Source organism: Apteryx rowi, unplaced genomic scaffold (assembly GCF_003343035.1).
Source record: "Apteryx rowi isolate R43461 unplaced genomic scaffold, aptRow1 scaffold_90, whole genome shotgun sequence".
NCBI classification, from domain to species: domain Eukaryota; kingdom Metazoa; phylum Chordata; class Aves; order Apterygiformes; family Apterygidae; genus Apteryx; species Apteryx rowi.
In genome coordinates, this window is record NW_020451205.1 from 389,535 (window position 1) to 533,713 (window position 144,179).

At 37.8% G+C, this 144,179-nt stretch overlaps 1 protein-coding gene across 1 annotated transcript; it reads right to left on the reverse strand.

Moving 5' to 3' along the window:
- Positions 1 to 22,518: 22,518 nt before the first annotated feature.
- On the reverse strand, positions 22,519 to 94,806 carry GABRG2 (gamma-aminobutyric acid type A receptor gamma2 subunit). The gene is made up of 10 exons (XM_026091336.1): positions 94,063 to 94,806; positions 65,965 to 66,113; positions 64,240 to 64,307; positions 63,009 to 63,229; positions 58,753 to 58,835; positions 57,914 to 58,051; positions 28,300 to 28,452; positions 26,233 to 26,438; positions 24,368 to 24,391; positions 22,519 to 22,907 (listed from the first exon to the last, which is right to left on the reverse strand). The coding sequence occupies exons 1-10, from the start codon at positions 94,167 to 94,169 to the stop codon at positions 22,632 to 22,634; spliced, it is 1,425 nt and encodes a 474-aa protein (XP_025947121.1). The 5' UTR covers positions 94,170 to 94,806; the 3' UTR covers positions 22,519 to 22,631.
- Between the last annotated feature and the right edge of the window lie 49,373 nt (positions 94,807 to 144,179).

Sequence of the window (144,179 nt, forward strand, 5' to 3'; positions counted from 1 at the left end):
GAATCTAAGTGCTCTGAAGTGAGCTTGACTGCAGCTACATCTATCTGTCTGTGTGCTGTCCATATACTACATCTGTCTGTCCATATACCGTCCCAGCCGTGGTCACTTTGGAACTGTGCAGGAAGAGGTAAGGGTGAGCCAGCAGAAAGCTATCTTTTAGGATAAGGAGGTGTAAAAGCTTGGGAGGTGCCTTTCGGGGGAGCGTCTGGGTGGAAAACAAGCCAGGCACATCCGAAGAACTAAATCCCTCGCAAGGCATTTGAAAAATAGGTCTGGGTACACAGAGGAACAAGAACTTGGCAAACATGGAAGGGAATGAAACTCTAACACATAATGTCAAAAAAGAATAATATTTGAGAGCTGACACCTCTTTCTAGAATTCAGCTCCTGCTTTACCGAACGCTTTCTCTTAGAGGGGTTTCAGGATTGATATATTCTGCCAGCCATTCCTCCTACACAGCTGCCACTTTCTCTCCTTTATTTATTTCTTTTTTAATGAATCTCTTTGAAAATACCTTTTGAGAATTAGACTGGCTTGTATAGTTTGTCACCTTCAAGAGAACAGAATCCTTTCATGTGTCCGGAAGAGTAATAAAGGCTGAAGGCCTGAAGTTGGGAAGCTGGTATATTTTTTTTATTTGTTATTTTCTTAAGGGACTTCAAAAACACAGCAGACAAAAGTAGGCAAGGAAACCATTAGAGAGAGGTCCAGCTTCTGCCTCTGGACAAGAGGGAGAAAACTTGCAGCAAACTACACTTTGTGAGAAGGTTGCGCTAATAAAATCATCTGAATTTTGGTCAGGCAGTTGAATTTAGTCTTGTTTCTTTGGCCATGCCACAGTGTTGGTATCTGTGGAAGTAGAAATAGGAAACGCTACTTAGATTAAAAGTACTCAAATATTAGTAATGAAATGAAGGAGACAAAGTTACACTGTCCTCAGAAACTGAATTAAAAATTGAACCTCTTTCCTCAAAATTAAACATTAAAAAATAAATTCTACTAGACTTGGTTCCAAATCTCAGTTTCATTTGCTTGTGCAAGTTCTGGGAAAAGGGATTAAAAGAGACCATGAAAAAACAATTTGGGAAACTGACTTTCTATGCTATTTGCAGTAGTTCTGACTATGGAGAAGCAAACAGGAATATTGTGTCTTTTTTAATTCAGTTTATTGTGTTGAACATTTATTTAGATCTACAAGCCCTTCTCTTGTCAGCACTGTATATTCTTTTATGTGTTTGCGCTTATGTATCGCATATGCATTGCACTTAGTTAAGACAGCATGATGCAAGACCAGTTTGCTGCGATTTTTAAACTTATTTTTTATTTTCTCATTGCTTCCTTTCACCTCTCCCCAAAAATCACACCCCATCCTTTTGGTGTAATAGCTTTTAATTCATATCCGTTGTGCTGAAGAGTCATATTGGCAACTTTCCAGAAATCTTTAAGATCTTTTTGGCAGTGCTTGTTAGTGATAATTTCTCTATCAGGTCCCTTTCTTCTATCCTGCATCTGCAATAACTTTTAATATCTAACTGTTACTGGGCACTTGGCCCAAAACTTTTTTTGGTCATTTTCAGTGACCAGAATTTGAAAACCTGGAGCAGTTGCAGTTCCCACCAACAGCAGTAGGAGCTGTGGGGCTCACCATCTATGAAAAAAGAAAATGAAATTAGCTAGCTTTAATATAGTCTTCTTGTGCTGACATTTGCAAAAAATTACAATTTTGTCTCCAAAAACACTGCAGGTGTGTCTCTGACAAAGCTACATTTAACATAAGACTACTGCTTAGCTGTTCTGACTAGGCTACGTTTTGCAGCATGACTTCCATGCAAGGCACCAGGCAGACTTGTCAATACTCTCCTGCCCTTTCTGGGTCACTGACAGCCCAGTAACTTGCAATTTTAGTCCTTCCCTAATGGATTCATATACAGTTAATTACAAAGGGCCATTTCCCTGGACCACTGCCAGAGTTTGAAGCTTTCCTGAAACCACTTTTCTATAAGTATTTGAACTTTCTGGTCCCAAAAGTTGAGAGCTGTGAAGTTTGCTCTTCCACTACAGAGGTAGTAGCAGTGCCAGTTTCTATAGGACTGACTTACATGAACCTTGGTTTGGAGGGTCTGTCCTTTGCAATGAAAGGTTAATTAGATGTTTTACGGCTTTGAGCCCTACTTTTTTTAAAGAGAGTACTGATGTAGTCTCATTGCAAATTTGAGTAACGCTAACTTCTCTGCAGCAGCATGTACCATGTATCTCTGTTATCTTTCAGAAGTCCAAGAGAATCTGCAGTCCACCTAGAGCTATTTTATTCTGTGTATGAGTGCAAAGTGCTTCAAGTTTGAAATATATTTGCACTGTGTGAAGCAACTCTGGGTGGGCAGAGATACTCTACAGGCATTTCTTGAGTCAGCAAAACTCTTTGCCTATAGTAGAAATTAAGGAAAGGATGAGGTTAAGACCTTTTGCCTTGAAGATGGAGAAGAAAGGAGCATAGCAGATTTGCGTTCAGCTATATTTCTATATTTACTTGTTTAATAGGATAATGTCTGTGAGAGAGAAGACTGAACTGGATACTCCCTACAAATTATTGTTTATTTAAAAATAATGCTGGTTCATTGAGGTCAAGATTTCTGGCAGAAGTATAATTGTTGTTTAAGTTTTCAGCAGTAAGCCTTTGAAAGATTGAGGGTAGACGCTCCAGTCACAGGGGTTTGGGAGCGTAGTGGCACAGCTGAGAAATCTGACCATTTTCCTTCTGAAAACTTTGAGAAGATTTTGCTCTCACATCCACAGAAAGGAAAACAAATTTCTAAACCTTAAGTTTTGGTAAAAGTCAAAAATAATCATAACCTGCTTGTTTCTAGAGGGTTTCATGAGAGGGGATGGCTCATCTTTAGGCAGGTGTAAGAACTCTTTGTCTCCAGCTCTCTTTCCACTTCTGTGCTGAGGTTGAGGGGGCTCAGCTTTTCGTGCAAGAACTGCCACTGTTTACAGCACAGGACATTGGAGTAGCCTCAGCTGTGCCTGTTCGCTGTGTGAGAGTTCAACAGCTACTTCAGAAACAGCTGAGAAGTCTCTGCTGTGGGAAAAACAACTTTTTGGAGGTAGATAGGCTAGAGAGTCAGAAAGAGGAGATTTTCCCATGGTAAGTTTTTCCGCACTGATGAGTGAGATCCCTGAGTAACCTTATGATCTTGGTGCAAGTCAGGGCTGCTACTGTGAGGCTGGGAATTATGAAATCTCAATAAATCCATGTCTTACACTGCTCCACATTAAATCAAGTCCTGATATTTATTTTCTGGGTTTAACTAAAAACATAGTGATTTTAAGAGCAGAATGGACTACAGTGATTCCATTAATGAGATCAGATATGTTTCTGTAATTAATTTATGAATAAATTTTGAATAAGGAGTCAAGTCTTATTGTTCTGCCTTAAGGAGACTAGAAATATATAGAAAATGGAAAAACTTCAACATTTTTCAAAATGAAACATTACCGCTTTTTGTTTTGAAGAAAATTGTCATGTTGAAAAAACCTTTCATTTATTTTTTCATGTGCTTATTTTTATTAGTGCTTTGAAAAACACACAGACATATATACTGTACTATATATAAAATATACAGTACTAACACATGCCAATAAGGCCTAAGATTACACTTATTTTAACTTCTGGTGATCTTGAGAGCATAAGCAGCAGAAACACCATTGCTGAGCTGTTGGGCCACAGGTCTGTGCTAGCTATGCCGGCTTCACCCTTGAACTGATGATGTGAAGGAAGGGGCCTGGAAAAGAAGGGAAACCAGCCTTTTTTCTGTCTTGCACGGCTTCTGGAGAATGGAAATTGTGCTGTATTAAAATGTAATGCAATGATAATTTGTATATAACTTAACCTATTTTCCAGGCTCCCCTTTTTTCATCGAGTTTGTTCTGGACTTAATACTACTATCCTCCTCCTTAGTATAGCCATTCATTCATAGATATCCAACGTGCCTTTTTAAATCAGTTTGACAGTATAAAAGAGGGCATTTTTCCTGAACTGTACTCAGTTGTTTGATTTGTGAAGAATGTGAAATATCAAGTGACTGTCTTCCTTTCTCTGGCATAATAGCTACTATCCTGAGAGAGGCACCAGCCTCAGAGCAGTGAAATAATAGGGCTATATGGTCTGCAGTATCCTTTCCAGAAATGGAAACCTGGCGCCTCATAAGTAGGGTTTAATGTATAGTGGGCAAAAATTATTTCTAAACATTTAGATGACTTTTAAGTAGAATATTATATCTGCCATCTTTGTCTCTCACATATTGGTTCTTCATAATCTCATTTGCAAGTGTGATTTGATTTGTGTTGATGCTGATTAAAAGCAAATTTTGATACAGTAGCCAAGATTTGCGTAATCAAAACATAGTTTTAGCAAGCGGAAATAGTTTACAAAGGTCAGATCATACAATCAGGAACAGAATCAATGTAATGTGAGTTTGATCACAGTACAAGGACTGAATACTTGAATAGACAATATGCATTTTGTGAGCTCTCTATAGATTGAAATTCATAACTCCTAATAACTGGATAATGCATGGATAGTTTAGGGGGAGAAAAAGCGTAAGTCAAATTGTTATCACAATATTTGCCTACAGCTGTTCCATTCATAACATCACAATAGAATTTATTTAAGGAAATGCATTTAAGGAAATAGATTTGCATTTTTTTTCTGTTGAGGTTTTTAGATAAGGTTGCCTACATCAGGACTGGGGAAACTAGAAAAGAAGCTGTCATGGGTTCACTAAATTAACTTAAGAGTTCAAAACAAACAACTGAAAATAATCACAGAATCACAGAATGGCTGAGGTTGGAAGGGACCTCTGGAGATCATCTAGTCCAACCCCCCTGCTCAAGCAGGGTCACCTAGAGCACGTTGCACAGGGTTGCGTCCAGGCGGGTTTGGAATATCTCCAGAGAAGGAGACTCCACAGCCTCTCTGGGCAACCTGTTCCAGTGCTCTGTCACCCTCACAGTGAAGAAGTTTTTCCTCATGTTCAGATGGAAGTGTCTGTGTTTCAGTTTGTGCCCRTTGCCTYGYKTCCTGTYGCTGGGCACCACTGAAAAGAGTCTGGTCCCATCCTCTCGACACCCTCCCTTCAGATACTTGTACACATTGATAAGATCTCCTCTCAGCCTTCTCTTCTCCAAGTTAAACAGGCCCAGCTCTCTCAGCCTTTCCTCATAAGAGAGATGTTCCAGTCCCCTAATCATCTTGGTAGCCCTTCGCTGGACTTGCTCCAGTAGTAAGTGTGCAGCATGTACAGAATGTTAATTTAATCAAGAAAGCTAGAGAAGTGAAATAGTGAACAGGACATTTCCTGATGCATAAATAAGAAATATGGATATTTTAGTATGACTTTACTGCTGGAACACCCAACGATTTACTGTTGGTACTAGATGTTGAAAATTAAAGCAAATATTTTGTTAATTTATTTTATTAATATACATTTACAGTGACAACTGATACCATTTGGTTGCATCATTAATCTGATTTATTATGAATATAAGCCACTAATCTGAAAATGTTGTTAATGACAGTTATAGTAATATTTTTCCCTGGAGACTAGTGTGTTTAGATGACTCTAAAAGTTAGACTCCTATTGACTAACAGAGTTGAAAGCTCAAAAAAGAGAAGCAGATAAAGATATCCAAATAAAGATAAGGTTTGAAAATTTCTATATTCCTAATAAAAGATTAGATCACTTGCTGTCTATACCAAAAACTTTCAGATATGTGCCATCTTTTAACTTAGCTTCATTTGAATAACCCTTGATCAAGTCAAGGCGTGCGGGATAAACCTGACTATTAGGTAGTGTTTGCTGTGCAGGATGAAGATTCAGGGTACTACTTCAACAGAGACCTTGGAGTAGCATCAGACTGATCTATATTTAGCACTGTTAAATTACAGTATAATGGAGCAGGGGTCGTTCAACAGAAAACTGAAAACAAATGTGCCTGCAATGTTAGAAACTGATGTCTGAGCTTCAGGGACTTGCACAAGTATAAAAAGAGGGATATGAAAAACAAAACCTCAGCATGATCTTGGGGTCTTTGGAACTATCACGCTCAAAATGGCATTTCATATTTTTGCAGAAGAAAACAGTGGTTGAGACAGTAGTGGGTGACATGGAGTTGCCTCCCAATTGTAGGAGCTTGTCACCCCAAAGAGATGCACACAATAGTTTAACATCTTTTCCAAATCCCAGAGGAAGAAAGAGGCAGGGATGTTCTCCTCAGTCTCCGTCAGGGGCAACAGGGTGCTTGGACAATAGAGCCTTGTGATTTGGAAGAAGCAAAACCAGTGGTCTTGACACCTCTTGACACTACTGGGGGGTTTTCTGGGGGGTGGTGGTGGGGTGGAGTTGCATGGGGGACACAAGGTGATCTGCAAAATCCAAATAGCAGGAAAGCTTGCCTTAAAAATATATTGAAGGATGAAATCGGGAGCCTTTTTATTTCAATGCTGGCCTTTTAAACACTAAGTTTTTGCTGAAGAGAAGATGATTTCTTAGGATTGCATCCTCCCAGACAGGCAGCCTGGATAGTGTAGCACTTGTATTACTTGTATTTGTTACAAGTACGTGTTTCTTGTTCTATACAACCTTTGGAATCAGGTGCAGAGTAAGGTAGGTGTTTTAATCACAAAGGCCCAGATTTATCATATGTAAGATATCTCAGAGAGAGCAACCCAGACAACTCTTGCATTTCCAGCTGGGCCACCTCGGGTATCTGAACACTGGCCAAGCTGGAGGGAGACACTATTTTCTTAAAGTCACCTTCTCTCTTCCCTGCTTCATGCTATTTTTCTCAGTCACCTATTTTTCTGATATCTGCCTAAATATATGTGCCTTCCCTTTTCTCCCTAAAGAAGAATTTATTCAGACATTGATAAAATGTATGGAGCTATTTTATTATCTCCTAAGCATGTGTTAAATTTCCTGTAAATGAACAGTAGACTGTTTTTTTCCAACCATGCACTCAAAGTCCAAATTAGTTTTGCAGCTGTTAGAAGATTATTGTTCCATTATCACTTTGTGATTGACAGGTATGTGTTCACCCTTAGACTATGTCTTTATAGGCTTTTGACTTTTATCATTATTTAGAGTTCCCTTATAGAGATTGTAAGTGGCATGTTGTGGGGAGGGATTTCTAAAAGAAATATGTCAGAAATAAAAGATGAATCATAAAACCTAACCTCAACCAAATATGCCAAGCTTTGGCAAATATCTGTGTTTGCAGATATTGCATGACAAAACAGATATATTGACAATGCTATTCCTCTTGGGGAAGCCACGGATTGTGGGTTTAGTGCTTGCTTTTTATGTTCAGATATGAATGTATAGGAATGCTGTGAAGTGGAGAAGCAACAAACAAGGCGTACGATTTGGAAAATGAACAATTACAAGCAGAATAGAGAAACAGAAAATGTTGGCTTGCGATAGCTCACCTTTATCCTGCAGAGCCCTGGTACACAACTGATAATGTTCCACTGCATCTTCCAAGCTTCAAGGTGGTTTTAAGAAAAAAGAGATCAGGGATTTTGGCTGGTGAACACATGATATAACCTCTCTCAGCTTCTCTCTGAAGGGCCATGTGGTAAAACGCAAGGAGAGTGGGGGGAAGAGCTTAAGCAGCCAGCCGTTCAGAGCTGGGAGCTATTTATTTTTGGCTTGGGGCATGACAAACCAACCACAAAAGTGACTGCCAACAAGAGGCTGGAAAGGATAACCTGGCGGTTCAAAAGGCTACGTAATTCTCTAAGATCAAATTTGAATGCTTTGTAAAATGTAAAGGTGAAGGTGTTCCAGCATGGTGTCAGCATTAGGTAAACATTTATGATCAGTTATAAGTCTACCTCTCCTGAAACGAAACATAGCATCTAGGGGATCGTCTATGAAAATCTGACCAATCCCAATGCATGTTTTTGTTTCTCATCAAGGCCAGAAAATAATAGTCTCAAGGTGAAATTGGGCCAAACACAATTGTGGTTTCTCTCAGGCTGAAATCACTCAAGGGTTGGGAATCTCCCCCAGAACAGTGGCATCTCTTTCAACTCTTAGAGGAAGCGCAGCAATTTGAGTTCTTTCCACATGCCTTGTCCCACCTCTCATCTTCCCCTACAGTCCAGTAGCATCTTGCCAATGGACTTTGTACAAGAAAACAAATGGGTGTAAATGGGTCACATTAAAATGTATAGAAGATTTGGGAATATAGGATATAGAATATAATTTCTGTTTTTAAGGTAAGAGAGTTCTTCAAAATATTAAATCCTAAACACGGAAGTTGAGATGTTTTCATGTGTCTTTTGCCAAAGACTCTTTGATTTACTTCTGTGTTTGTTTAGCTCAGTGTTTCATCTTATTCGCTTCTTACAACTATTTAGTGCCACCAATATGACTCCGTTCTGACCTAGTGTACTTGTGGCAATGAAGTACACTATTAGCAGGACTGCTATGAGCATTATTTGTAATGGAAAAGGTTTAAAAAAATTTATAACACTCACAGGTTTTCAGTCATTGTGTCAGAGCACTGCGAAGGTCTAACCTATGCAGCCTGTTAGTTTTTAAGGAAGTCAGTAGAGGTAAAAGGCTCTGTACCACGTTGCCTTTAAGATACCTTCTCTGCAGTTTTGCAGGTTCAGACGTTTGGTATGCTAACACGTTTTTATCCACAGTAAAGTTCTGTTTACCCCTCTTCCCCCTCCCACGAGCTTTATTAAAGCTCTGTATGACTTTAACATACCAAGAACATGGAGGTGAACTTCCACTGCCTAACTGATATCACTGTGACTAGTTTTAGGACTTGCTTACACTGCGTCACTCTTCACTCCATGAGGGGTCCCAGGGGAAATGACAAGGGCTGCAGAATCTGTCCAAAGCTGCTCATTTACTCAGGAGCATTTGCAGGAAAACATTAACTACTCCTCTGTGAAGGATAACAAGATATTTCACATAATTTTAATTAAACTGAAAAACTTCCATGTTTGCATAATAGACCGGTTTGCTTGGTTGGTTTGTTGCATACTCTTTCTGCTCTTTTTAATTATTTCTGCTTCTTATGCAAGAACCCTCTTCACACCTTCTCTTTGCTCTCTCTAAGTAATTTGTTGTTTTTCACAGTTTGATCTTCACTGACAGCTTTCTTTGCTGTGTTTTCTGTGCATAAAGAGCAAAACACACATTTCAGTCTCGATGACTTTCATTTTAGATTAGGAAAACCGAAATACAAAGTGAGAACAAATATAAAATCTTCATGAAAGAGAAAGTGAAGAATCTGTAAGATCTGTGGTTTAAAAATTTCTGTAAAACCCTTCATCTTTAATCCTCTTATAACTCTGTCACTGGCTGACAGGCCAGTGGAGAGATTTTTCATTTTATGGCATAGAAAGGACAGATTTGTGATTAAGGCATAGATTGGGTCTTAAAGGATTCTAGTTCAGTTTACATCTTGGTATAAACACTTGCATGTATTTTGGTTTAGACTTCACATTCTCTGTGTCGTCTTTTTCTCCTCCTTTGTCAAATGAGGATGATAGTATTCCTCTGTCTAGTTAGATGTAATAATCTCAAAAATGCTCTACTTTCTACTGGGACTGTTAACTTTGTTATAATCTGAAATTTAGGCCTGATAAGTGTTATACAACAACCCCAGCTCAGGGATGCAGTTGCGCATGTGCCTAATCCCTTTGAGAAGTAAAGCTAAGAGCATACTCAGTGTATTTTCTCTGTACTCTCATTTGAACTGAGGCCAAAGACTGAAAACATGAAATATATTACAGAGAGAAATAAAACAAACAATATGTGTATAGTAATATGAAATCTGCATAGTGGAATGTAAACTGTATGCAGATTTCTGTTCAGTGATGTGAGAAGGATGGGGGTACGTTTACATTTGTGGCTATCTCTGAAGTATAAGCACAAATGAATATTCATCTTTTTGACACTCCACGGACAGCAGTGGCTATTTCAAGGGTAACTTCAGTAGAATGTGAAATGCACGTCAGCACTTGAAAAACACTCATTGGAAATTAGTGTCATTCACTTGTGTTATCTGATATAAAGGCAATTTATTTTGATACTGTTCACATTTTGTTGTGGCTTGGTATCTCATCTGATTTTTATGCTAACTCATCATGAAACCATGTTCTTTTTCAGCTAAGAGTAACAAGCCTTGTTTTATTTTAACCCAATTTTTGTGCATAGTTTGAGGGGAACTAAGGTCAAAATACCAAAGTTCAATATTCTTTCTCAATGGTACCAGATCTCCTGAATTCTGCTTGCATTGGGAAGATGGCTTTGGCCATACTCCTTGCTCCACTCTTGGGGTATTCAGTTTTCTTCTAGATTTATAGCATCAGTCAAGTGAAGATTTCTGAACCAGTGAAAAAGTGAATTTGTGGTGGTTCTACAAACAAAATACAGTTGTTTTTTTTTTCCTCAGCTAGTGAATCTAGAAAGTTGTTTTTCTGTTACACATTAGCAACCTTAGATGTCTCCTTGAAAGTCATCTAATATCACTTGCTTACAGTTTTAATATCAGTAGGAAAGGAGACCTGTGTCTCAAGCTGACTTTTCAGTTCACCCAGAGTCTCTGAAATAGGCCCAGAAGGGAAAAAATCAACCAAAAGAGTGGAAAAAGAGAGGCAAGAAGAGGCTTGAACCAAAGGCCATTGCATTTCCACCTCCCCACTGTTGGTACTGTCAGGACAGTTCTTAGTAGGAAGAGTTGCCTGGCAGAGTGTGAACAGATTTACCCACTTTTCCTCACTGATCATGGAGCTTATATAGGAGGAAAGCTCTGCAGTGGTGTCTAAAATTGCTGCAGGTGCCCTGGCTCCCTGACCCTCTTGTCATTCTGTCCTAGGGGTGCAGGACTGATTCATCCTCCTTTTGTCCCACTTCCATTTCACGATTTCCTCCTTCTTCTCTCTTGGGAAAAAAAGCTTTTGGAATTACATTTCCTGTTCATCATAGACTCCAAATATGCATTTCAGTCTCAAAATGATCAAAGTCAGGGGATGTGAATACAGGTTTACAGATCAGCTGTAGGCTATGCATCCTTGGTTTATATGGTAACAAAAGGAACTTCTCTGAAGATAGCCTGTACAAGTTAATTTAAGGTACAGCCAGCATTATTAGCTGAGTATGATTGCTTAGAGGAGCATTCAGTTGTTAGTTATTGTTTCTTGAAATGGAGAAAAACATTAATTTTGTTTAACAATACTATCTCAGTCAACAAGGAGTCATTATGGGGTGATAGAGACTAAACCCTGGGATTTTTGCTTCCCATATGTGTGTTGTTTGAAGTAGGAGATCATACTTACCTGCTGGCAGGCAGAAATTAAGACTGTTAATTTTAAAATACTAACAAATAACCTGAGAGAGCCTGGACAGAGCTTAGCTGTCATAGATTTGTGTTAAAATGAGGTAAAGGGGACTTTTTAGAATCAAAGGGAAAAAATAGTGCACTGTATCTGTATATGTCATCCCCCAACCTGCAAAAATACTAAAATTACCCGAGACAAGTAAGGCTGCTGCTGTCTTGAGGTGACATTTGTGCTGCTTCCTTCCTTAATGGTGTTAGGCAGTTTGCTAGACAGTGCTTCACCTGCTCTCAGGACATACCCAGGTAGCATGATATTTTATGAAGAATATTTGGGTAATGTTTATGAATCTCATAGAATGGAACCTTTTCTTTTTTTTCAATATTTATAGCAAAATATATAGTACAATAAAACTAAAGATGAAGATTACTGAATTAGATGGTGTTCCCAAATGGGAACCATTGTTAAATGGTAAAACACTTTACAGGTATGAGAGAGATACACACCAATGAATATTGTTTTCATTTTATGCATTTTAACATTTGGCTTTATATAAGAAAGTCTGGCAAAATCAGAAAAGTGTATCATTGAACTGAAAATTTGCTAGGTTCGTTTACCTGCCCGCCAATCTGAAAACAGAAAAAATAGCCATTAGCTTATAAAGACCTTGTAACTGGCTACGTGTCCCCTTTTATGCTCAGTCCAAGTTGCCACCTGTTTATCTCTGTGAGCTTGGGGATTGCCAGCAAAATTCCCAACAAAATGCAACAAGTCACAACACAACACAAAAGAAGTTGTGTGGTTTTGGGGGGCTTTTTGCCAAAGCTTGTTGCAGTATTCTCATGCAGCTGTGTGCTTGTGTGGTTGGTGCCCCAGTGGGGATTTCACTGGGTGCACCCACGCTTGCAGAGACGGGCAGGTGGGAGTCAAGCCAATTACCAAAATGGGCATGGAGCAGAAAGTTACTATTCTGAAGTCTACATATACGAGTAAATAGATATGTTTTTAAACGTTCTCACCTGGTTTATTTTCCTCATAAGTTCTGGTTGTCTAAATATACTTTCAGGAATAGGCAAAATGAGATTCATCCAAAAATATAAGATTTGATGTTTAAGGAAAAGTTTGGAAAGAGGATCTGTGTATGTTTCTATATGAGACAAAACTAAATAAAAATACAGCTATACAGAGCTACCTGCAGATGCTAACCTATCTTCAGATGGAGATACGTTAATTGATGTACATAACATAGTATTCTGATAGCTCTGATTTTTGAATAATAATATATTTCAAATTACAGGGAAAAGAGGAATGTAAACTTGTTAAAGTCTGTTAACTCCTAAAAAGTGTAGCTAGTGGGTTTTTAAAATTGCGTTCCTTTCTTTTAGCATATTTTCAGAGATGTCCTTCTTTCACCTGCTCTCTTTTTACCTTCATTTGCTGTGTAGTTATTTTTGTCTTTTTTTCCCAATGAGAATAATAAGAAGTAAAGGATACCTTTTGTATTGCAAGTCTTTTAAAAACATATAATTCCTCTTAGCTGATAATAATTAGTGAACCTCTTTAGAAACAGGCTCTTGTTATCTGTTTAGGATAAAATGTGTTTTGTTTTTCTATTATAGGTTGAATGACTTTTGATTGGCAGTATTTTATCTGCAACCTATGAATTAAATAGTGCTATAAAAATTAATAAGATTTTTGTTGCTAAAATGATAAAACTGGTACACTCCCTTTTTGTTTTTCAAAATGCTTGGTGAACACATTTTCTAGGCAATATCAGGATCCATTTATTGGAACTGTGGCAAATTATTCAGACAGGGTAGAATTGCTGAATTATGCTAACACTCAGAAAGATGTAGGAAACTAGTGTTCTTTTGATAGGATTGGTCAAGATAGTCTAAGATTAGTCTTCTAAATTACAAACTTAATCTTCTAACATTTTAGGAAGACCAAATAAAGTACAGGAACTAGGCTGCCAATATTTTTCTCTTTCTTTACCTAAATATGTTGATTGCAGAGTTAATTTAAATTTTTTCCATTTTAAATGTTCCCCAAATACCATTTTTTCCGTTCTATGTATTTTTCCTAAACACAGGGTAAAATGAGGGCAGCTTTGAAAAGGAGATCTTCTCTCCTTGAACTCTTCCTTTGCACCACATATGAAAAGAGAAATCTTCCATGAATTCAAATCTACTAAGGCTAGCCCCTTCTGTGCTGAGTGGGAGAGAAGATAGAGGGAGCAATAACATGATACTTAGGATTTATTTGGCAAAATCCTCAGAAGAATTTTTGTAATTATCTCAAATGTGCATGGGATGCGAACTTCAGCCTGCTTACATAATCAAAGCCCAGGTGTCTGCATTAACTGCTCATCTCTACAACAGCATTATTGTTGTTCCTCTTTGTGTGGATAGGGAAAATAAAGGCTAAATTATGTGCTCACATAGTAAGTGTGTATCCAGCTCATCCCTTAGGAAATTTTCCCATAGCTGTTAGCAAAACTCTTATTTCAGTTTTGGGATGAATGTTAAGACTTCTCAGAAAGGTCAGTGTTTTATCCTTAAATTCCTTATAAAGGACAAGGTCATGCAAAAAGTGAACCCGATGATTCTTACAGTGCAGAGCTAACCACTTGCATTCTGCTGGGCAGGCAGGCACCCTGTATTTTTGTTCACTTAACAGTAGCTCTAAAATACACAGTTATGGAGAAGATGCACGGTACCATCTTGCACTAATTCTTTTTACCATTACTAAAAGAAGCAGCCAGTAACTAAATAACAGTGATGTAGAGTAATTAATAAAAAATTTCAGATTATTAAAATTATATGTAAAAACCAAAGTCAGTCCACAAATATTCATAGCTAGGTAATAACACTGAATCATTTGTAAGTGCTACTGTTTAATACTGGACTATTCTAATCAGATTCCCTTTTCCACATTTTGCCAGATTTACCTTCTGTCCAGGAGCTTATGCCACTGCATTGGTTTATGATCACTGTAGCAGTAAGCATGAGTGAGAAGGCACCAGGCAATGAGCCAGATATGGTGGTGGTATGCACAGCTCCTTAAACAAGCTGCAGCCTCCTTCATGGGGAGCATTCCTCTGAGAGCTGAATGGCTCATGGAAAGGTAGGAGGCCCTTTGGAACATTTTGGAAGAAAGCCATTATTTTAATTAAACCAAGCTTAAGTTTTGAGAGTTCTGTTCAGTCCTACTGTCAGATATATCTGGTGCTGGGTTTGTTTCTTTGCATGCGAGTGGTAGGGTATGAGGTCAACTACAGCTGGAAGGAGGAACTGCCCTACCTTTTCTTCAAAGTGAATGCTCCAAAGGACAGAAAAGGCTTCCAATCTCTAAAATGTTATTTTTTTAAAACACAGACCAATATGCTAGAACAAGATGCCTCTTTAAATAGAGGAAGTTCTGATCAACTATGTCAGATTATGCAGAATGGTTTGAAACAAATCTCTCCATGCATATTAAGAGTTTGCAAGGTGGCCTCTTACACATAGTTTTGCTTTCTACCCTACTGACCTTGAATAAATTTGTATTTGGAGCTAATGCCACTGCAGATTTTTTCCCTCCACAAGAAAACTGCCTATTACCTGCTGCCCAAATCTTTCACGGGACCCACACAGGAACAGAGCAGACAGTCACACTCCTTGCTGCCCAGTCACCTCTGTAACAAAGTCTAACTTATGATGCCTACATAGTAAATTTAAAAGTAAACAAAATATTATGTCAAATCAAAATTAGAGACATATTTGATATTTATATTTTTCAATACAGATCAATTTTTCTGCTGTGGTATTTCTGCAAAATAATCTGTAGAAATAAATGGGGAAATACACTCTAATAGCTAAAAGACCGTTTCTTAAGCTGCTCTTGTAGTTTCCTTCTGTGAGTGTTTTTATTCTGCAGAGCTGGTATTTCTTCCATATCCCAAGGGTTTGAGCTGAAGAACAAATGTTTTGTTATTGATTCAGACTTTATAAATATAAGATTTAGTAAACTACTTTCTCTTAGTTGTCAAGATCCTGTATCAAGGTGAGCTCATGCTTATCTAGTCTGTATCCATGATTTTCTGACATTGAGAGTCTCTCAAGAGTCCTCCAGGGTATGTTCTCCTAATGTATAACTTTCAAAAGAGTTGCTGCAGATCCCTGAGAAACTGGCAAAGCTGCTGGAATTGGGGAAAGCAGCCAAAAAGTGCTCATGGAGTGTTACTTGGGGTTTGGATGAATTTATTACAGCTGTATCTGTTATGTTTGCTTTGTAGAAATATTCAAGGCGCTCGAGCAGTCGTAGAAGACATGCCTTAGGTGTTTGACACCGGCGGGAGTGCCCTTACATGGGGAGGGTGAGGCTCTAGGGAGGCTTAGGCCACCACTACATGTTTCCAGGGCTTGCAGACTGTGCACGTAAGGCTACGCTCCGGGCTATTGCAATTCGGTGTGGAGGGGAGGAGGCCTTACGAGGGCTGGCATCAGCTCTGCTGAAAACAAGTAAGGTAAAGGCAAGCTTAAAGCCAGCAATATGTTTATCTACTTATTAGCTCCCTAGTATTAAGTCCATTTACTATAGAAGTTCACCTGGTGTTTCCTTAAAAGTGATAGTTTTCAAAGCACAGTAATTTTTCTGAAGTGAAATGGAATCACAGAAATTTTGGGTGAAGCTGTGAGGACAGTGACTTGTGGGACAGAACCATTACACATGCAAGAAAGATCAAGAGCTGCTAGATCAGCAAGAAAGCTATCAAATTCATGTGAATGTTTGGATGGAGTGGTAAAAACTGGAAGCAGCAAAATGAAAATGTCTTTTGCTACAAGAAATCTCATAAGACAGCAGATTAAGGAGTACTGGTATAAGCAGAACAAGAATCTGAGAACCAGAAAGACCTGTGAAATCTGGATAGATCTGTGAGATTATGGAAAGGGAAAAGCTATCTGGATTTGCTAAACTCATCAATCTAGTCTTTCACTTCTGGACTTTAAGAGAAACACTAAAATTAATTCTGAGAATTTATGGGACCTTGTGGATTGACTTTTCAATAAAAATGTGATTTTTTGACTTTTTTTGGCATCTTGATTTCAGCTGTGCAGTAGGCTGAATTTACTTTTTTTTTTTTTTTAATCCTGCAAAGTACCTAGCTATGTTAAATCCCATTTAATGGGTCTATCTGATTTCCAAGCAGCTAGTTTATAGCCTCAGCTACTACTTTTATAGGCATCTTTTAAACTTATCATCTGGATAGATGTATGTATGGTTTTTGTGTATCATTTTAGGAATGAAATGAGAAGTTGTTTTCTTCTGTGGGTAAATTAAGGTTAAGTTGTCCCTCATTTCTCACAGCAAAATGAGTGAATCTGTAGCTAGTCTTAAAGAACATATCTGAAAATTCTAAAGAAAAATAGAGTAATGGCAAGAAAAATTAAATTTCATCAGATACAGAGTTCAATATGCTAGGATCACAAAGCATGTGTCTGGTTGAAAGATCAATATTTTTAAGGACTTTCATACTGGTTGAATTAAAGCTGTATTAATTTTTCTTCATTTCTTATTCTCCCCTTTCTCATTTTGATAATGGATATGAATTTTATGTACGTGCAAATGAGAAAATCTAATCCAGTGTTATCATACTGTGCTTTCTTTTCCCCTATGAGAAAAGCAAACTTTTTTTACATATTTCTCTGAAGTAATTCAACATTCTGGAATGAATTATTCAAACAGGTATGCTGATTTGTAAGCAAAGCTTTTAGTTCTTGTCTGGTATTCCAGATCCTTTAAAGGTCATGAACTTTCTCTTACCTGTTAAAAGGATACATTTTTCACTGTAAATCTTGACTTTAAAAGAAAAAAGCATGATAATATATAACTAGGAAATCCAGATCTTTTCATCTACAGGATTATTCTAAGTAAGGAAAGTGCATTGGCTTTTCATTTTTATAAATGGAACAGTAGTTCTATCATGGGTATAATAAACTGATTTACCTATGAAGTTTTGCATAAGATTTAATTAAATTCTCTTCGCAAAGCAATTGAAATTTTGTATGAAAGACAACACTTGCATTTTAAAATATCACTTTTTCCCCTGGGCTTTAATTTTCATCTAGACGGATTCTCTTTATTTGCATTTTTCTTCCAGTGTTCACACTTACAGTTGGATTCTGCCTCCTGTCCCTTAGCCTATCTTATAATAGGCTTTATCTTTCACTAGGTCCTTACCTTAGACCCGTCTATTTATTTCTAAACAACATTCATACTCTTCTGCAGCATCACAAACCTCCATCCGTGTAGGTGAAGCCTAAACCCTGCCCATGCTCTAGTCACATCAGAAGAGAGCTGCGACTGTCATTATTTCTCCTTTGACAGTTACTGTTTCTCCTATTGGTTGTGTTGCCTCTCAACTGCTGCTCTTACCGTGTTGCTCTGGGCTGCCTCTTTAGTCCCTTCATGTTCCCAGTATGTAATTCTTACGTTTCTCTAACTCAGTTCTCTGCAGGCTGATAAAGCAGATTAGCTCAGTATTGACTTCAGCTTTTGTCATCATCACGCCTTACTTTTATTGCCCATCTACCAGCTTCTCCCATGAAGACCTTCCTACTTACCCTGCCTTTTCTCCGTTGTGTGAGAAACACCTTGGCGAACCTGAAATCCCAATTTACAGCTCATCTCTCCAATGATCCTACAAAACATAGCAGATAATCTGAAACTAGTTTTTGCCTTTCTTCTATTGTTTCCATTCAAGCTATGGTTCCATGTATAGTAATGCTATGTACAAAAATTTGTTCTATTAACAAAGCTTGCTTGGTCTGTTTCCTACAATATTCAATTGCTTGAGTATTTTAAAGCTATTTTTCCTTTTTCTATCCATGTTTCTAGACTGAACAGCTTTGGGGGTACAGAAGGGAGGAGACCTTTGCTGTGTTTGTAAAGTTTAATAGGGCTCCATTCACAATGAAGGGGTTTGGTATCTCCTATATCTCAAATATTTGCTGCTTTAGCTGTGTCATTGTAGCTGATACACATAGTGTGTTTGACCAGTACAGTCATGTTAGAGGAATAGATACTGGACCTATTTAGCTTCTTTTGAAAACGTAAATCCTACAAGAGTCAAGGTGAAAAATATGTTTCATCTCTTGCAAAAAAGTGCAGAACATTGAAGTATGTCCTTGAACAGCACAACTGAGCCTTTGCGGCTCCTGCCTTTATGCTGCTATGGAAAAGGGGAATAATGGAGAACTAAGCAAAAGCAGTGATTTAAGGTAGAACTGAAGTTCAGGAGTGATGCTGATCTTGAGAAAACACTTTGGTATATATCTGTCTGTAAGTGAGCATTTTACTTTTTTTTCTGGAGTACAGAATTATAAGAGAAGTAGCACAAAACTTGCCTCTCAGAGCTTTAATATACTTTGTACCCTTCAATCCAGGGAACCTCACAGGGGCTGGCAAAACTCCAGAGGAGGCTATAGAAGCCCCCCTGGGGTACGCAGCCTCTCTGCAGTGCTGCTTTGGGCTCTAGCTACAGCTGCAATTTCTACAGCTTCCTCCTGTCCCTCATCAGGCCCTTCCTTACGGGCACGGGGACCAAGCGAGGCCAGCCCAGCCGTTGTACGCTGGAAAAAATGCTTGTAATGGGGCTTGTTTTTTACAGAGAAGCAGGAACGTGGATTTATCTGACAGTGTGCAAAAATGAGGTAGAAATACAGAATCAAAGATGTGTGGGTAGGTGAGTGGATTCAGAAAAAGGCCACTTGTTTTGGTGTGTGTGTGTGTATCATCCATGGTGGGAACTGCACCTTTAGGAGGCTTTAGTGCGAGCCTTTTTGTATTGTACAGAGGTTAAAATCATTCAAAACTGACCAGTTAAAATACATTCTGTCTTGCGTCAGTGCCTAACATTAGTAACAGGAGAACATATTGTTAAGTCACATTATCTCTCTGAATTCTAGCTCTTTATTTACGAAATGGAAATTAAGGTTTGTGAATGCTTTGAGGGTGTTCTCTGTTGATATGTATATTTGACATAATCCCTGAGACAGCAATACCTTGTCTCAGTCAGGGCATCTACACAAATAGCATGTAAAGAATTGTGCTGTTACTATACACTTGACAAAACTCTTAATGGCCCCCTGAACATCCACAGGCATGTCCCAGTGCAGTAATAGCAGTCTGCGGTATGGTGAAGTTGAAAACATTTTAGCACCTCCGTTAAGCCAGGAGGAAATTTATTCCCTAGAATTCAGCTGGGGGGTGGTTAATATATTATATATATAAAATATATATATAATTTTATATGTATGTGTGTGCAGGACTATATCTCTCTATATATACATATATTTCTCAACAGTTTTCTTCTGAGAGCAAAATAACCCTCATCATACCCAAATGCCATTTCACTTGCTTTGTTTGCTTTGATGGCAGCCTGACTTTACAATACAGAGGTCATCTTTTGCTTGTGTACTGAATAGCCAGTATAGTCCCTGTTCAGAGGAACACTTTACTTTTTGCACAGTCAGCACCAGACTGTGCTTTGATGTTGCTTCCTCAACAGGAATTACATGTTTCTGCATGAACTCTCCTTTTGAATCTAGTTAGTCTTCTCCAGGGGTAAGTGACAAATCAACTAAATAAGACTGGCAGGATCCTAAGTGTTGGGTCATGACTGGTGAAGGGCTTATTTCCTTTTCTTTGTGTGCTGATAGGTAGTGAAGGAAGGACACAGTCTTTAACTGCAGGTTTGGTATGCTCTCCTGTTTTGTGCACTTTGCATTATTGATGGGGGATGTATTAATCTTTAACTAAATTCATGGGAGCTGTCCCTTGCTGGAAGAAGAAGGCCAGCTTGCACAAGTGAGTGATATGATCTCATATTCCTAATAATTTGCTCTTCATTATTGCGTCTTATTCTTCAGTGCTGCAGACTTTGTATAGGCATGAGCAATCTGATGGTTGAACTAGGGAAAAATACTTTGAGCGCCTGAATCCTGAACTTCACAGATCTTGACAGAAAAAATCTAAATATGTTGACTGAAATACACTCAGCCTGAGGGACTCAAAGGCCTGATTTAGGCAGAAACTCATAATGAACTGTATAAAACCTATTTGGTAACATGGGGAAGTTCCAGGTGAAAATAGAAATCTTAAATGTATAACATCAGCCACTCTCATTGACTGGAAGGAACTAATAGAAAGCTGTTAAATCACTGACCACTGCAAAAAGTGATTGTTCAACTATTTGTCTGGCACCAGCTGAAACCCATTTTCTTGTGAAAGGGGGTTGACACCCATTCAGGGAGAGGAGACACTTGGTATTTTAAGTAGAGAAGCAAAAGTAGTCTCTTTATCAGGATACTTCCAATTCAGTGATGTTTTGAAGAACAGAGTAATCTTCAAGATGGTTTTAAAGATTTAGACCCCAACCTTGAAAGTTATATGAATGGGCCATTTGACTACAAAATGAGACAATGCAGAGGGTTATGATGATTATAATCATTTATACTTAGGCAACTGATGAATCAACTTCTTAGAGATGAGTCTAGTCCTTTGAAGCATGCTTTTAACAAACTAACCACAAGAAGACTGTGGAATTGAGTACAGCAATTTTATTGAAAAAGTCCACAGGTGTGTGCAATTCCTTTATTAAAAGGTTTTCAAATACATTGGACAAGGAGCAATTGATGATCAAGAGTTATACCTTTTTTATACATTATTTCCAAAACTATACAAACATTGGAAAACTCTCCTTTTCCTCCATTTTAGCTATTAATAATTCTATAATGATAAGTTATATATCTCCCATTGCAATCTTCAAGCCCACTTTCCTGAAGGTGAAGTTTTACATCTTTGAAAATAAAAAAAAAAAGTCAGTAATATTTACATGTGCTTAAGGTTGCATAATTGAGCATCATACAGGTTCTGAAAACCAGTGGATAAATGGATTTCAAGATTCACCCAGATGGGCTAAAGGTTTTAAATACACACAAACTGCATACATATGATTTAGTAGCCAAGATGCCCTCTGTTCCCTTTTGTTTTCAAGGTTATCTATAAACTGTGTGCTAGCTGTGGTAAGGGTTTGTTTTAGTAAAGGTACTCACGGAATGAAAAGCAGCACTGACAACTACTATTGCTGATCAAGGAAATGAATGGGCACTGAATCGTACACGTCTACATGATGAAAATATAATGTTTCAAAATGAACTTGAAGTTTGTATATAAAATTAATGTCTAGAAGAAAAGTTATTTCTTGGACTGGATTAAAGAAAGAGAAAAAATTCTTGTGTGAGAAAAAAAGTAAAGCTCAACATGGGAAAAGAACAAGAGAACCACATGAATTAAATTTAGTAGCTGATCTTGCAATGCGTAAGTATTGGAAATTCAGTTGAAATATAGCAACATTATCGATGGAAAATGAAGGCTACAACAGCAGCAGACACATACAGTATACTTTATAAACTATTATACTGGCCATACAGATTTGTCTACATGTTATTTATTTGAATTCTTAAGGCTTCTCTAATGTCTTACATGAAAGTGCTGTCTGCTTGGATCTTCCATGCATGAAGGAAGGGGGTATTTTTTCAAGGAAAAAAATATGTTTTTTATCCACATTTCAATTACAATAGCACATCCAGAGACACAAAATAAAAGACAATACTTTATGGTACCTTTGTTTCATTTATTTTGGCCCCCAAAAGATGCATGCACTAGACTTCATGTACTATAAGGTATTGAAATATTTACAGCATTGTACATGTGCTCTTAAAGGGATGGCAAAGGGAAGGGTCTTTTTTTGTCTGGGTGGGAGTAGAAGTTATTTTCCTAGCTTAATAATACCTATTCAAAGTGAGAGATGACTCTTCCAAAAAGAAAAGCCCACAGAGAATAAAGCTATAGCATAATTATAGCCAATGTTAACAAACTGTACAGTACTTTACCTGGGAATTCTAGTCTCAGTCGCTCGTGTTTGAATGCTCCCCTTGCCCCGTCTGCTCTGCTTGTCTCTATTCCAACAGATATAGCTGTATATAACCTGTTTCTATGACTTTTATTTCAAATTATTTCAACGTGTTGAATGGACATTTAATTCACAATAACCTGATGGCAATTTTTGGACAAATGGTGTGATCAATATTTACCGGGTTATGGCACTAAAGAATTCAGACCACTATAAAGCGCATCATAAATACTTCAAGTGGACTTAGAAAGGAAACCATCTCTCTAAGAAATTCAGTGAGTAAGGCTCATATCACTGATTTCATTCTGCTTTTAAAGGTAAAGATATGATACCCAATACACCAGGTTAAACAAACAGAAGGCAGTTGGGAAGAAGATGCGGGCATAAGAGTCCATTTTGGCAATGCGGATGTGTATTCTGCCATGCCTCCATGCTCCCGTTCGACAATCCTCAAAGCAGCAAAAAAAACTGGCACAGTCCTTGCCATCGAGACATTCGTACCCATATTCTTCATCCCTTTCTTGGAGGTGTGTAGCATTGTTCATTTGAATAGTAGCTGATCGAGGCCGGATGTCAATTGTGGGCGCCTAAGATGGAGTGGCAGAAAAAGAAAAAGATGCGGGAGGGAAAGACACCATTATTATCACCAGACTACCAGGGAAGTAGAGACTAATAGTCAACATGTGAATGATGGTTCTGCATGGGGTACACGGGAAATTGCTGAGGAGTTCTAATGGTAATACTATCTTGAATTTATTCAAACCAGTTGCATCATACACTTTAACTTTAGAGGTAAGCAGCACAAATCAATAGAAAGTTAACAGCTGTAGGCAATTAGCTCCAATGCCAAACTAAGTAAACAGTAGAGGTTAAAGGAAACATTCAGGAATGTAACTGATGGTATTTTGAGTTGCTTGTGTTTTATATTTTACATAGCTGTTTGATACATGAAGGCAATTTGGGTGTTGCACATGGAAGGAACTGAAATAATCAATTGGAAATGCAGGATTTTCTTTAATACAGGACTGGTTCATGCTGAGACATGAGCAAATACTATATATAAGAAAAAAAAGCAGCAACTGGGTCGTCTGAATAACATTAGGAGAGTCTCCATAACCCTCCAATAGTTTGTGCGAATATATGCAGTTCAGCATCTGCTAATGTTCACCAACTGGATGGTTGCTCCAAGTTTTTTACAGTAACTGTACATATCTATGTTTGGAATGAGTTGAGCAAATTAAGCATTTAAAACTCATTTGAGCACTTGGTGAACACTGGGATGACAAAGACAGGCCTCAGAATTTCTGGCTAATAGTTATTAGGGTAAAATAACAGCAATTCCATCTCATGAGTATGTAAATTTATTGACTTTCTTTTATATATATGTGTGTATATATATATATATAAAAGATATATTTAGAACAAAATCTCTGCATTTCTGAATGAAGGTAAGATTCAGATGTATAACATAGCTAGATATATTTGCTAATTTGCTAAGAGTGTGCTGATCCAGTGACAGCATTAAAAATGTATGCATCTTAAACCCTTTCAAAACTCTGACTCTTGCATAAAGAACAGCATTTGAGATGATGACATTGAATTTTGTTCAGGTCAACGTCAGAATAGATTTGGGTTTGTAATTTTTAATAAAATCACAAAGGTTAAGAAAAGGGCTTAGAGATGAGTTCTAAAAGGGTGTATTGCAGGTTTCTGGTGTAGCTGGTGGCATTGGATCCCATGGGCAATTGAAAAAGAGAAGCACAGATTTTTTGGACGTATTAAACTCTCTTAATTCATGTGATCCAATAATGTTGGTCACTCTTGAACTTAGGGTAAGTTCAAAACCATAGTGAATCAATATTTGGGCTGCTGAATCAACTCTACAAACTGTTCAGAAATATATAACCATTCTACTTAATTAAGAGGTTACCTTGAGTAGAATGCTTAGGTGTCTAATTTAAAAAAACAACAACAACACTCATATAAGCTCTAATAGTTAAATTCAGCAGTCGCATGCAGTGAATTTCTATTCCAAAAAACATTATACCTTGAAGGAAAACATCCGAAGAAGCTTTCATTTTGTAGACAGAAAAGAGAATCAGAGGGTTTTTTAAATTAAAGAAAGAAAAGAAAGAAAGAGACAAAAATAATGTAAATTAAAAATATGTTTCTAAAACATAGTAAGTCTAAAAGGTCTAAATTTATAGAAAAGGTGGGGTAATAGTCATTTACACAAGTATCTATAATATAAAAAACACATTTTTGTTTTCTCACTTTCTTGTAACTACATCTGGGCCAAAGGTGTAAGATATCAAACTTTTTTTAGATCTTTCAACAGTCTCTGGGTATTCCAATCTTTTATGTTGGACAATTTTGAAAGAGAAGACCATTCACATTTTATGAATGCACATTTAAAACCAAATTCCTTTTTCTGTAGGTAGTCTTCAACATTCTACTCTTAAGTTATCTAGACTCTGGATTTAGGATCCAGGCCATTATTTTGTTTTCTGTTTGTCCCCAGAAGTTCACAGATAATAATGTAAAACACAACTAAGCTGCGCTAATATGGGCATCTCTAGGTAGGACATCTAAACTTGAGAAAATCATCCTTTTATTGCTAGTGGAAGACATAGGTGCACAGAGATGGCTATTTATCTCATCCCCAAAAGGGCAGGGTGAATCACCCTCCAGAAGTGCCCGTTTCTTTCTATTGACCAGAAGAGAGGCTTGTGATAAAATCCAACTTTAGCATATCTAAATTTAGATGAGAATTCTTTCTCTGTAACCTCATGGATGACTTTCTGGCTGTTTAGCCACTGTAGAGCACATCTATTATTTTTTAGAATGTGCTTCTCAACAATCTTTTAAAGATGAAATAACAATAATGTGTAATAAAATGTTCTCTAATTAATACATTTCTCTATATTGGTTCTTTTCTGCTAATATCTTGAAAAGTCCTTGAAGATTTTAGGAGAGCAAATCCAAGTGTCTATGTTGTTTCCTTGGTGCCTGAAATGGACTTGAAAATGCTCTCTGCAAATAGAAAACATTTGTGTCCTTCACATTTTACACAGGCACATTTGATTTTTGAAAGAGATTTTGCTACTTCTTATTCCCTCTAGTATTTTACACTAATTCTTTTCAGCCCACCCACAGATTGTAGGCAACAGACTTTTCAGCTCAGTTGCAAAAGGTAAGGAGAAGTCTGTCCTGGACTAAATAGGCAAGAACCTTTTTGCTTGTCTGGGCAAACCTCCCAGCCTCTATAGAGGCTGTTTCCAGGATTCCTTATTGTGGCTATTATAGATATTTTTTATTTTTGTGTACCATCTACCCACAAGTAACATTGCAAACTGCTAACCAAATCACTTTCTAGGGGAGAGAAACAGATAAAAGAGGGAGAGAATACAAGAAAAAGAAGATAAGGAAACAATGAGAAGGAAACAGATGCTTAAGGGGGAATTAGAAAAAGCACATGCCCTAGTTTGAATATAAAAGATTAACTGTAGTCCTGATAATAAGAAAAACAGAATCAAGTCAGTAATACAGACATCCCGTTAAAGGTAGAGAATATTGCCAAAGCTAAAACAGTGAAACTGGCGGTTCTGCTAGAAGGATCACAGCAAGAGCTCTGTCTGCAACATAAATACTGATTTGGGTGGTGGTTGTGATTTGCAGAATACTTTGGTTAGAAGGATCCTGATGCTAAGAAATTAGTTTCTCTGGCATCCAGACAACTTTAATAAATGAGCTTTTCATTCTCAAGGTGAATGTTTGCATTTCTATTAATACCAAAGAAGAATATATATGTAATAGCAAAGTCTAAAATAATACAAGCATAAAGTGGGATTTAAATGTTCTCTCATAAAACCTAACTGAGTTTTATACCATGATGGTAAAAAAGGTACATACTGGATTTTTCTTCTTTTTGTCTTTATCCTTGCTTGGCTTTCTGTTGCTGACAAAGTAGTGCAAAGTTCCATACTCCACCAGTGCAGAGAAAACAAAAATAAAGCAAACTGACACAAAAAGATCCATTGCTGTCACATAGGAGACTTTGGGAAGAGATTTACGAGCAATTGTACTTAGAGTGGTCATTGTCAGGACAGTTGTGATACCTGGTAGATAGACAGAAAACAACAGAAATATTATTACTTTAGGTGACAAAGTAATTTTGTCAGTTATCTCACACTGACTGGTTTCGAAGGATGCCTGGAGCTCTGACGTATAGTAAGGATGTTAAAAAGCACATCCCAAGCAGTGCATTGTGGATTCAATGAGAGCTCCAGGGGATAAGAGGGATTATGAGCCATCTTTGCATGATCGGTGCAAGGGCTGCCCTTGCAGGACACTTTGATTAGAAGGATCCTGATTCTAAGAAATGACTTTAATTTACTTTTAATTTATTTTTTTAGTTTGCTTTTAGGAGCCCTTTAGTTTAGGGACTTAATTTAATTTAGACTGAGAAGGAAGAGAACTTGTTGTGTCAGAGGAAGAAAACCATGGTGGAGAGAGAATAAAAATATGCCTAGCGTTTTAGTCCATTCTTCAAAGTAATCTCAAGCCCAATCTCCTTAAACCTTTTGTGCTATTGGGATCAGTTTCCTTTATTTTTAGTTGCTGGATAGTGATAACACTGTCAGTAAGAAACACATTTGCAGGCATTACATGAGAGAAATTCATGCAAATTCTTAAGAAAGCACTTAATCTAGCTGGAATTGCAAGAGGAAATGTGTATGTGATTGCAGGTATGCCACTGTAACTGAGAAGCACTATTCCGTGCCTTACCATCCCTTCTCCTCTCAGAACATTATTCCCTGTATTCTCTTATGAAGAACATTAAAAATGCATCAGAACAGCTAAAATCCATCACATTTATACATGGCAGATTTCATACCACTGATTTTTTGGCCCCTTTACTTCCTCAGTGGTGCAAATAGACTAGTTCTCAAGAGAGATGTCTGTATTGTACATCTAAGTAAAATTAAAAATAACAGCTGCATACATTTATTAATTTTTACTCTTTATAGCAGCTTTTATAACCTCTTTTTGGAGGAAGAGTGGAAGAAAGGCAATAAAATGCTCAAAAAATTCTGCCATGGGAACCAGTGGTCCTCTAGTCCTGTGGTTCTTTCAAAAGAGCTCTGGAATGAGAATGTTGTTTCTCATTTTAACTCTCGTGCTCTGTATTGTAGTTCTGTGAAGAAATAAAAACGCAGAAGTAAAAAATAAAATGATTGTCATTCACCTGGATTTAATGTAGGAGTAGAAATCAAGTGTTTTTAACTGTTTCCACAGTCACATGAATCTACTTTGCTAATTCTGTTATGGCTACAGCTGCTTTCCACAAGCAAACTTAGCTTGGTCTCCCTTTTAGTTTGTTTGTGGAACAATTGCTAATTGTATAGAAATTGCTAATTCTGATTAACTGTATGTCACATTTGTGACAACATGGTATAGGAATTCAGATAATACCAACAAATTCATTTGATTTTCTTGATCTGAAGGCTACATTTGACCTACGGTCCCTAAAGTAGAAGTCAGGGTACTATACTGTCCCCTTTCTACTGCTGTGTCACACAGACAGACACAGATTGAATCCTTCTTGGTATTGATTTCATTTGTATTGCTGGTCACCATGATGTGGAAATAGAGCGAATAAAACCAAGATGTCCCTGCCCCTAAATCCAGAAATGTGCCTCATCTTTTTGATTTCTGGAAAAAGTACTCCTTGTAGCAAAGAAACTAATTTTTATTGCAGCCAATCTACAATATACAGAGTTAGGATTCAACACAGTAAAAAGGAAGAGATGCAAATATTGTTTAGATTATGTTTAGACCTTGGAAACGAATACATCAGTCTAAGTGATAAGAAGAACTCATGTGAAATTAATGTCTCACATTTACAAACTGGTGATCTGCAGAGGTGTCAATTCCATCATGATGCTTGAATAAAAGCAGGGAGATGCAACAACTCACCCAATGATGTTCTAGCTGGAACGGCGTCCTTGTTAATCCAGAAAGAGACCCAGGACAACACAACAATAAGTGTGCAGGGAATGTAAGTCTGAATAGTGAAATAACCCATTCTCCTGCTCAGGTTAAAGTAGACAGACATGACTACATAGTCTCCTGTAAAATAAAAACACACAGAGACAGAATACTGTGTTAAAACCCCTGTAGACTTTCTGGATGTTAGCTAGGGTACATTCTGTTTTTGAGTTGTGTATATTAGACTTTTTCACCAGATGTACTGAAGGCAAATATATGCATATCCCTTCTTCAGAGCTGGTATAGCTCAAGAACTGGTGGGTTTTCCACACTGCGGAAGTAAACACTCTTGCAGGTTCATTTAGATGATTTGAACTCCAGTTTCAAGGGTAACTTCTCCTGCATAGCACAGCAGGCTGCTTTCTTACCAAGTCATTCCTCATAACTTGCAAATGCCTAGTATAGTCCTACTATGGCAACTGAGTGCCTGGTGGTGGTCCAGCAAACCTCCTTTCCCCATGCTGCCTCTGCTGCTGCTCGCAAATAATGCATGCTTTCAGTTGTACTTTCTCAATTATTCATGTCCTCAACTATTCTTCAGGGCAGGGCTGTGTCGGTAATTAATTTTTGATTTGTCTACAGATCTTCTGTTTTAATGTCTCCTCTAAGAGAATTTGAACCCACATTTTCCAAGAAAGTGCCCAGGGACCAGGCTGTATGTTACTCTGGAGTGTATTCCACCTCATTCCCATTCAACACTTCTGTGATTCTATTTCCAAATTCTTTTTTCCTGTCAAACTATTAAGTAATTCTAGCTGTGTTCAGGAGTAGAGCAAAGGTTCATTTTTTTTTCCTGAACAAAAAGAAATCTCATCTTTACTTCAAGTTATAGCTATCCTAGGAAATCCTGATTCACAAAGGACTACAGAACTCCAGGCTACAGAAGACTTCATTCCAATTCTGTGCAATGCAGTCCAGAGCAGTCTTGAACTGAGACAGAAGAGAATTTGCAAATCTAGATACTTTCTTGGAGAGGACAAAGAGACTCTGTGGCTAATGTGTGTTTTGCTTAGATCAGTACCTTTACTTAACATAGAATTCTATGTTTTCGGATATAGTTAAAATCTTAGTTTTCCCAGAATAATCCCTTTGAACCTGGCCACAAAAAACAACTTTGGACACCATTTTTCAGTTGGTGCTTTTTTTTTTGCTATTCTGTTTTTTTCAATCCGAATGTCTATATCCCATGCATTAACTTGTTTGTAATTTAATTATATTGTTATTAAACCGAACACTTAAAACAAATGATATATGTGCAGTCTGTAAAGTAGATATTACTGAATGTGAGCAACCTATTTTAATAACTACAGTCTGATTCTTCCCTTAATTTACAGATGTGTTTGCATTATATGCGTGTCCTATATATACACAAAAATATTGATTAGGAATACCATAAAATTGAACCTGTAACATTACAGTATGAATTAGTCTTCATCTCTGTGGATCATGTATTAACTTTCTGGAAAGTAATTATTTTGTCAATTTTGGGAATTAATTCCTTTTTTGATTCACCTTGATGTATACTATTAATAGTCTTGGTATTTCAACATTGGCTTTGTTTCTGCTATATTGTGGTAGAAATTACTTTAAGCAGTAGCTATGCATTACATCAAAGCAAACAGTCTCTAGGAGAAAGCCTTTTTCATGCTCAGAGTTATTCTATTTCTTTAATGAGACAACAAATTGCCAGAAGAAAGAGGTGAAATATAAATCAAAACATATATGAGAATATGAAAAGGTACAAAAGATTAGTTCAGGACTGAAATAAAAATTCTTCTGTGTTTGCTTTCTGCTCTTGCTTCTTTTTCTGAAGCTGATGGAACTGCTATAGACTGTCTTCTGGAATAGCTGAGCTGATATATCAGATCCTAGGTAACTACTTTTTTAGTGTTTTTAGTCCACATTTTTGGTCCTGCACTGGGACTAGTCTTTCTGGCCAACATTTTTGGTAGTTCTTAGCACTCTCATCTTCTAGAATCTTTTATTCAAAAGAACAGAAAATATCAGGATCTAGTACACAAGCCAGCACTGTTGCTTATAGATATTAGAGCCAAGTACAAAACAGTATCTGTGCTGAGAAAATGAACAGATAAATCCAGCTAACCTAGACCAGGACATATTGTGAAGACCTCATGCAGAGACTCCTTCAATAACAATGTACGTGACCCAAGCCAAATGGGGGTGTGAATAACAGGTGAATATATATATATATATGTACAGTAGCCTCAAATGGTCTTTCCATTTTGTAGACCTTCTTCACAAACACTGTTTTTATCAAGTTTTCTCTAGAAAACCATGGAGATGTCTTTGGATTTTCCCCTTAATGTAAGTAGTGTTTTTATATAGTAAGCTATTACAGTAACATTTTAAAAATATTTTATGCTTTATTTTAAAATAAAAATACATTTTTTTCAAAATGTAATACATAAGAGCTTTTAAAATGTTAACAAACTTGGTCAGTCCTTGATCCATTCAGGAGTGATGAAACATTACCTGGAATTGTCACTGTCATGCCAATGATGCACTTCAGTGGCCAGTGCATTTCCATAGAGAGACACCTGTGCCCTGTGACAGGGTATTTGCTTACACATCCTGGAGACACTCCAGGTGGAAGTGTTTTATATCTCATTGAACACAATTCCCTCTGGGTTTTTTTTGGTGCTGGCCATCTTAACTGTAAGTATTTAGAAATAGCATGTCTCTGCCAACATGTTCCAGAAAATTTAAAAGTGATGTAATTGTTCTAGATTTTGTTCACCTCTCACAAATGTCATTGCTCCTTCCTGTATGCAAGGCCTTTCCAAGGAACTTATTTAGTTTTTGAAGTTGTGAGATTGCAGTTGAAGCAGCATAGTTCTCAGCCACCTGTACCAATCTTCTGGGAGAAAAAAACCATAAGACCCCATTTCAGCAGAGCTGAGCCAACAGCAGTTGAAGTTCACCCTCGAGGGCAATCTGAAAGAATATTTCTATAACTGCAGATGCATCAGGACTGTTATTGCTCTGGGAGGTTCAAGGGATGGCCGCAACAGGACAGTGAACTAAAAATAACACCTAGGTTCAGTTCAAATCTCAAATTGCTAGTTATTAATGGAAATTTTCCTTTTGACTTCAAGACTTTACCTTTGGGTGAAAGTAACACGGTCACCATTACATAAAAGTAATATAATTACTATTTGTAAAATGTAAATAATGTTTTCCAACCTTACAAATTGTGGAGGATGGAAAATTAGAGCTTCTCTACAGTAACCTACATAGTATAAAAGGTCCTGAATAAGAATTCCTTTCTCTGTATACTGAGGACTCTTGATGACATGTAGACACAAAGAAGGATATCTGTGTCTTTTCTATTAATAAAGTTAAATTATTTCACATAGCTGTCTGTCCAGCACCCCAAGAGATGCATCTTTCTCCATGGACTACATAAGAAATATATATTCCTCAGTAATCTTCTGAACTGCACATGAATCAGATGCCCAAACCATACTTCGACTTTTCAGAGAGAATTAGCCCATGCTGTTGGAATGACCTGGTTGAGATGATGGGTTTTGCTATTGTCATTGCATTCATAGCGATATACCATTCTGTTTTTAATACAATAATTATTCTTTCTTTCCTAATGGATATATGCTTAAAAAAACCCAAATACTCCAGAGATTTCCACAGGAAACACTTTATATCAACTCCTGATGTTTATAGACAAAACCCACAGAAGTATCCTGCCAGACCTTACTTCTCATGGCAGTCAACACTTGACTGAACTCTTAAGGAAATGAAAAGAAATCAGGTAAACTCTAATGGACTTTAAGGTTTCTACTAATGCAGAAGTTAAATCAGAGGAAGTCAAAACTTAAATGTCCAACATAACTTGTCAGGCAGCGTGGCGCTGACCAGTCTGAGGAATTATTTGAGGATACGTAAATTCTTCTGAATTAAATGTTGCCTTCAGATCCAAAGGTCTATTGGTACTACAAACACTCTGTTGTGTTGCGAATTCCACTATTTCAGAGAATCTTACTGAAGAAAGGAATAATATTAATTCCACAGTGAGGTTTTTTGTTTATCTGTTTCCTTGGGAGTTTGGGAAGTGGGGTCTACTGATGATTTTCTCAAATTAAGATAAGATGATTTCTCAAGGTAAGGTAAGAATAACAAGCATAAGATAGGAAATGGTATAATAAGGCAGGTCAGTAATTCTGTAAAGTACTGAATATCTCCTCCAGCCTTGAAGTGATATAAGCAATCTTAAATACAGCAAATGAAAAAACAGGACTGAAGTGGTAGAATACTCTAGGGAAAGGTTGCTGGGTGTTCCCTAGTTTCTGTAAGTGATGTTGGGGTGGTATAACTACGGGCCTTTTAAATGTATGGGATTTTGAGTAGGGAAACCACTCTGGAAATAATTAAACACATAATACTATAGAAGTATACCAGTTAATGCAAGACCTAAGATATGCAATTCAGGACCTAATACTGGTTGCCATAAAATATGCATCCAAAACATAAAATACATTAAGCGCACTAGAGAGCATGAACTAGACAGTACTTTGTTTTAATCCCACTTTTCATGAGTGAAATCCATTACCTCTGTAAGAGAATCTTTCCCCAGCTGTGTTTATCTACATTTTTTTTCTCTGACTTTATTCATGGACCTCTCTGCTCTTCAACTGGGACCAGCTTAAATACACTCTATTACTTTCAGATTATCTCTGTGCCTGAGGCAATTTGCTCTACTGGTGTGATGCCTGTATGAAGCTGTCAAACTAAGACATTGCTTTAGTCAAAAATGACCAAATGATCTTCACCACAGTGTCAGTCACTAGCTCTCACTTGGTGAATTGCTAATCTTTTCATTATCACTTTGTCCCCCTTCCCTGATCTCTGGCTCTCGTTTACCAGTATTGTCTAACGTAGCAAGGAGGCTCCTTAACATTGCCAGATTGCTGTTTAGGGGCTAACATATGTTTGGATTTTTCTAGAAATGAATGATAATGTGATCTGGCAGTATCTCTGTGAGTAAGACAACATACTTAAGTATTTAACATTAGGCATCCTGTTTAGAAGATCTTAGATTATTTGGCCTTTCACCAGAGATCTTACTTCCATGCCCTGCCCTGCCCATTCTGTGGTATGTATAGTTACTATATAAGTGTATAAAACAATACCTCAATAATTTCCAAATTTTATTTACATTGAGAATGCTTGTTCTTCATGCAAATATGAAAAAGATCAAATCAGTTCAAGTTATTTTCAAAGAAAAACAAAATTTCCCTGGAAAAAGTAATCTTATTAGATGAAAGGCAAAATAACTATTCCTTAATAATACATTTAGATTTCATATGTAGAGTATATATTCTATTCATCTTTATTCATCTCTGTAGGTATATATAGATAGATATAGTCTCCTTTACCTGAAGATATGATGATCAGTTAATCAGTTTCTTCAGTGCGGTGTATTTGGAATGCAGTCCCTTGGGAAAATGCTAACCAGATTATGCTTGCCCTCTTATATAAATACTCACATCATGGTTTCTACTAGATGCATATTCCCACCAATTATGTCCTGAAGATCAGGAGACACAGGGCAAGATTCTGACTTGAGAAACAGCCTCTTAATACTGCTACTCTGAATGGGAAGTTGAAGATTTCTCTTGGTGGCAATAACGCCTGCTACACATGGAAAAGTGCATGGGCCTTAAATCACTTCTTGTAGAGTAGGAGATACCTTTGAAAAGGAGATGCACACTGTCCATATCCAGTGATCATGACCCTAGTAAGCCATTACGAAAGAGTTTATTTCAAACTGATGCTGTGCCATTCTAAAATTAGGATGCTGTGCCATCCTAATTTACACAGCATCAAAGAAGCCTGTACTAACTTTGGATCTTGGGAAGTGCTTCCTACCACATACCTGGATCATATACTAAGCTGTGTGTTTGAATACCAGGATTCAGTCTCTGTTAGACCTTAAGGGAAGGGAATTCCTGATTTGAGGAACCATCTGTGTCTATGTCCTGGCCTAAGTCCCAAAGGTTTGATAGAAGGAATTAGTAGTGCCAGGAAGTATAGCCAGGGGGATGTACACTGCACTTAACTGATTTAATCTGCACAGTGGGTGCGATTCTTCATTGCTTCCTGGTTGTGGAATCATTTATACCTGTGCGAAGCGAATGGGAAATTATACCCATTAGTACTCTTTTTATGCATGTTTAAGTGACTATGCAAAGTGTGAGGTACTGGGGAAACAAGCCTCTAATCTGTACTCAGAAGTGATTTGGAAGCTAGTACAAATGCTAGAGAAAAGAACAGCTTTCTAACATCACAGGAAATTGGCGCCTTAATTATAGTTCAGGTAGCAACACCTATAGCTGAGATTGTCTCACACATACTATTATAAGAATCTCTTTTCCATTGCTTAAACACTGCTATATTTAAAATATTAAAATAACTCTGGAAGAACTTTAAGAATTACATGTTGATCACCTGGCCAAGTTGATTTTATTCATATGTGTCATTGCAGTTCATTGTCAGAGTTTTGAAGTGGATAAAATTCATCGTTTCATTTCTGTTAACTAGATGGAGTTTGGAACAGAGAAGTGAAATTAGGTGGAGGGCTCGCCTATTTACATGTTGGCATTTTTGTGAAAATATGCCCAGATGTGGCAAAGTTACAAGCTTCTGAAAACAACTAATGTGTCCTTAGAGAAAGGAGGCTTATTAGAGTTTATGAGACGACTGTGTCCTGACTAGTCCTATGCTATTTCTGTTTCTTAGCAAGCTACCCGCCCCTGTGAAGGGCAGATGCCCTTCACAAAAGCAGGCGGATGCTCACACAGTAGAGGTTTGTAATGTAGGTGGTTTGGTTCTCCTCAGACTCCCTTGCTCTGTTAGACCGGCTGCTATCTAAATCCCCCAGAAGTTCTCTGTGTGCCGAAACGTGGTAGCTCCTTGCCTCGTGCTGCCGGAAGCGTATGGGCTCTTCTCCCAGCATAACTGGCAGTGTCCTATCTCAGGGTCTGAACGAGATTTTCCTTGGGTATTTGGTTACCTTGAGTATTCTGCTATCCTTTAATAGTAAGAACATCCGTGTGTGTTTTAATAATTCTGCTAATACTCATAATTTCTCACTTTTTATGCCTGAAATGTAAAAATCTGTGGAGAAAATACTATAGGAGCATATTGGTGATGAATTAATAACTGGCAAGAAGATGCTACAAAGTATCTTTATCATGTCTTTTTATAATTTGTACTTTTCCTCTATGAAGTGCTTTTGTGGAAGATGTCAGAATGGCAGAGCTGGGAACTGCCACAAAAGAAAAGAGGAAAACAGTCATGTGTGAGCCAGGTTGTCCCCAAGCTTCTCATACAGGCTATCACTTGTTCTTTAAGGACTGATCAAATGACTAGCAACAGGGATTAATGCAGGTCACTGCTTGTATGGTAACTAGTAGGCACAATTTTGGTAGCGCAGCCAATAGCAGCCACATGGTGCATTGCAGACCCAGACACACACCAGCTGTCCACATTGCCAACAGGTTTTTTCTCTCCTAATTTTAAACAGAAAACCAGAAAAGAGCAAACAGTCAGGAACTTTTAAAAGGTTTGCTTGGAGAACCATATGAAAATATAGCTAGAAATGGAACCTTTTCTCCAAATTAACTGATATAAACAAATACATAAAAAATGACCTGTTCTATGTGGAAAACCCTATTCAGTTCATCTGTCTGGATGGACTGTACATAGGGAAACAGGAAATAAAAAAAATAACTCCACAGGAGAGTCTTTGTTTTCTAGGATTATTCCCCATATTGATTTATACAAACACTCAAATGCCATAGCTGACTTCTATGGCCATAATATCATAGGAGCACTTGTGAGAATAAATCCAACTCCTGTATGATAGAAATATTACCCAAGTATTATCACCTTTGCACTACACATAATGAGTATAAGCTACCTAAATTTTTAATGAGAACAACAGTGGCAGCAGAATTCATCTTCTTTTCCTCATAAATTTATAACTAATAGATACATCCTTGTTCTCTCTCTTCTTTTCTGTTAACGTAGCCAACGGTTTCATTTTCTGTTATGCAGAGAACCCAGTTCACACTATGTTTTGTAAGAATGAACTAATAAATAGTAGTTTAATGGAAAAGATGTGTTTTCATATTTTTAGTCATGATACATGAAAATTCTATCAAAATAGTAACATAGGGTTTCTATAAATAAGTTCTTTAACTTAGCAGCTATAGTTGTAAATTAGTTGTCAGTTAGTATCCTAAACTAACTAAACTTTCACTCTGAATGAATCTTAGTTAAAGAAAGACAAGAGAAGACCACATTCATGCTGCGATTAGGAAGGCCACTCAAATCAGGAAGAATGACAAAGTTGGTCCTTGACAGGACCTGTATTTGGAGTAGTGCTGGCATTTACTGTTGTGGTAGGGGTACCGGCTACACCTGAAAATGCTGTTCAGTGAGATGTCTTGCACTGTTGTCGTGGTATAAGGAAAACAAAATACTCCTTTCTAAACACGCAGTTTTCTATTAGGATTCAGATTTAATATATTCAAATGACTTTATTGTATAAAGTCTGAAATGATCTATTTTTGATTTTTTTTCTCTGAACAGGTATTAGAAAGTGCTTAGCCCTGTGTAGTTCAGCACTATCGAAACACTACTTCTAAAATTTGACATTTATCACATAAGGAGATGTAAATACTAGCTCCTCCAAAGCAATGTGTTTTTACATGTATCACAGTAAAATCATTTTTAGCCAAAATATTTGATCATTTTGGCACATGAGTGAATTTTCGTAAAGGTAGGACAGAAATTTGATCTGATTTATTGATGTCTACAGTGAGAAATGGAAAGACTCCGGAGAAAAGGCAGAATCGCAGCACTGCCCCCCACATCCCTTTGCCAAGTGCCCCTTGCTTTGTTTCCATCCTTCACGATTTTTTGTTCTTTCATCCATTTTTCAACTGCATAATGACTAGCCAATTAAAAAAACCAAACAAGCTCTCTTCCTTTTCAGAAATGCCCAGCATTCTCTTTCCCTTTGAGTTTAGCAACCAAATACCAGTATTGTATCACAGGGAGTTAGGAGGTTAAATAAAATACACTGAATATTTAGCTTTTGGGGAGAAGAAGGAAAGGGTCTGCCAGGGCGCCGTAGCCGCTGGCTTACAGCCGGCTGGGAGCAGCGGGCGGCCGTGCCTGCTGCGTGCTCGCTGCGCTGGGGTGTTACGCAGGGGACGAGGCAGCTGGTGGTCGCCCCCGTGACAGCGGCGCATCCGGGCCAAGGCGTTCCAGCCCCACTCGAAATATCCATTTCTAAGCCACGATTATAGCTTGATTACGTAATGAGGTAAAACAACATTAAGACTTTGATGAAGCTTGTGCTGTAGTCCATTTATATAAGATTATCTCCGGGATTCAGATAGCTGCAAGCTGGGTTTTCAATTTACATTCCAAAGGATGAATCCTAACTACATCGTACAGCAGCAGAGAGGGGGCGGAGGAGGGAGGAGATTTCCTCTTTTCTTCTGTTTTTAGAGAGTAACACGTGTATGTCTGTGTGTGAACGTGTCTGACGTCAAAGCCCTTGATTTCCTGCGGGAACGGGGAGAAGGGGGGCTGGCTTCAGTTTGTGTTTGTGTGAAATGTCAACCCCAGCTGATGAAGCTCCTGCAAAACGCGGTGAATCATTGCAGCTCTCTGAGCAACTGAAACGTCTCTGTGTATGACGTGACTTTCTGCCGACAGTTCTGGGCTTGGTTTGGTCCTTGGCCGCTCGTTCCGCGCGCAGTGTTGCTTCTCCGCTCACTTGACAGAATGTGTTCCAGTTCTCATTAGTTTCTAATTATAGCAGGAAAGAATGTAATGGCCCTAGGCAGTAATTCACATCTATTATTGTTGCTCCCACCTTCCCTGCAAATTCACAGAGACAAGACCCACCATAAGAATTCTTTTTTGCTGAAAAATATCAGTATGTGGAAACTTGTTGAGGTTGTGGGGGAAACTGAGTGCATATGTTTCTAATGCTCCATCTGTGAAGTTTGAAGGAAAGGTGAACTTTACCGCCCCTATATATTTTCATCTAAAATTTTTCTAGTTGGGGGCATAATTACAAACAACTTATCATTTTGTTTTTTAAGCAGCTAAGCTACTACACTGGCTTTTTAGGATTTTTAGTGTGCACAATTAGTGTTCAGCTGTGGCAGCAGCATGATGTAATAGATTGCGACTGCTGGGAGGGAACCATTATGCTCCAGTGTGTAAATAATCTGCAAATTAAAGAACCTTCTGCTCCCCTTCCTGTTCCCCTCCTCCCTGGGAAGCATCAACCCAGGATGAAAGCCCTGCATCTCATCTCTGAGCAGTTAGGAATAGTTAGGGCTTTTCTTTTTTTTTAATAAATAACATGTTTGGCTTACTGTGATAAATATAATATCAGAGAAAATAGTTAAGCAAATGTGAGGATGACAGAAATTTCAAGTAATGTGAAAGAGTAGAGGGCCAGAATTTCAAAGCAGCACAGCCAGCTGGGGTGCTGTTCTGTTGCAAATCTTGCTGTGCCTGACTCAGTCGGGCTCCCCGTGTCCTTGGCTATTTTAGATGTCTGATTGTTACCTGAATACCTAAATAAAGGCTGTCCTCTTCAAAACAATAGTGGATCTGGCTAAGGGCTCTGTGCGTATTTAAAGCAAGGACTTGATTTATTTTGAATATTTGACTTATTATCATGTTAACCCTAAATGTTTTGAGGTATAGTGAAATCACCAGTGTGAGTAAACAAGAAATATTGTTTCATTGTATTTCATTCATTTCAAGGTATCCAGATGGCATATCCATTTCCTGGCAGCATCCAACTGTGGCTGCTCTTAGATACAGGGAGAACTGGAGATAACTGGTTTGTTACTATACTTCAAAGAATATGCACTATGCCGTATCCCTGGTACTCGAGATCAGCCACACTGTCAGGGTTATGAAACTTCATGAAATAAAAATAGTCAAAGCATTAAATTTTATCATGTTGAAATTTTCAATAGTTTGCATCAAGGAAAAAAAGCACAAAATGGTGGTTATTTTGGTTTTACAGGGGTGGTAAATCACAAAATTTAGATTGCACCATGGATCTATATATATGGGCTTCCTAGGCAACTGTGGGAAGGAGCTGCACGAAAAGAGAGTATGGAGAACTCCAGTGATAGTTTAGTATAATATGTAAAAAAAAAAAAAAAAAAGGGAATGGAATAAAAGAAGATAGCACTTTGAGGCCTGTGTTAACCACTGCTAACGTTAAGTACCTGCAGTAACAAAGTTAGAAGCAAATGGTCAATTAAGAGAAACAGATGACTTTCAATGGGCAATTCAGACCTGAGGTGGGCTAATTCCCTTCCAGGTGCCCGTCTCAGTTCAGCTGACATCAGGCAGCTGGACTCTGAGGTCCACAGATGAATCTGGGTGACAGATCTGCTGCCAGTACTTGCTGAACTGGAAAACCGACATGCTGTTTATATACCCTTTTGCAGACTTCCCAACATTTCCGCAGTGGTTGGAAATTAGATGTAGACCCATTTGGTGAACTCCACAGTATTAAAAAACAAGTGATTTAATGTTTCTGGTCTAAATAACAATGGACTTGCAAACTTGTTAGCAAACTCTCTGAAATTAGCACTATGTTTAATGAGCTTTGTGCGTTTTCTCGTTGCTGAAGTGGCTGCACAGGACTACGGCTGTTCATACAACACTGTTTCTTGGATTTGCTTTTACATCTTTCTAAATTGTATTTGCATGGCAAAGGTCATTCTGAAATTCCTCTGACAGCCTTTCATTCTGAGAGAAGAGGAATTTGAGTGTATAGTGCATTTAATCTTTGATCTTTATGTTTCCAGTTATTTTCAGAGCCAAGAGGCAGTATTACATAACCTAGGGCTGCAATAAAACTTGATGTTTTCTTCTACTTTCTCTCCAGAAGAGAGAAAACATGAATGCATGGAGGCAAAGTTCTGTAGGGAAGCTTCAGATTTTACAGATTCAGACTGCCTGAACCTCTCAGCAGAAGTATTTATGCAAGCAAGTACCGTTAGAGCACCAGCATCTCGCTTCCACTGAATGCACAGGGCCATCACTAGAAAGGCAGCACCGTAAACAAAGAGCCGGGGGGATGCTGGGAGGAATACAGCATGCTCTGGTGCTCCACTTCCAGCACTGTTCTTTTCTCTTTTTTTTTTTAGGACCTCAATTCCATTTATTTTCGGCTTCCTTTAAATATTTTAGAGGATTTCATCAGTGAATATTTTGTTTTAAGCCCCCAGGAAACCAATCTGAGTAACCAAGAAAAGACTAAAACTCACACGGGTATGAGATCCTGGAAGGCAAAACATCAAGGAGCAAAAGTAGTACAGATCAAAACTAGCTTTCTTCAGAGCTCAGTGTGATCAGCTACCAAATGTCAGGGACTTCAGAGAGCTAGGGCAGCTCAGTAAAAGAAGATGACTTCCAGAACAAGAGCCCAACAAAGTTACACATTGAGAAATAAACTGGCTTTCTGAAAAACAACATAGCCCAGAAATATCTCAAAGAAGCAGTGTGGATTATTGATTAGGACGCTAGAGCAGCAGACAAGATATCTCAGTTCTAGTCCCAGCCCTATCACTGAACAGCTGTAGGGCTGTTGGCAAGCGATTTTTCTTCTCCCAACCCTTCTTTGCTTCCCCTTGAAGCTCCATGGAACGTGTGCATGCTCTGTGTTTGAACAACGTCTAATATTCTCAGATATGGAGGCAGGGAGAGAGGATGTTCACGCTTTGTTAAACTGTCTTCTAACACCAACTTCTTGATTAAGACTTTTCGGTACCACTGTGTAGGAATTCCAGTGCCTATGTTCGTACTTGATCTTTATGTTTCCAGTACCTGTGTTAGTATTCATCTGCAGTAACAAGAAGTAGCTAACTCAGTTTGCTTGATACATAAAGCTTGATTACCAAAACAGCAAATTGTCAGCCTCAGCACTGGCTTCTTAGCATTCAGCACCACTGCACTAACATGAAAGAATAAAGAGAGAAGAAAAATCCTGATAGAAAAGCAGGAGGAAATGGCAGTATACCTGCAGCATTCAGAATGAGGATTTTGTTGTGAAACTGAAATAATCTCCCTGCTCAAGGCTTTGTCCAGTCCCAGTACCAGTTTATGGGGCCATACTTGCAGCACCTCAAATCATTTTTCAGCTGATTCAGCGGATTCAGTGGTTTTTAGCCCTTGCACCTGAAGGTTTAGTTCGCACGCAAAGAGCTGCTGTTTGAGTGAAGGAATCTTGAAGATGTCTGTGTCTGTGCAGGAGGCAAGGGGAGAGGATCAGGGAGAAGGTTTGTATTCCATTTTTAGCTGTTAGTGAAGTGTTAAGTAGTTGTCAGTGCTTTCTGAATTACAATAGTGATGTGCTCCTGCTCTCACTATCCATTTGCAACCAAAGTCTGGTCTATTGGTGCACCAGGAATGGCTGAGCCCTGGCCCCGTCCGCCAGTGCCGTATGACACCGTTCTGACCCTGTAGCCAAACGTAGCTGCTGTCAGAGTTCCCAGCATTGGTACTACCGCTTACAGGCCAGGTGTTGGTTGTTTCTGCTTATACCTAGGGCTATGTTACTCCCCTGTGAAACGGACGGTTCTTTTTTCTGAGACGGGGCGCTGGTGTTGGTTGCCCCTCTGAAGCAGCTGCCTGTCAGAGGCATTGGGTTTCCTAGGCTGTCGGGGACAAGGAAACTTCCCGGCTGTGCCCGTAACCCGCACAGCTACCTCAGCTCTGCGTGTATTTGCCTGGGTTGCTGCGCTTCCCAATACATGGTACTGCCATCACGCAAAACATGCAATATTTGGTATCTTCTCTTCCAAATTAAATCCTTGCCTACTATAACTATTGTGTCCACAGTATAATTAGGTTAAAACTTTTAAGCAATTTTACTGCTCCTTAGAGTGAACGTACAGGATTATGCTTCTAAAGGTACTGTAGCCTTGTGAAAATTTTTAAATCCAAAGCAGATGCGTTTTGAAATGCAGAATAGTGTGGAATAGATTTTTTCCTTCATCTGAATTGTATATGCCTATTTAGGACCATTAAAAAAGAAAATCACAAATTCACTTGTTTCCAATTCAAGCCATTCCTCTAGAAAATGCTACTGCGGCCTGATGTTTAAGAGGCAAGCAGCAGCATCCTCATTCCCTAGCTATCAGTTTGCCTGAGGACAATATCTGCTCTGATGGTAGATTCCCCATTGTTTCTGTTTTCTCGAGCGTTCTGCCTTGCAGAAGCCAGGTGCAAACCTTCAGCAATGTGCAAATTAATCTTGTTCACAATCACAGCTAACACATAACAGCGGAAACATACACTGACAAAAGTAGGTGTTGCAAAATAGTCTAAGGTGTGATTGGTGAGGAAATTGAATGGAAGAAACTAGCTTTAAGAGAACAGTTATTTATATGCTAAGAAAGGAGATGGCAAATGTGTTTGGGTGTATTTTTAAACTCTTGAGCTTTTTAGGAGGATATTATTGACATCAGGTGGAAAGCAAAATTGTTGGAGGAAAGAAAAAGCATCTGTCAAACCCAGAATCTCTTCAGCTCTTAGAAGGAAAAAAATGTTTTTTTAAATCAAAGAACAAGAAGGAATAAAGGCACTGAAGCAGAAAGAATTAGGTTATAGTAAAATAGTAAATAAACGTAGAGTTCAGAAGTAAAAGGTGTCAGTGAGAGAGAAATCATGAAAAATGGCAAACAATGAGATGATGTTCTAAAATTATAGTTAATACCAAGAGCAAGAGTGAGAGAAGCCACAGGCCTGTATGCAACAGGCCTGAAGGAAAGAACAGAGATGAAGAGGATGCTTAGTTTAAAGATCAGGTCTCAAAGGAGATAGCAATGAAACATGAATAATTTATAACTAGTATCACCATTTCAAGTCAAACGGATCAAGTTTAGGATGTAAAAAATTCTCCTGAGACTACAGAAGCCAACTTCAAATTCTAGTTACTCCGTAACCAGCTTTGCAGGAATAAAGGTAGAGCTTCCAGGTGTATGTAATCATTCAGGTCCAAATCCTGTAGGGTATTTAAATGACTCACCCTTTTTAAGAAGACCTTTGAGGATCTGGACTACATTTATTTCTCAAATAGGCACATCCAGGATAACGTTCACAGCTACTACAAAACAGGTTTCCCTGGGAATCTCCATTCCACATCACAGTGTGAATATGATCACATCGTATGCTTTCAGGCCATAAAGTGCAATCTCTTACTCTTTTTTAAAAACTGAAGATACAGCACTGTGAATCCCATGGGTTATGTCTTTTTAAGGCTTTCCACTTTTAACATTTTTTGAAAATTATGGCGAGGAAGCCGTAGACAGAGCTTTACCATGTAGGCCATACCAAACACTTCACATATGTCCATGGGAATATGAAAATCCTGGTATCTAGATGTCTGGAGTGTGTCCTAGATTGTTTTTTAGAAGAGCAGCTACTGTGTTTTTTACTCTGTAGAGAGAGATAAGGTTGCAAATGTGACTAGGCATCAGAAGAGGTTAGTATGCACAAAATAGTGACCCAATGGGTTTATGCATTTATCTTTCTGTGGAGGCTGCTGTCATAAAATACTTAAGGATTGAGATGATGGGTTAGATGTAGAAATAATACAGTAGTCATTCATAATCTTGCCTGCTAGCTTGGTAGATATAGATTCTAAATCAGGCGAAATCAGATGCCACAAAAGAGCAGAGCACTTAAAACTGAACAGGTGAAGCAATAAAATTGCAAGTGATAACTTCTTACACCCAACATAACAGAATTTGTTGTGAAGGAGCCCATGACTTTCCTGGAAGGGATGTGGCTGTGGAAATGCCATCCGGTTTCCTTCGAGAAACCAACATCCCCGTCAGGTGAGAGCAGTGCTCTCCCTTCGATGAGCTCTGCCCAGCAGCCGGCCGCCCTTCAGGTTCAGCGTCTGTTGGCACCTTTCCCTTGCGAGCACTTTGCCACTCAGAGGCACATACGGTGGGTGGGAGAGAAGGAGTAGCCAGAGCCAAGAGAGCATTTAAAGCACTTCAGAGGAGTGACAAGGAGAAATCCAAGTTTTGTTGATAACTTCCAATTTTAACTGTGAAAATGACAGCAGTGTTGTTCTCAAGTTGCATCCCAAAGGTTCCCAGCAAGATGAATCCTAAGCATTTTATTCTTTCTAGTAGTAGAATAAGTTCAAAAGAAGATGAGTGACAGTAGTTATTGAAAAATACATGTAGTATTGATGTAGTTTCCTCCCCATCTCTTGATCCTAACTACTCCATGTGAATACCTTTTTAAGCAAAGCAAAGTCAATGTTTGAAGATGTGAAAACAGGTGTAAACAAAGTTCTCTAAGCGACTGTCAACATTAAACAATTTATTTATTTGTTGTATTACCATGAACTAGCAACCCTGATCTTGGATAGAAATTCCACTATCATAGAAATTATATCTAGAACAAAAAAGAGAGCTTGTGCCCCCAAATTTCTATTCCCTAGATAAGTGAATTATTAGAATTACAGCTTTCTATTATTAAAAATACTAAAAATAAGAGCCCTTACTGCTTTTTCTAAAAGGCTACTTTTTCCTTTCCATTTATTTTTGTGTAATATTTAAAATCATGTGCTTGGGTAGTCACTGTGGTACTGCATTCAGATAGTCATATTAACAAGTATCATGCATTTATCTTTGAGTTTAGCTAGTACAGGTGTAATAAAGCACCCTCACTTAACCAGCCTAAAAAGTGTAGGCTCTGTAATTTAATAACTTTGGCATCTCTGAAAATGGGGAAAATCAACCTAAGCTACAGTCAAAGATCACTTTGTGAACATTTGCTATGCAATATTTTTGGTCTCAGGTCTGCTGGAGAATCTCTATCCAGATTGTCAGTGATTGAAATGAGAAAATTATTATTTCTTTAATTCTGCACTCCAAATCCAATGTGTTTATCTGAACTGTGCATAAAATAATTGCCATTCTTAAATTGACAGATATTAGGTTGAAAATTCTTAGAAGATTTGAGTTGTTTCCTGGTTTCAGTATAATTCCCAAAATTCTCATTGGGATATTTTGAATCTTGGAGCTTGAGTCCCATCTGGAGGCTGGAATTACCATGGCTTGGGAAATTTAGTAAGCAGTGAAACAAAAACTAAATGGCTCTTTTTTATAAGCCTCAAAACTGGTGCTGTTTAACATTTTGTTAAAACTTTGAGAAGCATATTGCTTTTTATCCTGTTCTGCTGAGAGTAATCAATACCTTCTCAGGCCATCCTAGTTTGTAGTTCTGAATACATTGATCAGTTATAAGCACACTCTGCGTAAGACAGAAGCTGCAAAGGTGTCAAGAAGACAGGTAGAGGGATCGGAGGGGCTGTCAGATGATGCTTCCCTACTGCTTTCCACTGCGTCAGCCACTCCATCTGCCCAAGAAGGCATGAATTTGGTTCTAGTTAGACTCCAGAGAAACTGTCTAGGGAGGACCTATGAGAAATGCTTCAGCAGCAGAAAATGCTTAAATTGGCATTTATATATTCCTTAAACACTAGCGAATTCTATCATGGATGCAAATCTGTGAGAAATCTTCCTTCTGCTCACAGAACTGTTCATTTTTAATTTTAAATTTTCCCTAGAGAAAATCTCTTATCATACCAGGAAACACAAATCTTTTTTAAACTTTTAAGGACATAACAATGAGTGCGGTGGGCCAGTGAGAGAGAGTAGGTGGAGATTTTTTTCCTCCCAATTCATCAGCGTAGAGGTATGTCTACAGGATATGGTGAATTCTGAAGCCTAATGAAGAAGAGCTGGGCACCGAAGCTGGCAAGCTCAGCAGGGAAATATGTGCTTGCGGTTGCTTTTGCACTGGGTAGTTTCAGAACGTAACTGCCAGGAGCTGCGGTAGCTACCGCAAGTATACAACGATCCATTGCTCCGCGCAGAACAGGGGTTACCACAACTCGCGGTGTGCCAGCTGGGTTATCTGAGACCAGCCAGCCGGTAGGAAGTTAAACATTGGCAGGCTTAGTCATTACCAAGCCCTGAAATAATGTTTGCCTGACTTAGGAGACTCTGTTCTAATATGAACTAATTGCCATCGCCTGTGTGGGATGAGAGGTTTCCGCGGTGCCTCCTCGCTGGGGGAGCGGTAGGATTTGCTCTCGGCACGTAACAGGAACCAGTTCACAAGTGGGGAGAAACATCATGTTTCCACACTGCAGTGTTCAGAGGGTTGATCTTTTCCTCTCTTACTTTTCTTCTTGGCCTTATAGAGCCGTAATGAGTTTTTAATATTTGCACTATTTGCTAGTAGTAAATTCCCCCAGTTGAATTCTTTGTTTCCTATATCCGTATTGAAAGTCTAGGGCTTATTTCTGCAATATTGCTAAATCTAGTCAAATGGCTTTTACAGTTATGATTAAAAGAAAATAGGCAAAATAAAAGTAGTTGGGTTCCTTCAAATTCAGTAATCTTGCTTTTCCCAAAACAGCAACAAATGGTGCCAAAATCCTTAGCTCTAGAACAAATATATCAGGAGTTACTGAATAATCTCATAAATTACCCTGGTTATTGTTGCTGTATTTGTACAATAAGACATTAACTTTTTCCTTTACAATTTTTTACCTTTTTTGATTATTCCTAATAGCTTTGTTTCCGTCAAGCAGTTTGCTGTGGTAATATAAGAAATGAAATTTTGTTGAACTACAAGGGTACTTTGAAGGATTCAGAGTTGTTGTTTTATTTTGTTTTTAAATAAATATCACTGGATAACAGCAGGAAATAATTGGCTGTATATTTTATTGGCTGTATTTTTTTAAATTTTGCATAAATAGGAGAGATGTTAAGTAAGCTGAAATAGTTATTGCTATCTGTCCTCGGAAAAGGCAGGGTGTGAGCTTGTTTTAGGGAGTTTTCTTTTGCCGGGGTGAGGGATGAAAGTTGTTTTTTTTAACCCATACACTCAGAGAACAGAAGCAACTTTCTATAACTGGTTGTTACCACAGCAATGCAACTGATTACTTGCTCTTCAAACTTACATTCTCAAGGTTAAAAAAGAAGAAATGATAAGCTACAGCCAACAAGAACACAATTCCCATAAGTTTTCTGATCATTTTCTCATTTCTTAGGGCTATATATGAGAAAATGATAACAATTTGCTGACTAGTTTTATGATGATTTCTAGTTACATGCATTGAGACACACAAAGGGTGTTGTGATACTGTATGCATTAAATCTTGAAAAATATTTTAAGATTCTCCTATGTAGGGCATGACAGAAGAAGAAAGTATTATTACATAAATTTTATCCTGCAGCTCTTTAGCCTTAATTATGCAGTCTTCTTGAGAGTAGCAAAGAACTCACTTAACAGGCTGTATCATTTTTTGAGATAAGTGGCATATTTATAATTTCTATAATGTACATCAAAATGAGGACAATTATGCCTTGTTTAAAAAGGCAATGTTAAAACACGCTATTTACAATTAAGAATTTGGTTTAACAATAAAAAGGGAGGGTTAACATTTATTAAACATAAGATCATAATGACAAATATATAAATATTACTACTATGCTAAAAATTTTACTACTATGTTCCTCTGTGAGAATGTGCTGTCAAAGTCACAAGATTGTATTAGTGAATTAGACCACATATATATAATCATAAGTATTGCATAGAGTATTAGAAGTCTGCACATACTGTGCACATTTTCATTTAACAACCTGGTCTATTTTCTTTTTATTTCTATTTCTTTTTATTTCTTATTTCTCATTGATAGAAAAATTAAAAGTCAAAGCTGACTGGTAAGGCCTCTTTAAACTTGGTGGTGCTAAATTAGTTCAATTTGCTTTTTACACTGGATATATGAGTGGATTGGAGTATTATTAGCTCCCATGAGCGTTCTGTGACTCTGATAGCCTTGTTATGGAGCCTTGCGTGTCTTACATCCAATCAGCCTTTCAATTATATCTATTCAAATACAGTGACACCTCCCCGCAACAAAACAGCATCCTAGGTAAGTAGGCTACTGGAAATGCTATGTAATGACATACGGTTCAGAAGCTAGACATTTCACTTACAGACTGAAGGGATTTAACTGTGCAAGAACAACCTCCGAGGCATATGCATTTATTATTTAGAACATATAAATGCCCCAGGCAAATCCAAAATTATTTCAAATGAACAATCCCTACACTATGCACACCATCATCATTAAGTTGTCATCACCTTCAAAGATCCTTCCTGAATTTGTTTTTGTCCCCAAAAGAGAGGGAAGATGATGGAAAGGGGAAAAAAAGAGGGAAAAAAATGTAAAAGAAATCATCTTAAAATCATTCTACCACAAACCTATTTTTTGAACGCAAAAAGGATTTAGAGAAAAACCCATCAGTAAGAAAATAAAACATTGGTGCTATGCTGATCGTTTTAAAGGTTACAGAGTTTGCTTTGTGATGCTACAGCTTAAAGGCTGAAGTGCTCTGGAAACCTGTAATTTATTATTGCTTGAAGTTCAGTTATTTAAATGACACAATAAAACACTTATTTTTGTAAATCAATAATTTCAGCATGCCTATTCACTATGAAGAAAACTCTTCTAGGACGTGTTTTAATATACTGCTAAAGTAATTGTGAATATCCATTTTTCTTTTACTGCTTAGCCATTCTATCTAATCCTTTTGAACTAAAGATTTCTCATCACAATTCGTTATAATTAGATCTAGCTCTGGTCGCAAACAATAGAATTACAGTGATTTTCTCTTGTGATATTGCAAAAGTTTTTGTGAAAGTCAATCAGTGGTTGGGATATGATTAAAAAAAAAAAAAATTACCTAACAGAAATTTTAAAAAGGGAGCTGGGATGTTAACATGCTTTGTGTCTCAAAGAGTCATTAGTACTTATGAAAATATTTTCACAAAGGCATTATAGGCAACACAAATGCTTGTATGATGTCTAAGAATTTATTTGCAGGACATGTTTTAAGTGATAGGATCAGTCTATTAATTTGCCAATTTTGTCATGAAATCAAAAGCATTAAAAATATATGTTTTTTCTTTCTTTTTAAACAATTTAAATCTCCTAAAACGTCTAATCATTTTTCATGCAACTAAATGGACAAACATTTTTCTTGAAGTCATTGTTTTTGTAAATCCATAAAATTATATTTTTACAAAACCAATCTTGCCTTCAGCATCGCTGCTCTTGCAATTACCTTGCATTAGGTTCAGTGGAATTGCTTTTCAGATGCCACATTATCCCTTATTCTCTGGTTTCTCGTACGTTAATCTTTTTTATCCTTACCTGCCCTTTCTAAAGCTCAGTTTAAATTGTCGCAAGTCACGCGGTCAGACGTGAAATCTTCAGAAAGACCAGTTCCCGAAGGGCAAACGTGGCCCTCGCGAGCCTTTGTTGAAGGGGGCAGGCGGCGCTGAGAGCGCTTCGTGCCCCAGCAGCCCGTCCCCCGCGACCCTCGTGGTCGCACCTTGCTGGGGCGACTCGGGCGGCGTGACCGAGTCTAGGAAGAACGGAGGGTCCGACGGCTGAACCGCTGTCACGGGAACTTTAAGAAAGCCTTTAACCCTCCCCAGAAGGGAAAGGATCATTATCAAGGAGCCTTTCAACTCCGTACGTGTAGCAGGTGAACCGGAACGTATAAGCCTGAAACTGTATAAATGCAAAACCAATTATATGTATTACTTGGATCCACAGGCTTTCTTGTTGGATATGCGATTTGCGCGTTCCCAGACGGAGCCTGTCAAGCTAGCAGGGCATTTTCAGTAGCTTTGCCGTCACTCGGGTGGGCCCCTGGTGCTTCCCGAAACGCCCGCAGGCCGGGTCTGGGCGGAGCGGGCTCTGGCTGGAGGCAGGGACGGGGGCAGCTGTGCCGGCACCCTGCCGTCTCTGCAGGAGGGCTGCTGGCGCCCGCGGCAGCCGGGCGAGGAGCCAGGGCGAGGGGACACTTTCGTCCCGGCCGGGCCGTGAAGGCCCTCCGTGCCCGTGCCCGACTCCGAGGACACTTCTCCGAGGGACGGCACGAGGGCGAGTGGATCGAGCTGTTCCGACGGTGCAGCGCCGAAACGGCGCGCGGGCCCAGGCCTCAGGTGGCTGCGTGGCAGGCGGGGAGGGAAAAGCCTGCCTCCCTGAATTAGCTCGTTCATGCAGTCATGTGAATTCATCTATAAATACTCATTTGCCACACAATTAACCAACTTGGATGAGGAAATGTAGAGTGTACAGCGGATATGGGGGGGAGGAGATCGTACTACATCTTTTCTCTTTGAAGACGCGATCCTGAGAACTAGACTAATTATTTTCAGTGAGCAAACTTTACAACAGTTGTAACTTCAGCAAGCAAGTTCATTAATTGTTATGGTTTGATGGATGGCTGGGCAAATACAAATGACTGACTAATCTGAGAAATGTTTGTTATCTACATTTGTTATCCTTCATAAGTAATCGTATGCAGGACTAGTTACCTTATACTGCTTTTATTCCTCGACTGCATTGTCAAAGCGATGCAAACCATGACCACAATAAAAGTCCTCCTTCTGCTCACAGATCACCTGTAACCCTTCATAAGGGTGCGGTGTGAAAGTTAAAAAACTGAGCTCTGCATTGCAGTTTCTTTCAAATAATGACGCATTAGGTACAGTAATGTTAAACACTGGTTCATGTGAATAGTCCCAAATTATTAGAATAACAAAGAGTTTAAATGAGAAAAAATGAAGAATTTATAAACAAAAATCTTCACTGGTGTTCTCTTTCTTGAGAGATGACAAGAATATTAGTATTATGAATAGAATCTTAAGATACACCTATTAAGATGTTTTAAGAATATCCTAAAGATATTAAGGATATTAGCTTGGAGCTGAGGATTGAAGCACCAAACGAAAAAAAAGCCTCTCAGTCCATTGTGTCTGCTTGCTGCTTTAAATGTTTCACTGTCCTAGAGAGACAGTATTCTTTTAGCTGGTATGTCTAAGGTAATAATGAATATAACTGTTTAAAAAACTAGAATATTGAGACAAATACCCTCCTAAGCCATCAGGAGAACAATAAAGATGCACAAGACAGTCTAAGACACAGCGGGCTGGAGCTGATTTACAGCTTATGTCATCATTTGCTCCTCTGCGAAGTGAGCACAAATGTTTAAATGCTGCCAAATGCAAAATGCAGGTATTAGTATCTTGCACCTATTCACTAGATCAAAACCTTCAGACAGGGACTGTTTGTCAATGCTCGCAGGGACTTCCCTGCCAATACCATATGCTACGAGCAGTCCATATTGAAAACTAGATCTGTTTATGGGCCTGCCAGGGGTTTCCAGGCACAGTGGTGTCTCACCTATGGCTATTTTTAATGCCAGGGCTATTTCCCAACAGAGATATGTTTAAATATTATGTGTACCTGTCACACCATATTTGACTAAATAAACATAGAGAAAAGACTCCTGGTTGTTGGGGACATTTCAAGAGCTCTGGGGGCTGCCTGCCTGCCAACAGTGTGCTTCATTACAAAGAACATTAAGATAAAGTATAAAAATCTGGAAATATGTCTTCTTCCACAAAATAATAGCCTGGACCACATTTTCCTGATAAGCAGAAACTATCCACACGTCTATTGATGTGGCTTAAAAGATGCATAACGAGATAAATATTTCATTACCAATTTGACACTGTTTATCAGTTATGAGAAATACACAGCCTCTACCGCACAGTTCCTATTAGCTCTGCAAAACACAGAACAGTAAGAAACTAAAAAAGGAATTTGCAGGCATTGGTTCACCAGTCTTGGGGATACTGTGCGACTTCTTCACCTGCTATTTCTCGATAATTTTTATAATGCCTATACCTAATTAAAAATTCAGGATTGGCTCTGCGAATAAGGACTAGATAATGTCCAGGCTAGAAAAGGAACTATCCAGTCACAGAAATGAACTGTGAATAACAGAAGCTCCATCTGTCCCAAGTAATTACACTTTCAGAAACTATTCTGCATAGTACAGTGTTCAATATCAAGTAACAGGATTGATGTACATTCAAAAACACTGAATAAGCAGTAGGACTAAAGTTTGTCAGGTAACATTATGAAATTCATAGAAACTTATTGATGGAAAGACTTTCAAGATATAAGTTAGTCCTTTCCTCCTGGTCTAAGGTATGATCACTATATTTCTAGACTCTCTCTCACAGATACTTAATTTATTTCTTAAAACCTTTGATTTCAAGTATTCTACAATCTCCCTAAGTAGTCTGTGCTAGTGCTGATTATTCTTATGGTTTAAAAAGGGTGTGTTAGATTATTTTCCCTGCTTATATCTTGCTTGATGCAAACCAGCTGATTATTTCTCTCCTAACCCTATAAAGAACCGTAGCATCAGCTGTCCTTTGATCACCAAATTGTTTCTTCCAAATAAGCTCCATCCTTCCAGACATTTCTATAGGTTCCATGTTTTCTAAAACTTTAACTTATTGCTTTCTGCTGGACTTCCCTCTTTTTATTAAAATGTCACACTGAAAAGTGAACAATTTTTTTAATTCAGCAGAATGGAGCAACTATTCCTCATCAGTTTCTCATGGAGTAGGAGGGTTAATATTACTTCCAAGTTTTACGTAGAACAACCTGGGCAACCTATCCCAGAAAAAGTAGGATTTTTGGCAATGGTATCTCGTTTTCCATCGTAATACGTTTGTGGACTACTACAGCTCCCAGACTTTTTTCTACACAACTACTGATCCTTTTGTATTTGTGCATTTGAGTATTTCCTTCCTAGAATCTCTCTCTCTATTTAATGTAACAAGTTACAAATTTTGGAATTTTCCTGTTTTAGACTGTTCCCAAAGCGCAGCATCTCACTGGTTGGTGTCATCCAATTGTGCATTATGTACTGCAAAATGTAAATTGCTGTATTGCTTGTTGCACTGCAGTAACAAATGGAAAAATTAACCTTAAATTTCTTGCTCATCAAATCGGAGTCGAGAGTTCCCTAGAAAATCTTCTTTGAAGTTCCTCCTAAACAACATACATTGAGACACATTTTTATTCTATAATGTGATTTTTCCTGAGCTCTATAGTATTTTCATTTTGACATCTAAAAAGTGGAGAACAGCAACATTTGCTGACATGATTCACAAGTGGTCAACTTGCCAAACTATTTTCCCATCTCACATATTTTTAATCCACACTGAATCTAAAAGGTCAGAAAAGAAATAAGATAGAAAATGTTGTTTTTAAAGCAAAAATAAGTGATATTCATTTGAATTAGATGTGGAGGTAAAATGAAGTCCTGTGCAGGAGCAGTCCTTTTTGCTTTTCTTCTCTTTATTATTGCTGGTTATGATATGATACAACTCTTTTTCTTTCTATGTTAACTGTCCACTCTCTGCCACACTTACCAACCATTTTAACAGTAGTACAAACATGTAGATCATACTTCTAATAAATCACACATCCTTAAATAAAGATATATAAAATATACCATGAATTCTGAACATGTCTTAGTAAAACAACTGCCTTCTTCAGCATTAGGTTTGAGGTAGGATTTTATAAAATAAATAACAGCTTGATTTGTAAAGACTACACATGACTTTGTCCATCCAAATTTCAGGAAAAGTTGAATATTTATTCCCCAGACTCAGTCACTGATGGCACTCCAGCCTTGACAAGGGAAATACTTTTCCACCAGCTCGTCCCTTTTTATTGGAGAATTGCAGTACCATTGTGGGGATGGGGCCTTGTACTGTGAACAAAAAGTTCACGCAGAAGAAAGGATAGTTTCTTACTAAATGAGCAAGATCAGCAGTGTTTGAGCAGTGACCGTCGGCTTACTTCAATGATACAATAAATCTTAAACCCATCTCAGTTTATATGAACACGAGGTCAACTGGATTGTTTTATTTAACTCAGATAATATTATCCCCTACTATGCATTTTATTCCAAATAATGTGAACTAAATCACTGCTGTTTACATAGCATAGGTTGTAAAAAAAAAAAAAAGGCTGGGAGGGAATACTGGCTGTAGTTCTGCATGCCTGGTTATTTCTGTGTTGTTACTGTACAGACTATCTAGTCGTTTTAATGAAATATTCATATATCTGCAACTGGAGAGTTGCTAGTACCTTTTCTTAACAGTCCCAGCTATTGTGGACACTGGATTCCGTTAGCTAAATCATGTCTTGTTGCTTGGTTGTCTGTGACTTTCAAAGAAAATTAAGTTCGGTAGGGAGAGTAACAAGGTAACAATTCAGGGAGACTCATTTCAGATAAGAGAAACGGGGGGGGGGGGGGGGTTGTAATAGTTCAGCTGCTTTTTGCTGCTGTTACCAGGATTTTCTACCCGCTCGGGGACACAGCTCCAACATCTGGTGCTCTTTTACATCTTACAGCTGTGCTGTCTAACATCTGCCGGGGCACGCACAGGAAGAGCTGCAGATAAATGTGGTCACTTCAGCAAGTCTGTCAGCTCTTATGAACCTTATACACGAACGATACTTGCCCTTCTCTGTCCATAGCTCAGCCCAGATCTCACACCTTCTGCTATGACATGGCAGAACGTGAGGTATTGGAGTTCGTAACCACCACGTTTCAGCACACTTTCTGGTTCTTTCCTGCAGTGGCCCAGCCGGGCGGGAGCCCTGCGAAGGGCTGGCTGTATTGGCCCCTGGGAGGTGTGTAGCCAGAATGACGAGTTCAATCTGAAGTGCAATCAATGCAGGTGTGGAAAGTGGGCTCCAGGTTAAATGCTGTAACTCCCAAGGCTCCAGCTGCTCTCTAACCATTAAATCTCATATGCTCTAATTCCCCCTTCTTGTGTTCTGGTTGCTCTGGTTTCCCTTGTCATCTAAATTTGGTTTGGGGGAAGAAATTTGGGAAATAAATTCCTCTTTCCAAAATCTCCTTAGTCTTTCCATCATCTCCTCCACTGTACCTAAGCTCACATCCTCACCGAAATGTTGCCAGCGGGACTATCATTTAGTTTGCACCTAAACCCCATCACCCACAGCAGGAAATGAGCTGCCCAAAGCCCTGAGACTCGCCTTGGCCATGTGGGCATTCAAACACTTCATGGGCACATGCAGGCTGCACATAGGTTGCAAATAAATCTGAGAGCTTGGAACGTTTTTCCTATGTCTTTTCTGTTGGAGAAACTGTTAAAAATATGTGTGTATGTAAGAGAGTGATTATAGGCAGCAAATGGGACTGGTTGAGGAATACTGAACTTAATGCTGTTCCCAGCACACCTAGCTAAACAGTGAACACTGTCTAGGCCCTGCCAGCTCTATCACAATATTTATAGGAGACAGACCAGATTCACTAACAGTCCTCTTTTGTTGTTTCACCCTGTGATTGCTTAGATAATACACCTGGATCAAAATCAAAGCAAATTTTCATGCCTATCTGTGGTCATAAAAACAAAAGGAGCAAGGAAAATCAAACATGATAACCACAGAGAAGAAGCATACAAGCAGGACTTTTTTCCAAGTTTTTTTTTTACCCAGCAGATCTTTGAAAGCAGCTCAGCAGGGCTAAGTAGCTTTCAGGAGCATTTCTTCTTAGGAATCTAGTGATAACTAGAGTGATTCTTTGCTGCTTTAAAGTGCATGCTAACTGCTAATTACTTATTTTTGTTTAAGCAAATTAAAAAGGCTGGTGTTTGTCATCATATTAAAAACAACTGGCACAACATTATGGTAGTACTCCAGGAAAGTAATACAAACTTGAGTGGTTAGCCCCCGAAAAATGCTTCTCTTTGAACGGGAATGTGTCTTTTTCCTGTTTGTCTTTTATTTTTAGTTTATTTCTCAGTAAGTACTCTCTTCGCATTAGCAGAATATTAGGAACTGCTTTTGATTCACCCGTGCAAGATGTGCTGGAACAGTGGATCTGAAGCTTGTAGTATGTTGAGATTTTATTGCTTTTTATCTCTGGCCAAAACCAGTTTATTAGAGAATGGTTCAAGCAGAAAAAGAAAGAAAAACAGCAAATAAAAGAAACTCAAATTAAGTCTGAAGTAAAGGCAGGGTTCAGCTTGAGCAGGATGGGACCTTGAACCACACTTTGGCTCACTGCTGCCTGTTGTTCTGTGCCTGCTGCAGGGGCAGTCTGAGCTGAGATGCATTGCTGTTTATATTTTTGCTTTGAGAGCAATTCCACCGTGTCACATGTAATGGTAGTTATTAGTGGCTATGGCTCCCATGCACGCTCCTCTCTTGTCCTCTTTTGCACCTTTATTTTTTTCCTTGGGCAAATGTGAAAGGTCAAATGCTTTCTTGAATAGCTGACTAAATATCTTCCTCAGCTAGAATGGCAGAAGATGCCATAAGGCAAATGTGGCTACAACGGGGAGGCTTCAGTCCGTTTTTACCCTACATATAAGACTAAACATGTCATCAGTGCTTAATATCCAGTGATTCACAAGTTGGATGTTGAATTAATTCTCAACCTCTTTGTTTGCACTCCAGTGTAATGCACAGCAGGCTGCGCTCAGCTCTAGCAGATTTCACTCTCCTTCTGAATATAACAGCAATGCTGACCTTTTAGAAATAATTGTGTTATTTCTTTTAATGGATGGGGATATTTCTGAAGTCAGAATAAGCACAAAGGTCTTTGAATTTAAATCAATATATTTGCCAGAACAATAACATAGAGGTAAAAATCAAAAGCAACCTGAAAAGAAAAACTGCTTTCATTTCACTATTCTTTTTGAAAGTAAGAAATCAAAGACAAGGGATATCATGCACATACAAGAATATTAATATGCAGTTCCTCTCATATTTACTGATTTCCTTTCCACCAACAAATACAACAATATATATGTCTAGGAGAATTTATTTTCCTGCTTAGTTACTGGGATTTAAATTGCCATTTTTATTAAAAGTTGAGTCCTTCCTCATTTATCATTTTAAATTCCATTACTTGTTTCCAAGGAGATAGAAATATGCAGGAGAATCATCTGAGACTCTGGCTTGCAAGACTGTTCTTTTTAATGAGAGCTGAATGTGCCCTGTTTTAAGGAACAAAATACACTTGGAGCTGCTGTAGTAAAGAGGTTGGGACTTTGAATTTCTTTTCTGCCCAGACCTGCATTCTGCTTTTGGGAGACAGAGAATGGAATGGTAAGACATTAAAAGCAACATCTGCTTATCTCTGTCACCTTAGTGGCTCACCTATGCTGTTTTTTACACTGAGGCAGGCTAGGCAGTATGGTCTAGCCTCCCCACCCCTTGCCGGTAGTGGCTTTCTCTTGTCAGTTCTAGGAATTTCTTTCAGAAATCCAACCTTGGAGAATCCAAGAATGGACAGTAGACTACAACTCATTTTTCTTCCTGTGAGTTCTCCTTCAGAAATACTAAAGCTTGGGTCATGCCATAGGTGTTAAAAAGCCTGTATTTGTTCTGTGAAGTGCCAGTGCTGAGTTCCAGACAATCAGATTTCTTTTTTTTCTTCAATAAAATCCTAAATTAATTTGAAGGTAAACAGATCAGTTGTCTTACCTGAAGTAGTCTTCACCACCTCAGTTGTATTTCTTAATCCCGTAAAGGAAAACTGGTAAAGCCTCCAGGACCTGGTGTCCCCCACCTCCACTGAGCTGCGCTTCCATTGGTAAATGATCTCTTCTCTTGGGTAACCATCTTATTGCAAGGGAAAATACAGAATGCTTTGTTTCATAGTCACTGCTAGGATTTTATTGTACTTTTGGGGAGGAAAACTACTATTTTCTATTTCTGGGAAAAGTCTGGAGAAGCACATTGCAAGTTACAGATGGTTTTTTTTCAAACTACTTAGTAGTGCCTTTTATTTAACATGACATTTTATTTATTATAAATTAAAATAGCACTTCAGGTAAATATTTCAAAAATTACTTTTTTGTTTTTATGGACATAATAGGATGCAATTTAGCCCAGCCTTCAGTTACTGCCAAAAAAGTCTTCAGCTGGACTAGGAATTCACTCCTTGACCTCTTTGCCAGAAGTCGAACATCCTTGACTCCAAGTATTGCTAATACTAAAACTCCCATGTGCAAAGAGAAAGTATCAGGCCGTAAGATGATAAAAGTAAAAATTTCTGCTGTTATGCTAAGATATAAGCATAAATTAATCGTACGTGTCCCATAAGTTATACCATTTTCATATAACATTCCTATATTATATTTGTGAACATATATGATTCAAGTGCATGAAAATAAGGTCAAAATAAAATTGAAAACCATGAGATTATGTCTGGTTAAGAATATAACCCTAGCTGACTCTGACTGTATAAACATAAATTTATAATAAGAAACTCAGTGTGGGATAGGAAAGTGATTGAATGTATTTCTAGGTGTATTACTTACAACTTGAAAATTCCAGTGGGCAGGAATGAGCATCCATGGGGAAGTTGTGTAGCTGCAGCTGACATTCAGCATCGATTGTCAGCCTAAGGAGAGAGAGAGAGCAGAATATACAGAACACAGTCTAGAAATCTGTACTTGCAAAACAAGATTCTTACTAATATTGAACAAGGTTATGAAATATGCAAATAGATATCGTAAACAGAAGTATCAACGTGTATATATTATTTTGGCTATTCCAAACATAGTAAGACGTCATGGTTATTGATAAGCAGTGTTTGTTTCTCAGTTACAAAGGCACTTATCATCTGCTTTCAAGACTGTAATAGAATAAGGTATTAAAGTTTTGTTCCTATGCATCTGAAATGGCAGCATTACTCATGACTAGCAAATCCATATGTGAATATGCAGGTCATCTCATACAAGCAGTGACAAATCTCTATGTCACAACATGCCATAATGCACTATGGAGATATATTTAACATGAAAAAAAAATCTATTTTAGAAATGACAGATGTGAGTCCTCTGTCCAAATTTAGACATCTACGTCCAAGACAGTCATCTAGACTACCTTCATAGCTAGTAGGAAAAAGGCACTCTGAGGATATACTTCATTTCATTTCAAAATAAGTATCTAAACTAAGTTAGAAGAAGAATGTACTAAAAATGTGTGTTTCTCTCCAAAGAATGTTAGGAGAATCTCTATGGTAGCTAAGGTCATGTAGGTGATGTAGGTATCTTTCAGGTAGAGACATGTACTTTCAGAAAACCAAAATTAGATGAGATGTGTCCATTGATGTGCCTACGAAAAACTCTACCATTTTTCATTCAGTACCTTCGTTGTTGCTAGCCTATACATATCCCCAGCCCTGTCATGAGCTGCATGATAGATGGACTTGTAGCAAATAATCCATGAGAGGAAACAGCTTTGGAAAGGAGGGCAGAGGGGAATGAGAGAGGGGAAAAAAAAGAGTAGAGTGCTATTTATTTGTTCCTCGAATTCCATGAAAAATATAGCTTTCTATTCTTTGTTCGTTCTTTGATGTCCAAATGAGCAACTTTATGGGTTGTTTCTACTTCCTGTCTCTTCCGTGTAGGTGTTCCATGCAGATATCTCCTTGTGTCTCATACTATAGGATGTAGAGGGGTCTTCTGGCTGCTAGCCGCCAAGCTGATGAAGTCCAAAGGAAACTATATTAGGGATTTAGGAACAAATCTCATTTTCACTGAAATTAATGGAAGTCCTGTCTCTGACACAAAAGTAGAACTGATTCTTTGTGCTATGAATATTATACTTTCTTTCTCATCTCATTTCCACCATCTTAAGTTTCACTTCAAGATAATCATAATACAGATCAAAAAGAATGATAAGATCTTCCTTTAATATTGCTTTTTCTCTTGTGAATATATTTAACATAGTTTGAATCTGGGATGGATTCAGATTTACTACTGTTTTTATTTTTTTTCTCTTGTGGAAATGACTTGATTTCATTCATGAGCAGAAAGCCAGTTTTCATGTAATCACAGAATAACAGCAATGCTGAGGTTGGCAAGGATCTCTGGAGATCCCAGGGATCCAACTCCTCTGCTCAAGGCAGGATCAACTACAGCAGGTTGTCCAGGACTGTCCCCCGTTGGGTTTAGAATATCTCCAATGTCTCTTGGCAACCTGTTCCAGTGTTTAACCACTCTCACAGTAAAATGCTTTTTCTGCCCTTTGAGCTGGGCAGTTCAGCTAGTTTTCAGTTCATCTCGCTGTCCACTTATCTAGTCTGTACTTTATCAGTTTGTCGGGGAGGATACTGTGGGAGACAGTGTCGAAATCCTCTACTGAAGGTAAGTCTCCCTTGCTCCAGACTTCTCTTCTCTCAAGTGCCTAGGATTGCTGAAGGCTGGTCTTACCAGTAAAGACCAAGGTGAAGAAGACATTATGTACTGTGGCCTTTTCCATATCCTTTGTCACCAGGACTCCTGCCCCATTCAGCAGAGGTCCCACATTTTCCCTAGTTTTCCTTTTGCTGCTGATATACCTGTAGAAGCTTTCTTATTGCTCTCATCCCTTGCCAGATTCAACTCCAGGTGGGCTTTGGCTTTCCTAAGCCCATCCCTGCATGCTCAGACAGTGTCTCTGTATTCCTCCTGGGTCACCTGTCCCTGCTTCCACCTCTTGAATGCTTCCTTTTTACATTTGTGTTTTGTCAGGAGCTCCTTGTTCACCCATGCAGGTCTCCTGCCACCTTTGCTTGACTTCCTGCTGGTCAGGGTGGACCGTGCTTGGAGGAGGTGATCCTTGAAAATCAGTCAGCTCTCCTGGACCCCTCTTCTCTCCAGGGTGGTATCACATGCAATTCTTCCAAGCAGACCTCTGAAGAGGCCAAAATCTGCTCTCCTTTAGTCCAGGGCTGTGATCCTGCTACTTGTCTTGTTCCCTCCTCTCAGGATCCTGAACTCCACCAGCTCATGGTCACTCCAGACAAGGCAGCCCCAACTTTCACATGCCTAACCAGTTTCACTCATGTTTCTGCTTGACAAAAAACCTTAGTCTGAATTAATAGTTTTGCTTTGAGAGGCACAACTGGCAAAATATGCCTCACAAATGATGAGATTCTTACTATTTTGTTTAGGAAATTATTTAAGGTTTGTTGCTTAATACTAACAGTAATAATTAGATTCTCACATGCTCTGTGCAAGATTTCACATGCACATCTGTCAGAACATTACATTTCTCAGTTTTCTGAAAAGGTGTTTTTACATTTTTTCTTTAATGCAGATCTGCAATGAAACTATCACATTTCGTTTTTGACTTGATCCAGGATATAGGATAAATCATTACTGGTGCTTGCTGTGACTCACTAGAACAACTAACTATACATTGATATCAGATAACCATGTTTCTAAAGATCTGTCATCAGAGATCTCCTCCTAATGAGAGAAGCTGAATGGTTTGAAGAGAAAGGTAATGAAGTCTGAAGAGGAGGTAGTGTAGCTAAGTCCAATTTAACATTTCAAAAGGAGATCTAGCATCTTCTTTATCAGACTGACTTTGATTTGCACTGGATTTCAATTCCAGTCGTTCTCTTATCTCTTCTGACGATGCATTGTGTAATGAATGTAGAATAACTATGAAATAAAACTCTTTTTGTAATTCGGGCAGTTCTTGCAATATTAAAAAGTCTCTTAACCAAAGCTTCATATCTGTTTATTAAAATGATAATGAATATGCTTTCCTTCAAAACTTTCTTTTTGGCATCCAATAAAAAAAAGCAGAAAACCAGAAACACTTTGAAAAAAAGCAGTTTGAAGCTCAGTGGTCCTATGCCTAACATCTTTGATTATGTTCTCTCATTTTAAATTATATACTCTCTTGAACAGATACTGTCTTTATCTTTACTGTTTTACACAGAGCCAAATATTATATCACATGTAAGAAAAAAAATGCATATAGGCTTTTCAAACGTAGGAAACATCTTTCCTTGTGGTCACTGGGAGTATGTCATTTAGATTAGTACATATTGCATATGTAATTTTTAAATGTAGGCATACATGTAACTTAATTATTGAAAAGATAGTTTATAAAGGTAATCTGACTCAAAAAAATGTATGCATCATTGAGTAATCTGGAGATGAGCTTATCAAGTTTAGATTCATGAAAATATTATTGGAACAGGGCATATCTGCGGGTTTTTGATTAAACCATAAATGACCAATGCTAAAAAGAGAATCCTTATTTTCACAAGAAGTTTAAGGAATCAAATGCTTTTGCAGGGTGGAGCTTCATCTAGCTAAACTGTAATCAGTTCAGAATAGAGGCCTTTGACATAATATATCTCTTATACTGTCTGCTTAGTTCAAAGATACTTCAAATTCCTCAATTTAACAGAACACAAAAGTAAAAGGCAATAGTGACTAAACTACTGGTAAACAATAAAAAATACATGAAAATGAAGATGAATTGCTATAACCATGCTTATATTGATTTTGACATAAGAATGTGATTATTTGTGAGCCAGACAGTGCAATCTATATGTAGAAATGAAACTCTTTTACTGTGTCAATATCAAACATTCTAAATAGACTGTATGCAAGTAATACCTTCTAATATTTCCCCTTTTCAGGATTGTACCCATAAGTAATAGGAAAAAAAATATGTTTTTTCTTTGGGTTAATATCAAGTGACCTGACTTCACAGGACTTGGGTATCGACACACTTTTCCTTGGCTTTCCCTTGAGAAATTGGAAGTAAAGTCAGGCGTAAATACCTTAGTGTGTACAACACTCTGCCGTCATTCCAGATCCTGAGCATCCTATTAGGAGTTGTTATCCAATGGGCATCAGCTTTCTTGGAATTTCGGAAGAATGTGTCTGGTATCCAGATCTTCCCAACCATGTTGCTGTTTAATCTGAGCACTTTTATAGTGCTGTTGAACTTCAGACGTCTGTCATACCACGTTTGGGCGAAAAATATATCAATTGTATATTCCTGTTGTGTTAACCAGAAATACTGATGAAAACATAGCACTCAGCATTTCACATTACTCCTGATAAGTTTTCCTTGACTTCATACAAAAAAACACATGTGAAATATAGAAGATACTAGAACTGATTAAAAACAACCTTTGGCAATTTTTGAGGGTGTTGTCTACCAAAGATTATTGTTTAAAACCTATTCTTTTTCATTATTTTCCTAGGATAGGTTGGCCTAAAATGCAAGTAAGTCACTGAAGTCCCTTTTTCAGTCCTGTGTACCCACACCTCAACCCATGTCTGATCAAACTAGAAACGAATTACTTATTCTCTTGGATTTGTGACAGGTAAAACTCAAGCAGACTTGTCCTTGAATTGCTGCTGCCCCCCAGTTAATGTCAAAAGTGGTGAAGACTTGCTTCCCTGACCCCCACAAGCAAGCCAGTACTTGGAAAGGGAACTATACACCTGAAAAGAACAATCTGAGATTTCTTTCTACACATAAAAATTGCAAAAGTGAAGTAGGAACTGTGGTGGTAATGCTAAACCACTCTCTCTCACTCATATGGAGATACAATTTAGCTCCTCTTTAGGAATATCAGGAAGAGGAGAGGAGAGAGGATCGGGACTTTTTTGATTTCTTGGTGGCAAGATTGGTAGTATAGCTAGTGATTGTTTTTGCCTGATTTGTAGCAATCTGGAAGCTCAGTTTTACAAGGGTTAGATTCTCAGAAGGCACTGAAGTGTACAGCACAGTCATAGAAATGTGAGCATGTGGTAAAACTATTAAGTTGTTATTCCTTTTTTTTTCAGCACACAGTTTAGTTGGCGTTTTATATAGATTCATAGTTCATATAATCCTCACTTCCATAATAATAATACAATGAGACTTTTAAACTAATGCAGATAAAGCACAACATCAAAAATAATAGAAGCTTTATAATATTCAGATATTCAGAAATGATGCGGACTTTGTTATAAAGTGAATATTAAAATTGTAGTAAAGTGTGGCAATCATTTACCTACCATATTGATAGCATTCACTGGCCCAATGCTATTTACATACATGTCAGTGTGAATCACTGTCGGTTTAACTGCAAGAGAAACAACAAGAATCACTAGTGTGAGCGAAGGTCAAAATGAACTACATGCGAGTCAAACACAAGCAGAAGTGCCTCTGTTGTATGGCTACAGTTGCCTCACATTCAAATGTCTATCTCCAAAAAAAAATAATAGGATAAACATAAATTGGCAGTGATGTCTCAAGGTCGAAATTAGATGGAGACCCTTTGGGACAAGTTCTTATATCATTTGTGCTATCAGAACAAATGCACTTACGCTATAAGAACCAATACTGAAACCAGTGTCATTACCTTAGAGTGAGTCATATCTGACTGAGAGTATGTGCATTTTGTGTCAGGTCACAGCAACACATTTGACAAAACGCTATCAGCGAAAGCAAACTTTTTCCTCTTGTGATGTGTTGCATCACTCATTTTACGCTATAATGCCAAATACAACATGACTGCTATTGCCTGCAGAGATGGCTGTTGGTAATTAACAATTTCATGAGCCCAAAGCAACAGCAGTATTCAGGGCTCTAGAACAGGAATAAAAGATTCATTTATTAGACTCATTTATTTTGAAATTACTCTATTGTGACTATATTATTCCCCTACACCTTGGCTAAAAGATCTTTTTTTTTTCCAGATGCTTTTTACGAATGCTTAGTTTGTTTCTGTTCTCTAAAGTTTTGAATTGGGAGAATGAGGCAAATTCCTCTGCTAAATTACAGTATGTACATGCATTGAAGGTTAAATACTCATGTTATCCCTCACGGTGGAAAATTTCCATGTTTCATAAGCCTCTATAAACTTGTTAGAAACAGCCTCCCTCATTAACCTTGCTGCTCTCTGCCTGCCTCATCCATGAGTTCTCTTTTCCATAATATTATTTCTGCTGTATCCTTTTCTACAGAGCTATCGCCTGGCTGCTCTGTGCACACCTGGGGCATTCTCAGGCTGACCGACTTCCACACGGGAAGACTTTTCTCTCTGGGCTCCCTCACTAACCAGTGAAGGGGAAGGTTCCTCCAAAAGATGGTTCAGAGCAGCCAAGACTCCCTCTGAGTCCGAGTTGGAGTCTGTCTACTTACCTTGGCTGCAGGGGGACTCCAGGGAGGTTAGCCTTACTGGATTAAATTTATCTTTTGTGAACGCTTCCTCTGCTGTACCCCATTCCCCGTCACTTCTCGCCCCGTGAGCCAGTGAGCACAGGTGCTGCACAGGTCAACGCAAACCTGCTGCTAATAGTGGCTCTGTCTGTGTCCATCCCATCATGCAGGAATCAGGCTACATTATCCTTACTTTGGCCTTCCTTTTGTGATCTGTTGTTTGTGATTGTCTAACAATATCTCTTAGCTATATAAAGAAGAGAAAAACTGGCTTTTTAGTTCCTCAAAAGTTAAATTCCAAACTTCTTATGCAGATGGATGATGTCAGGCAGCCTGATTCAGCAAATTCAAATGCTCTCGAGAGGTGTCTCAGGATATACTCAGCGATCTTAACAATAGATGCCAGCTTCCAAAAGCATGGCTGCTTTTCGTGCCACTGATGTTTTACTACATCATATTTTGTTTTTGTCACTACTTTGAATAGATTCTGTTTCCTATGTAACATAATACAACATGAACATTCTTTCTCTTAATCAGCCCACTTAATCAGAAGCAGGCGAAAAAGAAAAGCAACGTACCTCCTATGTCAGGTCTCAGCTTGTTGTCATATCCTTCCAGCAAGCCATTTAAAATAAGAGTGACATCACTCTCATGGACTTTGGGAGTCAAAACCCAAGTCTTATTTGAGGTGTAATCTTCATAATCATCATCTCCCTTTTGGGTGGAACTGTTAAAGAAATAAAAATGAGGAAAAAAAAAGTCTTGAAATATATGAATTTACAGGCAACACCTTTGGAGACTGACATTGCACACATATCCTGGTTTTAATAGTACTGTACAAAATATTGAAAAATAGCCTGCTTTATATAAGGAGACTCACAGCAAGGATGTCACATAACAGTTGAGGTTACAGCTCACTTAGCAAAATTTTGTGTTAGTACAGTTGAGATCATATTCTGTCTGTTCAAAGGAACAGCAGTGCTTATCACCTTTGGCATGTCTATTTTTTCTCTTCCTGACTCAGGTGGGACCTATTATGAAACAAATCTAATTGTCACTTAGCTTATGCAACTCTCCACCAAAATATCACTTAGTATGTACACAGTGCTGTTGCATTACTTCCCTTTGAAAGAACGATTTGATGCAACACATTACTGACAAGACCAATAATTAGATTCATTCAAACAAACTGTCACACAGCCGCTCTCCGCTCTGATGAACTTCAGCTTATTGTGCATTTGGAAAGTTCAGCACAAATTTTTGCCAGTGGTTTTCATTTTTACTTTTTCTAACTAGAACCCAGAGAGAATAAAAATAGTCTGTCTGCTATTTTTTCTGCTACTGAGCAGTATAACACCAGACCTAGTATAATTCAACCTGCTTAGCGCAGTAAAAACGCCAAGTTTGGAATCAGAAATGTATAGACTATGTTTAATGGATGTTTTACTTTCTTTAAAATCAGTGCCTCCAGTTCCAGAGGAGAATATAGAAATTAATTCGGAATATGACATCAATGGATATTTTCACTGCAGAATGTCAGTAGTAATTAAAGCTGAATGCCTAGCATGGTGCTAGGCAATTCTGAGTAAGTTTTTTTGCATAATATGCCAGTGCCCTTCTTTCCTGACCTGCTTCTATGACAAAGTTTGAACACTGCTGGATTTTAAAACTCTTAATGATACTGTAAATGTGTTAAACCAGTGGGTGGGGTTTGGGTATAAATGAGTCAAAAGCAGAAAATTTAATTATACTCCTGTTTCAGCCAGTCTGTGCAGTCTCTCAAGCGCATGCAGGAGAGATGCCGGTCAGTGTTTGCCCGGGGCTCAGCCTGGCAGCTCCTGGGGATGCTGGGCTAACCTGCCCCGTCCTGGCGCTTGGGGAGCAGCGCCGGCTGCCGCCTCCCGGCACCCCCAGCCCAGCTTCAGAGCTGCACAGGCCTGAACTTGCAGTTTCTTACCAGCAATCAAAAGCTGAGTTTTAATTGGCATTGTGCTACGTAGTATTCTGCTGGTAGTGACAAGCAGGCTGTGATAATTAAATTGGGGAAGGACATTTGTTTTTCAGCTCTCGGGAGTTTCAGAGCTCTAACTGCAATTCACAGGAACATAACTGAAGCTGGGTTCTCCCTCCTGAAGGAGAGGGAAGCTTTTTAAACAGAGTCATTGCCAATAGGAGACACTAGATTGTATGCTTTCACTCTGCAAAAAATGAATGGAAAACCTAACTTTATGTATAAAAAGCCATACTTCTGTCATATAACCAGTTAAGCATCCCTTCTCCCAAGCAGAACTGTTCTTCTACAGGGAAAAGAAAAAGTAAAGCAAACACATCCTTGCACAAAGACAATGCATCCCCGAATGTGAAGGGGATGAGCAAGCCTTGAAAGTCAAGGAGCTAGTTAGTAGAGCCTTGTATACTGGACACAGTGAAATTAAAGGATGAAAAAGCAGATCTTTTTCTAGGACTTGTCTCAAGACTAGAACAACCTTAAAGAACAGCAGCCTATGAGTGCTAAAGCTTCCATTTCCCCTTGATAAGGATTTATAGGAAAGAAATAGCTATTTGCTCATCTGCCATTTCAAGCCTTTCTGGCACTCCAAATCTCTAAAGGCAGCAAACGTTTTATGAGAGGTTAGTGTGAAAGAGAGGAGAGGGAACACACTCAATGTAACTAGAGAAAAAGGCCACTGAATTCCAGCTTTTATCTGAATTCCAAGAGGATTATAAATCAGCATGGATATCCAATTGTCGAAATGTCCATCTGTGTAAAACTGTACACAAGCCAGAACAAGCAGAGGTGCATCTCTACTCAGATGAGCAGGGCTTTATCTGTGCAAGTGCCATTATTTCTAATGAAAGTTATAATGACAAAGCCTGATTCATCTCCTTAAGATTGTCAGATTAGTCTTTCTGATAATATGGCCTAAATTTTGCAAGTGCTTTTAATGTCCAGAACAAATTTGATAAAGCCCAGATTATTTCGAAATGCATATTGAAATCTGTTTTTATTTTTATGACTGCTAGAGGTTTCCAAATCTAGCGATCAAACAGGTAAGCAAAGGAATATCTATTTACCTTTTTGTAAATTATGATGTAATTTTTGAAAGTAAATTTGTTTCACACACTGATACACTCTCACTCTCTGAGGTATTTCCACTTCTCACATTAGCACTACTGCAAGACATGGGCCAGACCATTCTGCATGGACCCATTTTCCCCATTTGGAAAAGAGGGGGCTTAAGGCAATCAGAATATGAATTTGAGAAGTGGAATCATAGAGTAATTCAAGTTACAAGAGGCTTTTGGAGGTCGTCTGGCCCAACCCCCTGCTCAGTTCTGCTGGCTGAGCCTGTATGATCTTCCTATGATTATAATTACTTACATATATAACCATGATTGTGCCTGAAATTGAGGGGGACTTTTTGCATGTGTCAAATTGCTTGAAATACATCTTTACAAAGCAGTTGGAGGACAGAAATCACTAAATGTTAATAAGCGTTTATTAATTTAGATCAGAGAGTGCATTAATTTAGACCACAGGAAGCTTTGTGTGGGGATGACAGCACAAGATTGAGTCACTTTTTTTTTTAATTCACTTTTTGATAAAGTGTGTAAAGATCTAGGAACTGGTAACTCACTCCACAATTACATACAAAATGTACAGTCTATTTGGCTTTTTGTCACTGAGGTTTTTTACCATAGAAGAGGTTAAAAACAGTTTTAACTCATGTTTCTTAGCTTTCTCACTATAAAATATATGTACTAATCCTAATTCTGTATTAGAGAAGTTGTTACTTGATTTATAACATTTATATAGCTCTTTTGAGTGCTCATTGGTGAGGTTTAACTTAAACACAAACAGATTACACTAATTGTTCAGGGCCAGATTCTCCAGATCCTTGCTAGTGTACACCATCTGTACAGTGCTTGCAATACTGTATGGGCAGCACTTAATCATTGCTCTTCACGGGCCAAGGCTAACCTCCATGGGCAGAGGTACCTACTTGTGGTAGAACTGGTTTCGCCTACCAAGGGATGAAGAACTAACGAAGAGATGCTCCGTTTCATTGGCACAGCCTCTTTTACAGAACTCTTAAGGCTAAATGTGTTATTTCTATACTGGAAATATGTTAAAATAATAGACAATTACTTCAGGCAGTCCCAGAGGATATCTCTGCTGAGAAATCACTAATGTCTTAGGGAAAGGTATTTTTCCATCTTCTTTTCTGAACCTTGTCCAGAAGACATAGCAAAGCCTATTATTCAAAGGTTTTATTAATGTGCTGATATACTGCCCTCTAAGCAGTGTGAAAACATGGATGTCCACATTACAGTTTGGGAATCCTTTCCTATTCTTATTGGATTCAGTATTTTTTTTTTTTTTTTTTTGCTTTCACTTCCTTGGAATTAAGATTGAGACCTACATAAAATTAAACATCATTTTAGCAAAATCCAAAGAATAACTATATTAATGGTATTTAACTGTCATATTTATTATCTTTTGGAGTCTTTTGGCTTAAATTCTTCGGTTCAAAGTTCACAATAAAGGCGGATTGTCTATTACAAAACTACCATGTTTTTGTTAATTGCTTGCATGAAGCAAACACTGTAACTTTTGACAGTCTTCATGGTATCTCTCATTTGTCTACTTCTTTGGTAACTTGAGTAGGAAGAGTTTGCTGTTCCACAACATCTCTAGATCAGAGACACTCTTACGTAATTTCCAGAAGAATCATATGTAGTATTTCTTGGAAAGACGCTACCATATGTTAGTCAAGATCCACTACAGATTATTTAAAAACCAGTCAGCAGCAATAATTTTGCAGTCTAAACTTAGGGACAGATTGTGAACATCTAATTTCATTAGTGAGAAATCATTCAAAAGGGATATCGCTCTGAAATAAGGTAAATATTTCCTGTTCCACAGGAATATGATTTTCGCAACTTGGCATTTAATGAGCTGTTTGGGTGATGATGCAAGTAGTAGAAAGAAAATGATACACTTCTCTGAAGCAAAAACCTACCATGAATGCTCAGTCTTTCAATGTTCAGACATGAGATCATATATTTAGCCGGTCAAAATCTCTATAATTCTTCAAGCAAGTTATGTTGGTTTATACCTGCTGTGACTCTGTCCTTTAACTTTTCTAAACATAGGAAGCAAATTTTAACCATTTCCAAGTGTTCTATTAAGAAACTTCACAAAAGAGTCAGTTATCCCTGTGGGATTCTGCCTGCTGCTGCATTGCTGTTTGCAAGCAGAATGAGAATGGCCACAGAGTGCCTAAACAAAAGACCTCTAATAGTACTGGATAGCCATCAACTAATTAGTTCAACTCCAACTAAAAACTCCGGTTTATTTGTCAAAAAAATCTGACCAATTTTATTTTTGATACCAAATAGGCCATAGAAACTACAGAGCCTGCAGCAAAGATTTAATAAACTACTCACACATGCAATAAATCTTCCACTTAAAACACTGATATTTTCTACCTCTTAGTGAAGGGCTGGAACAAAGCTTGCTGTCTTACTTAACAGCACTGTTTAACTTAATGAATAATCAACTTAATTCATTCTCTGATGTGCATAAAAAATTACCCCAATCTGTATGTCATACATTATTCATGATGAGAATACAGTCATTTGGAGGGAAGGACATATTCCAAGTTCCCACTGCAGATACAGAGATGCTGTATGCAGATGAGATGTACAAGCGTGTACAGAATAGAGTATTTGCAGGAGATTACAGTGTCTGCAGAAATGTAACCATATCTGTATACTCTTTCGTTGACTGCTGATCATATTTTAAGTAAAACTGCCTCAATTAAAATAGAAAATGTCTACACAAAGCCATGGGCCAAATTCTTTCTCCCTGTTCACATTTCTATTCTGTCTATATGTATTGTTTAAATCCTGAAGCTGGACCAGGACCATGCCTCCTATCTTTCCCTTAAAAATGGTGCATGTTTTCTTTTCTACTACTGTATGTCCACTACAATACCCAACCTTCATTTTTCTCAGAACTGTAAATTATGTTATGTAAAGATTGTTCTCCTCCCAAATAATTTACTTGCTATTACCTACATCAGCCAGAAAAACTCACTGGCCCTGGATAATGCTCTGCTTAGAGAGTGAAGGGGGAGATTCAGTCAGTGGTCAGAAGTTCCCTAGCGGGAAATGGAAAGTGTGCTAATAGTTACGAACTAAGAAATTGGAGAGAGAAAGTGTCTTCTTGTCCTGCTCCTTCCTCTTAGAGCTCTGTGGCACTGATGGGGTGGCAGTCTGGTACTGGGTGGCACCTATGTTGCAAAAGAGCCGTAGGGGACTCAAAATGCTAGAATCTCAGTTTCTCCAGAAAAGCTTGGTTACTGCGGAACAGGCCCAGGTCTTGGACTCGAGAACGAATAGGCTCTGAGAGTCTTATGAAAGGATATAGTCTAGCTACAATAGTTTTACACTGATTGAGTCCCAGTGGAAATAGGGAGGAAGCACGGGGAGTGTTTTTGTATTATAGAGGATCTGCATTAGGAGGATTTGATAGTGCAGGTTATTGTACTCACGAACTCTTCTTGATAAAGACTAAGTCTGTAAAAACACGAGTCATCTGCCAATAGCTGAAGTGTTTCTACAGAGAAATATGGAAGGTTACACTGAATCAGTGAACACCAATTTATTTCAGTTTTACACCCACATAAGTCTACTGAGTTGTAAAGCATACATCCAGTAGTATAAGATGTGTTTCTATGCTTCTGTAATCAAAGATTATATCCCCTCCACTGTGAAGCTGCTACTTGTACTTTATTTTCCTTGAGGTCTTCACTGTCACAGAAGTATGCAGCAGCACCTGGGCAGAATGATGGCACTACACCCAGCTAAGCTGTCTTTCATCATGTCCCCAGGCTCTTAGGAACGTGTGCTCCAACAGTCTCATCAGCAGTTTAATCATATTCAGAGACTTAGCTAAGTCTGAAATTCCTAAGGTAACTCACACAACCACTTGGTACCCAGGTTTCAAGAGGGAGGAACTGGATGTCAACTTAAACAAGATATTTCTATATTTCTTCTGGGGAAGGAATATATCTATCACATCATGTAAGTCACACTGGAAAATAAATCAATAATTTCTAACTTTACAAAACAGAGAAATTCATATCATTCTTAAATAAAAAGAAACTCAAAATGGCAGTTCAGGTAGTTCCAATGTATCTGCTAAACTAGGATTTTTCTATAGCAGAAATATCCAACCTTGGAAAAGGCCTAGGATATGCAGACTCCTGTGGAGACTCATGAGGGCTGTATGTGCCAACCTTTCCCTTGTTAGGTAAATAAAAGTGAAGTTGTCACATGAGAAAAATTCAGACCTGTATCATCTCACGGGATAGTGAAGCTGTATCACATGCCTGAAAGTAGATGTCCACTACGTGATGTACATGATGAGGCTTGGTCATAAGGGTGTATTAGTTGCATTTTGGCCACCTGACAGAGTCATGTGATGAGGGAGGCTTGGGAAACCCTCAGCAAGAGGGAGAAAGAGAATGGGTTTTAGCCCTATTTAATGGTTTCAGTAGGTTGGATTTTAGGTAAGTCACCTGTACTATATCGTTTATTTGCTAGACAATTGCTACTTCTAAAGCTATCATTCCTTGAACTGTTCAAATCATTTAAAATACTCAAAAAGAAATATGGTGTGCTTCGTAAACTTCTCATAAAATGATTAGACTAAAGTCCTAGATTGCTAACATAACAGAAAATGCTGTCAGAAATGAGAAACGGCACACATCTGTCAGCTTTCCTTCACAACCAGGAGCACTGCTTAAAAACAAAATAAAGCTCAGTTTCTCGGTCATTCCTAAGTCACAGAGGTACTGAAGTGAACAAGAAAAAAAGCATAAAAATAATACTGCAATTCTCACAAAAAATAGTTATAGCTGAAACACTTAAGTAGGGACTGAGCCCACAAATTGCAGAATGAGTGCTCTAAACGCGGGAATCACTGGAATAGCACAGATGAGTGCTCCCAGCAGATGACTGAGAGTACATGAAGACCCTGGATTGCCAGCAGTCAAGCAATCCATGCTAAGTCATTTTTGAAAATTATGCCTACACTGAGTTTTTAAGCCTAGTCCAATTCCGGTGAATATTTGCACTGTTCTTTGCACTGCGTGAGATAGTATCTGGCAAAACAGCAACCAAGTGTCGTACTATGGGTTTTACAGGCCTTCCTCCAGTCATTCAGCAGCTCACATCATCCTCACTGGCACTTGTCAGCCATTTCGAGTAACGCAGTCCAGTTCTTAAATCTCTTTGCTGACTTCTACTAAAATATTGCATGGCATTCAGGTTTTTTATTAGCCACTGTAAAACTGTCAATCTTAGCAGACTGGTTTATCTTGCAGCCGTTCTGTATCCGCCCCAAGACATTCACTCACATTAGCTACTGCTCGTTATCACATCATAAATTTTAGCCCCTAGTAGTTGCACTTAACGCATCTACTTTCCATATATGCGGATTCAGCTGAATTTGACTACAGCAGGAGTGTTTACATAGAAAAGTTGAAAATGAAAAATTCAACTTAATTTTGTTTGATGCCTATAAGTTTGTGAAGTGCTTTTTTTAAAAAAAAGTTTGGAGTGTAGTTATTGAGAGTGCTACCCTTGTTTATAGTATTTACAGTGTTTTCTACTCTGAATTCACTGTAGTGAAAAATTGGCCTGTGAGTAGTTGCATCTATGCAATTGACTGTATTCAAGTTGAGAATAAACATGAAGGTCATTGTCATGTTTTAAATATTTCTAGTATAAACTAAATGGGCTTATGGCCATTGTCACCAAAATTACCAGAAGCAAACAACAGTGTTAGCAGTCTTGGCAAAGAACCAAATGGGAATGGAGACTGAAATGTCTATTTTCTAGACAATCTAGAAGCAATTTCTGCAACAGAAAGTTGAGGCATGTTGGCTGAGTAAGTTGATAAAGGACTTCCATCTTCAGGTCTGTCAGGGTAGACTGATATATTTGACCAAAATGGAATTACACTACAATATGAGACTTTCTGGCAAAGATAGGAAATACAGGCTACCCCCAGGGAGGCTAGCAAAAAGCAGAGGAATGAAACAACATGTATAGCCAGTAAGGAACAGGCAAGACAATTATAGAAACAAGCACACATCAATCATTCTGAACAGCCTGAGCTGGAAGAGCAACATTTATACTTATAAGAACTCTGGAGGAGTCTAGGATGTGATCGCATGATTCAGACAAGCCCCCATAACTTAAGACGATTATTTCAAATTTTTTGAGCTGAAATTTTGTATGAATATGTTTTCTTACATTTTATTTGCTGGAGATTATGTAATCTACTTGCATATCTCTTTTCTTCTTACAGTTGTTATCGCTACACATTTAAACAGCAAGCATTTAAGAGCAGCCAGAGGTTCCACAGGGAAAGTAAGCATTAGATAGAAATGAGCGGAAAAAGGAGAAATAATCTCAGCTATCTTCTGCATCATAGGTTTTGCTTAGGTTTATCTTCTACTTGTATCTAATTGTAAAAGTTGTAGCCTTGGAATTATGTGAACCTTAGAAGATTTATTTTTTGTTTTTTCTTCTTTTTGTCCTTTTTTTTTCTCTCTCTCTCTTTTTTAAAACTGTTCTATTCATCTCTGCATGTGAAGTCTGAGGCACTTTGGGCATGATCGTCTCCTTTTGCTATTACTCAGCTCCTGTAGATTTCAGCTGTAGCTGGCAGAGCTCAAGAAATGGAGTTAAGTTAATGGCCATTACTGAAATGTGATCTGACTAGGTGTTTTTTAGTGTGAGCTCTTATCATCTTTCCTGGCTACATTTTATTATATCAAATTGTCATCTGTTACATTATATGTAATTTCTCTTCCCAAATAAGGTAGAAATCTCACTATAATTCAACAAGAGGCACAAAGAGTTTAATTTTAATCTCAGTGACTAAGATTAGGAAAACACAAGTGCCCTCCAACCGTCTATTTAAACAACAATAACTCAGAAAAACAATGCTATTGCTCATTAAATATGAAAAATGAAAAAATAAAGATTCTTGTTCTGTAATATCCTATGAGGGACTCTTATTCATGTTTTGACAGAATACTTGCACAACTTTTTTTCTGTATTTTGTCAGCATGGCAATTTCACCTAGAGAGAAATCACTTCTGGATCAATCATTCATGATATAGTCAACTTCACAGCATTGTTTGTCAATGTTTAAAATCAAACATGTGAGATGCCACAAATTTCAGCAATTTTGCATATTGAATAACCCTCCTGAACCTTTTTTTGAGATTTAGAATACCTTTTATTTGCCCCTAGATGTGATCTTTAAAATTCAAGTTAAACAGAATATAAATCCTCATTCAAATGAAACCCCTCAGTGAATGTTTTCATTCCCATCTTCTGTATCTCTTAGTACACAGCAAAACACAACAGAGTAGTGGCTGGGAATCAGGAACATTGGATGCTTATCCCAGTTAAAGGACCTATGTCCTTTTACTTGCTGTATTTAGCCAAGTCATTTGATAAACACTGGGATAATAATACCCCACTGTACAGAGCACCTAGTGATTTGTGCCTGACAATCCTGTCATAAATATCACTAGAAAGGCAAAGCTATAAGCAATCAGAATGGCAAAAAAAAAGTTCCCTTGCTCCACCAGTTTTACAATGGATTTCTTAGTTAAGATCAGGAAACAAATAAATGCCATAGATCTGCCTTCCTCATCTTTGAAAAAGCCATTTGTTAGACATGATTCTATTTTTTACCATTAACAAGGTTAAAAAAAATTTCATGGGAAGACAAAGTGTTGGTTTTTTTCCTTTCTTTTCGCATATTCTTTATGGGGTAACATTAAAAAAGTCATTGATCTGGAGATTATTGCTGCATCTGTACTACATAATACTGATCTCAGAATAGCATATAATCCAACAGAAATGACAATGCAATTTGGACATAAAGAATTAGAACTTGAATATCCCTACGCAGAGCACAGAATAAAGAAGAGATTACAGTCTTTTCGTCTTCTTGCAGGGCTGAACTAGGGTGTTCCTTTTATGGCTTAAGTGCAGGAAAGTGAGAAGTAACTTATTTTACATCAGGAAATCATTTGTTAGTGTTGAAATTTAGTGTAAACATGCAGTGCTGAGGCACCTCTGTAGCCAAGGATATTACAGGTAATGCTTGTCAGTAGGAGTCCTGTTCTCCAAACCTGTCTCCTTCGTTATCAGCTATTAGATTGTCTTGTGCTGTTGACTGAGGGTACAGCCTCAGTTTCATGGGGATCCTGATCTTGTGCGAGAGCAAAGATACTGCAAGGTCAACAGTGTCTACTCTGGACAGTGGAATGTCAATGGCCTAATTAAGCTGTTCGTAAATTCAGACAGAGATACAGGAAAGCAAAACAAGTTTTTTAGCAATCCATGATGGCAACATTTTTCTTTTTTCCTTTTAGTTTGCAGATTATCAATCAAGCTTAAGACATCGATCCAAGTAGAGACACCCCACCCTGTTTCCTAGAACTGGCATCCCCACTCTCACAAGTCCTGTCCTCAGGTCTGCCTGTGCCCGAATGAACACCCCTGAGGCTTGCTCAGCAGAGCTCCTGCTGAAGTAAACCCACTCCTCAGGTTTCCTACAGTTCCCACTCCTGCTAATTGATTCAAGTAGGGCATCGAATTATCTTATTCCACTATGCTAGCACAGTATTATTGCATGCAAATGTGTTTCTGTCACCCGGAGACACCTTTGGACTGCATCTCCTACCTGAGTGGACTTTAGCTAATCTTAACCTCATCGCTTATGAACAAATCTATTTTCATGTTGTAAATGTGCTTTTTGCTGAAAGGTGTTGGTGAAGATAAGTTATATTGTCTCTGCATACCAGTTTTACAACATAAATAGGCACAAATATGTTCCTTACTATTTGCCTTTGCTAAAGACTAGACATGATGGCAAACCATTGTATTAGGAAGGAAAAAATAATCACTGATCATGCCTTGCTGGAAATGAGATTGCATTGCTGGGAATCATACTGTCATCACACTTAGCAGCCACATTATAGCCCCTATCTTCTGTAAAGCAAGTGATGATTAGGGGAACAGTCAAATATATAATTAAAAACAGTATAGCATGTCTTTTTTTGTTTATTCTGAGTATATCCTTACTTCTTGCTCCTTTCAGATCATGGAAGGATCATTACTGAAATGTTTATCAGACAGAAACATGTCTTGAAGAAAGAGCTGAATGAACAGAGGATGGCTGTTTCACACACAGCTCTTTAATTAACTCATCATGAAGCAAACTCATTCACAAAATGAGTGTAAGCAAATAGTGAAAACCAAACTGTTTGGGTTCTTTTTTTTAACAATGCTTCTGATTTCACTTCATTTTTAATGCATGGTAACCAGTAGTAACCCATGTGTTCCCAGATAAACTAACTTATATCATGCAAGACACTGTTTGCACTCATGCTCATGAAACAGACTGTGCAGGGGTGGTTGTGGAGTTTAGTCCTGATCACAGGGTAGATGTGTGATACATTAAGAGTGTAAGTGGCAAGTTAATGTCTCTATGTCAGCTGAGCAGGAAAATTGTCAACAAGTGTGTCTGAATATACCCACATGTAATTTATTTTTTTCCGATAAAGTGGCCTGTGTTGGTTTTGTTATGGAATTCTAATGGACTTTCCTCTGTGGTTGGTATTATTGGGATGGCTTCATGTCCGGAGCTCCTTAATTCTGAGGGTGTGTGCATATCTTAGCTTCTGGATAAGGATCATCAGCACCTCTCTGTTTATATGCACCCAGACAGGATTATTCAGTGGCAATTTTCTGACCTTTTCATCCCACAAAGTAGCACCTTATGTTGTAGGAAGTCTCTTCCTTCATATTGGAGCTGAAGAAAACTTTCCCCACAAAAGAGTAGGTCAGGACATAATCTAATAGTGCAGTTAGAGCTATATTTCAGTCTCCCATTCTTAAATAAGAGGATATTAGCTGCCTTGTTCAGAGGGAATGGCTGGTTGTGTTTCTTCCCACCAGTGAAGGCAACAAGAAAAACATTCTTTTATTCGCAGTGCCCCATGAAAGGAGCTGCAGAACCTTTTCCCATGGTAGATATCAGTGGTATTCTGCAGAGAAGATCTGATACATTCTGTAAATATTTTTCAAATAAATTATTCAATGAAATATTTTTAAAAATCTCTTCCAAAACTGTTACTTCTTAAGTTTTTCTGATATGAGATCACTTGGCAATGGAAAAGCATATCCAAAAGCATTCATGGATTAAACTTCAATATATCTCAGAAGACTGAGTGATTATTATCAGGCAACAGAGTAAGAAAAAAAACAAAAGGTCTCTGGATACTCATGTTGTAGAGTGTAACTGTTAGGGGCAGAAACTGGTTTTCACAGAGCTGTCAGAGGAGCCAGGTTTCATCAGGTAGCATCTGAGCTGATAGATCTTTATCTGCAGAATTCCTCTTCCATCTTTGCATGGTAAAAGACTATCAGGAATCAAGTTTCAGTTCTACACTTCTGCTGCTGCTTTCTGACTTGGTAGATTTGCTCCTTCCATAAGCCTCGCATGTTGTGTCCCTCACAAGGCTGTGTCTGTATTAGTGTTTTGGTTCAGAGCAGTAGAGCAGTCCTGAAGCAAATCTCTCAAGTATGTGACGACTTTTTACATGTTTGTTTAGTTTGCAGAGAGACTTTGGTGTGCAAAAATTAGATGCCTTTAAGAGGAAATAAACTGGAAGCCCCCATTTCAGTTATACAGAGAATGGGCTCTGGTCCCGTGTGAAGACACAAAGATCCCATCAAAGACTTATCCTTTGGATAAATTCAAACCACTTGCAGGGAAGGACATTTGGTCCAAGGGTTAGACTGGTGGTTCCTCTTGTTTAAACAACTGAGCATTTCTGAAGGCAAAATTCTTTTGGAGACCCTCTAGGTGATCTAACCCTGACACTGAAGAAATGAAGAAGGAGGCTAACACTATCTCAGCCAGTTTCATTTTTATATACTTGCTAACATGCTTTTACACCTTTGCTCTTTCTTCACTGGTCTGCGTTTCCATGTTACATCTGAGTTTACTGTATATGTTGCCTATGTTAGATACTGCTTTGTTCTCTTTGTTACCCCTAAACCAGTTTTGTCCAGGTCTGAATTCTTTAACTGACCGTTGGTGAGTTGTTTATAGCTGTGGGGTGTCCAGTGCCAGCCTGTGCCCCATCTCATATCACCCCATACCCGTACTCCTCTATGCTACATCCCAAGTCTCCACTTCTCCAGGCTGTGGCTGTCGTACCAGGCTTGCAACCCTCTACACGCCATCATTGTGTTAGAGTCTTCTTCTGCAGAGTAACTGCTTGCTACCTAAACCTATGATTGTGCCGTGCAAAGATAAATAAAAGTGAAACAAATTAGCCATAGACAGCTGGTCAGTTAGAGAAATTGCTGTCACAGCTAAACCAAGTAAAACAAAGTTGCAGGGAGGTCAAGAAAAGTTCAGTCAGAGCAGGCCTGACAAGCCTCAGTCCTGAGGCCTTGCAAACTCAGCAGAAAGCTTATGGCCTGTTATTAGCAGTGGCAATGCTGTATTGCAGGGCTACACAGTTATAATTCATAAATGGCCCTTCCAGGGTGATATTGATGCAGAGTTGCAACCTGTTCCTTTCCTATTTATGCCCCCAAGATGACAAATATTTCTCAGAAAGAAATGCCATGGTATAGAAAAAGATGTGAAACATATGCTTTGGCTATCTACTCCATAGAAAGAAAATCTCACTATCAATTATATTCAGCTTTTTATGCAAGAACTTCACATTCTTTTTTGAAAACTGGTGAATTGTTTTAATGATGATAACTAATAAATAATAAGCTGACTCAACAACTTTATTGAAAAGAAACTCAGGATGGGTTCATTCAGCTGGTGTCTTATTTCTCCATTTTTGCCCCTTCTATCAGTCTCCGATAAGTAAAAATGTAAGGCACATAACATGCAAATTCTATGTAGCTCTCAGATTTTTGACATTTGAGTGGGCTTGACATTAGGCATAATGATCATTGCAAAGCCTGTCTTCCAGTCCCTTATATTTAAGTGCGACTGTTAAAGCTAGTCAAAACACCAAGAAAGTAGGAGCAATTCCTGTTTCTCTCTCTCTCTCTCTCTCTCTCTCTCACACACACACACACACACACACACACACAAACATATACTTCCCAGGCTTTTCTTTTTTCCTCCAGAAATATTTTGGTACACATTTTCTGACTCTCCCTCATAAATATATTGGAATTTTATTTTATTAATTGTCATTGCTCCACTTCTGATCAAACAGGGAAGTTTGTTGTTGCAAAAAGAATGAAATTTTTAAAGAGAAAACTGCTAGGAGCTCAATTCAGAAATAGAAGATACGCAGGGACAGAGAAAGGCAGATGCTTCATAACTCAGAAAGAGGGCAAGAATCAGAACAGTAACAGAGTACAAGCAGAAGCTAAGAAAGGGCATGTGAGTGAGTTTGATTAATGTGTGGAACTGGCTACTAGGGTTAGAAATAGCAGTGGATGTAGCCATAAACATGTTCCAAAAATATTACTAAGCAAAACTTCACAGAGAACAAAGATTGCAGGGTACAACTATTACTGACTTATTTCTGAAATTCCTAGAGGGGCAAAACCACATCAAGATCTCAGAGATGCAGACTCAGGTAAATAGAGTTTCAAAATACATTTAGCAATAGAATAATGCAGAATGCAGAAGATACCATGGAGAACTGTGCAAAGTACAGGAAGAGACACAAAGGTGAAAATGTTTCCTTCAGTTAGACGAATTATGTAAGAGGATTTTTCACCCCCCGCCCCCTTCACTACAGCTTTAGGCTGTGGCTAAATCAATGGATCCAGCAAATGTGCTGCAGAGCCTTCTTCAAATGTAAAACAAAATGTCCATGTATTCAGAACACAGTGTCCAGGCCCCCAAGGTTTCCATGGCCCCTTTTTCAGAGCTCCTGGGGAGCATCCACCAAGGCCACTGTGCCAGCAGTAAGCTTTAAAGGTGACCGGGCATGAGGCCAAGCAATGACAAGCAGCTGCTGCTTTCTGACATTACTAGCTTGCCTTGCATTAGCCCAGCCCCAGCCTTTGGGCGCTCCATTTCAGAGACATCAGCACCACATGCACATCGTGTCATTTATAGGGGCCGTGGAGTTCATGAGCCCTGAGGCAAGATCCATGAAGACACTTTAGGGCAGCAGCACTGGGTCTCAGGCCAACTGAGCATGGGGTAATCGGGAAAAGGCGAATGGTTTCAGCCCCCTGTTCCCTGTGGGTACAGAGGAATTGCTTTGATTTGATTTGGTACAGCGGGATCTTGAGTAAAAAATGTAGAACACCTGACAACACCAAGATGATTCAGAGATTACATTGGTCCTTGGTGGATCTTATCCAAATTGCATCGTTGATCTTTAAAAACAGGAAGAGTCTTTTCATGGCTAGAGTGAATGTCAGATGGGGCCATCAGGTGAGGATGGAGACCTGAAAACTTGGAAAGAGGGAAAAATTCTAAAATTAATGCAACATGAGCAGAAGCTAAGGAAGGATTTTGTTTGTTTGTTTGTTTGTTTTACTGCTCAAAGCCTATCTCCCATATAGATAAATCCATCTTCAGTTTCATTTGCTACAGGTCTAATGCTTTCTTCTGAGCCACAGACTTGTGCAGAATACTTGGCAGAGTGTTGCTGAGAAGCAGTTCCCCGGGAAGCCAGTGAAGCTGGAAGCTTCTAAATGCAGTTTGTTCTCCTGAAACTCTTGGAACTTTGGCGAATATGCCTGAAAATATTTTGTTAAGTAAAGAACAGGTACTATGCCAAGCCCTACAGTTTTCCAGGGAACATTCCCAGTAAAATAATTTAGAAGAGATGATATAACCTGAATACACGTATTGGCAATGTTGGCGTTTTTTGCTTACGTCTGTCAGATTATGTTCTTCACACTGCTAACTGCTCAGTATTCTGGTCCTGATGCAGAAAACCATGCTAGTAAACATTTCAACAGAAGTAAAAGTGCTTTCCTGGATGAAGGCCAGAATGCTCAGAACCTTGCAGGATTGCACCCATTTAGCTGCCTCTCAGCCACTGTCTCCCAAGCTGTCACTGGCAGACATGAAGTCTCTCTTAGGGAAATACATTTTTCATGTGCTGTGTGGAAGTCTTGCAGGTAAACTAAAATGACAAGTCCTATTTAAGTCCTATTTAAGATTTGTACTATTTATGGTCGGACATAATTTGGTTATTAAGCTTCCAATTTGTTCATTAAATCTTTTCATTACTATTTTATTGGGGAACTTAGAACATTGCACATGTAGGTAACACAATTATAGATAACAGATGTTTCTCATTCTTTAATCCAAATACATATTACAACAAATTAAATCACTTCTGCTGCTTATCTAATATAGAGAGAATAAGATAGATACTGCTTTGGGGACCGTAACAGAATAATTGATTTTACAGATATAGTATGTTTCCTCTTTCTTTTTCCCTTAACAAATGATATAATTAAAGCTGCAAATAATTTTCTCTTCTAATACTCTATAAAAATCTTCACACACTTAGAACTTTTTCAAAGTTGCCATGTGAGCTAAAATTCTTGGTCTCTGGCCAAAGACAAATTTTATTGCAAAGCTTAAAATAAAATCCACTTTCTGAAATCTTTAAGGTTAAAATTATTCCTATTCCCCTTTCAAATCAAATCCATATATGGTTTGTTTTCACACAGATAATCCTTAGACGACTGAATAGTAAATTCTGGAACTCATTATAGAAATAATGCTTACTGAGGAGTCTACCCAGGGTCAAGTGTTAAAAATGGTGGGATATTAATAGCAATGAATAATTTGGAATTGGTTAATGCTCTTACTGAGAAATGAATGCTCTCTAGAGGCAGTGGTGGCATGTTGTGAGAAGAAAGAAACACTGTCCTCACATGGGGAAAATACAGGTATTGTAGTTCTACAAGTTGTTTGACATCAAGGAGGCAGAGTTGTGGCTCTGTATCAAGACAACCAGGGGTAGGGAACAGTATTTTTATCTTGCCCATGAGTGCCTCTTAAATATGGCTTGGAGCCTGATTAATTACACTGGACTTGGAAGTTAAGAATTTTGCCTTCAAGATTTGTAGTGGTTTAATCTCATGTGCTACATTAGAGATTTATTAAGGTTTTAAGTCATTTTAAGCACATACTTTAAGTCTTTAAAGCAGCTTAGTGAGGTTTTTGAGCCTTTCCTTTAGAAACTAGGAAAATAAAATAAGAAAACATTATGAATGTAATGTTGATTGTCCTTGCCCCAAAATGCTTACAAATATCCATAGATGTTTATTCACTACAATGCAGTCTTTGACACTAGTTAGTTATTTTGGTCCAATAAAAAAGCAGCAGTATTTATGTTTTTATTCTAAGATTGTCAAAGCATTTTACCACTGGCAACCTTCTCTTCTTCCAAATCCTCATCTTCCAAGAAAATAGTGATTCATCTATTACCTTACAAAACCAAACTGTAATGCACAAACAGACTTGGGTTCACAGGCTGTAGGAACAAAATGCATTACTTCAGTTTTTTACACAGAAGTGGAAGGGTGTTTTCTCAGTTTTCAAGTTCAGCTGCTAAGACAGTTCTTGGCTGTAAATGCCATTACATGGATCACAATCCTCATCTTCTCTTCCAAACCCTCTTACCGCATCGCCACTCCTTTCACCAAAGCTGTTTACGGTAGGGAGTTACTTTGGGAACTTCTCTCTGCTTTTACTGCATAACCAAGAACCACTATCAATTTTCTCATTTGTGTTCTCCTAAGAGAGCTGAACCTCCCTTCTCTCTAACTTCCAAAACATACACACAACCTAACTTCTTTTCATACAAAAGGCTGCCCTGCATTCATCATCTTTGTTAATTTGATCACATAGCTTGTCTTTCTGAATCCCAGTGCTGCTTTCCTCTTTGAAGTAGTACTGGGCTTCTTGTCACTATATTCAAAACATTGTGTAATTCTAATTCTATAAATCACTTCTGTATCTCCTTCTCTTCTGCACTCTGTTCATAGTGTCTGTAAAGTTTTTATTCTCCGTATTAAGTCCCTCTAAGAGGGACTCATCTATATCAGTGATTCACCTCTAGAGAGTCAAGCTGACTGTAATTTGAATTGTATATTGATTATTTAGTGGTATTCTTCATTCACTGACATTCGTGTGCTTGTTTGCCCTTAGACTGGTATCTCTTTGGAGCCATGACTTCATAATTGTTTTTTAAAACAGTGTCCATTGCCACAAATAAGCATGAGCTAGCGATTTGAATATAGAACTGCATTATTGACTTTTTTAGGTCAGGAGATTTGTTTTCAGCACACAGAGGCAGCCTGAGTGCCTAAATTTAGGTAGAATGGCCCTTTGGCCTATAAATGTTGAAACCAGAGATGTAGTTCAGGATATCAAAAAGTTATGATGATTGCGGCCCTCTTAATAAACCATTCTCCTTTACCTGCTCCAGTATTTGCTGTACAGCTGGTTGAAGCCCTTTTAGTATTAATCTGCAGTGTGAAGTCTTTTGTGTCTTCAACAGTTTGTGGAGAGGAAAAGCAGAGCACGTCCTATAGCATCCTTTTATGGGTTCTACAAGAAGTGGTCAAGAAATAACTGATCTCTTTATCTGACCATTTTGGGGATAATTGAGTGTGGTTTGGTGGCACAGTTCCTCTATCAAGTATGCATGGGCCAGAGGGTCCCAGAAGTGCAGTAGTACTTAATAATATATTGAATAACATATTGATTAGTTTAATAAGGCTTTCTAAAATTGTCTCATTAATATGAATTGTTCTTAATTGATCTTGTTCTCATTCTTTCTCTTTTTCTCTTTTCTCTGGTGAAGTAATCTAAGGGACATTTTTCTGCAGGATAAGTTAAGCGGAAGTGCAATTTAGTGGATAATCCTCAATCTGTCACAGCAGTCAGACTTCTGTTTATATCTGAAGATATCTTACTACAGATTAACAAAAGCCTCATATGACTAGAACATGCTATTTATGGTACACAATATAACATTGAATCAGTATTGAAGAAAAACATTCATTTTCTGGTATCACCCACTGATTTCCAGGGAATTCTGTCAGAGGGTTATTTTCTGTAAGCATGAGATCGATCCTCTTTAAAATGCATTTCTCATCATCACTCTACAGAACCAGAAGTAAATGGCTCGGAGACCAGCTAGCCTTTCATCTCAAGGGTTCACACTAGAGTCCAAGATGACATTCAGTAAAAAATACAATTTCATACATGATTACCTGCATTGTTTGGAAAGAGCTAATGAAAGCATAAAAAATAGATAACTTCTTCTCATTCCATTCCTTTCAAAATGCTCATTATTCTCCTTCATTTTTTAAAATAGTTTCTTGCCACATATTGACATTTCGTTTATGGTAATAATCCGTATACGTTGGCTTGGGTTTTGTTAAAGTGTGATTCCTTTAATGTTTTGCTGCCTGTCTGCAAACAGATGAAAGTCCCATCTTTTACAAGTAACATTTAGTTTCATATATAATGACCAGATTTCACAGTTAGGCCTACACATTGTCTTGTACGTTAATAATTATGTGTGAAAATGTCCTTCAACAAAATCTGAAAAAATATAACTGATCTTGTAGATAAGAAAATTTGACTTGCATATTAGTGTATACTTAATAGTTTGTTGCACTGAGATTCTTGTATAAATAAGTGAAATTCTATTACCTGCCATCACTTTGCAGACATAAGAGGATAATGTAATGATTATTCTGGGTCAAATCAACCATATATCTTGCCCCATATCCTGCCTTTGACAAATGCCCATAGCACAAACCTAGCTAAGAGCAAAAGATCAGGTCAAGCATATAGTAATACTTCCCTGGTAAAACCTCTCGGCTTCCAGAAACCTGCAGCTAGAGATTTCCTGTAATGAAGTGTTGCCACGGAGTTTAATGGCCCTTGATGTATTTTTCTTCTTTTTGAATCTATATAAACCTTTGGGCTCCGCAGCTACTGTACTGAGTAGAAAGAATACTGTTTTTTGTAAGTTTTCAGCCCAGCCAATGATGCTTTCATTGGGTGCTCTATGTTCTTTATATAAGGCACAACAAATAATGCTTCTGTAGCCAACTTTTTCTGTGTCACTTGGGACATCCTGTGGTAAAGCATTATGCAGTTGAGATAGCCTTTTATATGGGAAGGTGTTTGCTTGATTTCTCTTACGCTTATGCAGTCTCTGAATTACTTCTCCCCACTGCTGGCTTTCAGCAGCACCAAACCCTCCTCTTCTTTTCTGTGTAACAGAAGTTACATTAAAAATATTACCCAGTCATATAAATAAGAGGATTTCACTGTGTGTGAGACTGAATACCCATTATTCAGTCTGACGAGACTCCTGTATCAGATTCTAGTCACAACTATACGAATACCCCAGAATCACAGTAGATATAATCCTCACTGTTCCCTCAATTGCTTTCTCAACCTACCACTTTCACCCCTCCTTTACCTCAGTTTATCTTAGCCTGTTGGCAGATGCTGGGACTTGTGAAAATATGTACCCACTATCTCCCTCTGCCTACTCCTTTTCCATATGGATGAAAAAAATATTATAGTTTTCATATAAATTCACTCTCACATTGAAGGAGATGGTTACACTTTCTGATATAAATGAATTTCTAACACTTTGCATGACATGTTTAAAACCAAATAATATTATTTTCTAGTTTCCAAAGATAAAATTAAATGGAGTTTTCTCCACCTTCTAGCATAAAGCAAAACTGAATTTCTTTTTAACTAGAGGAGTCAAACCAAGCAGATTACTTCTGGACATCATGCATGGAAAACTGGATCCAATTCAGAGAACAGCAAAGCTTCTACTGATTGCACTGGAGCACTTCTGACACAGGAATTCACCTAAATAAAATGCCTGTAAGGATAATATGCCTCCATAGGTGTATACATCAGGGAACTGAGACTCTCACAGTATACTTTTTATTAGCATCATTATGGTTGGGGCCATAATCCAGTGTGAAATGGAAACATGCAATGAACATTAGGTTTTAAGCCATCAGAATTGAGTCTAAAGTCTAAAATCAGCGTGTTTAGAATGGCCAGTTTATGCTGTTCCATTCTTATATCACTTTTACCCTTCAGATAAGATACCTCTTCACCCTATTTTTTCTACTTTGGATATATTCATTGGTGCAATCGTATTCTCTAATTTCATTAGTGCTCAATAAGTTTGCATTTAGTCTCATTCTGTGAAACAGGCTCTTCCTTCCCTAATAATCCTTATAGTTACCTGACCATGGTGTTGGACTTTTTTTTCTGGAACTTGTGGATCTTTATTGGTTCTTCCTGCAGGAATTTAGTGTTTTTATTCAACATATAGTGCATGTAACTTGTTCAAGGAAAACAACCTCCAGCTTTGAGTCCAGAAGTACACCTCTAATTCTGGTGAAGTTACTTGGACATATATTTCTATCATCGTTTTTTACATCTTGTCTAAAAAGAGATAAACAAACATGTATTTTTCACTTTTACTGCCAGAAAGTCTTCCTAGATTTTGTTCAGAACTTCCATTCACAGAAAATAAGTCCTGTTCTTTAATGGAGAAACTCCTTTATGTCCAGAGGGCCAGCACAAGACCTATACACCACTTAAGATTAATTTGCGTTACAGTCTGTGAGCTGAAGTGGAGTGTAAATACTTGATACATATTGTGCTAATCTTTAAACAGAATAAATTTCACCCTGATAGAAAAAAAGTGTTTTATAGCTGTTGTAAATCAGTTAGCAGGAATGTAGGTTGAAAGCTTTTTGCAAAGAGTAAAAGCATTATGCAGTGTAAGAAACACTTCTTGAAGATTCTTATTGAGTTATAATCTAACTTTGGGTTATTTCCCAGTTCTTACTTAGGAATACACAACTACCTATAAGAAATCATACTGTGTAGGTCCTGACTTTTATGTCAGCAACAGACTGACTTCAGTGGGTCAAGCAGGGGATAAAGCTAGGCCCATCATTTGAGGAGATTCCTAAGATTGCTGAGATTTTCATCATTAACTATAGGATAGGGCATTGATTTCTCAGCAAACATCACTGGGAAAATGGACAGTCAAATCTGTATTTAAGGGAGTTTATGGTACAATAAACATGCATGAAATATGTACAGCACTAGAGAGGCGAGGAAGCATGAAAATTTTAAAAACTTCTGTTCTAAAATCCCTACGTTAACCACTTATTATATATATATATCTTCTAAGCCCAAATTCATATGAAGTCAGCCCTCAGGTAGCATTGTATGCTTGATTGCAGTTTTCACATAGTCTGTCTCTTCGTCTGTGTATGACTGTGAGTGTGGCTGCAGTTACAGGCATTTGCAAGGCCAAAATTCAGACTCCACCAGTGAAGCAGAGAATCACAGTAGACTCTAGTCATTCTGTTAAATGCTTGCAAAAATAATCAGATGATTAAACAAACTAGTACCCTAATACACTCTTTGTATCTAGGAATATATAAAATTTTACTGTTTGAGTGGCTGAACATAATAAGGGAAAGGCTACAGGGTGCTGAGCGAGCTTCAAACGGGCTAGTACATCTCCATGGTGCAGGACAGTGCCAGCCATTGACTTGGGTCCTTTAAACTGCCTCTGTTTTGGAGCTTACCTGAACGTATCTCAGCAAGGTACTGTACTGATCAGCACACACCCTAAGCAGGCGCATGAGACAGAAATATGAAAAAATCAGCACAGCTCTCCTATAAGCATGTTTGATGGTTACTACTCACCACTGTCTAATGCTTTATCTAATCCTTTAATGATTTATGCTTTCTATTCACAATTTAGTTCTTTGAGAAAGTGGTGGTTATTGCTTAAGTATTTAAGATATAAGTATAATGGGACTGAGGCTTGGAAGGAGTTTCCTTTGACCAGACATATACTTCCTTTCTCTTCATCTATTCATTCCTATTCTGATAGGAATGAATTCTGATTCCAATTCCTGTCAAAATAGGAATGAATAGATGAATTAGAAAAGGAAGAATACTTCCTTTTCTAATTTCTAAGTGACCGTTATAGAGTATCTTGACATACCTCAACTGAGCAAATGGAGCACAAAGAGGAAAAGAAGGCAACCACAATCCAAGTCAACAAGATTTTTTTCTGGATCAATACAAGCCTACAACACTTCAAGCTTAAGACCCAAAAGCATGGTTTGGAAGGCTGTGGAGAAGACATACAATATGAATCATATGGAAAATGTTACTTTAAAAGATTAGAATCATTACTAATGCTATTTTTTCTATAGTTAGGTATAAAATTGTATCTTAGACTTTTCATTTTTATTAGCAAGTTTTACTTCTCAGATTTTCGGAGATTCAACCTTTTTCTGACTTTCTAACATCTCTTGGCATATTCACTAGAGTGATTTGGAATATATGAATTTTGGTATGCAAGTTATGGCTAAGTGGTGTAGTCATTGAAACAAATGTTAATAAAAGGGCTTATCTCACATTTCTAAACTTATATACTTGCCAGCAGGGAAACAGTGTCTATATTTTATGCTCTATCAAGTTATTAATAATGGGATAGTGAGATTTTTAGTTTTTTAATAGTTGTTCAAATTGTTGTTGGTTTAGATCATTGTTTTTGGTAAACTTTGTACCACAGTAATGGTTGTTTCAAGTTCCTTCTTTGAATCAGTTGGTAGCCCAAGACGAAACGTGGTATTTGATAGCAGTCAGGAATGCAGCATGGCAAGGAAAATCTCAAAGACAGCCTTGCCTTCCTTGCCACCCCTGAAATGTTCACATAGAGTGAATAGGCTGCTCCCAGACAGCTTTCAACTCTGTTGAAACAAATACTGGAGTACCTGGGCCAGTCAGCACTAAACCTTCAGTTTCATGGTAACATAGACAATAATAATAAAGTCATAGTTGGACAGCGCATAGATTCACATTTTCTGTCATGATATTTTGTTTACTTAGGACCATTCCTTGTTATTTGAAAAATCTCCTGCTGAGAAACTTCTTATTCCAACAGTGCTCCAGGTGACTTCTATGGGACATCTGACTTAATATAAGTGCTATACAGTGTGTGAAGGTATTGGAAGTTAGTGTTTGAGAAACTACAGCGGCAGAATTAATACCAAACTGATGTTAGCAACCTCTACAGTAATTCTAAATGGCTCTTCAGTTCAGGGATATTCATGCCCCTTTTAATCATTGTTATTACATCTCTTACCATACAGCGTAAGAACCCAGTTCACACTGCTAGTGCTCTACAAGAATAAAATATTTTTATTTATTCCCATATTGAGTAACTATGCTAATAAAAATACACATATGTGCATATGCACAAGAGTATTTTGGTGTTATTATGAGTGTTATGAGTTATAATTTGTGCTTTTTTAAGCTAGGTCTTGCCAGTTTTCAATTTTAGGTATCTAGCTGCAGCATAGAAATATTGCCATGTGACTACTTGGGCACTGACCAGTAACAAATTAAAAGTATTCACAGTCCAACATTTCACAGCCAGACATTACTCTGCACTGTGTTCATGTGATTTTTGCTGACAGTTTGTTAAGCCTAAGGACTATGCAAAAATAACAAACAAAATGTATATGTAAACAATGCTTAGATTATACCTTTAAATTTGCCAGAAACTTTGTTGGTCAAAGAGCTGTATTACAGGTAACATACGCTAATTTCCAGTTATAAATTCAATAAATTTAATTACATATTAGTCCCAATTAAACCCCATATCAATGAGTGCAAATATTAAACTATTTTATTTACTTTTCTAAAGTGCTTCCTCTAAAACCCAGTATTGTAATGCACAACCTTCAGAAATGCAGGCTTTCACTGAGCCACTGCTCCAGTCGGAAGGAGGACTGAACAACGCAGCAAAGGCAAGGCTGAGTGAGAGGCTGACGGGGGAACTTCATGTGGGAAGTTTGCAGTGCGGTACAGAAATAAACTAGATGAAAGCACTTCTTAGTACTTCAGTGTGCACAATTGTAAGGATGTGCTCTGTCCGTGTGATAAAATCAGTGATATAAAATTATTTTAAAGGTAAAATATTGCAGTGATGTAGCATGACACGTTCTGAATTGAGTGAAATCATGGTTTGCTGAAGTCAGTGCTAGGATTTGAACTGCTTTCAGTGAGGCTGGAATGATACCCTAACTTTTCTTTTCTTTCTCTAATCTTTTAAAATGTCAATGAAGTGCAACAATTGACTTCTGCAGAGAATAAATTGTTTGTATCAATATGGGAAAAAAGCTCTGCAAAATATTAGTAATCTATTTTTATCTGTTCAATTACTTGGCCAAATTCTGCAAGTACTTAAACTTTTGCACATACTCTGATTGATGTCAATGTATTTATTCACGTGCATAACATGGAGCACGTATGTTAGTATTTGATCACTTTGGCCTCTAGGAATTTGAATGTCCAAAACAAATGACACATAAGGAAAGGATATTCAAGGATATTCCCCTCCCTCTGAAGTGTTTGATGAGTTTTTAAGAAAGTCAAGCTTTCATCCTGGTTATAAATAAACAGTATCTAGGATCAACTTTTGTAACTCTGTCTTTGTCCATAAGTTTCCAAAACTGGTATTAAGGCTGCTTCCACCACAGAAGGAGAAGGTTGTCCTGATTTAGAATTAAAATCCTGTTTTCAGGTTGGTTCACTAAAATATTTTCGTACAGCACTAAGAAGATTTTTTCCTCTTTAATCTTGTCTATTTAATATTTCTTGTCTGTATACTACTTATTCCTTAAAATATGAAGTCAGGAAGGTGTCAGAGGGAAACATCTCAGCTATCAGATGGTTATGAACAGAAACCAGAAGCTTTTGCTGAGATAAAACATTAATTTCCATTACAAAGAGTTTCTTTCAAAGCTCATGAAAGAATTTTGGGAAATTCCTCTCAGGCTATGTTAATCTGCAAGATGACTGAAAAGAAAAAAAAGGGTTAAAATAACTATTTGGGATTATTGTAGTGGAGGTCTTATAGTTAGATAATCTGAGATCCTGTGTTTGTGTAAACAACACACTTTCCAGTGGGAAAGAAGGGAGAAACACATGAAACAATTTAAACAGAGGTGTTGTCACCTCAGCTGGAGACCTCTACATTATTCAGGTGAACTGCTTGCTTGAAATCCTGTAAAAGTTCATTTTCCTTTGCTCTATTCATAGTGTTCGTAAATAAGTCTTACAAAATCCGAGAAACCTTACAGCTGTCTTACTCCAGATAACAAAGTATCCCTCCTTGTAGGCTCTCCAAGTTTTATTTCACTTTCTACTCCATTTTCAACCATTTTGCATTTCTTTCCACAGGAATTCTTCACACAAGCTTTTTTGCGTGAAGAAAATTATTGTAAAAAGGAGCAACTTTTAATTTCCCTGGCCAATAGTTTTGGCCTTTTAATTTGCTTAGAAATAAAATCCTACCTGTACAACTACATAGTCTCATTTTTCTTAAGCAAACCAACTAAAAAGCAAACAAACAGAAGTCACTTTTTAGTGTGGTAGTGTCCAGGGGAAAGGAGGGGAGAAGAAAAGGTGAATGTGAACAAGGAACCTGTCTGGAGACAGCATTAATAACAGAAAAGGGAGCAGGTACTAACTTTAATGTATCAATGACAGCAGGGCTTGTGCAACTGTGAAGAAAAAGTCTATATCACTTGAAAGGCCAGGTACTTGCAATGCAGTATTACTTTCTCATCTAACCTGTGAAATGCACAGTCCACGAATTTGTGCAAGAATGCCTAGTTCAGCGTAACGCTTGGCACTGCAGCAGTGCTCACTCCCCCCCAACACACACTTTCTACTCATCCGCAGAGAAACTCCTTCTTCCTCTGCTGTTAAGATTTTTACCTATTTGCATTTATGTATACAATACACATATGCAGCATGCACAGGTTTTCTTCCACCAGTATGTGTGTCAGTGCGTGTGGATAAATGCTGTTGTAAATATTTGTCTAATATGCCTGACTCTATGACAAGCAAACACTCTGTTACCTCCCCTGGCTTGCTCCATCAGCGTTAAAAGCATTTTGCATGTGGGGAAATGCAGGCAGCACTCAGCTGCCCCTCTCGGGAGGGCTGTGCAGAGCCTTGGATCTCTGTCCTTGGTCCTAAATCCTGGCGCCGGCTCGGCAGGGATTGAAAAAAGGCACAGCGCTTGGGAGCCCGAAGCCCAGGCACAGCCATGATGCGGCTGCCTAGGTGGAAACGAGCACGGCAGCACTGACATTCTGCCCGCAAAACACAGCGTATGCTAACTCCGGGCACCGTAGCACACAATAATGCAGCGAGAAAAGCCTTCATTAATATGGCATCAAATTCCGTGAAACACCCGGCACGTACCACCATCATCTGCACCCGCTGCTTACCCTCCCTGTCCGTTTCAGAGCAACAACAATGTAAGAGAAATAAAACACTGAAAGATCGCAGCTGCTAGGAGATAGATGAATGTAATGCCACTATCCAAACCTTCGGCATTCGCACTACAGCTCTGCGAATTTGCAAACAGCATCTTCACCCCCCAGCCCTCCCTCTCCCCCCCCAACAAACAGAATCAGAAAGCACATCTTACCACTGGATGAGAGAGAGCAGCACAAGTGCCCACACCATCATTTTGAGAGAAAATGCAGGATTCAAGAGTGCAGTGCTCCCCAGGCTTGTTGGATTTGGAGGAATCATCTCTGTTTTTCTCCCCCCCTCTTTTTTTCCCCTTTCCTCTTGGTTGCAGATGGATCCGTCCCCTTCTTTAATTTTTTTTTGGTAGTGGTTCTCCCCCCCTCCCTACCAGGTCCCGTCAGTGGGATGATACATTGCGCCCAGCTGCGGGAATTAATATGCAGGGGGGCAGAAATTAGATCTGCACAAGCCCTTTGCAGATATAATCAAAAAATGTCAGCTCAGGCAGCAGGCAGCAGCTTCCAAATCTAGAGGAATAATATAACTGGGAGGAAAAAAAAACTCACACACACACACTCGCAGAATAAAAACAGTTAAGGGAAGGAGAAACACGTACACATGCACACATTTACAGGACCACTCACACACATGCAACAAAATCCGGTGCACCAGGAGAACGAGTAAACGAGAGGAAAAAGAAAAGAAAGAATAAAGCAATGGAGCTTCTGCTTGAATGCAGATTAACTCTGAGGTCAAAGTGGAAATGATGCACTCTGCTGCAGCACAGATTAACACATGCGTGGTGTCAGCCGGGGTGCTTTTTAACCTTTGATTACACATATGCAGGCAGCCTGGATTTTCATTTTGGAAGCGAGAAGGAATTGGCAGGCATAAAAAGGGAGGTTGGAAGGAAAAGCTTGCCCTACGCTGCTGAGCATCCTCATTTTTCTAAACAGCCTGGAAATCGTGGTTGCAAAGGGGAAGAAAAAAAAGGATGGATCGGGGGAGTGGAAAAGGGAGGGATGGTTGTTGCTAAGTAACTCAGGAAATGGGGAAAGCAGCATTGGTGGAGTCAGTATGAATGAGGTGATTTAGTGTGTGATAGGATTAGGGAGAATATGCAAGGTTTTCATCTCCCCTCCCCCTAATAAAATCAGGCTAGACAAATACAGGAAATGCCTCCTGGAGAGAAAGGAAACAATAGGTGGCTATAAAAGCTGGACCTTGCTGAATTTTGGAACCAGCATCCTAAATTCCTTTGTCCAAACAGGCAATTTCAGCTGCTATCAGGGAAGTAACAAAGTCAGGGAACCTTATCCAAGACATCCAAGAGGAAGAGTGCCTCAGGCAGGCTAGAACTGGCACTTGGACCATGCCCACACTAACAAGTTTTTGACCTCCCAATTTTTGCTGCCTAAATACAAAGCAAATATAGACAACCTCAAACCTTCCCAGGCCTGCTTACAAACCAGAAGATTAAGGTGCAAACATAATTATCAGGAGCTGGGTCTGCTGACCTCATAGCGCTTTAATTTGAAGCCCATCCCTCTACTCAGTTCAAGGAAGAAAAAAAGAAAGATTTCTTTTAAATAACATTCAAATGGAGAGCAAGTGAAATGCTCCCAATGGAATAAAAGCATCAAGATTTTGGTCTGGGCTTAGTCTAGCCTTAACTGGATTTAACACCTCAATCCTACTCCAACCTGCCAATAGTCGGGCCAGTCTAGCAATTCCCAAGGTCCAAATCCAGAACAAAATTTGTGCATAAAAAGTAGGAATTTACAGTATTTGGTGTCCCAGAGCCTCAAACCCCATAGATACAGCCTTCAGTATCAAGCTACCGATAAAAATATTTTTGACCACACCATATTTTTAAGTACAACAGTAGGAGATAAGTCAACATTATTAGTTAAGTGAAATACATCTTGGTCCTTGGCTTGTCCTTCTGCTATAATTCAAACCCAGATCTAATACTGACACTGTATGTTTATCAGTGTTTCCAAGGAAAGTAACAAGTTCTGAGCCTAATTCTTAAAATTTTCAGTCAATGGCCCTATTCTTATATGTCACTTCACTAACCTGTGGAATACAGCCAGTTCTGAGATAAAAAGCTATGAAGCGTTCCAGATTTTCTCCCACTATCTCTAAATATATATACAAGTATATGTATGTATGTATATTCAAGTATCAACATTTGCTCATGGTTCCCTTCCTTACCTGTGAACACACACCTTTGTGATTTTACTGCTGTAATCTCCCTCATCTGCTGTCAAAGTATCCCTTGGAGGGATGATGCTGTGTATATTTTGATCAGGGAATCAAAATTGTTTGTAGTTGGCCTAAGAATTGGAACTGTGCAAATACTTGCACTGTGTTAGCTAGAGCAACTGCAGCCGCTGGAACACATGGAATATTAGCTTTGCACTATAGTGTATTTACTGAAATTCGTCCCATAGCAAATTTTTCACGTTCTTTTTTTTTCTGAAAAAAATTCCATGACTTCCTACAAAATCGTTATGCAGATCCTCTCCAGAGATCCAGCTTATGATGGTACTTGAGAGAGGCAAGGAGTTGGAAACAGAAGAAAGGGGTTGGAAGCAGAAGAAAGACCTGCTGGTGCCAAGTCTTCAGAGTTTTTTTCTGGTCTTCCTATCACATAGAGGGTATGTCACAAGGAGTTAGGTGCTGTTATGTTAATCCTCCAGTCCTTAGAGTTCATTACGGTGTACAGAGAAACATGGCCCCTTGGCAATATACTTCCAGTAGGTAGTGTATTAACTGTACCTTTTATTCATATTGTTCAGGAGCTATTACTGGGTTTTGATGCACAAATATGCATTAAAACATGTAGACTGTTCTGCATATTAACACTTGTATCATTTTGAGATCAGTTTTTCAACTCAGATTCATCTATTATATTTTTATTTTATTTTCAGATGTGTGCAATTGACCCTTAGAAGCTGCCTTCAGCAGTGGGAAATAGGTGCCTGGGCCTCTGATGCAGTCACTGGAGCAGCAAAAAGGCCAAGTCAGCATTTCTCTGTGCTCCTAGGTAGTAGCTCTAACAGCTGAAGTCATTTAGATATCAAAATACTTGACTGTTGTTTGTAAAAACTGATCCACCAATACACAAGCAATAGTAAATGTGGTCATAAGTAATTCCAGATGCAAATTTGTCCTTGAAATTCTTTGCACCCTCAACCTGGGGAAAGAGAAAGCAAAACCAGGTTTTATCCCTAATGTATTTTAATATTATAGTCTTTGGGTATTGTGACAACTTTTGCAGGGAAAAGTTTGTTTATGTATAGCAGATGTAACTGCTCCAGCAAACAAAAATCTGATGGGCTTTTCCTATTTGAACACATTTTGTCTTTGAAGCACAGGCTCCTACTTTTTGTGGCTACGAGCTCATATCAGTCAGGGATGTTTTAGAACTTCATCATAATAAATTATCACAAAGGACCAAATTTACATGAAGACACTCCCTAGTGTGAAATGTTTCCCTAACACTTTTTGTGTGATATATCAGTCCCACATATTAACTTGTTTCTGAGCACTTCAAGTTGAAATGTGGTATCTGTGCAACATATGACTTAGAGGTTTAGGATGGAGAAAAAATCTTACTGAAAATAATTACACACAGAAATGAGTGTTCCAAAAACATGCATTCCATCCCAGAGCAGAATAATATTCGCAGCAGTATCCTACTTTGGTGGGCAGCTTTTCTAGGGTCATTAGTAGTTACAGAAAGGTTCCCAACTCCCATTGATTTCACTGGGTGTCTGTGTCTTTAAGCCCAAAGAAACTCTTGCTCTTCCTTACTGCTAAAATCACTTCTTTATGTGTATCAAATATTGCATTGCATGTTAATAAAGAAGACAAAAGGATAGATAAGAAAAAACAAATGCAAAAAATTAAAGGACTATAAAAGATATGTTAATTAAAAAATAAATACACTGTCAATGCCAATATATCGCCAGGTTATTTAGAAACGGATTACATATATTTTTCTTCTACCTCATGTTCCCTATCCTGAACTCCTTAGTGTTTCGGCTTGTAATTGCATGTGTCGTTTTAGACAAAGTCCAAAAATAAAATGACTAAACATTCTTGAAACTAGTCTCACTATCTTTCCGGTGACATAAAGTTTGGGTAAGAGGTGACTTTGATTTTTATAGGCTATGTTAAAGATGTCTTTTAAAGCAGAAAATGATACATCTTCTTCCAGTTCTAGGTAGATCAGTTGTCTAGTAATGATTTAGGAGACATTGTTAATTATAAATCGACTAATCTTTTGAGCTTAGAAACCTGTATTTTCATCCAGAAATAGGATAGGCTAGTTATAGAAAAAAAGCCTTTTGAACTGCATGGATCTACAAACTTTAAACAATAGCTTGTTTAAAACTATATATAAATATATAGTAGTAGTAATAACACTGATAACATTTTGGTTTCCTCCAAGATTCCCATTGCATATTCTAGTCCTGGGGAAAGATATTAATCCTGAATTCCTGAGGAAAATGGCATCCAGTATAAAACATTTCTTAGACTATGTTCTAAGCTTTGAGACAATCTCTCACTTTTTCCCAGGCCTATCTTCTAATACATTTTCTGCTTATTGATAGATGTATAAATGTATATCAAAAAATGGAAACAACTAAAAATTAAATTAATCTTAGAGAATAGTTTCACCTCATAGAAGAAAAGTATCTTATGTTTTAATAGGCTATTACACTGCGTATGTGTGCCTGTGGTTGTGGGTGTTTTCCTGCTATCCGTTTACTAGCTCATGGCTCAAGGTCTGTACTGAAGTGGGACTGCTGCCAGTCAAGGGGCTGCAAGGTGGAGTCTGCAAGTAGAAGACCTAAAGGTCTGGTTCTCTTAATTCGTGTGCACAAAACATCCGCGGATATTTTGTGGAGGAGCAGTATGGAGGTGGATCGAATAGAAAGTACACTCTTCAGTGCCAGACTAAGATCTTAGTTTAGAGATGATTATTCACTTCCTAAGGGAGAGAAAATTTAGGCTGTTCGAAGAGTACTTTTAATCAAGTTTAACTGAACATCACTGTAAGTCAGAGGATTTATACATTCATATCACTATTAAGTAGATGAACTGTAATCCACAGTGCATCATGTATCCAAGTACAGATTTGTCTGCATCAGCAAATGTAAATCTAATTATTTATGGTGATATAACTAAAAATAATCTTTTTTTAAACAAAACCTCACTACTACGTTCCTTTATTTAATATTGGATGAAGGAGTCAGACAGATTTCATATCATTGTGTAGAAAATGGATATTCTAGATTATTAATGTAGGATTCCAGATGGATTTTATTTTTTAATTGAAAAAGTATAATTTAAGCATTGTCTCAGTGCTATTAATTACAATTACAATGATTCACTTGAGCTGTCAGAATAAAAAAAAAAGAGATGAAAGAGGTGTAAATAATAATTCTTTTAAGAAAGTCATCAAGCTGAGGTTGATTTTTCAGAGGATTCAGCCTACTGCGTTATTGGAATAACAACATCTTCTGCTGTTTGGGAAATTATTTTTTTCCTTTTAGAATTATTTTAGACACTGGCAATAAAAACAGGAATTATTTTCTAAAATACAGGAAATGTACTATTTAAGTTTCTTATGTAAATTGAATGTTTTTTAGAGGGATTTTTATTTTGACTGTTTCATATGATTTCTTTTTCAGGCAATCACTTTCTGAGTACCTGATTTACAAGAAAAAATGCTGGTAGCCTAAATGCAACCAAAACACAAGCCCCCTGAAACTGTGTTGGTTTATATGCTTTGATCTTGTTTTAAAACAGTAAAGAAAATGTGTTCTTGCCTAAGAGCTCTCTCACAGTCCTTTGATTTACAAGCCCCTGTCAGCAACAGGTAACAAAAGCTATTTTTACTATAAACATCTAGTATTCCCTTATAACAAAACTCTTTCAGCAAACCGCTTTCCCCTTCTCCCTCCTACTGACCCTGAGAAAGCTTCCTTCCCATCCTATAATATCACCAGGGTTAGTTATGAAATGGAGGATGGAGTCATGCATTATTTCTTCAGTTGTTCAATTCAATCTTTTCCTTTTCTTTATAGAGCATGGTTTTAATTTTTTTATGCTTACTCTTGCAACCGATGGGGCTCCTGATGATGCTAAACTGTGTTCATTTAAACTGTACACATCTACAGTATTATTCTTATTCCCAGATGAAGAATGAAATTTCTTACAGCCCAGGAAAACTAGGTTCTTTCAGTTATTAGTTTTCCCCAATCTGTAATGCAACAAGAACAGCAACACCAGTTTCTTCACAAATGCAAGACAAAAAGAAAAAGAAAATAACTGACCTCAGCTATCTTAAGAGTGATTGCTTCTTTCAGAAAGAGATATTTTATCAGTTTTTCCACAAATATATATATTTTTCGGAAGAGTAAAGTCTGTAAATTCCTGACAAGAGACCATAGGAAGCAGCTTGAAGTACATGCTTAGAATAAAGCCTAAACTCAAGTGTCACAGACTTTGATGAGAATTAAGAGTGTGTTTAACTGCTGTTTGTAATGCCATAGTTATCTAAATGCAGGCCTTATTTTGCACAACAAGGTGTAGCCTTTTATTGTTTTCATTAATGAAACAAAGACCATTACTTGCAGGAAAATAGTTCAACCTCGGATTGTCATTTTTTACAGTTATTACCATTATTTTCTCATTAAAGACAACTTTTTTTCTGTGTGTTTGAGTTTATCTCATACCAGGAAAGTGAGATCTAGCAATAAAGATAAAGGTGAGATCTAGCAATACAAAACCTAACTTTGTTCATCGGTGCCAGGCTCCAAGGTGGGTAATATAGTATCTGTTCACAGCATGCCATTCATTCTCTTTACCGGTTCCAGCCTCACAGACTTTTTCTATGGTTGTCAATCCTTTGGTATAGAAAACTTATTTTGACAAATAATGTGGATGGCATTTTATTTAGTGTTCACAGATACAGAGCAAAAAGCTCTGTATTGCCAGATTCTGTATTTCTTTGAGACAATTTACATAATCTTATGATCTATTTTGAAATAGTGTTATTTCCTATGTCTGCAATATTGAAAGTCTATTGCCATCAGCAAGGCACTACCTCCTCCCTAAGAAAATGTGGTGAAAAACATCCAGCCAACTGTATAGGAATGCGTTTGGGCACAGGTATGTTTTTGTGCAGCCTAAGTGGAGCTGGAACGCCAATGTCAGGAACAGATCGAGAGTGCTGAGCTCTGGGCAGCCTACGACATGGACGTCTTGCAGGCAGCCTCACCAACAGAATGTCATGTGCATATTAATGATTTAATTAATGTTGGAATGGAAATAGTAGGCTGTAAAGAATGTTTTCTCCAGTTAGAAGAGGACAACAACAGCAAGAACCTACAAAAAAGAAGCAGTCCATTCTCTCATTTTAAGAGGGAAGAAAAACTAGTCAATTGGATGCAAAAGTGTTATATTAGCTATACAAGAGTAAGAATACACATGACAATATAAGTAGTCATCAATATGGTATTCATCGTCTGTTTTCCATGTCTAAGTTTGAACTATATGGTTGGCTTTTTTTTTCTCCACATTTTCCTTTATATAATGCTGAACTAAATTATTTGAAAGGTATTAACTTCTATTCAGGACATGTTTGTATATTTATGCCCTTTTTCTGATACCTGCACCCATTTTACTTGTCTTGTTTTTCTCGCACGAATAAAAAATGTTCTCAATGGAAGAGAATTTAAAAAGTTGATTGTGAAAAATATTTCCATTTTAGCTAGACATTGTCTAATAATATATTACAGCCATTCAGTGTATTGGCAGTCCCTCCTTTCCTGCTCTTTCTTTCATAGTATTAAAACATTGTGAAGCTAAATAAGTTGGGCTCTGATCCTGCAAAAATTCTATGCCTGTCGCATTTTCGTAGGAGCAAGGGGAACAGAAAAGTGAAGCTCTCAAGAAACTATTTTTAGGATCCAGTTTTGGGATTAAAACCAAATTAGTATAAATTCTCATAATGCTCTGGCAATTTACGCCGGCTAATGAATATGATGGTACAAGACTGACCATTCATATTCACTGTCATTGTTTTATATTTTTTTGAGAAAAACTTGCAATCAATGTTCTTTTGTGCTCAGCTGTATGGAAATGGGGTGTACAGCCAGTGAGATTACACATAGAATACAAATAAAATAAAATAAGTTAATAATTAATAGTAACACCATTAAATTAAGGACTGAGTGATGTTCTTGTCTATTCATTCAAAATAATCATTTTTATTACTTAAGTTCTGCTGATATTTTTAGAGATGAAATTCATTTCTTTCTTGTCTGGAGTAAATTCTGTGAGAATATGGTCACTATCTGTTGAAATATTTTGGCAACAAAATTCTCTGAAATGTAAAGTCTTAACAAGTGCTATTTGAAAGAGAATGTGAGCTATATACATTTCATCCAGAGCTGCTGGAGTCTCTATTTTTTATCCCTTTTTGATTAGAACATGGATTTTTTACATAGATTTTCTAAGATAATTCCAAAGAGTAAATAGATCTTCTAAGCTATTGCAAACACTTACTGTCAATTAATTATTATTTGTTTCTTTTAATATAATACCTACTGGTGGCCACTCTTGAGTCATGCTGACTGTACAACACATAGTTAGATCTATGCCTCAGAGAGCATACAATCTATACGGAAAAGTCAGATAAAGGGGAAACAATCTTCCTGGGTCAGACAGCAAATACACAACAAAGCTAGTGACAAAATCTGGAACCACAGCCTCACACCGTGACCCTGTTTTCTGCCCAGAGTAAGCTCTTGTGATCTCTGTAAACCCACCATCAGTAATTTTGTAGGTTCACATTCCATACAGCGGATACTAATGGGCATTGGAAAAGAAATGATACCCAGTAGTGGACCATGTGCGTTAGCAAACCGGGAATACACATTCTGTCTCTTGGCTTTTGACATTGTCCTATATGACAACCTCAGGAACAAACTAGGCAGATATCATCTAGTTCTAGAAATCTGTTTGCTGAAAGTAATTTTCAATTGTTTGCTCTTAAAACGGAAGGAGGTCTGAGTGGGATTCTTCAGGTCCTTATTCTGGACCCTTTATTCCTAAATATTTTCATTAATGATCTGAATGATAAAATGAATAATATTCTTACTAAATTCAGTCAGGATACTATGCCGGGCTAGTGAGTGGGACAGGGTCAGTGTAGAGACAAGGATTAGAGTTCAAGCAGACCTTCAGAAGTAGAAGTGTATCTGAAAAAAACAGGATGAATTTCAGTAAGTCCAAAAAGAATGAGCAGAAATCTTGAAACATGTTCTCAAAGTAAGAATGCCAAAAATGGAGTCATTCAGTTTAATCTGAGGGGAATTACATCAAGTTTTCAAACATGTACTGACAGGATGGGGAAGGGACTAGCTGGTATTTCTGGTGTGTAGGACACAGGAGATTTAGCATAGCTTCTTAGATTAATTATCATTGGATAACTCAGAAAAGATTTCCCATAGTAGGACTCCTGAAGCACTGGAACAGCTTACTGAGGTCAAATAGGTGTATGAGGTCCCTTCAATTCTGTTTTCCATGATTGATCCAGAAGTGCTGTATATATACTGTGTTGTAGCTAGAGGCTTACCTTAAATAATGGGCTGAAATTAAACTAACATACAATCGTTCAGACAAGCTTTTAAACATAAATGTAAAAAGACAATCTTCTACGTATCTTTTATCTGTAAGAACTGATAGAAATCCATTCATTTCGTAGGTCAAAGGGCAGTGAAAACATTTGATGCCACTTTAAATAAAAAAAAAAATCTGATGCATTTTTCATGATTTAGATGAGAAAAATAATGAGGAAAACTACGCATATTAAAGGTAATGAGGAATTAGGCATATGAGATAAAAAGCAAATGGAGAAAAAGTAATGGAAAATTAGGAGTATTGCTTATAAGATCAAAAGAAAATGAAGAAAATAAAAGCGATTTCTAAGGATGTTATGTAAAGTCTATAGCTTCTTTTCATCTCTGCCTCTCAAGTTCAGTTTTCTGACATGAAAGTCCACTGCTAAGGAATGATTTTCAGGAAAATATTTCTAAGATAATCCTGATTCTTATTATGTTTCATTTTATTTGGTCTTGTATTACTTAGAACTGTGTCTGCATTGGAAATTTCTTCAAATTGCAGGGACTGCAAAAGACCTGTAATGCTTCTATTCCTCTTTTCTGTCTGTTTTCTTGCCTTTTTTGTTTGTTTGTTTTAGAACAATAAATAGTAGCATTCTTCTGTAATACTGTCCTCTTTTGCATCTAAAAATAACACAGACCGTATAATAATGAAATAAAAATGAAATCTGAATTATCCCTTTTCCACTGAAATGCAGATTGTATGGTTATCTCCGTTGCAGACTAGATTCTAGCTTTTACCTATATTAGCAGATTTCTATATTTCTTCATGGTTGTAAATTTTCAAGAACAGTAATGCCCCAAAATACAAACTTCCTAATATATTTTAAATAGTGACTCATTAAGGGAAATTTAAGTGATACATATTTATACCATCCATGCATTTCACTTAGTAGGTCAAATGTATACTGAAAAAAATTTTCCCTTATTCTGAAGGCTTTTATTCACATCTTTGTCTTTAACTGGCTACCATAGATATACTGGATTATTTTCTCAGGAGCTCGTTAAAGTCCATACAACATCAAAAATTTTATGAATTGTAGGAAATTAGTATTTGACCTCTCTTCAGCAGTACTGAAGTCTTTGAGGTGGTACTGAGAACGAAAGTCTCTCTCAAAAGTCTGTCACATAGAAATGAACTTTGTGGCAGGCTGAAACCTGAGGATGGGCTGCTCCTCGTAGACTCGGAAGAGCCTGGAGGGACAGGGCGGCGCGAAGTCTCCTGCCCAGCTGCCTGCTCGAAGCAGGGCCGGCACTGAATTCAGACCAGGTTGCCCAGGGCTTGGTCTACCCAGGTCTAGGAAACCTCCAAGGATGGAAATCTGACAACCTCTCTGGGCAACTTCTTCCGGTGTTTCATTACTGTTGTGGTGAAACACTTTTTTACCCTATTGACCTTTTCCTTTCGGGCTTCCACCTTGCCCTTACGGAGGCAAGGGGCCTGGTGCTGCCTTCCCAGCCGCCTCCGGCTGAGCCCCGGAGAGCTGCTCCAACGTGGCCGAAGCCCTCCCTTCCCCATGCCAATGGCCCTCTGCACACTTGTTCAAGCTTATCAATAACTTTTTTGGGGGGCCCCAAACTGGATGCAATACTCCAGACAGTCTAATGAGCACCGGGTAAGGGACACGATGACCTCCAGACCCTGATGGCCTTCATCGCTGCCAGGGCACACTGTCGACTCCCCTTTCTCCTGCCCCAGGGCCAGCCAGTCCGTCCCAGATGCAGCACGTTTCATTTCTTCTTCTGAATTTCGGGAGGTTCCTGTGGGCCCATTACTTCAGCTGGTGAGGCCGCTCTGAAAGGGCAGCCCTGCCCTCAAGCATGTTGACTGCCTGCCCCAGTTCAGTGTCCACCAATTTGATGAGGCTGCATCCAGTCGCCTCTAGTGTTGAATCACACTAACAGTAAAATGTAAAATGCAGAACTGCTAGCTAAAACAGACTGATAAAAACTATAATTAATGTTTCTTTTACATAAAAAATAAAAATAATTCTTTTAAAAATAATAAAATTATTTTTAAAATGCAACCACTAGCAGCTTCGTGGATTCATATTTTATTTATGTTTTTGTTTTGTGCCTGCTTTGTATGCTACATGCTTGGTGTACCTCTCTGTGGTTAAAAAAATCTGTAAACTGCCTTTATTTTCAAAGGCAGCTAGTTTTGCAGTACTCTTATTTTAAAGGCCTTATTATCAGAGGGGCTGTTACAATGTGATTAGAACTAATGACTTCATGTATCAACAGAATCCCATTAGAACACCAGGAAATGAAACTGCATTTTAGAGCAAAAATAACTGAAAAGTTATGTAAGTTCAAACAAATTTAAACATACAAAACACTATTATGTCAGGTTAGGATAATAATGGTTATTATTAGCAATGGTAATTATTAAACAATTGTGCTATTATTAAAATTGATAGTGTGGTAATAATGATAAGGCAGCATTACCTAGTTTGGAGTCTGAAGGCCTTGAGATGTATTATATTCAAAGCACTTGGACTAAAATTAATATTAATGCATATATTATTTATAAAAATGAAAACAAGAAAAATAGAATTAAACCAACTACTACAAGAGAGATGAACTTTCAATATCCCTGTACCAGCTACCACTGTCAGATACATAGAACCTAGTAGAAATTAAGATGGGGAAATCTCCAAATTTATCCACTTGAAAATGAATTGTTCTGCCCTCTGACACAGTACTGATCCACTACTGAACTGATACTGCAAGAAACCATTAGAAAGTGTCTTTCAAGTATTTTTTAATTATCAGTTTAGTTTTACAGACTTTCCTATCTTAAAAGTGCTCTCTTAGAAGCTATAAAGCAAGATTTATTTTCCCCCAAACTTTTGATCTTTTTCATCCAGCAAATATTGATTTATTTTTTCATACTTCTCCCACAGAATAAGCCAAGGAGCTAATGTACTGTGCACTTTCATCTTGGTCAGAACAGTCAACAACAGTGAGGTCAGAACGAATCCCCGAATAAAGGCGAACCTGGTATTTTTATATCTGGATGTCTAGCAGCAGGCACCCGCATCCTTATTTAAACTGGTAATTTAAAATGAAGTAAGTGGCTGTTTTTTTCAGAGATGCTTCTTAATTAAGTTTTGTATAATTTTGGAGCAAAAGCCTCAGTAACAGAAGCAACTTGTTGTGTCTCTGCAGTAGCATGTTTGCATACCCACTAACAGAACATTTAGTTATTTATGTATTATTCATTGGGGTCTATGAAACAGATCTTAGGCAAAACACAGAGGGATGTTGCAAAGCTCCCAAGTTTAGATCCAAAACTGAATTTTCACAGACCTCTGTGGAGATCTAGGAAATCAAAAATCCACAGATTTTATCTTTTTTTAAAGCTGATTAGCTTACTGGTCTTGAAATTGTTTTTTTACACCTGAAATTTCTTTCCTTCCACTCTCGAAATAATAAGCTCACCCTACTTCCCAGAGTGTGGCTTTGAAGTACCCAGGCAGGGAGGCAGGCGGCTGCCCCGGCGATTCTCAGACAATTTGCTCCCTGCAGGACGAGAAAGAGCCATGCTGTGGCCCTCTCCTGCCGGCTCCCGCTCCTCTCCCGGAGGCTTCCCCGCTGGTAAAAGGAGTACAGGCAACGGAGAAAAAAAATGGCATTACTCGCAGGCAGACAGCATTGTGGAGATACGAAGGAATTTAAGTAAAACCCACAGGTTAGGATGTGTCTTTCTTTGCCCTCTTTCTTTGTATGAGCATAAATTTCCGTTTGAGGGCAAGATCATTCTTACTTTCATTTAAGCAAACATTGTTATTTGAGACTGCTCCACTCAGTTAGGTTTTGTAGGTGTTCACTCCACGCTGCTGCTGCCCAGTGCAAGTGGAATATGTAGACAGGGAGTGAAAATACTACTTAACGCTGTTTGAAAGAGACAGCAGATGGGGAGACTATTTTTCAAAATAATCCTCCCTAATGGACATGACAGTCACAGTCCTGCAGAAAGAAAGAGGGGGAAGAAAATCTCTTCACAGCAGCTGTGAAAGGAAGTCCTGGGAAAACAAATAAACTAGGCTCTTTTAAACAGAGGGCCCAAAATTCTACATTCATAAAGACATATTTCCTTATTTACACCCTTTTGTGTTGTTCATGGATAGTTTAACTGAATTTTCAGATACGTTCTGTCAGATCACATCCGCAACCCTGATTCTTTTACACTGTTCCAAAGGAGGGACAGAAAATTTGCTAACAATGGGAATTCTTCCTGGCATCAGAATCCCAAAGGTAATGCCAACCACTTAGCCAGCTTTATGCCACTTATTCTTGTCCTTCTCCCCAGCGTAGAAAGCAAAATGTTGAAATGGAAAGATTGCCTTTTTTCTTTTTTTGCTTGAAAGGCCATCCAAATGTGCAAATATTTCTAGTCATTTCTATTCTCCTTTCAGCAGTGAATAAACTATTAATCTGTAAAACTCACAGAGTTCTAGTTCTGCACCATTCATTTTTTAGGGTAATTGAATCATAATTTCTTTATTCTGTTTGTTGATCTGGGCAGTGCCTTTGTAGTGTCTGGAAGCTAATTATAATACTGCTTCTGTGTCATAACATTCATTATAGCTGCTCTCCAGTATTTCAGTTCTGTATTTGTAAGTAGACTATTTCCTTTTTTTTTTCACCATGCTCTTTTTAAAAAGTCTTCCTATTTTCAGACTTTGCATATTCATTCTTTGATTGGGTCTATTAAATTGTATGGAAATAAACATGGAATTTCCCTGTAGCAAAATGTCACAGAATGAGCTTCAATACTGCTAAAATGAGTTAAACTAAGGGAATGAAACAACAACAAAATGTATGCTGGGTATAGGAATAAGAACAGATGGCCTAAGTTAGCATTTTTAGATGTTATATTACATAAAGTGGTAGGAGGGAAACTAAAAAGGTAAATAGCAACCTATTTAATAATAGAAATGTTCTGTTGATACTCTCTTATACAGGCTCATCTACAGTAACGAAGCAAATAGCTTTAATATATAGTAGTTATTCTCTCTGCCTTATGTGGATATGAAAAGTGAAAATCTCATTACTAAATATTACAAATTTCAATATGACACTAGTATCTAAGTTAAATAGGAATTGCAAGAATACCTACAATAATTATGAGTATGTGCTCTTTGTGGCTTAAGACTGTTTTGCATTTATTTGAAAGAAAATATAATGATTAATCGGTTATTTCACATAATCAGATCTACAGTATTCATTCGCAAATTAAATTCACAGCAATATCCCTCCTTGTTGCAGAGTGTCTCCAAACAAAAGAGAAGTATCTCTAGTTTCTGGCTTGAAGCTGTCTACCACACTTCATGCTTGATTTCTCCAATATCTAACTCTTTATTTAGGAGCTCTTTTACTACCCAGAATTTTGTAACATTGCCAAGGAGCTTCCAGTTGAATTCAGGCTGCACTTCTTACTTTTTTGTGTTAAAAGTAAAACAGAGTAGACTCACATACATATTCTGCACTGTGAAATATTATTCAACATAATGGCTGTGACTAGACAAACCCTTTTTCTTAATTATGTAAAATGGAAAATGGACAGATCCTCAGATAACTGTTAAATTGTCACTGGCATCATAGTTAAGCACAAAGTTATACATCTAAGGTTAAAGAACGTAGGTCATGCTCAAAATGTAAAGGGCAGTACAACAGATGCAGTGATTCTGAAAAAGGTCTGGGACGGTGGTTAAGAATCAACTGGACATTAATTTCTGGTGAATTTTTTTGGTTGGCAGCAAGAATGGGGTCCTTGTGTGTATAAGCTGGGTGTATGTATCACTAATGAAGTACAAGATACCGAGTCACCGGAAAAGGTTTGAAATGAAGGTTGTGGGAATGATCTGAAAACAAGGTAATTTAGCTTACTTAATTCCATCTATTTGATTTATCCAAAAGATTAAAAGGCGAGACTGCATGAGAATCCAGAAATGTTTGGCAGAAGGAGAAGAGGAAATTTCTGACAGTAGATGGCTTTTAAATTGAGCAGGGAAAAGGATAGGTAAAATCCAATGATAGGAAGCTTAAGTCAGATGTACATTCTTACTGAAAGTAAAGCATAATGTATTGGTGTTGATAATTAACCATGAAAACAACTCACATTATGGATGCTGATGACTCTTTATCACTACAATACTGAAACAAGACTGAAGGTCTTCCTTACTGATGAGTTATAGTTTGAGCAAATGTAGAGATTGTTACAGAAAATACCAGGTAGCGTTCCCTGACTGATCGATGCAGCAGGCCAGACTAGATGGCAACAGTGGTCCTGCCTCAACTCAGTGTCTATAAAGTGAAAACATGACAGGAAAAAGGGGCAGTCCCATCTCCTGGTTTTTATTTTGCTAAATTACAAAAAAAAGTACAAAATTGCCTACAATTCCTTATCAAAGAAATATTCACTTAATCCAGGATTTGGATTTATTTAATAGCTAGTAGCAGGTGCTTCAAAAGAAAGTGGAACAAATTTTATGAAGTAATAATATGATAATAGGAGAATTTCTTCCTAAATCCCTTAAGTTAATGATTAACTGAAGTCCAGGAGTGTTCATACTCTTATTCAAGAATGTAGAAGAGAGAATTTTTGATCATCTTACTACTCACGTACCTATCTAAACTACTTTTGAATCTTGCTCGTAGATCTGAATCCCATTCAGTTTGGAATGATTGGCTCAAAGTTTGGTGGAAAAGTTCACCTGTGCCAGTTCCCATATATGAACTGCCGACCCTGTGCGTACCTATTTTAATTTTCCTAAATAGGGATGAACTTAACTGATAAGCATAAAACACACGTGCTCTGGTGTTTCAGATTGTTTCTGGCTCCCCCTGGCCCAGGCCCAGGACCCACCTCAGCCCAGCTGGGGCCGTCGGTCCCTGCCCCACGACACCGCAGTGGAGCTGGCTCCAGCCCCGCCATGGGTCTGACCCCAGGCACCCTCAGGGGGCCTGATCCTCACCCGGACTCACCGGCTCACCTCCCCAGCCTGGCCCCAGGACCTCCGTGGCACTCACAGGCTGCGTAAGTAAAGCTCAAACTACGGGTGAAATCCCCAGGCGTGGTACAGAGCTGTTGCTTTTACTCACTTTCTGCCGTAATCTCATTTGTACTGCAAGGAATGTTGTGACAAGACACAACCTAGATACCCCTTAAAGATGTGTTTGTTAGAGACTGTTGTCTATGTGTGTAATTTTTAATACTTAATTTAATGGAGGTATGTACTGAATCAAGCAAAAAATTTTTTTATGTGTCAATACAATCTCCACATTTTAGGGGCTCCTCTTAGTTGTCTACGCCCACATTAGAGGAAGTCTGCAGCAATTAAACCAATGAAGAATAAAATTGCATTAGATATTAAGATATTGCAAAAAAACGATGCCCAGTTTGTAGGTTGTCCCAATTTAACAAAGCATGAGCAGGTTCACATCTGATGGAGACATGCTGCCTTGAAGTGCCCCCCTTGAATTTTTGGCCGGATTGGGGCCTATGGACCTGCTTTAGGAAGACAGCTGCAATCCAAAATGCAGAAGTCATTTGAAGCACTTAGCTTGTAGGCAGCTGGCTAATGTACGCTCATTGAAGGTATGCCATTATGCTCATTGACTGAAGAAGGCATTGAACCTGTATCAGAAGTGAATGTTTTAAACACGTTTTTTATGAAGCTTGTGGCCTCACCAGTCTTTAAAAGGAAAGCAACCGTCATACCTGAATTTCATGAAAACACTTTTCACTACATATGCTCCAAAAACATTTACCAGCCTGACCAGCTGGGGTTGAGCAAGGCAGCAGCATGCAAAGTGTATTAATTCTGCTGATGCACAGGAAGGTGAGGTGATACTGATAAGCCTGGTGGAAACTGAGATACTGCGAGGGGAAGAGCAGGATCAGGAGCATTGGGGATCTGTTGTGCTGACAGTGTCTGGGCCCCGTCAGGATGGTGGGTGCCAAGAGTTGCACTTCTAAACATGAGTGTCTACATCTAATGCAAAGGTTCACTTCAGGTCCTTGAATCTTTTTTGGGGGGTCTGGACACTGAAGACTGAAGTTAAACTTAAGAACAGAGGATGAAGAAAGTGAAAATGAAAAAAAAATTTCTAAAATATACATTCACCTACTAAAATATCTAGCACTATAGTGAATCTACTAACTCCCAAAACATTTCAGTTACATCTTCAGATGGTAAAATTTAGTGCTGATGTTAGATAATCTTCAGTAATTTATTAGCTAAGAATCTTTTCTTACTTACTCATTTAAGACATGCTATTGCTCCATTCCTGTCTAAAATATTAAACATATTTCACTAAGCCATTTAGTTTAGCTATAATGCATCTTTCCAATTAGATAAGACCTGAGCAGCTGCTTAGAATATAGCCATAAAATTCTTTATGACTGTGCCTAGCTCATATAGACAATCAGATGGTTTCATTATCTTCACTGCTTTGACCAAAGTAATACTCCATTCCATTATAAATAGTCATTTTCCTTTACCTTTTGATGTCTTTGCCATTCAAAGAATATGTCATTTACAATATGCTAGTTAAAATGTTATAGGAATCAAAGTTCTTCCATGAGCAACTATGGTGGGTCAGGTTCATCTGTGCAATTGGAATGAATCTACAAATGTTTCATTTATGTCATTTTATGTTTTGTTTTTAATATTGTATGTCATATCATATTCCTATTTTATGTCTTCAAAGGTTTTTTTTTAAATAGGTGTTGGATAATTAAATTTTGAAATTTCTTAAGATAACGTTATTTTAAAGAGAGCTGTGAATGACGTTCATCATTAATGGATTTGGCTGCCTAAAGAAACTGTCATTATTATTAGAAACTTTTTCTATACCAGGACTGTTTTTCAAAAATATATTTCCTGTGTGTTTGCTTCCATTTATGCCAGCAATATTTGTGTAAAAGCATAGGCAAACATTGATGAAAGCAGGATTTGTAGAAAACATAGACAAAAAGGTTTATCCAGATAAAGTATGTACTTTGGTTCGTTGAATAGATACATTAGGGACTGTTTTAGAGTACCTTATAAAATAGAGCTGTGCTATAGTCAGAAGACCAGATTGCAGTCAGAGCCTCATTTCGCCTGAACCTGTCGTATTTGTAAGCTTTAACAGTGGAACATTAGGATTTTTCAGATTTTAAAGCAGTTTTCAGACATCTTTCACAGTCTCTGTAGCCTTTCTTTCAGACATTTCCCTGGCCTGGTTGGCCTCTCACTGACAGAGTACTGCTGGCACATTCAATTAAAGACCTATACTTTCACATGCATTCAAATGCTTTTCTAGCCTTACTAGATTATACTCCTGCAATAAATTCTAAGATTCTTCCTAAATCTTGCCTTGAATATTTTGTTGTTTAGAAACCAGTCAAGAGTCCATAGAAAATAGCTGCCTTGATAAAGTCAAGCACATTATTCACTTTGGGAGGATTTATGTTGCATCAGAAGCCTAAGAGGAAGAAAGACCTCAGGAAATGAACCTGTAAAAGTACAAAACTCACTGCCTAGACTCAACCAAAGGGTTTTTTTTCTTTCTCCAGCTTTTTGTGAAGTTTTATATTTACACTAACCCTCACTTTCTTGGAGAATACCATACACTTTAGTACTGGAATATTGCTCCTTTATCAGCGATGTCCCAGAGTAGATTAATGGAAGTGGTGTTGTTTTTCCATGAAATTATATTAGCTTAACTGAAAAATGACTGTATCAATTCCAGGAATATTCCCCAAACAAGTGATCAAACTTCTTCAAATTCCATATTAATCTATAAATAAATCTGTCAATAATGATTTAGAATAGAACTAAATGTGTTTCCACAATGTCTGATCTGATTTATTACTTCTTGTACCATGTTTATTTTATTCTTGATACAGCTTTATAACACTATAAGGAGAAATATATCATAATTAATAAAAAAAAAATTCAGCTATTATTTTGTGTACAGATGCTCAGCTCCTAGAAGGCTACAGTAACATAAATGGCTCATTTCCAAGGGAGGAAGATTTTATCTCACTGCAAAACAATTCGGAGAGGACAAAACTGAAGTAAAGAGTAAATAGACATTACAAGAAAAGTGGTGAAATAAAACTAGATAAAAGGCATGCCATGAAGGTTTTCAGCACAGAATATTTTCTGTACCTGGAAACTTTTCAGACCTTTTGCTCTGTGCTTGTACATCAAGTAGCTGCTACAATCACGAATCTCTCTGGTGCCAAATCAATTAGCTTTTTCTTTTCCTGTTGGCTTGCAGCTGGAAATGTATTTGTAATAGGTTTACGGGTTTGTAAATGTGATAGTAAATATGCATGGCTCTGTATTTATTATTTGACTATTAGGCTGTCTACTATGGAAAAGTGATGGTAATGTATGGAGTCTTTGCAAGTTCTTGGATATTGGTAATGTAACATTGGTAACATTTTACTTCCCCAGCTGCCTTTTGGTTTCCTACCTGCCTTTTAGCTTTATTTTTACTCTCATCTTTTTATGCTCCCTTAATGTTAATTCAGTTTCATTAGAAGTAGGTTCTTTTCCACTATTCTGAAAATAGGGATTAATAAGGAGAACAAGGGAGGTATGGAATAAATGCAGGAATGTTTCACTTTGGGCTAGTCTAATGAAGCTTAGAAATAAGTTTTGGGGTTTTTTTTTGTGATCACTCACCATTCACACAGGAGCTTCATTCAAAATTATGATGCAAATGACTGGTTTTATGCAGGAAGGAAAGAACAGGAAGTTTAAAAACATTTCAGAGTACCCTAGACGAATTACAGTGAAAAAATGATAGTGATATAAATAAACTTGTAGAAGAGTAATTTATTAAAGCAAGCATGTATGCTTAGTTTGGCTGTAATCAGAAACTGTACTGATCTAACGTTTTATTTGAGGATACGTACAAACTGCTAAAAGTCATATATTTTCAATAGAAAAGAAATGGAAGAGTAGTAACATTTCTAGGGGAGGGTAGAAATGTAAACCAAACTTTCTTATGTATTTTTAACATTAAAAGAAAGGGAATTCCTTATTAATATTCATAGCCTATTTCTTTATGAGCAAATTAAATATGAAACTAAAACCTAAAATTTATATCTAGCTGTTAAAAAGATATTATTTCAGGCATTATTTCATTTACTTATATCTTCCTTTTTCATATGGCTTCCACTTATGAGCTCATGCTCTGTTTTACAGAATGAGTTTTCATTCTACTGCTCAGGTCTACAGTCTCCATTTTGTGTAATATCTCAAACTGGCAAAATGTGATAATTTGTGACTGATGTGGTATTTTATGATCAGATTTGAGGTCAGATGGACAAAGGACTTGTAACATTTTTTACTGATTCTCAAAAAAAGAGGAGCCTAGCAGAATTCGACTGATTTTCTTAGTCTCAGAGTACATAACTGGTCCTTAATGTATGCAAGAAGTACTATATGCCAGTTTTGGTCTCAGCTGTGTGCACTATTATAACACAGATAAATTAACTAGCAGGAATTTAAATCAGATTATGATTCTAAGTGCTAGAGAAATCTTAGTCTGTCATTTATCTTTTCCTCTTGTGAATAGGATGACAGTGCCTCTCACTTTAGCTCAAAATCAAGCTGAATCCCCTTAATAAACTTATGACATCATGACAGGAGTTACTGCAGGCGGATCTGGCACTTCTAATCAAATCATCATTTCCTCTATCAGTTTGGTAGCATTATTAAGTGACACTTACAAGTAATCTTGATGATTAAATGAGCTGTTCTTCACAACAAGCACGTAATTTTCTGTTTTCTATGAAGAATACGAATCAAGATATATAGAAGAAGTTCTGTACTTGGCTTATCTGTGCCAGGTGTGAGAAGACCAGTCTAGTCCAAAGTTTTACTTCCTTCTTTACCCACTTCTTAAATGTTTTGGTCATTTGTAGTATATATTCCTTTGCCTGTTTATTTGATTCTGAGGAATTATTTTGCTCCCATATTAACATGCTGTCCAGTGGAAGCAGCTCTGACAATAACTATGAATAGTTATTTTCACTAGTAAAACAGGAAAAAAGGAAGGAGATTATGCTGATTCAGTTAATCCTGTTGGTATCTGTTGGAGCTGTCAGCCATCCTTGTGATATCAGATGGTATCTCATTTTTTAAATTTTTCTACAAACTTCATGTCAGTAAATGGAAACATTCTTTTCACTCAGGCCTCCCACTATACCTAAATGCCCTTCACTGTAAGGAAAGTCTATCTTGTTACCCTTCTTGTTCAATATATGATGGAAGATATTAAGAAAACATGAGAAGTATTTGACGTTTCAACATCTTTAATATATCATGATATGGCTCATTTTCACCAACACTGAATACATGGCCTCTTAACCCTCTTAGTTATAGGCATATGAATGAAATGGGAGCAACTCACTGTGTGAAGGATTTTTCAAGTGCAAATTTATTTTGTTTTCCTTTGATGCACAAGTATTATATTGAATTTTACTTTCTGAAAATGAAGGTCTTTAGCAGCTACTGTGATAGATTCCATTTATTAGTTTGACAGGTAAGACTTAATCATAGAGAAAGGAAACCAGAGACGTATTTTCTGAGCAGGGAACAGCATTCACATCTTCATCTATACATACTTTATGATTTTTGAGTGCTGTATTTCTGCTTTAGAGATGTTTATTTTGTTCTTTGTTTGAAAGGCTAGAATTTCCATTTTTAAACAAGGAGCTTATTTCAAATTCTCAAGCTGATTTGAGAACTGACTACTATCATATGAGGGTAGCCCACCTACAAAAATGCTAGGTAGCTGCTTATAATAGATTTTCAGAACTCTAAATCCTAAAATGTTTGTGCCTGTAGCAATAACATTTGCAAGCTTCATAAACTCARATTTGTTTCTGACGTTCAGTATTTATAAAAAATAATGCTGTCAGGCTAACTTGAGGTACTTTCTACTGAAAAACACGATGTAACATGTGGAGTAACATTCTGCCCCTGTTGGCATTAACAGCAGTTGGACTTTGATTTCATTCATTGCCTCTTTTCCAGATATCTTATGCAGCAATCACATACTCTAAGAACATCTATAAAGGTAATTGTGATTGTGACCGTACCAACGTCCAATGTCTGCAGGTGATGGCCAAAGAGTTAGCATATCAGACTGTGCACCCTTTATGGAAGATGAATAAAATGCTTCCATATTCAGGAGGCAGTAATCCAAGTGTCAGGTAGTCAAGCAGTGGACTAGCAGTCTAGGAGCGGAGCTCTCCTAGTCTAGAAGTACACTAGGGAGGAATTCCAGCCTTACAAGCTCACAGGCTTGCACCCAAAAGAGCAAGCCAACCAGCCTGATTAACAACTGACAGAAAAGTGCTATATGTATAATACTGTAAATATATAAAATTTGCTGAATTAAGAAAACAAATGATGTATTTTACTTACCAGTGAGATTTTTCTTTTACATCACATAATCCTAAATTATCTATTAGCCTGCACCTCTTTACTCTTGTTTATGAATTTCCATTACAATATGTTTATTTTCCTGTTACTTACTCATCCTTTGTTACTTTTTTCTTTAGACACTATGTTTTTTCATAATGTATTAACACATTCAGTAACATATTTCAAGACAAGCTTTTAAAAAACTCCTAAAATGATAGACGGGATTTCAAAAGCGATGAATGCTGTGACACCCACCAAAGAAAACTTCCACTGACAGTAAATGCCTTATTAAGCCTATGTCTTCAGAACTGACTGTTCAATTTCTAACTTCACAAGTTCTTTAAAACAATACAGAAATATATATATTTTAAATATTCTGTTCTGTTGACTGGGAACATAATATTATTGTTCATATGTCTACAGCAGTGTTTTATTTGATTGTTCTTTTTGTAGCTCAAATTCAATTTTAGATTATGTTTAAAATTATCTGCTGTATTCTTGTACCAACTGCAAAGCACATGACATTCTGGAAAGCTGAAACTGCTAAACCTCTTATGCAGATTTTTTTTCCAAATGTTATCCCTAATTTTAGCACTGTTATCATTGTCATCTTGCAGTTATACAGGGGCATATACAGCATGACCTGCAAATAATGTATCCGCAAAGGGTTTTCCCTCCTACAGGCTTCTATTTCAAATGTTTCATGAAATCAGAAGGTATGTAGAAGTTATTCTAAGCTACTAGCCCACCTACAACGTGTCACTGTGGATTGCTGAAAAGTGCTATTAAAAAATGAATTTAAGAAGGTGAAGAGGATAGGAGTCATTATTACATTTGTTGTGACGGAATTTATAAGCTGTTCAGGTTTATGACTCAGTTAAAAGCAAAAAAGAGAAAGAATGTAATTTTTCAATCCACAGCTTCACCAAAGTATTTTCATGAGTTATTATTTTGCCAAGTGCCAGATGGTCAGTGACTTATCTGAGGGCTTAGAAAATTTAGTGAAAAATCACTTTCATTTGTTTCTATCAAATTCCTATTTGTGAATAATTTGAGGTCTTTCTGTCTCTCTGTCATTTTTCCTGTGCACTGAGTGAGTAAATGAAGAGATTTTGCCATGTCCTTGTTGTTTTGTCATGTCGTTGGGCAGGAATTCATTGGGGTAGTTTGAACTCCTGGTTGATGGCGAGACAACATATGCTGGATGCATGGCTTCTCAGTTCTAAGTCACTGGGAGAACTCTAGCTGAGAGTAAGGATAAGAGCTGAGCTAGGCCTGACAGGTATGAAATTCAATAGCATATCATTCAGCACACTTTGACAGGATCAAAAGAAGTTCTTAGTCCAAAATAGAAAACATGTTTATGTGCAAGGACAATTATAGTATCCCAGGGAGGGGTCCAGATAAGTATGTGAAGGATGGAGGGAGTAAAGAGGCTGACAATTGACCTCTCTTTTCCTTCCCCTCCAGTTTCCCCCTTTTTTGGTTCCTATCTTTCAGCTTTTGCTGTTATAAAAAGGTTTTCTGATTTCTAAAAAGTTTGAGACTAACACTGTTAATTGTCACAGATGCCAGAGACCTGATACAATGGTGTAGTAAAAGGTGGCAGTTCAGAAAGTTTAAGTATCTGGAAATTAAAGTCCTGGACTAGGGATGAGCTTTAAAGAACTGAGCACAACCACGGAAGTAATTGGCAAAACTCCATTGCTTCAATGTTCTCTCCTAAGTACTTTCTTAAAAATCGCACTCTAAACTAATGAATATTAGTGAGGCTTTCTAGCTGAGATTTTCTTTAACTAGAGGATTTGAAACAGAGATAGAAGTGATCTTCTCAATGCTCTGAAACAAGTCCAGTCCACAGAAAGTGTAATTTCATTGTATCCCATATAGCTTTTCTTCTCTCTCTCAGCAATGTCCTCGTTGCCTGGGTGCTTGCCCAGCTCATCTTCAATCTTGATAAAAGATCAGATTAGGAACCTTGGAGGTGATGTACAAGGAAGGCAAATATAGAGATACATAATTAATTATTCTGCTCTTTAAACTACAGGTAATTTCTCTTAATTATTTGTTCTTTCATATCCCTATGTAAATAACACTTGTCCTTCTCATTAAAAGGAAGACAAGAGAAAGAGTAGAAGATAGAAATGAATACAGTCAGGATAAAACAAACAAAAAATAACTAACAAAATAAGAAGGGAGGTTGAATAGCCAAGAGATAAGGCATGTTAATGAAAGAGGTGAGCCTAATGTGCATTTTGAGACAGTATTTAGGGTTTGGGAGGAAGGGACATTATAAACAGACCCTATTTTTATTTTATGGTGCAATAATCCTAACCAACAAAGCAATATATTTTAAGTTGCTTAGGATATTTAAGAATCTGAGGTACTTAAAGCTATCTTAATGCTTAATAAAAGCATCTCAGGGCAAGATATCTCCCTGTTAGGGCAGGATCTGTCTTTTGTTATATTTTTTCAGTGGTTTGGATTTGGGATTTAGATTTCACTTTAGGTTCCAGGTGCTGTGATAACATGGAAGAAATAATATTATAGAGAGCACTGTGGGAATTGAAAGAGTTAATACCTGTAACATTCATTGGTGCTCCAGTATTCTAATAAATTGTGTGCGTGGATGGGATGTACTGTCCATCACAGGAAGACTAAGATGTTTTTAGCTCCATGTTCACAAAGATACTATCATTTAATGCTTTACTGGTCCACTGAAATCAATAGGAGCTAGGCAACAGAGTAATATTAGATATTGGGGCCAAGTGTCTTGCCCACAAAGTCTACAGCAGAGAATGTAATTGAAATCAGGCTCCTAAAGGTCTAAACGAATGACCTAGCTGGCCTTTTGCTCTGAAGTTGAAACAGAAAAACTTGAGGGAAAAAGTCTTAGCATGAAAGGAAGCCACTACATGTTATTAGTGGGGATAGATGCAACCTTTAAATATTTGTGGTTGTCATGTCTTCTAGTTTTATTCATGTTAGAGCACACTGTTTAGTTCACCACGGTTGTCATTTTCTTATACTGTCATTGGGCTTGCACATATGGCAGGAAATGCAGGAAACATATTTATGCTCTAAAAAATTAAATCCTGCACTTATCACAATAGAGTACAGAATGAAAAGTGGAATAGTTGAATTAGATGAACTCTGTTGAACATGTACCTCATAGCTTAGCAAAAGGATACAAGTATCCTAAAAAAATCCTGTAGTCTAGGCTTAAATAAAAAGAGAGGAGAGGAAAAAAATGTGCTGGCTCTAAAATTCATTATTCTGAGGGCAGGAGGCATAAATGGAAACTGTATGGTGTTCCATAGCAATATCATAACCCACATGACAGCATTGTGCCCAGGGAAAACAGGGAGGTAACCTTCATTAGATATATGATTAATGGGAACATTGATAGCGCTGATGGATCTATTATATAAAAAGAAAAAAATTAAATAGTATTAAAGCTTTATAAAAAGGAAGAGAGAAAAATAAATAAAAAACTTCTGCTCAGAACGATGTTCTGTTGAATTTGTATTCTGGTATTAGTATCACTAAAGCACTGTGTGCCAGTTTGGGGTATTTAGTGTGTTATTTAATTTAAAGCTGTGATGATTGACTTCTGGAAAATCTAACAAGCATTTAGTTTCATTTATTAACATCTAAAGATGCAGTATTCATCATTGGTGGTTTTAATTAATGTTCCCCTTCAGCAGTGATATACAACACTTAGGTGACCTTGACAAGGGAACATTCCACGCTATTAAACAATAGACATCCAAAAGATTATTTTGATTTCTGTCTCTGCCTGATTCATTCATTCCTTTGGCAAAACTTGTTCTTGGTAGAATAAAGCAGGCATGCATGCAATGAGACAATTCTTTGAATTTTAATTCATTTTGCTTTAACTTTGAAATTGAGGTTTACCTTCCTTTGGGGGAGGTTTATTGCTATATACTAAAGGTCACTTCCTGATGATGAACTGCGTTTGACCAGTGACTGACTGCTTGTGCTTTGGAATTTTTATTATCTTTTCCAGATAATTCTTATAAAATATATACCAAAATTTACAAATATTAATAACTACATAGTACATGTTTATAAGGCAAGCTGCATAAGTTGGATAAGTATCCTCTAGGCTATTTTAGAGGAAATTATTCACTAAACTTAATCAGAAGGCCAGGGAAAACAAAATACTTTAGACTGTCACAGAATCACAGAATGGTTGAGGTTGGAAGGGACCTCTGGAGATCATCTAGTCCAACCCCCCTGCTCAAGCAGGGTCACCTAGAACACGTTGCACAGGATTGCATCCAGGTGTGTTTTGAATATCTCCAGAGAAGGAGACTCCACCACCTCTCTGGGCAACCTGTTCCAGTGCTCTGTCACCCTCACAGTGAAAAAGTTTTTCCTCATGTTCAGATGGAAGTGTCTGTGTTTCAGTTTGTGCCTGTTGCCTCGCGTCCTGTCACTCGGCACCACTGAAAAGAGTCTGGTCCCATCCTCTCGACACCCTCCCTTCAGATACTTGTACACATTGATAAGATCTCCTCTCAGCCTTCTCTTCTCCAGGCTAAACAGGCCCAGCTCTCTCAGCCTTTCCTCATAAGAGAGACGCTCCAGTCCCCTAATCGTCTTTGTAGCCCTTTGCTGGACTTGCTCCAGTAGTGCCACATCCCTCTTGTACTGGGGAGCCCAGAACTGGACGCAGTACTCCAGATGTGGCCTCACCAGGGCTGAGTAGAGGGGGAGAATCACCTCCCTCGACCTGCTGGCAACACTCTTCCTGATGCACCCCAGCATACCATTGGCCTTCTTGGCCACAAGGGCACATTGCTGCCTCATGCTTAACTTGGTGTCCACCAGCACTCCCAGGTCCTTCTTGGCAGAGCTGCTTTCCAGCAGGTCAGCCCCCAACCTGTCCTGGTGCATGGGGTTATTCCTCCCCAGGTGCAGGACCCTGCACTTGCCTTTGTTGAACTTCATGACGTTCCTCTCCGCCCACCTCTCCAGCCTGTCCAGGTCTCTCTGAATGGCAGCACAGCCCTCTGGCGTATCAGCCACTCCTCCCAGTTTGGTATCGTCAGCAAACTTGCTGAGGGTGCACTCTGTGCCTTCATCCAGGTCATTGATGAAGAAGTTGAACAAGACTGGACCCAGTCCTGACCCCTGGGGGACACTGCTAGCTACAGGCCTCCAACTAGACTCTGCACTGTTGATCACAACTCTCTGAGCTCTGCCATTCAGCCAGTTCTCAATCCACCTCACTGTCCACTCATCCAGCCCACACTTCCTGAGCTTGTCTATGAGGATGTTATGGGAGACAGTGTCCAAAACCTTGCTGAGGTCAAGGTAGACAACATCCACTGCTCTCACCTCATCTACCCAGGCAGCCATTCCATCATAGAAGGCTACCAGATTGGTTAGTCATGATTTCCCCTTGGTGAAGCCATGCTGACTACTCCTGATCACTTTCTTGTCCTCCACATGCTTGGAGATGGCCTCCAGGATGAGCTGCTCCATCACCTTTGCAGGGATGGAGGTGAGGCTGACTGGCCTGTAGTTCCCTGGGTCCTCCTTCTTGCCCTTTTTGAAGACTGGGGTGACATTGGCTTTCTTCCAGTCTTCAGGCACCTCTCCTGTCATTTAACATGGAAATCATCCAAAGGTAAAAAAAAGTTCAACAGGGCTGAGAAACCTTCAAGAAATGTATTTTTATGGTTAGGGGTTTAATTTAACAAATAACATTTAATAATACAGAACTTCAAGGAGAAATAAATGATTAAGCATTTATTACAGAAGGAGAATGTTTTGCCTTGAAGATTTATTCCTTAATGTCTACAGTTTCAGTCCATGATCAGTTCCAGTCGTGAAAAGCATGGAACGAATTCCTTGTGTAGTTATTATCTCTGTGCTAGTCACATGGAATGGAGAAATCTTATTCTGGACACAAATACGTTAGAGGTAATTCCCGTCTTTGAGTTGCGTCCATTGAAAGACTTGCAATAAGAATACCAATGAGGAGGAGATACAACAGGGTTTCCTCTGTGCTCAAAATACATTTCCAAGCCTTCTGCTCTCAATTTGCCCATCAACCACTGATATAAAGTTTATTAAAGATCCTATGCCAAAAGAGGAAAGTTTGAATATTTGCTCTTAGTCATATCAGGATTGGCCTTCACCCCATTTCTCAGGAAGCCATTTCTTAATTCACTTCAGAAGTACCTAGACTTTTTTCTGTTTACAGTTATTCCTTCTTTATTTAGTGCTAATGTGGAAACAGTAAAGAAACATCAGTGGTAATACTTGCTTAATATGAGAATGAGCTCTGTCTGCAAATTGATCCTACTGTTCTCTCAGAACTGCAAAAAGTTTAACTCCATCTTAGATTAGCTCTGGAAGTTTCCAGCCATGGGCCATGAGGCTGCCAACACTGACAAAGCTAATAGCAACCGTCTCATCTTATTCGCTCTCAAAAAATAGATGTCATCTCTCAAGCTTATTTTCATTTTGATACTGGATAATACGGTGTTTCTCCATGTCTGTTTTACCCTGAAAAATTATTGTGAGCTGAATGCTAAAGCATTTTTCTACACTTAACACTATCTTGAAGTTGACCTATTGACTTTTTTTTCCTACTCTCTGGCAAATAGATTTGATTAACGAGAAAGAAAAACAAAGAAAGTTCATTAGACAAACTATCATTAGAGGGGACAGGGATATTCGTATTCAAGACACAGGGAATGGAAAAAGAATTCACAAAAAGGAAAAGAAGAGAAATTAACTTGTCTTCACTTCAACTACTGCTTTCCTGTCAACATCTCATATACTGAATTTGCTCAGCTGATGGAGTATTTGTTCCTTCTTGTTGAATTTAGGGTCAATATAAAATAAAGATGAACTCTTTTTGCTGCTTCAGTCTTGGAAAGAACTGCCTTTCATTGGTACCACTGGTTTGCAGTTGGCTGCATATCAGTCACTGATTTTGCTGATAACTTAATTGATGATGCATGAGGTGGGGAAAAGTGCTTTGAAAATTCCACTAGCTATATATCTATCTTCAGACTCCTGAAGAAACCCTGAAACTCAACCTCTGGTCCTTTGCAAAGAAACTAATTTTTGAGGAGTTCTGGTTTATAGAAATATTTGTGGGAAAAGGAGATACTGTCTTCTAAGTAGTAGTCTCTTATCAGGAGATCATGTCTGCAATAGGTTGATTGAATTGAGAGAGAGGGAGAGAGGGAGAGAGGGAGAGAGAGGGAGAGAGAGAGAGAGAGGAAGAGAGAGAGGGAGGGAGGAAGAGAGTGTTCAGGTGTAGGCACTATGGTAAATCTTCAGAGGCTATTTGAAGTCTGGCAGCAGAACAGACTGGTTAGTTAGTGGGTACTTGGGTTTAGTTGCTGAGAAGAGAAGGAGGAAAGTGATGTGAATGGTATGTAGTGCTGTTTTGGAGTTAGGATAAATAAAAAACTTTTTATTGACCATTTTTACTTCTCTTTTGTTATCCCTCAGGTAACATACAGCTTGTACATAGTGCAGCTAATAATTCTGCTGATCTGGACTAGCTTCTTTGAGAACTGATATATTAATCTTCACTAGTTTTTCAAAAAACTCTTTAATTTTGTTCTTAAAGACAACAGCCTTGTTCACTGTGACTTCTTAATGAAGAGGTTCACTAATAGTGTACCTCTGAAAAGCTGACAGCAGGACCACTGTTTCTACAATACTTTTGCACTGTGAGGGTGACAGAGCACTGGAACAGGTTGCCCAGAGAGGTGGTGGAGTCTCCTTCTCTGGAGATATTCAAAACGCGCCTGGATGCAATCCTGTGCAATGTGCTCTAGGTGACCCTGCTTGAGCAGGGGGGTTGGACTTAGATGATCTCCAGAGGTCCCTTCCAACCTCAGCGATTCTGTGATTCTTTACCGTACTTTAAAGTATGGCATTGGTAACTTTTAAGCTGTTACTTTCAGAAACCAGCACAGTGTAAGCAAGTAAGATTTTTCTATGAAACTAAAGCTCCCCTGGTCTACTTACTCAAGCAGCAGCAAACCTGCTAAATGGAATTAGTTGTATTGTATTAATAGATTAGAATGTTAAAAAGGGTGCCAGAACATATATTCAGGAGACATATATAGCCAGGTTAGTTCAGGTATTAGTTGAAAATTTTATAGGGACAGTTGAAACCAATCTGTTTTATATTATATGAGAAGTTTGACTATAACTCTTCAAACAGCTCTTATGACTACTTGCTCTCTTTATCCTGAGTAGCAAAAGGTTTTGAGGAAAAAATATGGATTTATAATATGGAGAAAGTAGTTAATACCTGCCATTTTGAAAAGTAAAGTTGTATGATCAATATTAAATTATTACAAAACTAATTTCCTGGAGCAACTATGACAGGAAAAACCTGATTAAATTAATAGGAGTCAAAAGTGTGTTCTCATATTTAAAAAATAAATAATTTATTTGTTTACATATTTTTAGAGGTACTTGCATGCTGATACTTAAATTCGTTATCTTGTTTTGGAGCCCCCTTTGTATTTGTATGGTGATGCCTAACCAAATATAAAAGCCAAAACAGTTTTGTTTTCTCTGCTAAAGACCTATGAAAATAAATCCCTCAAATAGTCTTTCTTCCAAGTGTCTCTAATTTACCTCTGATTTCTCTAGTGTCTCCAATCTACCATGACTTCTCACACTCCTCAGTTTTCATCCAGGGGCAATCAGAATAAATCTGAGTGCTCAGTGCTTTTTGCTCCTGTGAAACGAAGGCTACTTCTCTGGTCTAAGGTAAGTAAGAGCATTTTCTATTCCTCCTAGAAAGTCTTATGGTTTATTGCTGTTACTGTGACCAGTAGTTTGCACTCCATCACAGAATTAAATAAGACCAAATAAAAATGATGTAATGCCTAAATAACACATTGTTTAGCCTGCTTCTGCTAGGATGTCTAGCCACAGTCCTTACATGCAACCAAGCAGTGGAAAGAATGATCTGCATAGGTCAGAAGTGCATAAAATGGAAGATAAGTAAATGAAAGTTTTAAAATAATGCAGATAAGCTTAAAACAAGAAGATAAGACAGACTTGTTTAGATCATGGAATATTAGAGATAATTCTCAATACTTTAGGTGTCAATATTTGTTTATACGAAGTCCATGCTTAGTAAGGAATGCTTAATTGGATAACAGCTCCCACTGAAATTCTCTTTGTATTATTTTCTCTATAACCTTACGATTATAAATCTCAAAAAGTGAAATAGCCAAATATTAGTGTTAAAGTAGTAAATCAAAGGGCACTTAAAAATCTTGGAGAGTTCTAAAACTGGTGGTTTGGAAATAGAATGGTCAAAAGTATTTCTTATAAAGAAAATTAAAATGGAAAAATAGCATGAAAACCAATGCACATTAGACCTGTAATATTACTTGGAGAATTTAGTAGCACCGTTTAACAAAAATTAGGGAAAATTTTCCCTCTTATTTCATAGGTGATGTTGATTTGCTATCATTCTTTTGAAATATATTATGATCTGACTACTACAAAAAAGTCTGGAAAAAATGATTATAAATAATATGTGGTATATTATAATTCTATTTAAACTCTACTTTGAAAAAAATCATAGTTTAACTTAGTCTACTGTTGATTTAGGAACTGTTTATGCTGTAATGTCTTTTTACAAACTGTCTAGCACAAGTGCTGTTACTGTTATACTGATTACCCTGAAGCATCTAAATGTATGAACACTGAAGTCATCCAATAGTTTTGCTGTCACTCTAGATGTCACCATAGATGAAACTTCCTTTTAAAACAACACCCTTTCTGCTCCCTTTCCCATTTTTGCACTCACTTTCAAGTGTAACTTCATTGAGAGTAGGTATCTCCCCAAAATATGTTAAATTGCATAACCTTTCCATAGCCGCAAGCTCTTAAGTAGTGTGCTGAAGGAAATGTGTAGACTGTATTTAAATGTATGAAACAGCACTACAATAAATGTTGAGCTGCATTATAGTAATGTGTTTCCTGGAAGAGTGATTGGCAGTCAAGCTGTGGGATTAGCATTTCTGAGTTCAGTTTTAGCTCTAACTCATTGGTTAGTGTTAAGAAACCAATGAACTATTCACTCTTTAGTTTTGTCATCTGTGAAGCAGGCGTAATAATATCCATCTTACCTGAGTTTTCTGAGGCTACATAAAAGAGAAGAAACATTTAAGATCAGTGTTATAAAGGTGTACAGCAACAGCATGACCCAGCAACACCACAATGATTAAATAGGTTCAATGTGAAGGAAATTCTGTTTCCAAATGGCTTGCCAAGTGCTCCTTGCAACATAGATTTGAAGGAAGAGACTCGATTAATTTAATTACTATATTTATTGGAATGACATTTGAAAAGGATTGGAACAGAAGTATTCCAATTATAAACAGCGTTAGGAATATTTGATTAAGTATTAAGTCTTTTTATGCATTCACATAAAGTGGCTTATTTCTAATAATTACTTAGATTCAATCTTCTGGTTTTACATAATTCCTGCAAAATTGCATAATATCTTTTCTATTGTAACTTTAATACTTTAGGAAGGGAGAAATAATTTGCTGTATAGCACTAATTAATCATCTTGTTGAAGAGATTCTCAGAGAAAAGACAATGCAGAAAGTTTACCTCTGTTGATGAATGACAAACTCTTTCTGAAGTTTGTAAATGACATTATATATAGGCTTGGAAATAATATGTATTGGAAACTTGGAACCCTTATATGCTTTAATCATATTTGCCTTCAGAGTGTGTGTATGTCTGTTTTGCTTTTTGATTACTTGCTATCAGTGGTTTGCCAAAGCTGTACTTTCCTCTCTAAATGCATACAGTCATTACTAGACTCTATAGTAATAGTTTCTTTTTTTGTAAGATGATTTCTGTTGTGATGTAATGTTAGTGAATGTACAAGCTAGACAGTATATTATGGAGCAATCATGGAATTATGCTTTTCTGAGACCTTGCATATTTCTGCCAGGGTCACATTGAGACCAAGGAGAATCCAAAACTGTTATATCTGTGGTCAAAGAATTCATTCTGATCTAGAACAGTTAACAGTATGTTTTTTTCACAACATCTTGATGTCTCAGGAAGCCTACGTTCATTTTCAAGAATGAGTTCAGCACTTTGAAATCTCATTGAAATAGCAAACTCTAAGATTACAGTGAATAGGGCTGAAAGATTTCAAGTTTCTTGCTTTAGATACTCCTACCTAAGTCATCATAAGTTTCTTGCTATAATGAGATTCAATTGTTTCACAAACTTTTCTTGGACTGTTATTGGTTTCTATTTTAATTTAACTTCGCCTGGCAATTGGATTTGAGTGTATTTCTTATAACAAAAAAGAACTCTGAGGATCTTAAAATATTTTTCAAGAGACCAGAAGTTCAAATAGAAACTCACAATTCTTCAGTCTTCATTTAATTAGACTAATCATCTCTTTCCACTAAAGTCAGGCCTTCTTGAGTCTCCCACTTGCAAAGAAATTTCATCAAGGGTCAGCATAATGGGCAGCAATAACAATTTTGTAGGAACCTTTCTACAAAATGCTAAAGCCAAATAGAGGACAGTTCTGCAAGTTTTCAGGAATGTGAAATCACAAAACAAGAGTATCTTGATACCCTCTGTGAATACCCATTTGGGGGAACGGATTTGCTTTTCTTGAAATCCTGGCCTACCACTGCAAGTCCTTACTGTTTTATTCGCTACACTCGGGAGATGTCCCTTCTCTTGTAGTTAGTGTAAGAAAACACTCAGTAGAATAATCAGATATTTCTTATAAATGGTTAGGGTTAATGAAATGTTTAGAAATAATCAGCTTGATAGTACTATGTATTTATCATGAACAAGGTTGCTCATCTTGTATGGCTCTAAGTGGCCCAGATGATATATCCATTAGAATAAATCCTGATATTGCCAGCGTACACATATGGACTGATAATTTAGTTCATAAGGTTGTTTATTATTAAGCAGCATAATCAATTGATATCACTAAAGAACCTGAAGTCAAAGCCTTTGACTGGATATTGGCACAAATTAGATGATCAGGCTTGGAATAAGCATGTCATTCAGTGATGATTAAAAACAGCAGGAAAAAAGTTAACCTAGTTAGTAGGAAGCAACTTTTTTTATAATTGCCATGAGTAAGCATCCTAGTGTACCACAAGGATAAGAAGGTGATAGAGCAAAATTTGTTTTCTTTACTTCTATATTTCACTGTAATAAAAATGTACCATGCTAGCTGTTGTCATCTTTACTTGACTCTTTTCTCCTCTTGCTTGTTTCTTAAGCATGTCTTTTTTGGTGTATGTTCCCTCAGACTCTTGCTATTTTATCTTTCTAGTTTCCTACCATGTTTCTGGATGTTCTTATCTGCAAACACAAGCTTTTCAACCCTCTGTTAGTGTGGCAGCTAAGCATGACTCCACCTGCTTAATGTAAATTCTTGATGTTTTTGAGTTGTCCTCACACATGACTCCACCTCCTCTTTACACAAAAACACACACGTGCCTTCCCCCTTTCTATGTTCATTCCCAAAGACTTGCAGCTTGAAAAAGCTGTTTCCTGCACGTCATATTTTTTTGTTCAGACCTTTATCTAGGCCTTTGTATCTATGCGATAGCTATCATGGACATCTTTTCTTATCTATGCAGTCAGCTAAGGCTCTTCTCCACTTTCTTCCTCTGGCATCTGGTTATTGTAGTCTATGTTTTATTTGGCAGAAAACATTTAGTTTTGTCTGCTTGATATCCAGAACACCTTTGTAAAAACTCATTTGCCTTGCCAGTTGCTTTCATCACCTCATGCCTTTCTTAATCTACTTTGTTCTTCCCTGTTTCACCAAAGCTGCTTGTCTCTCTTTTCAAAGCACTTTTCACTTAAAGCCATCTTTTCCATAATCTGTGAGTCAGAATCAAGAGATCAATCTGCACATCCTGCCCCATATGTCAGCCTCTAATCTGCATGTTCAAACAAACCAATGCTTTCTTGTATGGCTATCGTTGTCTTTGGGAGCATCTTTCCAAACCTATCCCTTTCTTCTTCAAACTCTCTTTGCCTTCAATAAGTGGAGAGTTATGTGATTATTAAAAAATATTTCCTCAGATACAAATCTGATGATTTGAGCACAAAACACTGAAGCCTTTCCTCCTACTGTCACTTCTCTGAAATTTTGTCGGGTGTGAGAGTATAGGGTGTGAGAGTATAGGGTGCTAATTTACAGTTATTTCTCCAAGAAGGCTGCTTTTGGGTCCTTCTCATCTGTCTAAACTCATGTTTTCATAATCACAGAATCGCTGAGGTTGGAAGGGACCTCTGGAGATCATCTAGTCCAACTCCCCTGCTCAAGCAGGGTCACCTAGAGCACCTAGACCCGCGTGCCCCGCCTCGTGAGGTGGATCCCATCTCTCACCATCAGTTGTCGATCATCAAACAGGGTCCCATGGTCATAGAAACCAAAACCCTGTTGCCAACACCAGCGGCGGAGCCAGTCGTTAACTTGGAAAGTCCGTCTCCTCCTTCTCTCATCCATCCCCCTCACTGGCAGGATTGAGGAGAAGATGACCTGGGCTCCCAGACCCTTGGCCACCATCCCCAGAGCTCTGAAATCCTGCTTGATGGTCTCCAGTTTGCCCTTGGTGTCATTGGCGCCCACATGGAAGAGCAGCAGTGGGTAATAGTCYGAAGMRTGGACRAGCCTWGGCAGTCTTTSCATGACATCTCTCAYRYGAGCCCCYGGCAGGCCACAAACCTCTCTAGACATGAGGTCAGGTCGGCAGATAGATGCCTCCGTCCCCTGCAGCAGGGAGTCCCCCACAACAATCACCTGCCGCTTCTTCCGGGCGTTCCGGCAGGGCACAGGGTGTGTTGTCCCAGGTACTTCCCTTGCAGCCATGCCCATCTCCTCCTCATCCTGGAGGGCACTAAACCTGTTCTTAATAATAATATTTACACAATTTTCCAAATTCTTTCTTTCCTATTTTTGAGATTTCAATTTGACCAAATCAGCCATGAGGCACAAAAGTTATATTTAACCATGAAACTTCTCTCTAATAATTTACTTCATGAAATGTTTAAAAAGAACACTAGCTGGTTTTCTAAAATGCTATGAATACTGACAAACATGTTGGCTAATACTATCCCATCGTTAGTTTGTGTCCTCAAGGCATTTCAGACTCAGAACCCGTGAAATATGGAGCACTGTTATGTAAACATATTCTGAACTGAGCTTGAAACATCATCTATAACTATCTTCACCTTTGCTCACTGTGATAGTCACTGACCAGCCCAAATGTCTCTAGGAAGTGACTAAGCTGTTTTATTCTAAGCCTCAGTGGAGGTTCTCGGAAATCTATCCTTTATCATCCTCTGTCAAAAGCTTTTAATTGTCAATAAGTAGTTTATTGCTGTCCTCTTCATTTTGGAGGGAGCCAGTGTTTTTCATAAATCAAAACATTATAATTATTCTATTGCTCCTATGACTGGACCTTTTACTTCACAGTACTTGATGTTTGACAATAGCACTGCATTCACTATATAAATCTAATTAGAGAGGAGTCCTGATAATGGAAATGACTGGGCTATTCTTTTAACTTGTCTCACAAGATATGATCTCTCATTAGACTTGTCTTTGTGAAACATTTATTTAATTAATGAAAATGGTGGTTCTGAAAAATATTATCAAGCATAAAATTACCTTGGATTTTTCAAAGGAATAGTACTGAGTCAAAGAGAAAAATAGCATCTAGGCAATTCACATTCTGCGTAACTTGTCATGCAAGAAATGATGTTCACATTAAGTTGGATTACATGAATAATTTATAATGTCTAACCAATGTATCTGGAGTTTTTAAAATGAACAGGGTATCTGAAAGTAATTAACATTGTTATTTATATATACTAGACCACAAAAATATAAGTTAAAATTTCAATAACAATTTGCTGTGAATCAACAAATGCAGATTAAATTCAGTAGGAGGCCTAAAATTTAACCCATTCGTTATTTGTCCTTGCTAGCCTAATTGCCGAAGTACTTTAAAAAGGATTTTTTCTTTGTCAGGTTTCTTATCTGTATCCTGCTGGATTGTGCACAGATATTTGAGATAAAATATGCATGTTCCTGCATTTGAAATTAGACCTTTGATATTGCAGACTTTGTTCTGAGTTTGCTTGCTATGAGTGTCGGTACCTCTTTGGTCTGTAGAAGATGAAGAAACATGTTTAAAACATGTTTAAAGAAAAAAACTATATAAAAAAATTAATTTACCAGATATCCATACATCTATAAGAAAAAAATATAATCAGAGATTGGGTAAAGCTATTGACACAAATTCTGGATTAAATCTTTGAAACTGATGAAATCTGAGAAGATTTAATAGAATACAGCAGATGGCAGGAACTGAAGAGGGGGAAAAGTGGTGAGAGATACTAGATCTAATTTTTCCTTCTCCCTCTTAGCCTGTAGATATTTTGAATTGCTCCCAGAAACAGGGATTTAGACTGGGTGAGGCATCACTTGAGGTGATGTGGAAAGGCTGTTGTCAAGTATAACAGGCAGTAGACCTTGCTGCATAGCACAGTGAGGAGGATTTATATGTCCCAAGGTGATAGTGCATGGTGGAAAAACTGTTTTGTTTTCTCTAAGAAGAAAATGTCCTGGCAGTGTAACTATTAGATACTTGCCCATTCACAAGTTGTCAATTCTTTTTTTATCAAAACATGCCTTTGCAAATAGGGAAAAGCAAGGGAAATATTAGAGATTTTTCTCTATAATTACAGAAAAAATAAGCTAGGTTAGGCAAGTGAATCAGAGATCACTTATGGAAAGTGCACGTTAAGGTTATTGAACCAAACTTCACCTGCAGTTTTCCCTGTTGATTCAGTATTTTGCTCTTCTAGCTTAGGTCTATATTTCAGTACATATGCTGTGGAATGGGAATCCTGATCCTGAGACAGCAATTAAAACTAACCACTGCCTAGAAAGTTTTCTACAGACTTGGATACAATATCAGCTTTAAAAAAAAAGGAAGGAAAAAAACTTGAGCAGATATATTTGTATAACAGCTTCCAGCACTGAAAAATGTTTTTTCCCACAGTGTTTTTCCTTACTGATAATCTCGATTCTAACACTTAAAATGTAAGTTTCTTCAAGTGAGAAACTTTGAAAACCCAAGCACCAGCTGAAATAGCATCTTGTTAGACATTTTGATCAGACTGGACAGCTTTATTAAGTGCTATATCCTGTTTTTCTTCAAACAGCGCAGGAAATGCTGTTTTACTGAGAAGGCTAATGGTTCACAATTGTCAACTGCAGTTTAAATAGAAGCACCATGCAGATAAACATGTCATTGAATGTGACCACAGCCAAAACTGAAAATTTGAAATATTAATGAAAATTATTTTAAAAGCATTAGATGAAATATATAACTTTTGCTGCATCTAGAAATTTTGTAATTTGGACTCAATAGGTTCACACTTGCTATTCTAGGTCATTTTAAAGAACTAAGGTATGTCAGAACTAAAGAAGTTTACATGTCTAGTAGACTGTATGAAGGAACTTAGACTTCCAGCTTTGGTCCCCTGATTTATACACAGTTATGCATCTAAAGAAACCTGAAGTAGATGCTATGAAGCTTAATATTTTGGGAAATTCACTTGTTTTTCATGAGCTAGTTATGAATATTTCAGTCAGATAAGCAGTGGAGAGGATATGCTTGGTAGCAGTAGCCTTTGCATAGTAGTTAAGTCTACTGAAGTTGGAAGTACTGAAATCATCTGTTGTTCTAGTGCTGCCTGGGCTGAACGTTGTCTCACTACTATGTCCCATGTGCAGTGGTCACGTGTGCTGTGATTAGAGAAAGTGCAGGAATCAGGCTTTGCGCACACATCCCTGTGTTTTGTCCGGTAAGAGTGGGATGAGTATGATTTCATATTACTGTCCATTGAACTTTGCCACGTCAGCACCATCAGGGCATGTGCTAGAGTTAGCAAGCGTATGACAAACCAGACCATGCCCTACTGTAGTGTCTGCTGCAATGTCAGGGTGTCTCGTTACTTTTTGATGAAGACGCATTTTCACTATGGACACAGAAAGGTATGGCTCCTGACTGACTATGCCGATACTTTATCATCTGGCATTTGTCTATGTTTCAAGCATATATGTAGAGTGCTTTCAGTAGGGTTGGCATGTTGTGGGAATGTGTGGAGGTGTGCATGTGCCCAGAAATGCACAAATGCGGGCAGTACTGTTAGTTATAGTGCTTTTGTTGCTTTCCACTGGTCGAGCTATTATCTGTAGGTAATTTTAATGTAAGCTGTATGGTTGAAATCGAACTTCTTAAAATGTATTCCCTCTGATTTTTAAAGCTGCGTATGCCCCTTTCTACTGGGTAATAATTAGTTCAAATGTTACTAGATAAACCAGGATCCCATCTAGGGCGCATACTGCAAGAGCTCCTCCTAATGGAGCTAAGATATCAAAAAACAAAACAAAACCAAAAAAAAGGAGGGTGAAGGAAGGGAGGAATATTCCCTGAATTTGTTACCTTGTGTTTTCTAATCTGAAGGGTCTGATCTGTTACTGAAAGAAATTTTGTTACATATTTATCTGGAAGAACTTTGGACTGTTTCAAAAAAAGTCCAAATTTTTTCTGCAAATGATTTATAAAATAAAATCCATATTTGAATACCTGGAGAAAGTGATCTAATACTCTTCAGGTCTGTGCATAAGTTGGTGCAATTTTCCTTTGAATGTTTGTCTTGGCGGAAAGGCTGAGTGACATTAAGCTGATCACAAATACTTCTTCTTTCTGACTATATTAGCATGCAGTAAATTAAGTGCAAAGCTATTCTTTTTGCAAAGCCAAAAATCTATATGCAGCGAGCATTCACCTTCCATTTACACAATGAAAAGATGATTGGGCTAAATTCAATACTTGGCTCATAATAAAGTCTTATAGATTCCAATCCTATTTCTCCTCTTTGGTTGCACACATGCCTCTACTCACTGGTCCGGGTAAGGATGACAAAACAGAATCTTAATCTAAGTTGACAAAATGTTCTCAACAAACAGATGAACATGTTTTTAATTCAAGCCGTCACCAGTAAAAGAATGGGCTGACTGGGTACAGCAGCCTGTGGTGAGTTGATAGGGAGAGGCTTTTAGGCTTTTATTCTGTTTCTTTGTTTTCTTTCTTTTTGATATAGAGCAAAGTCACCTTGAAACAAATTTGAAATAATCACAGCTCGTTAAAATAATGGTCATTGCAATCTAATGAATTATCATTAAGTGATTTCTACAGGCTGTGACTAAAGACTTTCATACTTTGTGTAAAATAAGTATGGTAAGTTTTAGGGGCCATTTGAGTCAGTGGAATTACACTTGGTGAAGAAACAGATGGCAGTTATGGGAAAAGCGGTTTTCCATCACACTGTTAGTGCTGGGCACTGCAATCACAGGTGTAAATGAGAGCTCCCTGGGGCCTGCTGCTCCACAGCCAGCTGTGGTAATCTGAGGGGCTATTTTAACAGATGGACATCATCACAATGCTGCTCCTACCTGATGTCCTCTGTGCTGAAGGCTGTCAAAAGGAGTGTGTATGGCTTTATATTGAGACTCTCCACCCCTTTTGGATCTCTGTGACATATATCATTATTTAGATAGAAGTGTGTAAGGGGAAAAGCAGATTTAACACAAATCAGATCTGTTCAGTAAGTTCTTTTTCCATGGATGTTTTTACCTCTTTGGCCAGAATGTGTACATGTTTGGTTCTTATATATTTCTGAAGGGTAGCTGTGATAAAAATGGCATATGTAGCTAACATCAAAGTTTGAAGACAGCTGGTGATTTTCAGCTGAGACACAGTAGGCCAAATTCTATTTTCAGTTTCCTTTGAAATCTGAAGAACTTGCTGAGCTACAGCAGCGTATTAGACATGGGGAACCAGTCCACTTTCTAATGGTATAATATTAAAAAAAAATTGGGTACAAGGTGAAGGGAAGACTACATCCAGACCAGGAAGATTATGCCATTCCATTAGCACAAGGCTTTTCAGCAACATAATGCTGGGATTTTGAGAAGTAACGTTAAAACATTCTTCACCTTCTGAATCAGAGATGCATTGAAGGATGTTCATGAAGGATAATTTAGCTAGCATTGAGCAAAGGTTAGGTACAGCATTTTCTTAATGTTTATCAGACCAAGTTTTAGTCCATACAGCTTGCTGGATTTCCTAAAGATAAAGGCTCTCCATTCTTCAATTTCCATTCATGGAGGGAATGACTTACAGTAGAATTCATTGGCTTAATTTTAATCATCTAAATCTGACTTCCTCTCTAGTCAACTGAGAGGGCCACTTCCAACAGCATTATGGTAGGCTTGTCATTTCTATTAACATAAAGTCAATATGTCCAAGGTGTCTAGATGATGAACTTAAATTAAACATTTACTTTTTTAGTGAAGGTAATTACTGTACATAAACCAGTCACTAAATAATTTCAAAGGAAAAAATTTGTAGAGCTTTGAAGTTCAATTAATTCATAGATTAATTTAAAAATAAATTAATATTTGCTATAGTTAACTTGTCCAATTCTAGTGCTGAAATGGGTCACTTCAATTCTAGAATAAAGCAGAAGACAACTTACTTTCATTTCAAAACTAATCATACAGAATGAGACTTATTAATTACAAACTTCCATCAGTACTTAATTACTGTGGTCTTCTCACCTGCCAGTTCATCCTGTGACAGTCTTCTATCTTCCAATGAGCAGCATAAAAAATAAGGTTTTTTTTTTTTTCTTAGTTTCTATGAGGACAGTTTCCCTTGTACTATTCCATTTTCCATTTGGGCAAAGGATTTCTTCCTAGCCTGCTCTTTTGACCTGCTGTGCTGTCCTTGTTCTCCCTGTGCCACCTTCCTCCTCACCAAATATCAGTTATTTCTCTCCATCTTTAAAGCACTTGTTCCTCTGGCTCTGTTAGACTGTTGCAGCATAATTTTGTGGGAAAAGTGTTTTATTTTCCACTAATACAGCTCCATACTTTGCATTCAGAGCTGAGCAATCCTGAGAAAGCATGACTGTTGATGACTCCTCCTTCCAACAATATTTGCCGTTTTGTAGTTAATACTGTCCTTTCCAATGTACCATATAGGGAATAGCATCTTTCTTCAGCCCTACTAGTGTCCTGACTGCAGAGACTGGCTTTAGGCTTTTCTGTTCTATAAAGAATAGGGTTCAACTGGAAAGAAACTAAGGCAAGCAAAAATTTCTAATTCCCACAAGCAGTGTCAAGACAAGGTATTTGCTGTATAATCACTTCCTGCATGCCAGTGAACAACATTTAAGGTCTAAATATCACTGCTGTATCATTATTTTATAAATAGTGGCCTGAATTAGGCTGACCATTGTTTCAGCTTTGAAAGAGGTAGAAACAAAGCTACAACCTTTGGCTCTATGAATGTTTCAAGCAAAACCTTTTACCAATAGAGTATTTTATGCAGTGTAATTTCTACTGAACTTCTCTTCTTCCTCATTAAATTTAGTAGAAGTGTCTGCAAGAGTGAGATGAGGTAGGCTTGGCTCATAAAGGACAGTGCAATACATTATACTTTAGACATATGAACCAGGATCAAAGCATTTGATTCCCCAAAAAGCATGAGCTGATTAATGAAATTGCAAGTTGCATATCCATAGAAACACTTCTACTAAAAATAATTGTGCCATTAGCCTGACAAAAAGCAGTAAACCTTTTAAAGACTCCAAGTCTGCATCAACAACTTTTTTCACAAGCCTGTGGTTCACCTCCTACTCCTGTTGTGATTATATTTGCCCTTTTATTTTATGTCATTCTTTGTTCTATTTTTGTGATTTTTTTTTTTTTGCAGATGATAATGACCCCCCCCTTTTTAAAGAGTCCAAAGTGTCTAAATGTGAGATCTACAGGTTTGAGCAATTTTTGACATAACTGTCAACTGAATGTTTTTTGTTTCTGTCTGTAGCAGATAGTGCCAGAAATAGAGAACTGAAAACATCCTGAAAAACTGATGAATTTGTTGCTTGGTTCAGCCTGACACTTTTTTGCTTTATTGTTAGTTTTGGCTATAGTGTGAGAGGCAGCCTGGTTTAAAGAGCAGGGAATGGAGAGTAAGGTACCATGCATTTGATATACTGAGACCTGTCCAGCTCATTCAATTTTCTGTTCATTTGTTTGCACACCATCCTTCCCTCGCATTTATTTAGACAATCTAAAGCTGGGATTCTTTAACTATGTATTGGTTTAGCATGTAGCACAACATCATCCTAATTTGCTTTAGTTCTTAGGACCCGATTTATTCTCTAAATGTTCGTGCTGTGTTTGTGAAGCTTCACGTTTCCAGACTAATAATTGTATACAAATTTACATACATCTATATCAGTTTTCCCACAGCACAGTCTTATTAATGCCAAATTTGTCAAGACTGTCATGTATTAGTGTGTCTTCACTAAGACCCAATTTGGCCAGAGCAGAGTGTGAGTTCCTAGGCATTTTCTTCTGTAGTGAGCAAATCAGAATGACCAAAATGGTTTAGAAACTTCAAAATGGAGTTTTATGAGAGCACTGACTAAAACTTTTTGAAAATAAACAACTCTCAATGAGACATAATAGGAATACAACTAATCTTCCCCGCACACACACTTATGCATTTTTTTAAGCATGTCTTTTTTAGGCTCACACTCAGACTAATGATTCAGTGGCTTGCTTGGTTACAGCAAATTCTGTTCAGTCTCCTTTTGGGTCCCTAGGGAAGTTGCATCGCTCCAAAGGCAGGCTGTGCATTGGCTCTGTTCTCTCCTCAGCATTATCCCACAGCAGGCTTTCTGCTTGCTGAGCCTCCAGTGCCAGACTTCCCCTCTCTTCTTCCTACCCGCTGTATCCTTCCCATAAGAGAAGCACTAAGGTATAATAAAATTCTAGGTTATCTTGAGAGCTGCAACTAGCATCAGGAAGTTAAAAAGATTGTGTAAAGCCAGACTTGCACCCATCCTACAACTTGACTGGGGACAGAGCTTCTTGATCATGATGCTATCAGCTTTTCATAAAATGCAGGAATTCATGATTGAGGACCAAGAGGAGAGCAAAACTAATGTCAAGATGTAGGCTCCTCAGAACTACGCTCAAGAGTGCACCAACCTAGGGACTAGTTCCTCAAAAATTCTGTTTTATTTTTTGGGGGGGTATTGGGAATGTTTTTTTTTTTTTTTTTTTTTTTTTTACATAAATAGAAAAACTTTAAATTACAAAGCAGGATTATTCATAATGTACTGCTGAACCTTAGGTTAAAATTTGAAATGTCATAATTCCGACATAACATAAAATCCATGTCTTGACCCTGTTCTTGGGCATTTCCAACAGCTCTGTGCAGCGCCACTGGCTAGAACAGACCTGTTTCTGATGTTGACACCAGCTAATGGCTTATACATCACTTTAGCAGTTGCTTCTGTTCATAAAGTTTAAGCAGTCATGATCAAATTCTATTAATTTATTCCTACTCAGACCAGCTTCCTTAGTTTTTGAAACAACATGCTTATAAAAGAACTGGGCGTACATAAACAAAAGCATTTTTGAAGTCTTTGGCAAACTATAGCAATAGCTACTTCTGGAGTGCCACACTGTCAAATTCCTGGTTTAATCTGAGGGATTAGGAGAATATGATCCAAAAACTGACTGGTATTTTAAATGCTCATCTGTTCTTTAGCAGTTTGTCATAATGTCAGAAAATATTCGTTACAAGGTGAAAATCGTCTCTTCCCACCAAGCTCCCTGTATTTTTCTCAGATCCTGCTTCCTTTTCATTAAGCTAAGCGATGTTAGACAGTCTTATTTTAAGAACTAAATTCAAGACTGCATTCAGGAAAACAAAACACTAGTTTTTGGTGTTTTGAATATTTTGAATGAGCTGACAAATTAGGAGTGCTGCAAGGGTGGTGTGCCTCTACTGAATGCCTGATGATAGTTACTAGCCCAATTGCAGTAAACTGGAGATTTTTTTGTAAGACTGAAAAACATTTGGGGACAAGTCTGCAAGAAGCAGTTTTTAAGCAACTAGGTAACCATCTCCACTGGCCCACGCTGGGTGTGGGAGGGGGTGGTGTCTGTGCAGAGAGCTGAAACAGTCATATGGAGGTGACTATCACATCAGATAAAACCTACAAAACAGGATTAGTCATTTATTTTTTCAGCATGGATCACTCTTTTCTCAGTCTAAGAGCTGACAGCTGTTTGTTCTTAGAGACAAGAAGTCGTGTTTCTAGCAGGTGCTGGAGAGGAACGTGTTCTAAGAATAAGGACTTTTCATCATGAGCAAGGTGCCAGCGCCTCTCTCAGCTGGGGGGAGCTCCAGCTCAGATACCTTTCTGATCTGAACTGTGACTTCCTCAAAGTGAGGAAATGGCACAGTCACTTGAGGCTTAAGGATCACTGAACTGATCTAAAGAAGTCCTAAAGATGTATTCAGTGTCGTGAGTGGGCAGAAGCATTCGGCTTTTGATTTGCCTGCTAAATGGAGTTAGCCAGCTAATACTGAGCTAGCAAAAACACAGTCACTGAACCGAGCTTCATATTGGCTAGAAAAAGGTTTTTGCCAAACAGAATGGAAAAATAATTTTTCAAAGAGAAGCAATGACATTATTTGTTTTTACAGAAACAGCTCCATAACAAAGTGCCTTTTAAACTATTTTTTACAATATTTATTCTTTTGTTAACTTTTGTTCAACACATTTTATTGGAATTTTTGAGAGCTGCTTTTTCTTTTAAGCATTGAAAAGCTCAACTAATCTAAATTTTTCCTGAGAAATTTAAAGAAGTTAGGAAAGCTATGAGTCACTTCTGAAAATAAAAAGTAGTTGGAACTATTCACAGTAGAAGAGTTAAGCATATGGATGAAAATTTGAATATTAGTTGACCAATCCACCAGAAATGCAATATGTGGAAGATGTCACTGCACAAACCCAGGATAGAAATCAGGGACAGCATTTAACAGGATAGATAATTAACCACTAGAGAAACTAACTTGGGAAGAGAGTGTGGTTTTCCATATCTTAAAGCTTTTAATCAGAAATGAGCACCTTAGATTCAGTACCTTTGATTCTGATTAAAAATCAGATGTTCTAAATAGAACTTATATGCTTGATGCAAAAATAACTCAGTGAGGCACTATGGCTTACATTTTATATAGAAAGTCAAAGTAGATGGTTGTGGTGGTCCCGTTGTATTCTGTGAAAGTACTTAGCACTGTTCATCCATTTAACTTTCCTACAATAAAATATGAATGACTTTAAGGAGAATCATTTGCTAACCAAGCATCATATTTCAAATTCATTAGGAATATAGATCAAGAGGAAGCAGTCACCAAACTGCAGTACTAGACCTGTTTTAGTGTGCATGCACACCTGTGATTATGTCTAGAAGTTTTGACTGGTTCAAGATAAGACTGGTAAATTATATACCTGTCCCTAGAAATTGTGATTTGTGGCATAATGTATGATGGTGCCAAATAGAGTTGTTACTGCTGGTTGCTTTTTCCTTCCAAATGGCAATAATTTCCCATTACAGGCTGAAAAGCTTTGAAAAATACATGTATAAAGGCTGGATTTCTTTTTTAAGAGCAGCAGCAGGCTGCCATTTGTTTGAGTGCTTGACTTGTTTCTTTAAAAATGTGATTTATTTAGAGGAAATTTTTCTGTGGCACTTTGTTTCCCCTCAGGCTATCTCTGAGTCCATAACACTGGAGATGGTGGTTAATGAAGACAGATGATGTTCCCAGCCCCCAGGCTACTGTTTTCACTTTTCAATACCGGCCTTTGCATCAAGGAGTGAAGAGTGGCAGAGATGCTCTTTGCCAACAGCAGAATCTTGGCTTTGTTTCCCAAGGTTCTTCCTTAATGATAACTGAAAATTTGTGTTTCTATAATTATAGATGTTGTAGGAACTTTAAAGAGCACCATTAGTTGTAAATGGAAGGTAGAAAACAACAATGTTCAGCCTAACTAACGATCATGACTATGCCGTTATTTCCTTCTTTGTACAGCTCCTCTCGTTAATTGATAAGCAGTGGGGTAGAGCCTTGAGTGGGCAAATGAGTTAAGTGAATGGTTGGAATTTGGCTTGTGAATTAATACACTCCTCTGATTTTTCCAGACCTCATTGTGGACTGCTTGGTCATTTCAGAATGCTGTGTGCTAGTGTGCATCCCGTTATTGGTACCTCTGTTTGGTTTGACAAAGTCGTGGTAGAATTCTTGTAGCACACAACAAAGGAATAGTGGACTCTCATAAAATGACACAAACATGCTGAAGTCACTTGAGCTATGCTTACTTTCACAAACTGATCTACCCCCAGATCCTGGATATAGATAAGCATCTCTTTGAATAAGGAAAACAAAGAATTAGGTTCTCAGTACAGATGTTTGTATTTGTCTTCAGTTCTATGACCTCATTTTTGTTAGTATTCCGTAATATTCATGTTGATGTGGCAGCTTCTGCAATTTATCTCCTCCTAAGCTTATTTACAAGAATATTCACAAAAGCAAATGTAAAATAAGTGAATTCATTTAAAATATGAATGAATATTCATGCAGAAACATTAAATTATTCACTATCTCTATTTTATACAATCTAAAGTTTAATAAATCAAGATGGAAGGATGGAACTCCATATTTAAGAATATATTCTTCTTTCTATTATGGTTTTGTAGTTTTCTATCAGCTGCTTTCTTCCTGAGTCTTCTGCTGTGTTCTGATTGCATATGATTAGTTTACTGCTATAATTAGAACACCTACAAAAAAACCTTAAGGTGGTTAAAATAGCCCTGTGAAAAATTGTATTTGCTCCCCTGAATCTAGGCACTTCAAAGTTAATGCAAAGATCTAAGTATCCTTGAAGAAGGACCAATTGAGAAATGTGAAGATCGTTCTACCTGTTACTTCCTATCCCTTGGCTACAGAGATATAGGAATTTCAGGAATAACATTATACATATATGCATGTAATCATCTTTGAAGCATAAAATCCTCTTGAAGTCAATGATAATTTGTAACTGACTTCAGCAGAATCATGATTTTCTCCACTTTTTGAATTCTCCAGTTGAGAAAGAGTCTGTAAGGGAAAATCCACCTCAATTTGTGGAAAAAAAAGTACTAATTTGGATTTTTCTCTAAAGAAACTGAATTATTTAAGTAAGAATTTCAATGTTAGAAACAAAGGCAAAATGTTTGCTTTTAAGTGCTTGTTTGCTTAGGTTTTTTAATAATGTATAATTGTCAAATGATGAGTCGGGTAAAATTCTTTAAAATGACTTATGGAAGACATTTGGCTGATGGCTTTAAAAGCGACTGAATTTCTTAGTGCAGTGCTGAAACTATGGGTCTCTTCTCTGCTATATAGTTTTTTAAAAGATATTTTTGAACAAGAAATAAATAGAAGATATGTCTGTTTTACTGGGTCCTTGGGAAATGCATGTGGTTATTACTAAGAGATTATCTGATGGAAGAACTTATAAAAATGGAGTGACCACAAAATATTTCAGCCAGGTTCTCAGCTACATTAAATCAGCATTGGCACTGCTTTGACATCAGTGTACTTGCACTGATTTGCATAAAGGTGAAGAAGCATCTTATAGACAGAGATCTGATTATTTTTGAGTTGGACTGGGAAGACTATTTTGTGACAGAAGCCCACTGTTACAGCCTCAAGCTACCCAAATAACTTGGAGATGATTCTTCTTTTCAAACAGAATAAAAGACACAGAGACCCTGTGAACACCCAGGTGTTCAATAGATGACTATTGAGCTGATGAAGCTGTCCTGGAGTTATATTATATGTATCCGAGAAACAGAAACAATCACTGAGTGCTTATAAGCAGATAACAGATGTTTTTCAGGTGGGGGCACCTAAAATAGTTTTCCTATTTGAAAAGCATACACACAGCAGATGCTGATTTCTGGGGTGTTTTAATTTCTTTCTTGATATCTTCCCAGTATATAAATTAAGAAAAAACTTACTATTTGGCAGAGTGAGCTAGGATTAATGAACAATGAGCCATGCATCTGTAATGCCACAAAATAAACTCAATCCTAAAAAGAAAAA

Excerpts from the sequence above, each read along its gene's own strand:
- GABRG2 (XM_026091336.1), bottom strand. The coding sequence starts at position 94,169 with ATGATTCCTCCAAATCCAACAAGCCTGGGGAGCACTGCACTCTTGAAT. Across the intron at positions 58,052-58,752 it reads CCCACTGGAATTTTCAAGTT|ATGGTTACCCAAGAGAAGAG; the intron begins GTAAGTAATACA and ends CCTTGCAATAAG. Across the intron at positions 26,439-28,299 it reads TCCAGCTAGAACATCATTGG|GTATCACAACTGTCCTGACA; the intron begins GTGAGTTGTTGC and ends TCTATCTACCAG.